Here is a 144,179-nt window from a genome sequence, read left to right as displayed (position 1 = left end):
TCAGGTTTCTCTATATATTTAACCTTCACCCCTGCCATGGCCTTGTTAATTTTGATTTCTAAGTGACTTGGGTATGACTACAAAAAACTAAACATATATTTAAATAAGTACATATAGGCATTTCTTTTTTGCCCTTTCTAACTGCAGATTATGACGTGAGCTATGATTATCCATCAAAGTAATTTCCTCTACCCACTCCCTCTCTCATCCTCCCACCCTCCACATTTGAACACGCTTCTCTTTTCCTTGGGGCTCCTGTTCAGCTTTCTGCAGCACAGATCCCTGCTGCCTCGGCCGCCTGGAAAACAGCCTACAGTGCAGCTCAGTATGGCAGCACATCCCCACGGCCTGGGTGTTTTTCCAGACAGTTTTAGAATGATTCGGTATTGCATGAGTTAAAAAAAATTCCCCCTGGAAAAGCTAATTATTGCATGCAGATACTTCTTTGTGTGATCAAGGAGGGGACAATTTAATAGGCTCTGTAATACAACCAAGAACAAAATTGCTTTAAAGGAAGTCTCTTGTTGAGTGACAACTCTGTTGCCTGAGCCAATTAGGTCCCAATAAAGAGTGTTGAATTGGCTCCTGCTTTCTCATTAATTATGTTCTGTCACAGACATGGGGCTTGATTTAGCAATTTTGTATTACATTAAGATACTGAAAGGCCGGGAACAAATGGCTCACTCTGATAATAGGCATTCTCTACACGGTGTGACATTTACTATCCAGCTGTCCGTAAGGCAGCCTAGCACTTCAGTTCAGGGGTTTATTTGTCATTGCTTCAAAGGGACACTCAGCTTTTCACAAAAAAAGAAACAGAGAGGCTAATAGATAGGACAAAATGTACTGCTGATATGCTTTATTAGAGATAGGATGCTAGGGTTTTGCTAACAAGCTCATCCGTTGGGACTCAGCCGACTTTGCTGCCAATCATCCTCTACACAAAGGCGCACTAGTTAACAAGGAGAAATGAATTACAGACACTTATTCTGCCGGTGGGATCACAAATACACCAATCTGTGAAAGAGGCACAAACTCCAGAGACAAACTACATATTTGTCAATAACCTCCTAGAAAGAACCCTAGTAATTCTTTGAAGACCTTTGATTTAGCTTCCCTCTAAAATACATGTATAGGAAATGTTTTAGTTACCATGACATTCTTTCTTTGTTATTTGTACAAATTTTCATCACATTAAAAACAGAAAACTGAGGAGGTCTGCAAATGTTTTAGTAGGTATCTATACACTACTTTTCATATCCCACCACGGGGAGCTGCTGCTTTGGTTATTTCATTAAGAACAACAGAAAATTAAATCTTTAAACTTTAGGTTTGAGCTGTAGTCCACCAATGCCATAGGAAATAATCTATAACTCTGAATTTATCGTGTATACTAATTAAGAGGACAGGGTTAGGGACCGAATGAAAACCAAGTCTCTCTGCTTAAATAATTAGATGACTTTTTAAATCATAAATATGTGTGTGTGTGTATATGTGTGCATATATACACACACATAACATTTTTATGTATATGTATATGAATTTACAATACATAAACATGAACCTAAATCAATGTCTCTATATATTAAATATGGTAAAACATTGTATATGTTGTATTTATGAAACTAAGCCAAATCTCTGACGGTGGCATTGATCAACATGTTTGCCATATATATTATTTAAACATTCTCCTGCAAATATATCACAGAGAAGGACCTATTGTTGATAACCAAAAATATAATAATAATAATAATCTTCAACTGAAGCTTACCTACTGACCACATGAGATTAATCAAATCTGAATATATCATTTTGGGTTAATTACAAAACAGCTCTCCAGAATAGTTCCTAGAGACAATACACTGCATTCATCTGATTGCAGGCTGCATCAATTCACTTAATTTAGTCTTCCACCACCTTGGATGATAGCAACTTTAGGCTCAAGTATGGAAGAGATGAAAGGATAAAGAGGATAAAAGGATTTACAAGACTTCCTTTCCTCAGACAGAAACTCAAAGTATGTGAAGGCCTGTTGAGCTCAGTTTCAACCTCAGGAAGAATAGTCCATCTCTCCTGCTTTTACTCTTTCATGAGGCTCAAAGCATTCTCTTCCAACTGGTAAAGGCACCTCAAGGAGCAACATGGTGCCCCCGTAAGGAAGCTACTTTTCCTGAACAAGTCTCCCATCTGGATTCTCTGCCTCTTCTATTTGCTTATACTCTCCTTAATTCTTGCGTATCTGAAATTCTGAAGAATCTTGTCTCTGTTGACCTACTAATGTAATAACTGCAGGAAAAGGAGGCCGTGAAGCAGAGATGCAGGAGTTCTATTTGCTCCAGCTGTGTGTAGGATACATCCCTTTCTTGTTCTGGTTCCCATCAGCAGAAAAGGATGAGTAAAACTAATTCATTTAAAGAAGGAGGTCTTACTTAATATAACTACTTAAACATTTTTTCCAACCTCTAAATCTTTAAAAAGTAATTTTTGATGAGGCACACTTCAAATCATCTCTTTTATTTTAAAATAAAGCCTTAATAATGTAAGAGAAAGAAAAAGCAAAAATCACGTAAAAATACGGTGATTTTTTTCCCATCTCTTCACCCCTGCCCCCAAGAAAACATCATATACGAGAAAGTCCTTGCAAGGTAACTTCACCCAGGAATCACAGTTTTTAAAAGCAAGGATTGAATACAGACCTGGCCTAAAGAGCTTACAATCTAAGGGAACCATGAAATCCTTTTTTTGTTGTTTTTTTTTGGGGTTTTTTTTTTTCTCTCTCTCTCTCTCTTTCTAACATTTTCCATGTTTCTATTTTAGAAAAGACTTTGCGGTAAATAATACACATAATAGAGGCAAGAATCATCTTATCCTTACTTAGCAGGGTCTTTATCTTCACTATTCAGGTACTCTATAAGGTTGAAATCCTTCAGAAAGCGATAGACCCCCTCAGGCTGAAGCAAAGGTATTTATATAGACAATAAGTGTTTATGCAGCAATTTATATTTTCAAAGCCTTTTGTAACCATTCATTAGTTCATCTAAATAACTGCCGTCTGAACTATGTGAGTGCTTTGTTTCTCAGGCACAGAGAATCAGGTTCAGGGAGGTGACTGACATGCCCCACTTAGATCAGACACAAGGTATGATTGTATCTCAGAATAGGTTTCCTAAGCGTTTTGTGGAAACTTTTTTTCTTCAAGTCTTTAAAAATAGGTCAGACCTCTACTGAAATACTTTAGTTATGATTTTGTTGTGGTTTGTCTGCGGGCAAAGGAACTGAGTAGGTGATTCCAGCTCTTGTAACCCTGGCTTTATGTACTCTTGGGATGTTTATGACAACAGGAAGGCTCAGGAGCAGGCTGAAAATTGAGGGACAAAACTAATATCTCTACCTGGGGGACTGATTCTTGCTACCAAGAAATACTATGAAGGGCCATTTGGGGAAACAGTTTAAAAAATGCTTTCTTGGAAATAAATTTCCATGGCCGTGCCAAAGTAGATGTGGAGTGCTAACCCCACGTGCATGATCTTGTTCATCTCAAAAAGCCCTATTCTGTCACTCCCAGTAGTTTCCTACTAATATGCTAATTCTACCTCTACTTCTTCTCTTAAGCTACTGTGGTAGCTGGACTCCAAAGATGGCCTCCATTAATTCCTTTCCTCTTCCTCTGCTCACGTGTGGTCTCTAGCATTTGGGCTTCCTAGGACTGCTCTGACCACTACATATAGTGGAAGTGATGCTGTCAACCCTCATTAAATAGTTTGGATATTGGTTCCTTCCGAATCTCATGTTGAAATGTGATCCCCAGTGTTGGAGGTGGGACTTGGTGGAAGGTATTTGGGTTATGGGGGCATATCCTTCATAAATGGCTTGGTGCCCTCCCCATGGTAATGAGTGAGCTCTGGTTCTGTTGGTTCATGCAAGAGCTAGTTGTAAAATAGCATGGCACCTCCTTCCTCTTCCTCTTGTTCTCACTCCTACCATGTGACTTTCCTGTTCCCCCTTCACCTTCTGCCATGATTATAAGCTTCCTGAGGTCTCACCAGAAGCTGAGCAGATGTTGGTGCCATGCTTGTACATCCTGCAGAACAGTGAGCCAAATAAACCTCTTTTCTTTATAAATTACTCAGCCTCAGGTATTCCTTTATAGCAATGCAAAATAGGCTAATACATCTCAGAACTATGAAGATAATAATTGTTATTTTAAGCCACTGTTTTAGAGTAACTTTAAATAGGTCACCAGAATAACCACTGTCAATGTTGTCTTCTCCATTGCCCTATGTCTTCACACAGCTCTGAGAGAAAGCTACAGGCTGGGATAAGCTAGGTTAAGATAGAAGGATAGGGCTTCTGAGAATTGGCAGCATAGCACAAAGGACTAAATAAAGTCAGTCTTGTGAAACCTTGCGAAAGTGATTTAACCTGAGTATCCAGTCTCCTCATCTGTGAAATAAGACTAATGATGTTACCTCAAAGAATTATGAGGATTTAATGTCCTAAAGGATGTTAAGCACCTAACATAGTGCTAAGACAGGCAGGTCCTTAAGAGTTATTAATATTTGTATTATCATCACTGTTATTAGTAATATTACCTAAGCATGCCAGACTCCCTTTTGAATATCTGTCCAATTCACAAGCCATTGTCCTTTCTCATAACTGCTTTCAGATTCATTAACCTGGGCATCCAGAAGACACCTGTGTATAATCACACCCCTATATCATAGCTAATTGGACTAGAAGAAGACAACTGACCTGAGCTAGGCCAATCAGATTCTTGATCCTCTCCAGTGGGAAATGAGACTGAGAAAAGCCCATTCATTTCTGTGTGTAGCTGTAATAAGAATGGGTAAGAGGGGAGCTAAAAGATGCTCAAACTCTACTTTGTGAACAGAGAAAGTCATGTTGGGGGAAGTGGAGAGAGCAGAGAATGAGAGAGGAGAAGAATTAGAAATAGAAATAGATTTAGAAGGAGGAGAATGAGGAAAAGGAGGAGGAGGAAAGGAGAGTGTTTTCTAGAACTCTGATGGTTTTCTAGGTTCTGTTTCTTGACTCTTTATGAGACCCAATTGTAATCCTTCTCTAGGATGTTGTAAGATAGCCCTACATCCTTATATCATCATCCCCCTTTCTCTTAAGATAACTAAGTTGTTTTCTGTTATGCATCCAAAGAGTCCAAAAGAAAAGGAGAGGGATGGAAGGAGGAAGCTACCTATGAGATGCTTTCAGCAGCCTCCCTATGAGAAAATGCAGTCAGGACCCAATCTAAATCCACTGAAAGCTTAAGCCTTACCCATCTCTGTTTCTCTGCCACTAAGGCTCTGTTTATTATTGCTATGTCTTTTTTTCTGATAACAGCTTTATTGAGGTATAATTTACAAACCATACACTTCACCCATTTAAGGTGTACAATTCAATAGTTTTTGGTATATTTGCGAGGTTGTACATTTGTCCTCACAATTTTAGAATATTTAATCACCCCATACACTGTAATGTACCCATTAACAGTCACTTTCCATTTTCTTTCTTCCCAACCACCAATCCCCCTCCCCCACCCCCCAACCTCTAAGCAACCACTACTTCCTACTTTCTGTATGTATACATATGCCTATTTTGGGCATTTCATACAAATGGAATTATATAACAGGTGACCTTTGGTGACCAGTTTCTTTCATTTAGTTCCTTAAACATTCATTTCATGTTTTCAAGTTTCATCCATTGTAACATGAATCAGTACTTCTTTCATTTTTATTGATGAATAATATTTCATTCTATGGGAGAAAATTTTTGCAAACTATGCATCTGATAAAGGTCTAATATCCAGCATCTATAAGGACCTCAAACAAGTTTACAAGAAAAAAAAAAAAAAAACCATCAAAAAGTAGGCAGAGTGAAAAGACACTTTTCAAAAGAAGACATATATGATGCCAACAATCATATGAAAAAAAGCTCAACATCACTATTTATTAGAGAAATGCAAATCAAAACCACAATGAGATACCATCTCACACCAGTCAGAATGGCTATTATTCAAAAGTCAAAAAATAACAGATGCTGGCAAGGTTGCAGAGAAAAAAAAATGCTTATATACTTTTGGTAGGAGTGTAAATTAGTTCGACTACTGACAGTGTGGTGATTCCCAAAGACCTAAAGACAGAAATACCATTAGACCCAGCAATCCCATTACTGGGTATATATATAAATCATTGTATTCTAAAGACACATGCACACAAATTTTCATTGCAACACTATTCACAACAGCAAAGACATGGAATCAACTTAAATGCCAATCAGTGATAGACTGGATAAAGAAAATCTGGTATATATACACCATGGAATACTATGCAGCCATAAAAAAGAACAAGATCACATCCTTTACAGGAACATGGATGGAGCTGGAGGCTATTAACCTTAGCAAAGTAACACAGGAACAAAGAAACCAAATACCGCATGTTCTCACTTACAAGTGGGAGCTAAATGATTAGAGCAAATGGACACATAGAGGGGGACAACACACACTGGGGCCTATTGCAGTGTGGAAGTTGGGAGGAGGGAGAGGATCAGGATAAATAATTAATGTGTACTAGGCTTAATACCTTCACGATAAAAAATCTGTATAATAATCCCCCATGACACAAGTTTACCTATATAACAAACTGCAAATGTACCCCTCAACTTAAAGTTAAAAGACATTTTATTCTATAGATACATCACCTTTTATTTATTTATTCACCAGTTGATGGATATTTGTATTGTTCCCACATTTTGACTATTATAAATAATGCTGCTATGAACATTCATGTACAAATTTTTGTATGGAAATAGGCTTTCATTTCTCTTGCCTCTATATCTAGAAATAGAATTGCTGGATCATTGGTAACTCTATGTTTAATAGTCAGTTTTCCAAAGTGAAGACACCATTTTATATTCTGACCAGTAATGTATGAGAGTTGTAATTTCTCCACATTCTTGTCAGCACTTGTTATTTTCTTTTTTGCTTTAGCCTTGCAGTGTGTGTAAAGTGGTTATCTCATTGTGGCTTTTACTTGCATTTCCTTAGTGACATTTATGTTGAGAATCATTTCATGTGCTTATTAACCATTTGCATATTTTCTCTGTAGAAATGTCTGTTCAAATCCATTGCTCATTTTTTAATTGGGTTGTTTGTCTTTTTGTTGAGTTGTAAGAAGTCTTTATATATTCTAGATACAAATATCTTAGATATATAATTTACACATACTATCTCCCAATTGATGGGTTGTCTTTTCACTTTCTTGATGGTGCCCTTTGAATAAAAAAAGCTTTAAATTTTGACAAGGTCTATTTTGTCTATTTTTTCTTTAGTTGCTGGTGCTTTCAGAGGCATATCTAAGAAATAATTACCAAAATAAAGGTTATGAAGATGGCCCCCTGTCTTTTCTTCTAAGAATTTTATAGTTTTTATTCTTACATTTAGGTCTTTAATTCATTTTAAGTTAATTTCTTAAAATGGTGTGAGGTACGGTCCAACTTCATTTTTTTACGTGTGGATATTCAATTATCCTAACACTACTTGACAAGACTATTTTTCCCCTGTTGAATTGTATTGGTACCCTTGCGAAAAATCAATTGACTATAAATATGAATGTTTATTTCTGAACTTGTAATTCTATTCCATTGATTTATTTATATTTTTCTATGCCACGACTATGCTATCTTGATTACTGTAGCTTTGTAGTAAATTTTGAAAGTAAGAAATATAAATCTCTTGCTTTGGCCTTCCTTTTCAAGAGTATTTGAGTATTCTGGCTCTCTTGAATTTCTATACGAATTTTAGGATCTGCTCACCAATTTCTGCCAGGAAGTCAACTAGGATTTTGATGTAGAGTGTGTTGACTCTATAGATCAATTTGGAGAGTATCACTATCTGAACAATATTAAGTTTCTGATCTATGAACATGCAATGTCTTTTCATTTTAAATTTCTGTCCACAATGTGTTATGGTTTTCAGAGTATAGTTTTGCACTTCTTTTTTAAAATTTATTCCTAAGCATTTATTCTTTTTTGATGCCATTGTAAATGAAATTTACAATTTTCTTAGTTTCATTTTGCATTTAGTTTTCATTTGCATTATTCATTATAAGTGTAGAAATACAATTGATTTTTGTATATTGATCTTATATCCTACAACCATGTTGAGTTTATTAGTGTATTACTCAAGATTTTTCATACATAAGATCATATCACCTGCAATGAAGAGAGTTCTATTTATTCTTTCCTAATCTAGGTGTCTTTTATTTCATTTTCCTGCCTTATTGCTCTGGCAAGAACCTCTAATGCAATGTTAAACAGTGATAAGAGTAGACATCCTTTTCTTATTCCTGATCTTGGGGGAAAGTATTCAGTCTTTCACCATTAAGTATGATGGTAGCTGCTGGTTTCCAATGTCTTTTTGGTTACTAAATATCCAGGTTACAACACACATATGAACATCAAATCTTCATATTTACAAATGTCTTAGTCTATTTGGGCCACTATAACAAAATGCCTTACACTGGATATTTATAAATAATCAAAATTTATTGCTCGCATTTCTGGAGGCTGGGAAGTTGAAGATCAAGGTGCCAGCAGATTCGGTATCTGGTGAGGGCCCATTCCTCATAGATGGTATCTTCTATGTGTCCTCACATGGCATAAAAGAAAACATATTGCAGCCTCTTTTACAAAGGCATTAATCCCATTCATGAGGGTAGAGTCATCACGACCTAATCACTTCCCAAAGGCCCTGCCTTCTAATACCAATCACCTTTGTGATTAGCTTCAAACATATGAATTCTGAGGGGTCACATGTATACTATAGCAACAAATATTAGTAAACTTTGTTTACGTTTTATAGAAACTTGAAAAACTCTGTTAGCATCCATATTCCAGCATATTTATAGAGATATAACAGCAACACTTTATATTGGATCATAGAGAGAAGTATACTGGAATGAGTTTCATAACATTGTCCTGGTTGTCCCCTTAACTCTTAAACCTATTCTGAATGTCACTCTTCTGCAAATTGAAGATACTAGCACTAGTTTCTTCTACCTCTATGTGAGAACCATGTGAATAAATATAAAAAGTACTTTGGAAAATGCAACAACTTAGGCAAATATAAAAATTATTATTATTTTATTTTATTTATTTTTTTTTTTGAGACGGAGTCTCGCTCTGTCATCCAGGCTGGAGTGCAGTAGCCAGATCTCAGCTCACTGCAAGCTCCGCCTCCCGGGTTTACGCCATTCTCCTGCCTCAGCCTCCCGAGTAGCTGGGACTACAGGCACCCGCCATCTCACCCGGCTAGTTTTTTGTATTTTTTTTTTTTTTTTAGTAGAGACGGGGTTTCACCGTGTTCGCCAGGATGGTCTCGATCTCCTGACCTTATGATCCGCCCGTCTCGGCCTCCCAAAGTGCTGGGATTACAGGCTTGAGCCACCGCGCCTGGCCAAAAATTATTATTATCCCTACTAAACTATTTAAAGCTTTTATCATGTGTTCATAATATTGTTGAAGAAATCAACTCCTTCCCACCCTTTATATGTATAATTGATGATTCTGTATTATTAATATAGAAATATTTTTAAAATTTACAATCTAGACAAAAGAAGCTTTCCACTAAAACTAAGGCTGCTTACTTTTTATTAAAAACTGGAATTCAGACTCAACGTTTAAAGATTTTCTGCATTTTTTTTTATTTGAGACAGAGTCTCACACTGTTGCCCGGCTGGAGTGTAATGGCGCATTCTCGGCTCACTGCAACCTCTGCCTCCCAGGTTCAAGCAATTCTCCTGCCTCAGCCTTCCGAGTTGCTGGAATTACAGGCGTGCACCACCATGCCCAGCTAATTTTTGTATTTTTAGTAGAGACAGGGTTTCACCATGTTGGCCAGGATGGTCTCGATCTCTTGACCTCATGATCCACCCGCCTTGGCCTCCCAAAGTGCTAGGATTATGGGTGTGAGCCACTGGCACCCGGCCTTCTACATATTTTTAAGTGAAGATTTTAACCTAAGTCAGAAAAAATATTTTGAAATTATTCACAAGTTAATTTTTCCTTACATATTGTTAGACTTGTATGGTTGCTACAAATATGTGAGTTTAAATCTTTACCATTCAGTTTTCATCATTTGTTAATTGAGGCAGTTAAAAAGCATGACTATAAATCCTTTACAATGACACAATTCATAATTTTCAGAGTCTATGAAAGTAAGATATTTAAGCTGATGTAAAATTTTTCTGAAGACTAATTCAAGTAGCTGTCTGATTTATTATAATGCCTATTTCAAATATTATTTTTGAATTCTCTGTTAAATGATATTTTTTAACTTTTTCAAAAATCAGTATAATTTTTTCCTTTCAAATTAAATAGATTACTTGGTTTCCAACATTTAATTATGTCTATCATCAGAAAAACTTTTTGCTTAATGGAATTATTTAAACAACATTATATGAATGGAAAACATTATTCTCAGGACTAATTACTAGGTGCCTTTGATGTGAACTTCTTTGCATTCACTATATGTATGACATACTACTGTCTTATAGTACAAATGAATTGCAGAGCAATGATGATTCAATAAATGTAGATCTATTTTGCATATTTGCATAACTTAAGAAATACCAACGTCATTTTCTCTGAGAAGCCTTCCCTGATTTTCAGCCTAGATCCAGTTTCTCAGACATATGTTCACAAAACTGCACACTTTTCCTTCACAGTATTAAGTATCTAACATCACATTTCTTTGTTAATAATTATTAATGTCGGTCTACCCACTAGAGTGCCATTACTTTTCTAGTGTTACAATACATGAATAAATGAATCAGTGAGGTCATGCATCATTACTGGAGTAAATTTCTACTCCATTCCATTCCATTCCATTCCATTTATTTATTTATTTATTTTGAGACAGAGTCTAGCTCTGTTGCCCACACTGGAATGCAGTGGCGTGATCTGGGCTCATTGCAAGCTCCACCTCCCAGGTTCATGCCATTCTCCTGCCTCAGCCTCCCGAATAGCTAGGACTACAGGCACACACCACCACGCCTGGCTAATTTTTGTATTTTTAGTAGAGACGGGGTTTCACCGCGTTAGCCAGGATGGTCTCGACCTCCTGACCTCGTGATCCGCCCACCTCGGCTTCCCAAAGTGCTGGGATTACAGGCTTGAGCCACCGCGCCTGGCCAAAAATTATTATTATCCCTACTAAACTATTTAAAGCTTTTATCATGTGTTCATAATATTGTTGAAGAAATCAACTCCTTCCCACCCTTTATATGTATAATTGATGATTCTGTATTATTAATATAGAAATATTTTTAAAATTTACAATCTAGACAAAAGAAGCTTTCCACTAAAACTAAGGCTGCTTACTTTTTATTAAAAACTGGAATTCAGACTCAACGTTTAAAGATTTTCTGCATTTTTTTTTATTTGAGACAGAGTCTCACACTGTTGCCCGGCTGGAGTGTAATGGCGCATTCTCGGCTCACTGCAACCTCTGCCTCCCAGGTTCAAGCAATTCTCCTGCCTCAGCCTTCCGAGTTGCTGGAATTACAGGCGTGCACCACCATGCCCAGCTAATTTTTGTATTTTTAGTAGAGACAGGGTTTCACCATGTTGGCCAGGATGGTCTCGATCTCTTGACCTCATGATCCACCCGCCTTGGCCTCCCAAAGTGCTAGGATTATGGGTGTGAGCCACTGGCACCCGGCCTTCTACATATTTTTAAGTGAAGATTTTAACCTAAGTCAGAAAAAATATTTTGAAATTATTCACAAGTTAATTTTTCCTTACATATTGTTAGACTTGTATGGTTGCTACAAATATGTGAGTTTAAATCTTTACCATTCAGTTTTCATCATTTGTTAATTGAGGCAGTTAAAAAGCATGACTATAAATCCTTTACAATGACACAATTCATAATTTTCAGAGTCTATGAAAGTAAGATATTTAAGCTGATGTAAAATTTTTCTGAAGACTAATTCAAGTAGCTGTCTGATTTATTATAATGCCTATTTCAAATATTATTTTTGAATTCTCTGTTAAATGATATTTTTTAACTTTTTCAAAAATCAGTATAATTTTTTCCTTTCAAATTAAATAGATTACTTGGTTTCCAACATTTAATTATGTCTATCATCAGAAAAACTTTTTGCTTAATGGAATTATTTAAACAACATTATATGAATGGAAAACATTATTCTCAGGACTAATTACTAGGTGCCTTTGATGTGAACTTCTTTGCATTCACTATATGTATGACATACTACTGTCTTATAGTACAAATGAATTGCAGAGCAATGATGATTCAATAAATGTAGATCTATTTTGCATATTTGCATAACTTAAGAAATACCAACGTCATTTTCTCTGAGAAGCCTTCCCTGATTTTCAGCCTAGATCCAGTTTCTCAGACATATGTTCACAAAACTGCACACTTTTCCTTCACAGTATTAAGTATCTAACATCACATTTCTTTGTTAATAATTATTAATGTCGGTCTACCCACTAGAGTGCCATTACTTTTCTAGTGTTACAATACATGAATAAATGAATCAGTGAGGTCATGCATCATTACTGGAGTAAATTTCTACTCCATTCCATTCCATTCCATTCCATTTATTTATTTATTTATTTTGAGACAGAGTCTAGCTCTGTTGCCCACACTGGAATGCAGTGGCGTGATCTGGGCTCATTGCAAGCTCCACCTCCCAGGTTCATGCCATTCTCCTGCCTCAGCCTCCCGAATAGCTAGGACTACAGGCACACACCACCACGCCTGGCTAATTTTTTGTATTTTTAGTAGAGACGGGGTTTCACCGCGTTAGCCAGGATGGTCTCGACCTCCTGACCTCGTGATCCGCCCACCTCGGCTTCCCAAAGTGCTGGGATTACAGGCATGAGCCACCGCGTCCGGCCTATTTTCTTTCTGTATTCAACAATAATGAAAACCTATAAGCCCCTCCACAATGGAAGCTAAATCTTATTTCTCTTTGGGCCCAACACAGTGACGGGCGCTTAAAACTCAGGAACATGGCTTTAGCTGAAAAGTCTGTATCAGAGCCCGAAGCTACTGGAATAAAGCCATTTAAGGTTGAGCAGAGTCAACCAGGAAGTCCTTAGCCACTGCCACAAAAGGGCTCATCTGGCCTCCAGATTTAGCAAGAGTTTTCACTTCTACTTATGTCCAACTTCCTTCCTTTGTCTTGATTTCTAGGATCCAGCCCAGCTTGGTTTGGGATTTTTTGGTAACACCTATCCCCAGACTCTGGTCCCTCTCTCTTTGGGCCCTACCTCTTTACTAGTTAGGCACCTTTCCTCGGAAGAAGTATTTCTCAAGCTCCCTGGGCTTTAGCTCTCTGCTGCCCCCATTAGGCAGTAATCATTGCCAGAGTAACTCCTAGAGAAATCTGCCTGCTCCAACTTAATTAGCTATTCTGATTTGACTCAAGATAAGGTCCCAAAGTTTTCAACTTGTTTATGTATAAAAATTATATTTAACCCAAATTCTACATTTTATTTTTAAAAATCATTTAAAGCTGAGTAATAAGTGTTAGAAGGAGGCCCACTGTGACTTTGTGCCCACTGAATAAGCTAGATTTACAAGGCAAGCACTGAAGATATTTATTTCTGGCTGAGACTACTTTTGGAATCCAAGTAACGACATGAAGGCAATAGTCAGTTGAGATGATGTATGTCCATTGACACATTTGCTTGTCATTCTAAGAAGAGTCATAAAAATTAAAATGCACTTTAATTTTGAACACATTTTGTCTGAAAAAAGTATTAACATAAGAGAACTCATATTATTGATACACAAATTACATACTTTGTGCATTACCACTTAAACTAAATCAAAGAATAACAAAAAATTAACTACTGGACAAATGAGTTGGTTAGAGAGAGTGAGGAGTTACTTTTTATTTTTTGCCTTTCTGTTGACTTTGAAATGTCTAAACGTGTACATATACACTTCTTATTCTTAAATATCAGCAGAGGTTATCAAGGTAGAGGGATTGTAGAGTATATTTTCTTTTTTTTTTTTTTTTTTTTTTGAGACGGAGTCTCGCTCTGTCGCCCGGACTGGAGTGCAGTGGCCAGATCTCAGCTCACTGCAAGCTCTGCCTCCTGGGTTTACGCCATTCTCCTGCCTCAGCCTCCCGAGTAGCTGGGACTACAGGCGCCAGCCACCTCGCCCGGCTAGTTTTTGTATTTTTAGTAGAGACGGGGTTTCAGCGTATTAGCCAGGATGGTCTCGATCTCCTGACCTCGTGATCCGCCCGTCTCGGCCTCCCAAAGTGCTGGGATTACAGGCTTGAGCCACCGCGCCGGCCGAGTATATTTTCAATGTCTTCTTTATATTTTTCTTTTAAGAAGCTGAAATTCTTTTTTTTTTTTTTTTTTTGAGACGGAGTCTCGCTCTGTCGCCCAGGCTGGAGTGCAGTGGCCGGATCTCAGCTCACTGCAAGCTCCGCCTCCCAGGTTTATGCCATTCTCCTGCCTCAGCCTCCCAAGTAGCTGGGACTACAGGCGCCCGCCAACTCGCCCGGCTAGATTTTTGTATTTTTTAGTAGAGACGGGGTTTCGCCGTGTTAGCTAGGTTGGTCTCGATCTCCTGACCTCATGATCCACCCGTCTCGGCCTCCCAAAGTGCTGGGATTACAGGCTTGAGCCACCGCGCCCGGCCTAAAATTCTTTTTAATAAAGAAACAGGGCAGAAATTTTTTAATTAAGAAAATGACATTTAAAGGAACATTGAAGTAATAAAACTACCTAGCATAGATCAAGTACTTCCTGACCAATTTAAAATATATTTATTTATTGCCTAATGATCAAACATTGAAGAAAGACTTTGCTTACAAAATCTCCCATAAAAATCCTGAAAAGTAGTCCTAGGTCACAGTCAGCACAAAGGTCAGAGGTCACACTGAGAGGGACCTGCCTCCTCTAGCTTCAGAGAACCTGTTACTTACCCAGCAGTAAGCACTGGACTGGGTACCTGTTACATGCTATTTATACAGTTATGACTTGGTGGTACTTCTTGCCCCCAAGGTGCCTACAGTCTCATGGAGGAAACAGATGCATGTAAAACAAATAATTAAAATATTCCATCACATTTTATATAAAGTATTCTATGTACAACACCCCAAGAGTGCACAGAGGATGAAAGAGCTATCTTTAGAGGGAGAGAATAGAAGATATTTCATTGAAAATATAATGTTGCCAAATACCTTATGAAGCTAAAAATCAAACTACTTAACCAAGAAACAATTCATAATGTGCTAACATAAGAGAATGACACTCAAAATTTTTACCTCACCAGCCTCAAGCTCTAACTTCATCTTACTACATGTGCCCATAAATATTATGTTTCCACCGCATGAAAATCCAAGCAATGCCAAACACTCTATTCATTGTCATGGGATTCTTTTGCTGATGCTCTTCCCTATGGGTTGAATGTCCTTCTTCTTTTTTTGATCTGTCAAAATCCTAATTATCCTTTAATTAATTTCATGTAAATGCTACCCTACCTAACATTGCCAGTTGCAGTTTTTCCATTCTTCCTCTAACATGTTGTGCATTTACTTTATACCAGGCATTGTTCTACATTTTTTACATGTATTGACTCATTGAATCTGCAAAACAGCCCTTGGGATAAGCACCAGCGTTGCTCTTATTTCGTAAATAAAGTAACTGACACATGGCAAGGATCAGTAACTTGCTCAAAGTTATACAATAATAATGGCTTCAATGTATTGAGAATGAATTGCTTTATACAATTGGTTTATACTTATAACAACTTTGTGAAGGGGTGATTGTTTTATCCATTTTAAGTTAATAAAAGCTCCCACTGCATAAGTGGGTGGAGTCAGGATTCAGACCCAGTTAGCACAACAACCTCAATCCCTATCACCACCTCATTCTCACCACTGCCATGATGTACCCTCTCTTTTTCCCTACTTCTAATCAGGTTCCAAGATCTCTTGGAACCATGACCCCCTCATTGTATGTATATGGAAACTGGAGCCCAGAGAGCTGCTCAGGTCCCATTTCCAGACTATGGTTCTTGCCACATATTGCCAGGTCTCCCTCAAAACTCAAGATAGTGGATATAACCAGTCACTGTAATTGCTGACCACCCATATTAACCTCCACGTTCTGGGTGACTGCTCTCTGGGTGTTTGTTACAGTAAGATAGCATCTCCTAGAAAAGAAGGCGGCAGATTATATGGCAGATGGTCAGGAATCTGAGATCTGCTATTCGGATAATTTCATGTGAGCACACATACGTGCACCAAATTAATCTGTGGGCCACTAGGATAATTAATTTTAATGCATGAATAAAATAACATACATGTTTATAATAAAAATATGTAACTAAGGCTACTGCTGAACCAATATAAAATCTCTAGATTATGCACAACACAATGAAGAAGACAGGAAATGGTCATCTCTGCATATGCCTCAGTTTCATGTGAGCTGAGTTGAAAATCTTACTGATTCTGTCACTGTCTTAGTCTTCTGTGTTGCTAGAAAAGGAATGCCTAAGGCTGGGTTATTTAAAAGAAAAGAAGTGTATTTAGCTTATGGTTCTGTAGGCTGTACAAGAAGCATGGTGCCTCCAGCATCTGTTCAGCTTCTGGTGATGGCTTTTGTGCTGAGTCAAAACTTGACGGAAAAGGTCAAAAGGGAGTCAGGTATGTGTGAAGAGAGACCCAACCTGATGGGCTTCCTGGCTTTATAACAACCCCCTCTCCAGAGAATAATATACTTTCCAAGAACCAATCCAGTTTCACAAGGATGACAACTCACTCTTTACCTCGAGAAGCACCAAACCGTTGATGAGAGACCCATCCTGTGACCCAAACACCTCTCACTAGGCCCCACCTCCCAACATTGACACACTGGGGATGAAATTCCAACGTGAGATTTGGTGGGGACACGCAAAACATATACAAACCATAACAGTCACCCTGTATACACTGTTGTAATTTTTTACCTCTCCTTTCTCTAACAAACTACCTTATGTTTTTAAATGAACACTCTTTTATGATTTCCACAAAAAGGCAGGCTTTATTTAAGATCATTTTATACACATAAACAGCTGAATAGAATAGCAGCATTAAGCTAACAGTTCTTTAAATATTTTCCCATCAGATTTTGCATGGATTTATTGTACTTTTTGGTGCATAGGAGTGGTATTTCACTGTTTGTCGAGGGTGCTGCTTGACACCTTATTATGTATTCTGTTTGTTTTAAAATAAGCACATGATAAAGTGAGAAAGATTGAATCTTAGCTTTTCAAATACTATCTAACATGACATTCAGTTACAGAAATAATTTGAGCATCTGGTTAGGAGAATAAATGTAAAATTTTACAGCATCTCAATTTTGCAAAGGACTTCACAGTTTATGAAATACGCTCATAAACATTATTTTAATTTGATTATCACAACAACCCTATAAGAGTAGGATTCACTTTCCAATATTACGTGTGCGAGTGTGTGTGTGTGTGTGTGTGTGTAGTGGTGCCCAGATTTACACAATTAATAAAGTGGCAAAGTCAATTGAAATGCTTTAAGCCAAGTTTGTTTCCACATACTATTTTTTTAATGGCCATGAGGGATTTTTAGAAATTCTTTAATCCAAGTCCCATATGTCATAGATGAAGAAACTGAGCCCCATAGAGGTACAGTAACCAATTGAAGGTTATTGACAGGTCAGCAGTAAAGTTCTGGAAACTAAAGCCTCCTGCCTGTAGAGCATGTTTTCACTATACCATATTAACTGAGGGTGAGGGCAACCTATTATGAAAGAAGGTGAAGACTGCTAATTTAGTGATTCATTGCCTTAAGTTTCCACACCAGAGACAAGTGTTTTGGCATAAGCGCTTTTCACACCAGTCCTACGGTGTCTTATTGGGCTTCTACTAATGATGCTAAACATGCAAGCGTGTTAGGAAAGAAATAGTCATCACTGCAACTAGCATCACTCCACACCCCACCCCCATGAAATTCTAGGCCCTAGCAGCACCTCCACAGCCCTACAGAAATGCAGAGAGAACCACAGTTTGAAGTATGGCCAGAAGAAGAGGTAGGGCAAGGCTGGGAGGAGGTTCAAAAGAAAAAAGCAATTGTCTTGGTTGTGCTTACAGAGATCTCCTGTCTCCACATAAAACTGAACACCCACGTGAGCCCTGCTCCTCAGCAAATGTGCCTGGGCGCACCACCCCCACCACAACTCCTCTGCTCTCTGGTTAAATTTACATTCCTGTCCAGCACTGTAGGAATGAGACCATAGCCTATCCTGTCTAACCAGATGGGTTGAGAGTCTCTGTCAACACCAATACTATTTTATACCACTGACTAAAATACTTTCAACATTATTCTTAGGAATTTTTTTATTATAGAAGTAAAATTCTAAAAATTTAATAAAGTGTTTCTTCAAAGTTATTGGTCTTTTTTTTTTTAAGTCTTAGTTATGATTCTGTGTAGCAGTTGAGAAAATGGGCTTTAAATTTAGACAATCGTGGATTTAAGCTGTAAATCTTCCATTTATTAAATATGGGACCTCAGTTAAATTACTGGACGTTGCTGCACCTCATCATCTGTAAAATAACACATACCTTTCAAGGTCATTATGAAGATTAAATAAGACTACATATGTAAAGCTAAGAACATGGTGTCTGGCATTGGATGAACACTGAATAAATAATAACTAGTGAGGTTTTTTTCTATAAAAAGTGCCAGGGTTCAAAAGCATGTGATGATCTTTAGTTTTCTAAATATAATGACTGAGCCTAAATATGCACATTGAATAGTTAAGTGACATTTATTTATTTTATTTGCCAGACACTGATTGAAAACCTGCCATGTATTGAAACTTACATTTACTACAGTTATTATTAAAATCCTTCCCACTGTCAAAGATGGAAGATGAAGAGTTCAGAGACTAATGAAATGTAATTCAATTATACACATTACTAACAAACTCCCTGTGCATTACCTCTACGCCTTATAAACATCTGCCTCCTCCCCTGCTGCAAAATTGTGGACGGCAGAGACTATGCCTTACTTTCTCAATGTCACAGTACCTACCTAACACGCTATCTGGCACTTAGTCAGAACTCAATAAGTAGGTGTTAAATTTGACTTAGATGAAATGGAATTATTGTTCCCAGGAAGCATTGGTATTTATGATTTAAAAGTTTAGGTGGTATTTGGATTCACATAACTTTTTTAAGACTCACAATCTTCATATAGTTTCTCATTGATTCAAAGAACACCACTTTGGGAAAGATGAGAGTTAATATAATTACTCATATAGATATGTAAACATATTCCTACATAAAGTTGACTAATAATGTTAAATCAATAACAAAATTAATACATTTGAATTTATAAAATAGAACAAGATAAAACTCCATTGTAGGGTAGTGGAGTATTCAAACATCCCAATGTCATACTGACAAGCAACCAAGTAACATTTTGAACTGGGTATGACATCTGTCACCTGTTGATGGCCTAATTTGATTCTACTGACCTAGCCAGCCAAAAAGAGTGCTTTACCTCAGATTACCTGGATATAGTATTGCAACCTACAGATGCCACTGTAAAAGATGACTTCCCCAGATAGGTTATTCAACAAATCAGTATTCCTGGTCATTAAAAACCGTTCAATTCTATAGGTGTCACTATCTTTTGAAGTCTCTTCCTCTCCTCTCCCTGCCCCAATATGAGAGATTGATGCAATTTTTGCCAAAAATTCTGTAGCTGAGAGACTATGAGATGACATTCCATTTTAAAGTTCTAGGTCCATAACATGACTGCTAGAAAGAGGACTCACCCTCTATAATGAATGTTGCCTGGTTTACTATAGCCAGAGTTTATTACATGTATATTTTACTTTGCAAAAGGAATTTTTAAAAGAATAAATTAAAATCCATTGATAAAAGGGTACAATTCCCCTAGGTACCCAGAGATTGTAGCAATTGATTTCAAGTAGATGCTGCCTGATTGCTTCTCACCTTATTTATATGCAGAAATCTTAAATTTGACTGTGTTAGTGGCAATCTTATTAGCATGACTGTATCCTCCATTAAAGACTGTCATGGATCTAAGGCACTTTGTGGAGAGTGGGGCTGAGGAAATGATCTCGCTGATTCTGGCAATATCCCAAATATTTGCCACTTCTGTTGTAGACGGTGTGACAAATAGACATACACACATTCTGGTTACCTGAGAAAGCAGTTCCAGGAAGAAAATCCACAGCGGAATATTAATTTTTATAGTAAGAGAAATGCAAGTAAGACATGGAGAAATAGTATAAAAATCTGATTGGGTCAAATCCTATAAAATGGAAGCTTACTTTTTGGGAGATTAGGCCTCCTATTCTGGAAAATTCTGATTTTTCTCTGCTGTTTTCTACCTTTGCCTCAGACTGAGAACTTAAAGACATGGGGCCTAGTATCAAACTTGTAATGAATTTGTAAGAGTTCATTACATTAAGATGATATCTGAAGTGGAAAAATGAATTTATAAACTTTTATATTTATTATATGTTATATTCAAACAAATGCAAACAAGTGTTGCACTGGGTCCCTCTAAATAAAGTGTGTTTCAAGGGAATAGAACATAGGAACAAGAGTGTGGATAAGCATTAGAAAGCAAACACTGGAATACCTTGAGGTGAAAAACAGGTCAAATGTTTAATCTATCTGAGAGCTAGAAGGGTTTCCAGGATGCTTTATTTGAATTGCATGTGAAGGTGTGCAGTTTAGAAGGGCTAACAAAAACCATAGTAAATTTCCATTGTTACTATACTCATAATTTTGAACTGCTAAAGAACTCTGGTAAAGAAAATCAAAAAGTGCTGAAGTTCCAAATAAGTACTATTAAGGGGCCACAACTCTTAAACAGACTATACCCTACCACAAATAATTCTGATTTGTTTTTAAACTGCAGTAGACACTTTAGTTTATCTGACTTGATTTGGGGGTTTAAGAATTAGTCCTTTACTGATTCCAATAACATTAATTCATTTCAATAAACAATTAAGTATTGGACATCTCTTTGCTAAGTGCTTAACACACAGGACTGTGACCTCCTTGAGAGCAAGAACAGAGCCTTATTTACTTAGTTAAGGAATAAAAATAGAGAGAAACTAAATTACCATGCATGGTATATATAGTGGGAGAAATGTAGAAAAACAAATTGCTATGCTGTTCAAAGCAGGGGAAAATCACCACTATTTGTGAAGACCAAAATAGGCATCATTGAAGAGGCAGCACTTATATGGGCCCTGATGGAGGGTGAGGATTTTGATGGGCACTGAGGCATGGTTAGGAATTTGACAAGAGGAGAAGTAAAAGAACATAGTGACTAAGAGCATGGACTGCCTAGATTCCAATGCTGGCTCTACTTTCCATCAGCTGCGTGATTCAGGGAAAGTCATTTAAACTCTCTCAACTTGACTTTCTTATTGTAAAATAGAGCTTATAATAGTATATATCTCTTATTACAACAATCTTGGGAATGTTGCAACAATTAAATAAATTAGACATGAAATGCTTAGATTATAGATGGGAACATAGAAAGTCCTATAAAAGAATTAGTTGTTATTATTCTGGATAGAGCAAAGCCATGGTTAAAAGAAAATGTGCATAGAATAGTGAATAATAGGCTGGAGTAGGGGACATATATGGTTGAGTAATAAAAGATCAAACTAGAATGATAAACCGATCATCTGTTATAGAAAGCACTGAATACCAGAGTTGATTTTAAAGTACGTAAGAAAAAGGGAGCCAATAAAATTTTGGTTTTGGTTTTGTTTTTAACCTGGAGGCAAGGTCACATTAGAGATGCACCTTAGGAAGATGAATCTGGCCTGGAGGCACAGGGTAGATTGCTGGTGGGACAGACAAGATGTGAATAAAAGCTATTGCAGAAAGCAGACTAGAAGTAATCAGAGACTTAAGTTAGCAGCAGCAGGAATGGAAAAGAGAAGACATTCTCTCCTCTGTCCATCATGAAAATTAAGTAACTTAAATAACAGGGAGAATTGTTAAAAGTTTGCTGATGACTTTGTTTCAAGTCTAGGTGATTATAACCTAATAAATAAAATAGAAAAGTCAGGATAAGAAACTTCCATGGAGTGACAACAAACAGCTTGCCTTTGAATACAATGAGTTTAAGGTATCTAGAGGACATCCTACTGGCATTTAAAGCTGTGACTGGAGATTACTATCTGTAACTATCTGTATAGAGATAACAGTTGAAGAAAAAAGAATAGATAAGGCCTCTGGGAAAGAGGAAGAGAGAAGGAGAAATGACTCCCAGAATGAAACCCTAGGAAATCTCACTGTGTAAGAAGCACAAACAAATGGCATGAGAAGTAGACAGGATCACCTGTGCGGTCATTGAAGCTTAATAGACATCAGTTTTTTATCACCATCTTATTTCCTATGGAAACAGTCCCACCTAACTGAAGTTATATAGCTTTAAGAGAAAGAGAAACATTTTTCCTTAGGTTGTTATGCTTTTCATGACTTTTTATCACTGAGGAGGAGTCATAAATGTCTCCCCAAATGCAAGACTTAGCTTGGTCTCAAGTTCAAACTCTGAGCTTATGAAACTAATTTATAGAAGCATGTCCTCTGTCTATGCATAAAGACATAGATATCATTCTCTCTGATCTGCCTTAGGTTTATTACCAAATAGCAGTGATGATGATGATGATGATGATGATGATAACAATTAACTAGACAGACAACAATCTATGCCTCACACTTACCTCTTTTTGCAATCACTGCACGTACTATCCCCTCAGGAAGAAAATATTTCCCATACTGACAGACAGGACTAGCTGGATGTCCTAGGTAGACTAAGAATTCCTAAGTGTAGCTGGGGAAGGTGACCGCACCCACGTTTAAACACCGGGCTTGTAACTCAGCTCACACCCAACCAATCAGGTAGTAAAGAGGGCTCACTAAAATACCAATTAGGCTAAAAGCAGGAGTTAAAGAAATAACCGAAACATCTATCATCTGAGGGAACTGAGGGAGGGACAATGATTGGGATATAAGCCCCAGGCATTGGAGCTGGGAGTGGGAAACCCCCTTTGGGTCCCCTCCCATTGTATGGGAGCTCTGTTTTCACTCTATTAAATCTTGCAAGCGCACCCTCTTCTGGTCCCTGTTTGTTTCCGCTGGAGCTGAGCTTTCGCTCACCCTTCACCACTGCTGTTTGCTGCTGTCACAGACCCGCCCTTGACTTCCATCCCTCGGGATCCAGCAGGGTGTCCACTGTGTTTTGGAGCCAGTGAGGGGCCCATTGCCACTCCTGTTCAGGCTAGAGGCTCACCATTGATCCTGCGTGGCTAAGTGCCTGGGTCCATCCTAACCAAGCTGAACACTGGTTGCTGGGTTCCACGGTTCTCTTCCGTGACCCACAGCTTCCAATAGAGCTATAGCACTCACTGCATGGCCCAAGGTTCCATTCCTTGGAATCCATGAGGGAAAGAACATGGATTCCAGGTCAGAGAACAAAAGGCTTGCTGCCATCTTGGGAGCGGCACGCCACCATCTTGGGAGCTCTAAGAACAAGGACCCACCCGTAAAGTTAACCTTCTGCCTTTTGATGTGAGGAATATTTTCATATCCTCAAAGTAGAAGCTATAGAATTAAAGGGCATGAAATTCATAAAATTCTTCTCTTCAAGGAAATAAAATTGTATGTGTCATCCTCAAACTGGCATTGGTAGCCCCTATATTCTACCTCCCTCTCTCCACATATTTAACTTTCTTCCTGACGTTAAAATTGATCCCATTGCCCGGGCTTCCTACTAATCTCACTCAGGATCCTACCAATGTCATCCCAGGCCATTTGTTTTCATTGTCCCATTAGCTCTAGCTCTCTGAAGCACTCAGCCCTCAGCCCCAGATTTTATGCTGAAATAACCATAACTTTTGCCTTTTTCCTTTCCTATTCTCCTGTTAACCATCAGAAAGAGACCTCTCATTTTAATGAGTCTCTTAGATCATCTTATAAATAAGTCTTGCCCAAACCTCATTATCTTGGATCAATTCCTATTTGTGTGATTTTTAAATTTTATTTTTCTACGTTAACTCTTATTTATTCAACTAGAATCTTATCGAGCATCTCCTTTTGTAGAAATCTATTGTTTTTACATCTACTTCTCCTTTTGACTCCTCCAGCTTTGCTCTAAAAGAATCACTGCATTTCCACTCTTAGTACACGCAGTTTGAATAGGGCCCCGAGAATAGAATATGTGACTTGGGCTTAAGGCAATCATAGCATTTCATCATCTAGAAGCACAGTCGTTGATGCACAGATAAGCAAATGAACCAATTCAGACTTATGAGAGTTGATCCAAGAACTTGTACGGGAGATGCAAAGATAGCCTCTCTTTCTTAGGGGCTAGAAGCTTTGATGGTAGGAGTCTGAAGTTGTTTGGGGTCACCCCTGGGATTTTCAGGTAAATCAACCAAATATATTCCTTTGAAAAATGAATCCAGTTTGAGTTGGTTTTCAGTCCCTTAAAACCATGCATCCTACTGATGTATATGTTATGGGTCAAGCACCATCTGGGGTGCTAGACAAATAGAAATAAAATAGACATATTCTTGCCCACAAAGAACTCAAAGTGTGGCAGATAAAGAAATCATAAATCATCAAAAAACAAGAAACAGAAGGTGCCTTGGAGACCACGGTTTAAAGAACTATTTGAATTATTGTTTTTTCCAGATGAAGAGGATGGGGTGTTCTCACATGCAAAGGAGTTTTTCCAATTGGTACCATCCATCAAAACTGTAAAAATAAATAAATCCCAAACTAGACAGGAGAATGGGTAAACTGTAATATAATTAGAAAATAGACTAGAATTCAGCAGAGTATTTACAACCATGTGGATAACACTGAATGAAAAAATAGATTAAGGAATACATATAATATGATATCATTTAAGTAAAGTTTAAAAACAAGCAAACTCTAAAATAAATAAATTATAGTTAAATATATATGTATCAAATTTACGGTTAAGCGCCATTCAGGACAGTGGTTACCTCAGTGAAGGGCAGGTAGCAGCCAGGGGTTTGCAATGAACAAGTGACCTAGAAGAAGTCTCAACGGTATTTATAATGTCCCATTACCTAAGGATAATGGTGGCCCATTGGGTGTTCAGTTTATAGTTATGTTTTATAACGTATACATACATTATATATTTTTTATGTGAGAAATACTTATTTTTTTTTTTTTTTTTTGACACAGTCTTGCTCTGTTGCCCAAGCTGGAGTGCATGATCTCAGCTCACTGCAACCTTCACTTCCCGGGTTCAAGCAATTCTCTTGCCCCAGCCTCCCAAGTAGCTAGTATTACAGACATGTGCCATGATGCCCAGCTAATTTTTGTATTTTTAGTAGAGATGGGGTTTTACCATGTTGGCCAGGCTGGTCTCAAACTCCTGACCTCAGGTGATCCACCCGCCTCAGCCTCCAAAAGTGCTGGGATTACAGGCGTGCGCCACTGTACTCGGCCAGAAATACTTCTTTAAATATGCTTTTCAAAACTATCTCCCAAATACGCTGATTCCTTCATATTTACTTTCTATATTTGCAATTTAAAAACCTATCACTAGTCATGTTGATCCAGATGCTGCTAGGGTTTTAACAAATCTTAGTATGATTCATTATATGAATCCCTTTTCTAGATTTATGCAAATACAGTAGAAGATGGCTTTAAGTTCAAATGAATATATTTTCTTCACGGTCCCATATTTCCAGTGTGATTTTCAAGGTGACTCAATTTTCAATACTGAAATTTTGAATACTCAGAAAACGACATTTACACCATTAAATCAAACATACATACAAACATCCCCCAAACTCTTGTCTATTAGTTCCAAAATCCCCCCAATAAAAAAAATAGAGGAATGATTTGATGACAGCCACAGCTGCAGTTGTTTTGAACTCCTGGGTTTGTTTCATTTGAGTTTAATTATTTCTAATGAAACCTCTCCCTCTGTTTGGCCCTAACTAAGGTGTAGGATCACTTGAGCTGGCAGGTCTCAACTTGTAAGCACAAGTGGCCTCTTTAGCCCACAGGCATGCTGCCTTACACCTGGTACAGGCAGACAGAGAGAGATTAGGACCTGTGGGTGTAACTTAGTTGTGTCTGTCAACATCAGTCAATGCCAAGCCGTGGGAACAATTGTCAATAATGTAGGATCAGCTCCTGCTCATGAATTAGTTTTTCATCCCATTCAATCACTTTACTAAGTACCTACCCCATACAAGGCACTCAGCCAGGTGTTTGGAATGATTACATAGATGAGACCCCGTTCCCGCTTAGAGGAATTATTCCCAAGGTATATGTTAGAGCAGTGGTTCTCAAACTCTAGTTCACATGAGAATCACCTGGAGAATTTGTTCGCAACACAGTTTCCTGGGTTCCACCATCAGGATTTCTGATTCAATAGGTCTGGAGTGTGAATCAAGAATTTCCCTAACATGCTCCCAAGTGAGGCTGATGCCGTAAGTTCATGGAACATGTTGTTAGAATCATTGCATTCTAGTGTTTCAGAGGCCCAGGAATCTCTCGGGTTGTTGGTGTACCTAACAAATAGTCATTGAAAATTTGATTTAAAGAATTTTTCTTCCACATGTATAGCAATTTTAAAAATATTATTGGCACTATTAATTATAAAAACAATCGTAATTGATGATACTTACTGAGTATTACTTGGCAGCACTAACTGCTTTATACACATTGCTTCAATGAATCCTCACAGAAACTCAGTTCATTAGTTCCTTCTCACACTGCTATAAGGAACTGAGACTGGGTAATTCCTAAAGAAAAGAGGTTTAATTGACTCACAGTTCCACAAGCTGTACAGGAAGCATGGCTGGGAAACTTAGATCAAGGTGGAAATCGAAGGGGAAGCAAGCACATCTTCCCATGGTGGAGCAGGCGAGAGAGAGAAAGGGGAGGTGCTACATAACTTTCAAACAACCAGAACTCGTGAGAACTCACGCACTCTCACGAGAACAGCAGAGGGGAAATCCACCACTGTGATTCAATCACCTCCAACCACGCCCCTCCTCCAACACATGGGGATTACAAGTGGACATGAGATTTGGGTAGGGACACAGAGTCAAACCATATCACTAAGTTAGGCTGGTGTTACAGATGAGGAAACCAAGGATTAGAGATGTTAAGAAACTTCCCCTCCACCAAGATTTCTCATTCTAAGCACTTGACTTTGTGGGCTGGATAATTCTTTGTTATGGGGCAGGGGGTTGTCTTGTACACTGCCCTAGGCACATAGTTTAGGAAGTGCCTAGCCATTTAACATCCTCAGCTACCATGAGGTTGTATGTATTTTTACTTCAGAAGCACAGAATTTTAAAGCTGGAAAGAATATTAGAAATTAGCTGAATGAATCCACCCACTTTCAGATAGGAATGCATGGTCCATAGAGGTATTACAGTGCTCTGCCAGGAGCCAGCAGGAATTCACACCAATACACTGACTTCTTCTGCAGTGCACAAACTTTTCCTTATTTTGCTGCCCCATTTATTCTCAAGAAATATTCCCAGCCCATGTGCACTCATGACAAGTGTGCTTTACTCTCTGCCAGCAAACACTCAAAAAGCAAATGGCCTGGCTCCTTCTCATTGCATGCCACAGAATGGATGAGAAAACGTATTGGGACCCCTGGGGAAGTTTTGTAAAAAGGCAGGTCCAAACAAAACAAACTGATGGGAGACGAAGGCACTCATATAAACCTGCCGGGGTCTGCATTTCAAAAAGACAGCTCTGTCAGCAAAAATATAGAGTTTGCTCAATATGAAGAAATCTTGTAATAATATACAATTACCAAACATATAAATGTTAGCAAGTTGAATCACTCAACCAAGTAGTTTTCCTTGTCCAGAGTACAAATTGCAATAATTGGATGAAGACATCTGCACTATTTTAACCTGTCATGTTAAATATCTGTATTTTGTAACTCATCTTGATAGCTAATTTTCATGGAAGTATGTGTTAATAGAGCAAAAAAGACATCTTTAAGATGGTTATCATAAGATAATCACACCCTAGGGCATTGTGAGGCAAGAGGTACTGCTCTGGATCTGTGATTCTCCGAGGATATGATTATCACATGATAGCTGCCTCACCTCCTGAAGTGCTACCTTTCTGGGCTGCCTCCTTCTGACTCAGGTGGCCGGTATCGAGTCCCTCTGCTTCTCACAACATTGCACTATTCCAGGGAGGTTGTTTGGTTTCTCCAAAATAATACCTTAGGGCAAGACACAGTCAGAAAATCATTGTCCTTCAGAACAAGAAGATCACAGGGAAAGGTAAACTCGTTTATTTGGAAAATACACACACACACAAACACACACAGACAAACAGTCATTCTCATCCTATTTCTGTGACCATCCTTTCCAAACTTCAAATGAACACTCTTATGCTGTATGCCTTCATTCCTCCTTAATGCCCAACAAGTCTTTGCCACCCACACCCTCTACATATAAAGTTTATTGTCTTTTTTTAACAAAAACTACTTGTTTGATTATTATCTAGCTATTAATCCTTCATACTCCTAGCTGAGTATCATGGGCTTTATTTTCCCCCAAAGACTCTTCCTTAATGCAGTACATCTTTCCTGTTCTAAGAACACGATGCAAGACAATTTAATGCATTAAATCACATTTATCAATTTGCAATGTTGAAAATGACCCCTATTCGGTTGTGACAATTAACTCCCACAACCAGCCAATTTGTACATAAAAGACTACAATATTATTCAGTTGTATATCCATTCGGAGGAATAGCAACAGATCTCTTCCACTGACAGCAACTCTAGCCTTAGGAGTTCCAAAATTCACATATAAGCCATAGCAATATTTCTTAAAGGTAGTGCTGCAGAAGTCAATATGGAATGAAAACTACATTTTCTTAATTTGTTATTTAAGCCTTTCATTTTACAGAATGAAGAGTTGCTATTATTGTAATGTTTACTTTTGAATACATAAACTGTGAAATAATGGCAAAAACATTTGAAAAATAGCCAGAAGATAAGACGAAAAACTCCCTATTGACTGTATCTCAGATTCACACACACACACACAAAGAATGTGAAGTGCTTTAAGGCTGTTCTTGAAACTCCAGTTAGAACAAGGAAGGAGACTGTCAATCCTCAGTAATGTATAAAGATTTGAAGTTCTGGATGCATTTTCCTGCTTTGAGTGCATGAAGTCGTCTTTGTTTCAGGTTTCCTTGGCAACCGTTCTCGAAGTGTATACGGGAAGAACAGGTCCTAAATGGAGTCTGGTCTGAAGAGGGCCTTAAAAAAAAAAAGTCTAAGTTCCCTATTTTTATTCCCACAGAAGTGCGTGTGCGTAATGAAGAATGCACAAGAAAGGAGAACACATCATTTTCCACAATCACGGCTACCAATGTGACAGTGAGATAACAATGATTTTTGAAAGCCTGTGTTGTGTTTCTGCATATGAGACATCTAAGGCGGCATGGACTTCCTAGAAAGTTCTTTTTACAGACCATTTTCATCTCAGAGCTGCCTCAATCGCCAAAGATAAATGGGAGCTATTTGCGTTTGGTGATGCTCTAACTCCAAGTGATTTCTCTTCATAGGAAATTTTCATGATGTCACCCTCAAAGATAAAAGCTTATTGGAATTGTTAACAATTGACTTTCTCATTTACAAAGGCAATACCTTGCTTAGTCATTTTCTGTGTCTGTGGCCTCCACTTCCTAACCTCTCATTCAGACCTTGCTTTACACGTCTCCCAGATTAATGTCCCTGTTATTATAGCTTGACCTAGCACCAGACCCAATACCTCTACTCAGAGCTTATCCTATGCCACTTCAGTTGATGTCTTTATTAAAACGTTCTTCTGACCTGGTTTTGTGACTGCTGTTTTCTCTTCTTCCATTTCCTTATTTTACTCACAGAGTCAGGTCTAGAGAAAGGCAATTGGAGCACTTTTCTTGGCACAAAATTTGAGGTGCAAAAAAACTCGGTAATCAAAATAAGTAATATCTTAATGCAATATTAAGAAAGTGAAATTAAATGCAAAAAATAAATAATGAACAAAATGTTAAAATTATAAATAAAAAGGGATTCATGCTGATTTGATCAAGTCAATATTCATTAAAATGCTTTTACTACCCCCTTTCAGGACTCCACCATGCCATACCCAAATTTTAAAAATTTTAAATTTTGTGTTGTCATGGTACTTCTATTTCAAGAACCTTTATTTAGCACTTTTATTACATGTCACCAATCATTATTCACACACACACACACACACACACACACACATATATATTCATCTTTTCTCTTTCAATTATTGTTAGTGGTTTTCTTGAATCCTCTCCCAGATGTGGTACGTAGATAATACATTTTCTTACTTCTTATATATTCTCAAATATTTTTATTTGCCCAAACAAGTGAGGGGTACATTGATTGGATGTAGGATTCTTGGGTTGCCTTCTTTTACTGTCAGGATTCTTCAGATATTATTCTGCTGTCTTCTATCCTCCAGTGTTGTAGACGAGAGGTCTGATTGTCAGTTTGATTCTCATTCTTTTCGAAAATAGTTTGTTCCTTCTCTCTGTGAACTTATACAATTTTCCTTCTATCCTTTGGGCTCAGGAAGATTATCGGGCTAGGCCTAGGTTGTTTTTTCTTCACAATCACTCCTGGAACTCAGTGAGCCCTTTCAATCTCTACCTTAAATTTTCTTTCAACACAGAGAAACGGTTTTCTATTGTTTGTTTAGTTATTGCCTCTTCTCCATTGATTCCTATTTCTCCTTATGAAATTTCCATTGTTTGTATCGGGTACCCTATATCTGTCCTCCAAAATCATTTATCTTTTACTTCTTATTTTCTTTATCTTCTATTTCTATTCTGATGTGGTGTCCCCACCACCCCCACCCCACTTAATTTTCCAGGCCACTGAATCAGAATTCAATGGTGACTATCTTCAATTTGTGTATTGATTTTTTTCATTCAAAAATTGTGAGATTTTTAGGTTCAAGAATTTGAGAGATTTTGTAGTATGTTTGAACCTTGAATGTCTTGTTAATTTTTGCCCAAGTTGTTCTCTGTCTCCACCAGCAGTTCTATTTTTATTTAGGAGCTACATATTCTGGATATTGTTCTTCTATCATTGCTAGATCCCCTAGTTTTCTTCGCCAACTTCTGACTCACTCTCAGACCTGAGATTCACCCTTTGGCGTGCCCTCAATAGAAGTATTCTGCTTCCACAGATCATCTCTAGCAGGAGGTTTGTCAGTTTGCTATCTGGGCATAAGAAAAAAGACCCTCATCCCTGCTGTGACTCTCCCCTGCAATCAAGATGTGATAGTTAATTTTATGTGTCAGTTTGACTCATTAAGGAATGCCCAGATAGCTGGTAAAACATTATTTCTGGGTGTATCTGTGAGGCTGTTTCTAGAAAAGATTTGCCTTTAGGTGGGGCACAGTGGCTCACACCTGTAATCCTAGCCCTTTAGGAGGCCAAGGCAGGTGGATCACTTTAGGTCAGGAGTTTGAGACCAGGCTGGCCAACATGGTGAAACCCTGTCTCTACTAAAAATACAAAAATTAGCCAAGCATGGTGGCAGATGCCTGTAATCCCAGCTACTAGGGAGGCTGAAGCAGAAGAATTGATTGAATCCAGAAGGTGGAATTGCAGTGAGTCAAGATCGTGCCACAGCACTCCAGTCTGGGGGACAAGAGTGAAACTCCATCTCAAAAAAAAAAAAAAAAAAGCAAAGAAAAAAAAGATTCACCTTGGAAACAGTGGACTAAGTAGGATGATCTGCCCTCACCAATGCCAGTGGGCATCATCCATCCCATTGAGGACCTGACCTGGGTAGAAGACAATTGCTCAGCATTCCCCCATCCCAACCCCCGGTTCTAGGCCTTTGGCCTTAGACCGAATTACACCAGTAGTTTTCATGGTTTTCCAGCTGCAGATGGCCTAACTCAGGACTTTTCAGCCTCCAAAAATCGTGTGAGCCAATTTGCATAAGAAATCTTTTTGTATATCTACCTATCCTATTGATTCTGCTTTTCTGGAGAACCCTGAATAATACCCTAACAAAGCGAGGGTTCTGCCAGCCTCCAGGGTAGAATGCTGGCACTCACCTGCTCAGCCTCCACTCGACTCCTGAAGCCAGAAAGGCCACTTCCTTGGAGAGATGCTCTTCCTTGGAAAAAAGGTTAGGGTGCTCCTGAGATGTCCATGGGCTAAGGCCTCTCCCGAATGTGTGCTGTGCTGGTTGCTCACAGCTGAGTGTTCTGCTGCAGTCCACAGGCCCTCCTTCCACCCAGAGAGCAAGAGGCTTTGTGCTTGCTCTTCCCATCCAACCCTGGAAGAGTTCAGGGCCTTGCTCACACCTTCTATATCCTGCCCATAGCCAAAAAACTCCTCAGCATCCCAGAGGTGGCTGGTACCTAGAGTTGGACAAGGAGCATAGTACCTGCTGATTTAAGCTCTGTCTCTCCAGAATTGGACATGTTGATTTTTTTCAACCCTTGAAACTTTCCTTTCCTGTTTTCTTTATTTCAGTTAATGTCATTGGAATCTCCTATTGCTCTGGTGGAAAACGTTAGTTATTTCTAACTGCTCTCTCTCTTTCTTATCATCCTCTTTTAATTGGCTTACAAGTATTTGTTTTTAAATTGTATCTCTACATTGTCTCTTAAATTCATTTCCTCATATAGATTTCCATCTGCCACATCATTTTTCAAGCCTTCATTAACCTCCAGACTAAATTTTTGCATTAGCTGCATAACTGATTTCTCTCCCTCTAATTTAGTCTATATTCTGCTAATAGATACTAAAGCAAAATTGTGACTGAGTCATCCCATTATCTACTGAAATCAAATCATCCAAGGCTTTCTCCTGTAAATCTTCACAAATTAATCGCACACACACGTGCACGTGCATACATGAGCATGAACACACACACAGAGACACACACAGACACACACACACACCTTTCCTCCTAGGACACTTTAAAAATTATGGCCTAGCACTTTCCTGAATTCTGGTTAGGTTTATCTTCTTTCTTTGTAGTCTCTCCCACTCCATCTCCTCTCCAACTCCTATTTTATCCCCTAAGGCCTAACTTGGAAAGATACATCTTTTTCTACAAAGAATTTCCCCTGTCCTTTCTCTGATTTAATACATACCAGTCTCATTCTCCTGCAGCATTTTCTTCAAACCTGTACTATAATTTGCATTTCACTCACTATAACTTGTAAACTCCCTTAAGACAACGATTATGTGTGGCTTACCTTTGCCTCCTTCCCTACCTGGGGCATAGCAGGCACTTCTTTAGCAGTGAATGGAGTAAAACTGTTCAGATCAACATTTATTTGTCCTCTCCAATGTGCCAAGCAGTGACCTAGTACTTGAGATAAAAGATTAAATTAACACAGATGCCATCCTCAGGTGTTCAATATGCCAAGTGCTATATTTCATCTAAATAACCTGATATGCATCAGTGTATGTATACATGTGCATCTAAATGCAGACATCCTCTGGAAATGCTGCCTGGTGGTTTTGCCTGCTTCCTCATCTACTTTTGAGAGTAGATGTTATACCGGGTCTAGAGATCACTACAGGACAGAGGTAGCTGATGCAGGGAAAATTAAGATTCAAGACAATGTTGAGACTGTATATCAGGTAAACAACACAATTCAAGTCAGAGAGATTTTGGAAGGATAGTTAGCATTGGAAACTTCACATTTCTGCATTGACCAGCAGTTGGTGGTTGTCTTGTCTGTCTTAGGCCTCGCAAATCCCAACAGAGTATGGTCCAATACAAGCCTTCCTGTGCCTGGTTGCCCTGCCCACATTTCCAGGCAATGGTCAATGTTTCTTTTATAGAGATATTGAGAAATTGAGGATGTCTTGGGTTCAATGCCAGTCTCCCCATCAGTTCCCATCTGTTACCCTGATTCACAATCTTTCGCTCTATATCTATGGCTGGTATCCAGGTGCATAGGATGCACCTCTCTGTGGATTATCCTTGTATTTCCTCTGAGTCGGCAGGCTGCTGAGGGTCTATAACAGTTACTGATTCTGGCCTGACAAAACCATGCATATAATGAGACAGGCCACGACCATTTAGTTTCTGAGAGCTCAGATGAAATTTAAGACTTTGAAGAAGTTGGAGTCAAGATAAAATACCCTCTTACTGATACTGTTGACAAACTATAAGCCTGAATAGTACTTACTTCTGACTCAATATAGGAGTGTTACATTAGGGCTTGTCCAAAAAGAAAGAATGTGGAGGTAATAAATTGCTGCCCCAGAAGAGTTAATGATGTGCTGAGTTCTACATTACATGGTATGAGTTAAAGTCATTTCCTGCTGAACCATTTGATTTAGGGCAAAATATTTAACTTCTCTGGTCTCATTTTCCCATTTGATAAGGCAAAGGACTAGAACTACTGACTTTTTATTTATATAGAGCAAGAGGCTATGATTCAATAATATTTTCCAGAATTAGAAGTAGTTAAATATAAGTCTTCTGAGGACAATAGAAGGGGAAGACAAAGTCAAAACTTGAGAGATTTGGGAGGCACTAATCTACAAAGTGGCTTGTTAATCATTGAGTTGCAGGAGACGGAATTCTGGATTCCTTTCTTTACTATCTGCTGCCTGGTGCACCAGGCTGTTTTTTTGATCATACATTGATTATTCCCCTAAATTTACTCAAGCAGTTATGATAGAAAATGATTCCAAAAGTACCATGACTGCATTTGTCAAGGAAGAAATGGGTTAATGTCAGGAAGCCACTGACTCTTTTGAATTCCAGTATCTAAATGGCTATTGTTCCTCTCAGCACAGAATTTTCTAGAAGACAAAACACATACTAAAGCTCTAACAAGAAAATATCCATTAAAGATACAAAGAGACTGGGGCTCCACTAATGTAATATAAAAATTCAATGTGCAAGTAAGATGCCAGAGTTGGATTGATTGCTGTGTACAACAGTGACATGAGTATAAAGACTCCCTAAGGTTAAATTGGGCTCCTGCATTGAAATTCTAATTAGAAATATGAGTGCCCTGACTCTGTGAAAGTACATGTGTGTTTAATTATTCTCCTTTTCACCTTATCTCTTCCATTACTTTATACACTTTTCCCTCCTCCTTTCTCACTGTTTTCAAGAAACCCATGCTCCTTGCTTAATCTAAGTGCGGGCCTTCCTTTAAGCTGGCATTAATTGACAAGCAGTGTTTAATTACTATTTTTCATGTCTGAAGAGGGCTAATATTAACTCTCCATGAGCCCAAAGGTGGCCTCAGCCCCCTTGTTTCTGGTGGCACCACTCTGCCTTCATCACTGGCATTTCTTTAGTCAGACAGACATGCCACATGTTCTTCTTCATTTTAATGATTTATAGCTATATTTGTGCTAATCAAGGCTGCTGGGTGCCTCACTTATCTTCTAGCATTGTGTTTGTAAATTTGGTACCTTGGACAACTGAAGATTAAGTCATGTCTACAGGATCCAAAAGGTATATATATATATATGTGTGTGTGTGTGTGTGTGTGTGTGTGTGTATATATATATAATTTTTTTTTTTTTTAAGTAGCTTTGAGGACTATTGACCTGGAGTCTTCTTAAGGCCAGGAATGTACCTTGTCAGATTGGCCTCTTCAGCTGACACCCAGCACCTGATATTGCTCCATGTTTGATTGACTAGTAGGTATATCTAAAGGACCCGAAAACCACGTGTTTATACCTTGGTGCTCTGGATTAAGACTGGGAACTTATATATTGCCATAATCGTGATGATCTGGTTTTTCCCTAAATTCATCAGCCACACCAGAAATCTAGCTAGTCCACCAGCATAATCAAGTTTCCAAATCAAAGCTGGAGAAGTTCTGTCGACATTAAGTCTGAGATAATCTGCTTTTCAAAAAGGGTTTTTATTCAGTCTTCTTTATCACTCTATGTGGACCTTGAACCTCGAGTGTACATTTATTCAGGGGATTTTCTAACTCAGAAACTAAAAGGCAAAGAAGCTCATGGCCTGAAATCTGAGCCTTCTTCTAAACACTTCTTGAGTTACAATGGGACCTGAAATGCCAAAGAGAAATGAAAGTTACCCCAGTAAGTCAGAGGTCAAATCCACTAAGGACAGCTAAGTGTCAAGGATTAAGACATAAGGGACCAGTAGGTCCTCTAGGTCCAAGATCAACAGGTCCAAGATCCTGCTAAGCCCAGGAAATTCAGGTCAAAACCATGTTAGCTTCAAAAGTTGGTGTTGTCAGGCACAGCCATATGTCCCCAGAGTCTCAAGGTTCTAGGTGGCCCTTAGAAGTAACATGGCAAGTGGAAAGAGCAAAACCCTGCCGTGCAGTCCTGATTCCATTACACAACTTTAAGCAGAACATATCTTTAAAGTTATTATATTAAAGAGCTTTTTTATGGGATTATTGTGGGGGATTAAATGAGATGATACATATGAAAGCACCTTGAAGATTTTAAGTTGCTTTATAAATTTTAATTATTATTCACTTGGGACATGCATTTCCTTACAAGTAGTGGAAAATAAGAGTTCAACTGGTACTGTGGTTCAGCCAAATATAGATTTAACAGGAGTTTTTCCCCCACTAGCTAGTTCTGCCATCTATGAAACATACGACAAGAAACAACAAACTTTGGAAAACAAGCCATTCATAAATCAGGAACTGCCTGCATATGCATTGTAATTGAAAGCCTTCAAACTATTAATGCCCATAAGGGGCAAGAACTTGGAACGGATCCTATGTTGAACATTCTTCTTTCAATCTAGATCTATTAACTTGCACTATTAGTCATCAAGTAAATAAATCACAGACTCAAATTTATCTCTGCCAGGCTCCACAAATAACCGCTTGTATGCTAATAGTATCAAAGAAAATAGTAATTGTAGTTCAAAAAAAAATCCATTCGTGGTTCTCAAAATGTGGCCCTGGACCAGCAGCATCAACATCACCTGGAAACTTGTTAGTTTCCACGTTCTTGAGCCCCATTCAGATCTGCTGAATGAGAAACTCCAGAAACGGGGCCCAGCAACCTATATTTTAATAAGCCCCTCTGGTGATTCTGATGCTCTGTAGAAGTCTGAGAACCACTACACTAGATTGAGAACAAAAATAGCAACATAGCATGATGCTCTTATTTGCAAATTATTAGGGATCTAAAATCATTTTAACATGGCTTAGTATGGCTGAAATTTCAATACAATATCTGCAATTAAAAATCACAACTAGTGAATGCATGACCAAGACAGCATAGCTCTTTAACTTGTATCTGTAGGCTTGTTGTTTAATAAAGTTCATTTTTTCATCCTTAGTCTGAATAGATAAATGCCTTGGTCAATAATTTCCTACAACACTCAAGCAAATCAAACACTCTCATAAAATTTGAGCATATTTTTATTTACTAAAGACTCTAATCAAGATGGAAGCTCTTTCAAGTAGTCTTGGTAGTAGAAATGTAAATTAAACTCAGTTCATTAGTTTGTAACAAAATTCTTTCTCCTTTGACTTTTATTTATTTATTTATTTTTTGAAGCACTGTCTCACTCTATCATCCAGGCTAGAGTGCAGTGGCACTGTCTCAGCTCACAGCAACCTCCACCTCCTGGATTCAAATGATTCTTCTGCCTCAGCCTCCCGAGTAGCTGGGATTACAGGCACATGCCACCACACCTGGCTAATTTTTGTATTTTTAGTAGAGATGGAGTTTCACCACATTGGTCAGGCTGGTCTCGAACTCCTGACCTAGGTGATCTGCCTGCCTCGGCCTCCTAAAGTGTTAGGATTACAGGCATGAGCCACCGTGCCCGGCTCTTGTTTGACTTTTAATGGTATTTAAGCCTGGCTATTACATTAATACCATTCCTTATAAAACTTATAATGTACTTTAATAATATAGATTATAAAAATCACGATTTAATAGGGTAGGGTGAGAACAACATAGACTTTCAGGAAAAATAGAGGTCGGCATTTTTTTATATACAATTATAGAAACGAAATTTTATTTGACAGATGATTAGCAGTAAAACATCGATTTTTCTCCTTTTACCCATTTACCATCAGCTACACATGTATCAATAAGAACGTAAACATCTCCTAAGAACCAGTCAACCATTTTTTTCTTTCATAAATACCATGGCTTTTAGATATTATGTAAAAATGAAATTTTATTGCATGCATTACCCCAGTGTTTACTTCGCATCATGTTTAGGTGTGAGGGTTAGTGCCCCTGGGTGGGAGGACTCAGAACACTTGGCTCTAGAATGCTGCCAGTCTCCACTACACTTCTGGGTCGCTGGAAATGATGGCCAGATAGTTTGGAGGAAGCACTGTATAAATCTTTTCAGAGTAAGTTGGATTTTCCCAAAAGTTCCTCATCCACAATTACCAATATTAAATGCAGTCTTCCTACCACAAACCATAGTTTGTGAAGTTAAAAATAAAGGCAGACCAGAGCACTCTCTCCTTTATTCTCACTCACCCTCCTTGTTCTTGCAACATCTAGAACCAATATCAGGGCTTCCTTCCATTTTCCAATCCCCTCAGCACCCAGTAGCATCCACCTGAGGAGAGAAAGCCCAGCCGCACCCTCCAGCCTGACTATAATTTTGTCTCCAGGCAACTGCAGTAGGATGTCTACTCTTCTCTATTCCCCCCTATTTTAAGTGTTGCTCCACACAGCTTGACATGACACTTCTTGCCTAAGAGAAAGTTCTGTTTTTCCCCAAATGAAAACTGAAATCGACAGAATAACATTTGTAGCCTTAGGGAGCCTACTGATGAGAAAACTGGTGATCTAGGATTTAACATGTAAATCTTGGAGGTGTGGGATTGAGAAAAAGGGAGTGAGCTGCTAAATTTATGAGAATACCACAGATCATGAATCACGTAGGTATAAAAGTTAACATATCTAAATATTTTTAAATAATCCTTTATAATAGTATTTTATAATTACAGCGGGACCCTCTGGTGTGTGAATTATTATGGTGTATTCGTGTTTAGTTGCATTGACTGCACTCGGCTTTTAGCCATGTGCCTAGCAACACACTGGGCATGAATTAATGTGCAATAATTCATGGCCTGTTGTGCCTTATTAAATATAGCATTGATTCAATTTTAGAACTGCAACATAATGACTCAAATATTTTTCAGAATGCTAAGTGCCCCATACGATTTTCATTTGAGAGCCTGTTTTCACATTTGCAACCCTCAGTTGCATAGTAATATTTTTCTACTGCAGAGCAAAGAAAAATGCAATTGCCCACCAAAAATTAAAATCAAATGCCAAGAGGAATTACCTCCTGAATCACTCTATTTTTTCCCAATAAATCTGAGTCTCCAAAAAAAAAAGTCTACTTTAAATGGAGGGAGAGAAGGTTTGGGGGTTTCTATTTAGGCCATTTGAAAAATTATTTTTTAAAAACTTTCAATGTCTTTGTTCTCCATTATGCTGGGAATCAGAGCAAAATAATTACAGATCATGTTTAGAGGGGAAAATGCCTGGTGGCAAGTCAGGAGAGTGGTGGTTTAATTCTGATTCTGCTAATCTATTCTACAATTGCCAGTGGTCACATAATCACTCCGTGCCTTGGTTTCTCCATCTATAAAATAGGTTTAATAGTATCTCATTTTCTTTTTAAGGAGTTGTGAGAATCAAACTACATAAATCTGTGAAGATCCTATATAAGTATAAGTTCGTATAGGCAGTGTGCCTAGCCCCATGGTAAGTACACTTTCAGCTAAAGTGCTTTCATATCCACTATCTCATTGAAAATTAGCAACAATATTGTGGGTAGACAGGGACTATTTTCCCATTTCACAGCTGGCTTTGGCCACAGGATGCTCTTCCTCTCAGTGGAAGACACACATGAAGCAGTGAATGATCTACACAGAATAAACCATGATTTGCAGTGTCACAGTTAGAGTGCCCTCATAACCACTGGAGGAAGAAGCAGAGGCAAAATGACACAACTTAGTAGCAAAGTAAAAATCCAAATTCCAGTTGACTGACTTTCAGCCAGACCGAAGACTATCTTTTTTTGAAAAGGTTGAGCAATTGCCTTGTAACTTCCGCTTGAGCCAGTGAGAAGCCTGGCTTATAAACCAAATCACTGTTTTATAAATGATAGTATTCAGTCAGTCCAAATCTCAGACTGCAATACTTTTCCAATGGATATCCCTCCAAGTCTTCATGTTCACAATGTACTTTTTAAATGACTTTTGATTTACTTTAGACCTATTAGAAGATCTAGATTTTATTAATTGAAAGGGGTTATGAGACTTTTCTTTCGTTATTAGTTAGCTACCATGCCCTACCTCTTCCAGAATTCTAATGTTCTGCAAGAATAAGCTGTAAAAAACCTGCGAAAAAACCAGTGTCTCTCATCTAGCTCATGCTTTTGACCCTGCCATTTCGAGCATAAAATCACCTCTGGCACCAATACTGCAATTAAAAATCTTGGCCTGGGACAATTTAATTATATCTTTTGTAATATCAGAAAAAATCGTTTGGGATCACAACTCTGACCAGCCTTCCTGGGATAGAATATGTTATAAACTAGGGATCAGTGTATCTCGGTGTATTCACTCCAAATATACAGAGGTGGGAACATACTAACAGAGTTCCTCTAGAGTAAGTCAGACCCAGGATGTAACTGCACCTTCATCATTACTATTAAATGGCCTTGGAAAAGGGACCTCATCTCTCTAAGTATGTTCTTCAATTGTGAACAGGACTGATAACAGTTTCTACCTCATATAGCATGAGGAATCAATGAAACACTCCATTATAAGCCACTGAGGACAGAGCCTAACATATAGTAAGCATTCAAACATGCTAACTAATATTAAGTTAGAGAAACAACTGGGGTCCAGATTTTACATGAGATACTAATCCAGTGCTATTTATTATGGGCCAAAAATATCACCTTTGCTCTCATGTTATAGGTCCATCATTACAGGATATTATCAAATATATGAATACTCTTAGCATACTCCTATTACTACACATAATCCTCAATGCACTCAGTATGTTCCTATGTTACTGTTCACATTCCACCTTATACCATACAGGGACTGCATATGCTGCACAACGACTAGGACAGTGCTATGCATCTATCAAGCTGGAGTCCAGTAAGGGTCAGTTGAATCATATGGAAGATGGCTGGTCTGGGTGAGGTATTTGCTGTTAAGAGTTTTGTTTGGGATTCCCATAGAGTAAGGCATCCATCAGCCAGTGCTTGCTCAGCATATTGAAGTAGATGCTTTTAGATGATGCAGTTATTGCTTTCTGAATATCCCCAGAGGCTTAAGTAAAGCCATGTATGAACATAAACATGGGGAATATTAGATGGACTAGCCCATTTCAACCCTAAGTAAACAGTGACTGTCATTTGAGGTCAGGCTTTTTAGAATTCCAAAAGATTCTTCTGCACACTGGAAGACAAAGGGTTAGATGCTCCACGATTCTGAAACACCAATGACTTTTTCACTCTTCAACACAAAATGAAAGCCCATTTAGACTTTCTTTTGCAATTATCACCTATTTGAATTCTGGTAACACTTATTTAGTTAGCAATATAGCTCATTTTCCTGTTTTAAAAAAGTAAATAGCGGAGTGTTTTTTTTCCTTTTATGCATTCATGAGGAAGCCACAATTTTGATATTTAATATGACAATAGAGCCTTGTTTAGCTGCAGCTAGTCTTCTGAGGCCTCATATTCTCATCTCCACAATCTGACTGAGAAGAGGATAAGAGAAGGTAGGCAGACCTCTTGGCATCAGAAATGAAGAAGCAGGCCTTGCTTCGAAGATCTCAAGGAGGTGGACCATATCCACCCCGGTCAGTCATAGTGAGAGAATGACTCAATAAATGGCAATAGAATAATGGGGTAGACAATTGTAGGAGGGATGATGACAATTCCTCTTGTTTCTCCTTTATATGGAACTTCCTGCTATTCTTTCTACCTTCTTTTTTATCAACCTTATCAAGCTACTGGTTTGATAACTACATCAAAATATAACTGCACAGATATTTTTTGTGGCCCATGCTTAATAGGTTTTCAGGAAAAAGCGCAAGATGGACCAAGCTGTCAGTACTATACCTGTCTCAGAGAAACCTTTACACATGTAACACAGAAGTTCAGCTGTCACCACTCTGCCTCCTTGGAGAAGTCTGTAGGTGTTCAAAGCCCTGGAGCATATATTAGGCAGAGCAGCTGGTCGAATTGCTAAAACATCTTGACAGGTGTGGATAGACTTTGCTGCTTCCCCCATAACATGTTTATACACAAACACAAACACATACACACAAATGTATACACACACACATATATACATGTACACGCAAGCATGTACATATTTTCACATATACACACAAACATACACACACATACACAAAACATGTACACATATATACACATATACACACAAACATGCATGCACACACACACTGCACTCACCCAGTCACAGATATTTATTCATTGAAAAAATTTTCTGGTCTTCTCTGCTGTCAAATCTCACAGGTTTTTGTTCCACCTCCACCGCAGCTGTCACCATTCTCTGGACCTTCAACTGGACCTCCTAGTCAATACCGTTTCATGCTGCTTCTTTTGGAGGTTGTCCCGTGGAGTTACCAGAGGCAACGGGACATGATTATGCAAGTGGGCTCTGGAGCCAGGCAGCTAGATCTGACTCCTGCTTCAATCACTTACAACCTATTTATTTTAGAATGAGTTTTTAATCTTTCAATTTGACACTTTCCTCACTTAGGATAACAGTAATAGTACCTATGTTATATGTTATTATAAATATTAAATAAATACACACCGTGTATCTAAAAAGTGCTTGGCACATAGTAGGTCCTCAATAAATGTTAGCTCCTAACAATGTTCTATCCTCCACCATCCCCATATTCTACAAGATATGACTCTGTTCTTGATTTTTTACTAATCTTGCTTTAAAACTCTAAATATCAGATATCTTTCCCTTGTATGATTTGTTTCTAAGAAGACCCTCCCTTTTTTCCAATGTTCAAGGTCCTTAAGTTGCTTAGGCTTCTTATAATGGAACAGGAGACAGAGAGGGAAACATACAAAACTGCCCTGAATGCTAGATTTTCTGAGATAAATCAGAATTACAATTTTGAGAATTCAGTAGTGTCTGGTACATAATACACTCTCCATATCTAACATGTCTAAAATGTGAAACAAACACATTTTCTTGCTTTTCTCATTCAACATGAGGTGACCAATCCCAGAAGGGGAAAAATATTCTCTTCCTTCTATCTCTAGCCTGTTTCTCCACTCTGACTCTCAAAGAATATTCTAAGCAGTCAAATATGAGTGCCTTCTGTCTCCAATTAGGCACAGGAAGGTAATATCATGCCTTAAAACCCTTACATGCTTCACAGACCATAGAGATTCATTCATTCATTCAGTTGCATACAGAGACGGTCTCCCCCTACTTCTTAGGATACTTTCTTCCCCAAGCTCCTAACCACCAAACTCTCCAACTATTTTTCCTACCTCCAGACACTCTTTTTCAACCTCTTTTTTTGGATCTTTGTCTGCTATTCAACCCTAAAGGATTGTGTGCCCAAGAGCTCAGTCCTTGGCACTCTTCTCTTCATATCCCTGTATCCTTCCAATATGATCACCTCTTATAGCAGGGCTCCCAAGTCGGTCTACACCTCCAGGATAGGCCTCTCCTTTGAGTTCTGGACATGTATATTCAATCACCCTCTCACTCTCTTCATTTAGATATCTAACACACATTTCAAGTCAACACATCCAAAACAGAAATCTTGATTTCCTACTCCAACCTGCTCCTCCCCCAAGGTTTTCACCTCTGTAATTGGCAACACTGTTCTCTGAGTTGCTTGGACCCAAAACTTCGGTCTCATTGTCTATTTCTGTCTCACACATACTCCATATCCACATCAATCAGAAAGTTCTGTTAGCTCCATCTTTAATATATGTCCCAAATCCTAACTCTCCTCCCTGCCTCTTCTACCAACCAAGTCCAAGCCATCATCATAATGATAGGGACAAGAGGGAGAGAAATTCTAGGCAGGAAAGGGTGCATGCCTGGTGAAGCCCCACCCTCAAGCCAAAAAACCTGAGACCACAGTCTAAATTGAGCACTTACATCCCTGTTTTCCTGCTCGAATGTTGCCTTTTCCAAAACCATCCATGGCCCACTCTGCCCCCTATCCTGTGCCTATAAAGACCCTAGGCTCAGCTGGCAGAGAGGAGAAGCAGCTGGATGTTGGACACTATGGCTGGACATTGGAGAGAAGTGGCTTGACTTCAGAGGGACAGCTTGATGGTGTAACTTCAGAAAAGAATTTGGCCAGAGATAGCCAGACTTCAGGGGAAGATTACCTTCCTGCCCTGTCCCCTTTTCAGCTCTCCTTCCCACTGAGAGCCATTTCCATCAGCCCACCTTTACTATCCTTCAATTCATTCATGTGATCTCATTTTTCCTGGATTCAGGACAAGAGCTCAGGAGCTAGAAGTGTAGATGCAAAAGGCGATCACACTGACCCTCTGCCCTTGCTGGTGAATGGCAGCCACTTCACATGAAAAGGCAGGGGATCCACTGAGCTGTTAACACTTAAGCCATCCGTGGATGGCAGAGCTAACAGAGCACTGTAACGTTCCCTCTAGGGTTTCAGGGGTCCTGAGCACCACGCCCCCAGATGCTGCTGTGGGACCCACACAAATTTGCCCTGCCAGTGCCCAAAAGTGCTCACCCTGGCTCCTGCACCTGCTTACCTGTGTACTCCCTCCCATGAGGGGTGGAATGCAGTGGGTCTGAGTGAGTGGAGTTCTCCCCTGCCAGCACCAAAGCAACCAGCTGGTTCCAGCATTCATGCACTCCAATTCCCACCTTGTTCACTCTCACACTCTCTTCCGCAAGGAGTTGAAAGCTGTGGACTGGGTAAACGAGGCACCCCTGTTGTGAGTCCCACAAAGGGTTCAGGGAAATATCCTGCTTTAATATCACACTAAACTGTAGCAATGCCTTCCTAACTGGCCTCTGCTTCCACTTATCCCTCCTCTTCCACCCTGATAGTCAATGTAATGCAGCCAGCAAAGAGATACTTTTAAAACAAAATTAGATCAGGTCACATCCCTATTAAAACACCTCACCTTTATCTCATACTCCTGCCCACTCTCCAACCACACTGGTCCTCTTGCCAAGCTCACGCCCACCTGAGGTCATTGTTGTCTGCATTCAAACCTTTTCAGGTATATATCCTTTCTCCTCAGTGAGTTTCTTAATGGTGTCTGGGAACTTGTCTGCTGCCTCTTGTTGGCAAAAGCTGAATCTCCTGTTATTTGGCCTTTTCAAAAGCCACATCCTTTCTAAAATTATCAAACCATCCTTTGCTGGAATTAAATTCTCCAGCTTTAGATGTGGTAAATTCTTCACCTTCCTTTCCTTTAAGTTGTCATATAATGACTTAGCTCTTTCTCAAATCACATTAGAATCTATAGGTATGCCTTTCTTATGGTAAATCTGCACCCACATACAAGCTGCATTTCCAATATGAGATAAAAAGGTATTTTGCAAAAAGTGCGAGGGTTTTGTACCTACTGACGTAGCTACAGTGGCAGTTTCATTAATTTCTTTCTTTTTTTTTTTTTTTTTTTTGCAGTGGTCCTTACATTTGATTCATTTATCTTAAATGGTGGGCCACCACAGCTACAGACCTCAGTCCATGGTACATATCAAGCAATTCAACTTCCTCTTGTAATGTCATGACTTTTCTCTGCTTCTTGGGAGCACTTCCAGTATCACCAGTGGCACTTTATATGAAACCCATGGTGTTATTCAAGGTTTATGATATTGCACTATACAAGATTTGAAGAATGTGTAAAACCTTGAGAGATCACTTTTTACTGTGATAAGCAATTAACTACAGAGATGAACTGCTCATGCATGATTAATGTCACATGGTGTTTTAAGCAGATACTGGCAACACTTGAGCTTACCACAATAGGAACTAAAGGTGGCTACAAAATTATTACAGCACAGGAGTATCTGCTACAGTTAATAAATGCAGATATGATTTAATACTACATCTTTACCTTTGATTACATTTCCTTCAACTGGGAATGGCACTAAGTATAGTCTGTGTTTATGTAAGTTTTGCTAAATTTAAACTTTTTATAATGGATTTGTGTATATTTGATGACAGTAAATGATAAAATAGATGAGTAGCCACATATATTTTGTGCATTCATGATATACCTTTTCTTTAATTTTTCAATATTTTCAGGCTATGCAAGTTCTTCTGTAAGTTTTTTCAAATCATTGCAAATCTCCAATTTTCCAATATATTTACTGAAAAGAAAAATCCATGAAAAAATAAGTGGGCCTGTGCAGCTCAAACCTGTGTTGTTAAAGGCTCAATTGTACACACACAGACACACAGAGAGAGAGAGAGACAGAGAGAGAGAGAGAGTTTGGGAAGTCAATGAAGGCCCCCACCAAGGAAACAACATTTGATCTGTTAAAAGAAAACTTCAGACAAATTAAATTTAACAGAGTTTAATTGAGCAAGGAAAAAAATGATTTTTGAATTGGGCAGCCCACAGAATCATAGCAGATTCAGAGGGACTCCAGGGATGCCTCGTGGTCAGAGCAAATTTACAGACAAAAAAAGGAAAGTGACATACAGAAGTCAGAGGTGAGGTACAGAAACAGCTAGATTGGTTATAGCCCAGTGTTTACCTTATTTGAACACAGTCTGAACACTCAGCAGTATATGAGTGGTTCAAGCATGGCTGCTGGGATTGGCCAAGACTTAGCTATTGTTACAGGCACATACTCCTAAATTAGGTTTTCAATCTTGTCTACCTGTTAAGTTAGGTTACAGTTCATCTAGAAGGACTCAAATACAGAAGTATGGAGTCCTTTCCAGGCTGTATTTAGTTCACTTTAACAAGTACGGGGGTAGACAGCAGACAGGACCAGTTCAAAGAGGGTATGGAGACCATTCTAGGCAAAGGAAACAGCCTTTTTAGTGCCATACAGTAAAAAAAGGTGGCATTGAAAGCAGATCAGCATTGGCAGGTTGATTGTCCTTGCATGAGAGGTGCAACCTAGATGTTTTATCCGGCAGGCCTCTTCCTGTGAAAGTCAAGCACGCTGCCACAAAACCCCTCTCAGCAGAGGTCGCAGTCAGTCTGATCCAAAGAAAAACATTATACATATTCATTCTTCCTGTTGGCAAAGTTCATGCCCTCCCTCTTTACACAGAGATAGAATCAGTGAAGTCTGACATAACTCCAGGCTGCAGACTCCCAGGAAAAGAGCAAAGTCTTTATGAGGAGAGTCCTCATCCAGCCTCGGAGTGGTCCAGTCAGCAGTCACTCTGCTCTGAACCTGTCAGACTGCACTGCTGCTCAAGGCTGTTGTTTTGACATTAGCTTGACACATTCACATGTCGCCCTCCTTGTGTGAACTCCTACTCAGTGTTTTGTAATAACAGCAAAGACATCAATATTTAAAAACAATCAAATGTATGTTTGGTTTAAATAGGCAGTTAAGCCACCATCCCTTCTGAAATGTCGTCTATGTGTATCTACCCATTATATATATATATATATATTACGTGAACCACTCATATTGGAAGTCTCTCATATGCTTCAGTACAGTACAAAGGATGAGTATCTAATGAAGCCAGGGTTCTACTTTCCTCTTTAAAATACCATGATCCAAGTTACTTTTCCACTTCCTATCCTGCTTCCATCCTCACTTTAAAGATGACATAAGATTCTATAGGTATATAAGAGTAGATGAATGTCCTCGAAGTGGCTCATAAGGTACAAATATCTTAACAGACAACTCCTCCATGGAGGCAAACTGCTGAACTCATTCATTTTCTTTTCACTCTCCTATTTGGCGAGTGTAGAAGAGGACTGACACTAGGTGCTTATGAAAGTGGCTGACATGCCGCCTCTGTCCTACCCCATATTTCCTTGGGCCCTTACATTTCATTACAATTTTCTTTTTGCTAAGAGATTAATGAATGAGGGCTTGTCTGGAAGTTGTTACACAGATGACTCAGGTCCTCGAGCTCGCTCATGTTGGGTAGAATTAGGTAATATTAGGTAATATTAACCTAATATTCTCTCTGGGGCGTCGAGACTCAAAACTTAAGTGAACAGGATAGTTTAAAAGGGAGTTAGCTGAACAACCAGTCTGGCTAGTTGCTTAAAAACAGTCTTTGGATCTTTAGATAGAATCCTAAAATATCAGCGAAAGTCCAGAAGCCCCTCTAGAAGAGTCTCCAAAGGTATGAGGTAGCTCTCCATACGTCCTCAAACCTGGTAGACACCAGAAAGGTTTTTTTCATCCTGCACTCCTAAATTTTGGTGTTCCTTAAAAATTGAGTAAAGACAGTAACAGGTATCTGTGAGTTATTTTACTATTTTGAAAGTCAAATTGAAACTATACATCTAACTAAAATAAATATAAATACACACACCAGGTTTTCTTTCTTTTTGCTTTCACTAGGTATTATATCAAATCAATAACACTGGTTATCATACATCAATCAAAAACTCTGCTTGGCAGTTATCTCCAGCTTATCTTAATAAACAAGCAAAACAAAGCAATTATTACTTTATAAATGCTATTTGGTAAACAAAGTTGTTGAAGTGTGAGGTCCCCAAGGGAAAGAAACTAGTGTTTAAGAAGGCCTTGTGACAACAAAGTAAAGAGACCCCTCACCCTGACTGTACTTATGTCTCTGACTGTCAGCACAACCTCCTGGATTCACTTCATTGGAAATGACAGAGTTAGGCCAAGCAACTCTAAGCAAGGCACATGCCAGGTTAAACAAGTCCTTTCTGGTACTCACTTCCCAACCTCCTTCTTCGCCCACTCCCCATCGAAACAAGACTAAAGCAGAAGTGACCTGGATATCAGATGATTTCAGAGAAAGGCCATGGTATTCTCTTCAGAGTCAAACTACGGGAATCTTTTGCAATCTCTCTCTGAAATATACCTTCAGACAAGACAAAATATATTAAGTCACAGGCATGAAGAGTAGAAAGGCCTATTCTTCTTTGAGAGAACACTGCTTATAATCGGCAAATGATTGGTTATCACTCTCCAACTAGGAACTTTTATCCAATTTTTCAAAGGAGGTCTTAATTCAGACTCACTGTTAGAAAGGCCAAACGCCAAAGCAGAATGTAGGTAGTGACTGACTTGCATAAAAATACTTGGACTTCTGATTTTTCCTTTCAGTATTTGGTCTCTTTTAGCTACTGTTACCCTAACATTTAAGACTTGGCTTGTCTTAAATGTTGCCAATAGTGAGAGCGAGCAGGGCTATCTTAGTGTACATCTGTGAAGTCATCAAACTTTGTTGTGATTGTCTCAACATTTGGCCACTCCATCCCAATCTTTTCCATCTCAGGTGACCCATATTCTCCAGGTCCTTTCCTATCCAACCATGTCCCTAGAAAAAAAGTCTTTAAAACTCATTAACATGAAGGTATAAATGATTGGCTTTTCATCCTAAGGTTACTCTTTTCTGGACTGGAGCTAGGATCCAGGATGCATCTGGTGAGTAGAACTGGATAATCCTCTCCACTTCACCAATGTTTATTTGCATGAGAAATATTCACGGAAGTTTTGTAGAGGGCCTCTGGGGAGGAGTCAGGTGAGCTCAATACAGGGAGTACGTGGTTCTATCCTCAGCTGCCTTTCTGCCACACACACACAAAACCCAGCCTGGTGGACTGATTTTGAGTCCCTATTAGAGAGAGGTTAACTTAAAAAACAAAGGGGTCTATATTTATGAAAGACTGTGGTAGAGAACGATTACCCCAACTCTGCCATAGACTGCAGCCTGCAGAGTCAGGACAGCCTCCAGGGAAGGAGAGTTGTGCCAGCAGGGCAACACGCTTATAGGGGCCACCAGGACAGAGACAGTGTCAAGGTCCATTGATGAGGAGACCAAAACATCACAGGTGACTCTTTCCAAGACACACATGAGACACTACCTGGCCTGAGGGTACCCGAAGAAAGTAGAGAAGAGTCTGGGAATGTGGGGGTTGTGGGGATTGAGGTCTATGGAACCCACTAGTGAGATTTCCCTCACAATTGTATAAGTCAGGAGAAGTATTTAGAAGCCAGTTTGGTCCACCTTGCAGTTTAAATTCACCCGTGTGGCCGACATCATTTTAGGAAACCTCCTTTACTAATTGTGCCTTCCAATAAAATGTATTATTAGTAGCATCATTATTGTCATTACTGGTTAATGTGTAGAGTTTCTTCCTATTTTTAAATATTTTCTTTATCTTTTTTATGTATGAGATGGTATGATAATAAGTACCTTTGAAATTGGCATATCACTTTCCTTCTGCAGCAGTTTAGTTGCCTGGTACCAAAGCTTGAATTTAAATAAAACAACTATGACTATACATTGGCCCTGCCCATTAATGCCAGATGAATGCACTGCTGTACCAGTAAATAGCAAATTTATTATGGAGTGTTACTCGGGCTCTTACAAATGAGCCACTCGAGTCAGATCACTCCTCAATCTCTGTGGCTGCCTTTGCGTGTCTTCTACCTAGGAAGGTGATGCTTTGAAATCGTGTTAAGAATTTTAATCACAGATATTCAGTACACATTGTATAGGTGGGAAAAAAAAGCGGGGGCGGGCTCCTGCTTCCCCGACTCACATTCAACCCCTGCAGTTTTCCTCACCTTGGATGATGTATTCAAGACTTTGATTCATTTTTCCATATTATAACCATCTCTTTCACAGCTGGGGTGAAGGAAAGGAGTGACGGTGCTACACAGCTACAGGGAAAGTCCTACTTTAAGGGTCAGAAGACTTTTAAAAGTCATGTGCTTGAGGCTTGGGGTTCCTTTTCTCCACTGTGTCTGAGAAGGGCTATATTGATGCTCCTGACCCCTTCAGACCATCATGCCAAGGAAAATCTGGCCATGTGCTAGCTTGGCTCCACTAAAATTGAGCTGTTCACCCTGGTCTTATAGCTATCATTATTTTTAAATTGTTGCACACTAACAGGGATTAGATCATTTAATCCGTTCTGCAGCACTAAGAAATACAGGCACTATTACTAGCTCCTACTTTCCACAGGAGAAAATGGGAGCTTGGGGAGTTTAAATAACCACATCTACGGTCCCATCGACAATAAGAACACTTTCAAATGCGCGTCTGTGTGCCTGCAAGCCTGAATGTTAACACTGCACAACTCAACTGCCCCAGAGCTCCAGCGGGGGGAGTTAAATCCAGAACTCTCCCAATCACCAGAGAAACATGCTGATAGGTTGTGCTGCAGATATGACTCTCCCAAACTCAGGGCCTGTTTCGGATGCTTTCAGCTCCCATTTTAAATGTAGCAGTCCAAGGATTGCTCTTGGCCTGTGCATTGGCTGCAGAATTTGAACCTTTGCTGGTATTCCTGAGACCCACCATTTCTCATTCTCTTAAGAGAGTTTGGTATTAACTATATATCCCTTCTTTTCCCTATGTATTTATATTAAAAAAACCTTTATTAAAAAAACTACATGTTTTTATGGCCTGGTAAAGGTAGCGATTTACTTGTTTAACCCAAAGGAAATTTTTAAATTATGACAATGATTGTCAAATGTATGCACAATTCCACTATCCTATTGAGCCTCATCATACCCCTATAAGGTGAATGCCATTAAATGTCAGTGCCAATGACAACTTAAAGTCTAGTCCACATACTGGTACCAATCCACAAACTGTTACTGGTCTGCAATCAAATACTGTAGTAATTGAGAGTAAATGTCTGGAAACAAAAGCAATTTGACAGAGTAATTTTATGTCTGTCAAATTTAAGAATAAAACATTTAAACATTTCTAGGAATTTATTTTTATTGTGTTTTACAAAAGTATCACTCTATGACAGACTGGAAAATTTTTCGAAAATCTGGTTCTTTAACATAAGACAGTTTGAGAAACACTGGAATTGACTTTACAGCTAAGAGAACCAAGCTTTAACGAGGGAGATTAAGTAATACGCCCAAAGACACACAGCCTAAGGAAAATGGGATTGCCTTCCCCTTAACCATGGTTGTTGGAACTGTGGAACCCTGCTGCGAGTTTTTTTCTTCTTTTGCCTCCCTTGGGGTCTATGTTATAAATTTCTAGGTTTTAATCTGGCTGATTCCGATAACACAGGGCCAGGAGTTAAAGAGGTAACAGCCCTTCTCATTATTTACATTCAACAGCTTCTCCACTGTTCCCTTCTCGCCGTTCCTGCCTGCCTCTCCTTCCTCTGTCAATCAGGTCCCATGCAAGCAGGCCTGTATGGAACATCAATCCCAAGCAATTTCCATCTACCTTGGGGTTTGGGGTCATCATGCTTTGCAGCAATTCCAGTTTTACTCCTTGAATGAGATGATTTCTGGCAGTTTTATTCTAAAACCCAGATGTCAATTAAAGGATGCCAGAGGAAACATCTGCAGGGATCAACATTTTACAGGGCATGAGGCAGAGGCCGTACAGTGAGGACATCTCTCTGTCCAATGCTTTATGGGGGTCACTTTACCAAGGGCAAAACATCCCTTCCTAACTAGAAGTGATACACTGCAGAGAGTCGGTGTCCTTTCTTAGGGTAATCATGTTCCCACCCATCCCCGCTTTTGACATTGTACTTTGGCAAAAGAAAGTACCAACATGGCCAGTGTTACCAAATATAAGAACAGCTACTTTTTAAGACTTACAGTGCCTGTCCTCTTGAATAGAAAGTCATTAGAAAAAAATCTACCAAGTCAACCAGGAGAAACTTTACCACCAACAGGAATCAAACTTGAAGACAGACTTGTCTATATTCAGAAATCCTGCTCCCAAACACTGGGCAAAGCAGAGAGAACTGAGCTGTCAGATACAAACATGTCTGTCTCCTACCTACTCAAGTTGACAGGATTAATACTCTATGCCCAAAGGACACTTTTTCTTTTCTTTCTTCAGAAAGAAAAGATGAAACCAAAGGAATAGCTGGACCAATGAATCCAAAACTATATTCTGAGAGCCCTGGGGTTTCTGGGATAGTGTCATAGGATCATGGGAGATGGAGGAGGAAAGAAGGAGGAGAAGAAGAGGAGAGAATGGGCCTCTCCCTTCCTTCTTTAACTAGAGTAGTCTTGCTTTTATCCATTTCTCATTTAGCCTTCTCTGTAATATTCAATTTGAGGAAAACATTCTACTCTTTATTTAGAAAAAAAACTACTTATAGGCAGACCCCATTTTATTGCATTTTACTTTCACTTTGCAGATTTTGGATTTTTTACAAATCAGAGATTTGTGGCAACCCTACATCAAGCAAGACTCTTGGTGCCATTTTTCCAACAGCATCTGCTCATTTTATGTCTTTGCATCACATTTTGGTAATTCTCACAGTATTTCAAACTTTTTCACTATTATTATACCTGTTACAGTATATTATATCTATTACAGTGATTTGTGATCAGTGATCTTTGATGTTTGTAATTGTTTGTAATTGTTTCAGGGCATGACAAACCACATCCAAATAAGACGGCGAACTTAATAAATGTTGTTTGTGTTCTAACTGTTCCACTGACCATGCATTTATCCATCTCCCTCCCTCTCCTCAAGACTCCCTGTTCCCTGTGACACAATGATATTGAAATCAGGCCAGTTAATAATCCTACACTGGTCTCTAAGTGTTCAAGTGAAAGGAAGCGCCACACATCTCTCACTTTAAATCCAAAGACAGAAATGATTAAGCTTACTTAGTGAGGAAGGTATGTCAAAGGTATGTCAAAAGTCAAGATAGGCCAAGAGCTAGCCTTCTTGTGCCAAACAGCCAAGTTGTTGAATGAAAAGGACAAGTTCTTGAAGGAAATTAAAAATATTCTCCTGTGAACATACAAATGATAAGAAAACCAGGCAGCCTTATTGCTGATATGGAGAAAGTTTCAGAGACATACATGGAAGATCAAACCAGCTACAACATTCCCTTAAGCCAAAGTCTAATCCAGAGTGAGGCCCAATTCTCTTCAATTCTATAAAAACAGAGAGGTGAGGAAGCTGCAGAAGAAAAGTTTGAAGCTAGCAGAGTTTGGTTCATGAAGGTTAAGGGAAGAAGCCATTTCATAACACAAAAGTGCAAAGTGAAGCAGCAAGTACTGATGTAGAAACTGCAGCAAGTTATCCAGAAGATCTAGCTAAGATCATTGATGAAGGTGGCTATGATAAATGATAAACAACAGATTTTCAGTGAAGACAAAACAGTCTTCTGTTGGAAGAAGATGTCAACTAGGACTTTCACAGCTAAAGAGGAGAAGTCAATGCCTGACTTCAAAACTTCAAAGGACAGACTGACTCTCTTGTTAGGGGCTAATGCAGCTGGTTGAAGCCAATCCTCATTTCCCATTCTGAAGATCCTATGGCTTTTAAGAATTATGTTAAATCTACTCTTCCTGTACTTTATAAATGGAGCAATAAAGTTTGGATGTCATAACTTCTGCTTAGAGCATAGTTGCCGAATATTTTAAGCCCACTATTGAGACCTACTGTTTAAAACAAGATCTCTTGCAAAATATTACTGCTCACTGACAATGCACCTAGTCACCCAAGAGCTCTGATGAAGATGTACAAGGAAATTAATGTTGTTTTCATGCCTGCTAACACAACATCCATTCTGTAGTTCATGAATCCAAAAGTAATTTCAATTTTCAAGTCTTACTATTTAAGAAATTTATTTTTGCCAGATGCAGTGGCTCACACCTGTAATCACAGCAATTTGGGAGGCTGAGGTGGGAGAATTGCTTGAGGCCAGGAGTTCGAGACCAGCGTAGGCACCATAGTGAGATCCTGTCTCTGCAAAACTTAGCCAGGCATGGTGGCATGCACCTGTGGTCCTAGTTACTCAGGAGGCTGAGGTGGGAGGATCTTTTGAGCCCAGGAGATCAAGGCTGCAGTGAGCCATGATCGTGCACTTCAGTCTGGGTGACACAGCAAGACCCTGCCTCAAAAAAAAATTAAATAACTAAAAATTCAAAATAAAAATAAAAGAAATTTATTTTCTAAGGCTATATAGCTGTCACGGGTCTTGTGATTCTCTGATGAATATGGGAAAAATAAATCAAAAACTTTCTGGATAGCATTCACTATTCTAGATGCCATTAAGAACATTCATGATTCGTGGGAAGAGTCAAAAAACCAACATGAACAGGCATTTTGAAGAAGTTGATTCCAACCCTCATGGATGACTTTGAAGGGTTCAAGATTTTAGTAGAGGAAGTAAATGCAGATGTGGTGGAAACAGCAAGAGAATTAGAATTAGAAGTGGAGCCTGACAATGTGACAGAATTGCTACAATCTCATGATAAAATTTGAATGGATGAAGAGCTGCTTCCTATGGAAGAACAAAGAAAGTGCTTTCTTGAGATGGCATGTATTGATACTTCTCATGAAGATGCTATAAATACTGTTGAAATGACAAAAAAAAAAAGGATTTAGAATATTCCATAAACAGTTGATAAAGCAACATTATGGTGTCAGAGGACTGACTCCAATTTTGGAAGAAGTTCTACTGTGGGTAGAATGCTATCAAACAGCATCTCATGCTACAGAGAAATCTTTCATAAAAGGAAGAGTTGACTGATATAGCAAACTTCATTGTTGTCTTTTTTAAGAAATTGCTACAGCCACCTCAGCCTTCAGCAACCACCACCCTGATCAGTCAGCAGCCATGGATATCATCAAGACTTTCCATCAGCAAAAAGATTATGAGTTTTTAAAGCTTTTATTTTTATTTATTTATTTATTTTTCAGAGGGAGTCTTGCTCTTGTTGCCCAGGCTGGAGTGCAATGGCAAGGTCTCGGCTCACCACAACTTCCACCTCCCTGGATCCAAGCGATTCTCCTGCCTCAGCCTCCCGAGTAGCTAGGATTACAGGCACGTGCCACCATGCCCAGCTAATTTTGTATTTTTAGTAGAGATGGGGTTTCTCCATGTTGGTCAGGCTGGTCTCGAACTCCTGACTTCAGGTGATCCACCCACCTGGGCCTCCCAAAGTGCTGGGATTCCAGGCATGAGCCACTGCACCCAGCCGACATTTTATGGTTTTATAAGGCTCAGATGATCATTAGCATTTCTTAGAAATAAAGCATTTTTCACGAGGTCAGGAGATCGAGACCATCCTGGCTAACACGGTGAAACCCCGTCTCTACTAAAAAAATACAAAAAACTAGCCGGCGAGGTGGCGGGCGCCTGTAGTCCCAGCTACTCGGGAGGCTGAGGCAGGAGAATGGCGTAAACCCGGGAGGCGGAGCTTGCAGTGAGCTGAGATCCGGCCACTGCACTCCAGCCTGGGCAACGCAGCAAGACTCCGTCTCAAACAAACAAAGAAATAAAGCATTTTTCAATTAAGGTATGTACATTTTTTAGACATAAAGCTTTTGCACACTTAACAGACTATATCATAAACATAACTTTTACAGGCAATGGGCAACCAAAAAATGTTTGTGTCATTCACTTTATTGCAATATTTTGTTGTGGTGGTCTGGAACCTGAACCCACAATATCTGCTAGGTATGACTGTATTTAATCACAGTTTTGTTCATAAACATTTTGGTTTGAAATCAGAAAGTTATAAGCCTATTTTTGAATTGAACTGGGTTTTAATTTTTTTATTTTTGTAACTTGAAACTTTTATTTCAGAAATATTTGGCTCTAGAAATGAGTCAGACATCTCATTTTAACTGAGACATTTTTGCCAAACAAAATGAAAAGAAAATATGAATATTCCCTCCTCTTGAAAGAGAGATGTTGCTACAGGCTCTGACTTTTTTGTTGCTGTTACAAGAATTACTTAAACACTTGTTAAGGGAGATTTAATAATGGAAATGAGGAGCAGAGTAATGCCCTTTCTCCATTAAAATTTGTATTTGCATTTTACAAGATGCACTTAATTATTTTACAACTGAAGCTATTCTCTAAGGTCCTGGTCTGTACATAAGGAAAAACTTCTAACCATGGAAGTGATGGTTCTCTGGGCTCTATAGTTAACCAAATCCTTTTGTTGATAACAGTAGGAATCCCGTGAAATCCACTGGGAGATATGAGTGGGACAAGCTTCCCTATTGTATTCTAGGTTTGCAACCAAGAAACCAATAATTCAGCTGTGATGCAGCCATACCCAGAGATATTTTCCTTCTTGAAAAAATCCCAAGTTTCAATTTGGAATTTTGTCAGTGTTAAAATACCAGCATTAGTACCACGTTAAATTTGTTATCTTTATGGAACAATCTGGTCCCCATTAAAAGGTTGTTATTCTAAGATTCCTTTCCATAATAATCATAATTATGGCTCTAAATCCTTTATGTACATTATCTCTAATATGCATGGTAATCTGGTAAAAGAGGTATTATTATATCCACTTTATAAAGCAGGACATCAGAACTCTAAAAGTCAGATGACTTGCCTAGGACCATAGTACTGAAATAAATGGTATAACATGGTTCCAAGTTCTTCCTGACTGGAATCCATATAGCCACCTTGAGGGTAGGAAGAAGAGGATGAGTTAGCATCACTTTTATTGAGCATTTACTATATGCTAGGCACTGAGCAGGGCACTTTATATACACTATCATTTTTTAATCTTCACAACGCTACAAGATAGATGCTATAATTATCTCCATTTTACAGGTTAGGAAATGAACTGAGTCTTCACCTGGCTAAGTAACCCAAGTCATAGATCTGGAAATACATGAAGCCAGATCTAAGGCCCTGATCCATCTGACTCCAAAACACAAATAAGATCAAATTTATACTTCCAACAAAAAATTCTTCTTGAAAGATTACTTGCTTAGTCTCATGATGCTGCCATTGCTTAAAATTTTTCTAGAGCTCATCTTTGAAATTGCCTTCTTAGAATCAGTTTGTGAACCACACAGGAAAAATTGTTCCCTTAAACCAACTTTATAGTAATACTACATTCCAGATGACTTTTGGATTTTTCTAAAAATCAAATTTATCTCCAAAGGATAAAGATTTGATATTACTGAGACATTACTCACTTAGGGGCATAATTTCTATATGTTCTTTTAAAAGTGAGTATCTCACAGCTCATGATTACCTCTCAGTCCCATTGTCCGACCAACCTCAGCCACGTTCCCACACTGTCCCTATCCCCGGACATATTTTTTATGCAAGTTCTCATGTGATGATTCACAGAAGAAAGTCAGACATCTCTGTATGAAAGGAGCATGAACCAGAAGGAAGAAAAAGAGAATGATTATTTAGGAGAATTCTTAATCCCCCAAAATCCTCTTCATGACAACTCAGAGCCTTTTCCCATAAATGAACATTTTAACCTGGCAAAACAGTCCTATTACCCTGGAAATGACAGATCACTTTCAATATTAGCCTCAATTTTGCTGAAACCTTCTCAAAAGGGCAGATGAAGCTTGTGTACCTGTAGCCATTGAGCATTTTGATGAAAATTAGTATCATTTTGAAATTCCAAATCACTCATAGGGTGTCACTTTTGAGCTAAAATCCTACTAAGTTGGGGAGAGATTGGCATTTAAACAGATGTCAGCAGTGTTTGGGGAAATGTAAATTGAGGTACAGATGGTGACTGCTAGGGAGTTAAGAGCATCTGTGTTCTAGGAGGAAAAAAAAACTATATTTGTGAAGAAAAAATTTTAAATATTAACTGAAATTCCCAACTCGATTTTGAAAGAAGACAAGAATATATTCTCATTGGATGGCACTGTTTGATAAGTTTCTTATCATGTCAAAGATGACTTGAATTTCTGGATCCTGGATCTAAATTAGATTCAAGATGGGGAATTATATCCTATATCTTCAGTAAGCCAAAATTAGAACTTCTACTCCAAAAGCACAACTAACTGAGGGTTAACATGGTCAAGTAACCCAAGTCATACATTTGAAATATATGAAGCCTAGATTTTGGATTCTTCTATTTCAGTCAATTACATACCTCAGTGTAAGCTGTAAGGAAAACATCAGTTATCTGTGATACAGGTTAAGAGCAGGGCTCTGGAGACAAAGAGGCTGAGTTCAAATTCTAGCACTGCCCCTTTGTAGCTGTGTGACCTGGGGACACATTATTTAATTTCTCTAGGCCTCAGTTTCCTCATTTGTAAAATGAAGATAAAAATAATAATACCTAACCCCACAGGATTGTTTTGAGGATCAGAGCTACATGTGAAGCACATAAAGCCTATGGTAAGCCTCACTAAAAGTTAGCTAGTATTAAAATAGGCTTTCTTTCTAATCCTAGCAGATCTATATAGGACTGGATATCACTAACCTACTCTCTCCCCAGGTCTCACTATCATGACCTAGTGAGAACAACAAGCTGTAAATCTCAGAAACTGGGAAATCCATAGTTTGTGCAGATCACCAGGCTTTAACAAAGGTCCTTTGTTCTCCCTTCTAATGGTCCTCTAGAGATTTCCCATCAAAAGAATCAGTCACTCTGAATATGAACACCTAAAAGTTTTTGTTTTGTTTTATTTTGTTACTGTCGAGTTTATTTTTGTTGCGGTCAAAAACACCTAACATAAAATTTCTCATCTCAACCATTTTTAACACTACTATTTGTAGTTTTAGGTTAGTCCTTTTTGTGAGACGCAGAAACCTTTTCAGGTCACCAGGACAATTCAGAAAGTTACATTTCCATTAATGTCATTAGTGTTCTAGAAACCGAGTGTGCTAAAACACTTTTCCACTAAAAGATCTAATTTACAAGGTGGAGAAGACTGAACCAACATCCCTCTATTCTGTGTGTGTGTTTGTTTGTTTGTTTGCCCCTAAGGATTCTTATGCTCAGCTGCTCATATTAATCTAGTTTTTCAATGAGTTTTCCCCTTAAGGGAAAATCAAGAAACCAAAAGGTTAATCAATGCAGTCATATTAGGGAGCCATGTAGGAACCATATCAAAATCCAGACTCCCAGGTTAGAGTTTAATGTGCTGTACGTCTTCCTGATTGGAATGAGTTTATGCATTAGACACCATACACAAATGGATGCATTTAACTTCTTTCACGGCATACCCGCAAACTCATTTACTGGATCCATAAGCACTTGTAAACATTGCTAATGGAGTTTGCTAAATGAATATTATAAACGTAATCCAAATGAGCTCTCCATGGAAATTGCAAATCATATGAAAAATATAGTGCATTTGGTTATAGCACATTTCAGGAATGGTATGTTTTAGTTAATTGAGTTAGTATATTATACATGGTTAAATGTCAGTACTAACACCTAGAAAAAAATATAACTCTGCTTGCTTAATATCATTCAACTGAGGATATTAAATATTATATAATCCATAAATCAAAGGTACTTTATTACTAAAGTAGATCTTTCTGGCTCACACTGTATCCCTGAGAGGAAGCTAGGGCTCTTAAAAAGATATGTAAACTCCTTTGGCCTGTTAGAGTTATCATTAGGATCCCTGAAACAGTTTTCAAAATGGTGTGCCCTGGTGGCTTGAAATAATTACTACATCTTTCTGAAGACATTCACATTGGGATTTGAATCAAAAGTTATGCTCTTTAATTAATGAAACTACAGAGGCAGTTTTAAACATATGGTAGTCTTTTTCTTTCCTTCTTTTTCAAATACTGTTATATTTTCTACTGTTTTCTATAATTTACAGTTACTTTATTTGAATGAAAATTCCGTTTTAAAGTCATCTCTTGCCCAAAGTGGAAGCAAGCCATAATCTGAGACTTCCAAAGGTTTTCTTATCTTGATGATGATGTATTTCAGGTATTTGCAAATTCAAAACACTAGTCACAAATGAAAGTCTGATGCTCATAGGAGTTCAATCCTCTCACAATGTGAACTTTCATTCTTTTGTTTCATAGAGTAAGAGACTGAATATACAAATGGACAGTGGTCAGACCATATGTAAAAATACAGCTTTGACTCCTGAAATGGAGTCATCTTCCCAGGAAACCAACCCATCATCGATAATAGCTGGCCTCCTATAAGTCAGACTTGTAGGAAATCAGACTGTTATCTCTGGTAACAATCCAGAAAGCCAAACAATTACCTCTGGAACAGTCAGCCCCAAATGACCAGGACTTAATTAATAACCCACATCTTGTTTAATCTTTGTCCGTGCTCCCAACTTAGGATCAACCACAGAAAGCTAAATATGCACCCTTAATAAATCACATCAGATGCCCTGCTTCTATTAGTAGTTAGTTCATCTACAGCTTCCCAGTGCCAATAGCCTCCAGTCAGGGCATCCCTGAAGCTTTCCCTTTGTCTAATGTGAAGTTTCTCCACTTCTCTACCTGCCTTTGAGTCTCTGCCAAAACAAAAGTGACAGTGATTGCTGTAGCTGACTCCCTTTCTAAAGCAATCTCTGAATAAATGAGCATTGCTTGTTCTCATTTGGTTGGTCTTTGCTTATTTCTACACGAACAACCCAGATAATGTTTTAGAGACCAAAGTAAATGCTGAAATACAATTTATCTGGCATACAGAAAGAACTGTTCTGGTTTATATTCTTGTAGAGATTATCATTTGAAGCATTACAGAGTCTATATCATTCTGGAAGAAACTCTTATTGAGAGATACTTGTCATGTATATAAACAGACTTCCCAGGACAAGAAGGTATGAGCCAAGCTATTATATGATATCATGAAACTTTCCTTTTTTTTTTTTTTTTTTTTTTTTTTTGAGACAGAGTGGAAGTGCAGTGGCACTGTCTTGGCTCACTGTAACCTCCACCTCCTGAATTCAAGTGATTCTCCTGCCTCAGCCTCCTGAGTAGCTAGGGATTACAGGCACCCGCCACCATGCCTGGCTGGTTTTTGTATTTTTAGTAGAGACAGGGTTTCACCATGTTGGCCAGGCTGGTCTCAAACTCCTGACCTCAGGCAATTTGCCCAACTCAGCCTCCCAAAGTGCTGGGATTACAGGCATGAGCCACTACGCCTGGCCGAAGCTACTTCTTCATAGCTATTTTTTCTTAATACCCAGAGTGATATAGCCCAACTGGATTATTCCTCTAGCTACCAAGTACTAGATTCACCTCTTTTTGAGCTCATCTTGGATGTTATTTCTTGATTCCTTATTCAAAGCAAATACTAGACATCGAAGGCTATGTTTGTAAATGCAAAGATAATAATGAAAATGGACCCCCCAGCCCTCACCCCAGTCCCCAGTGCCCAGGAAAGAAAAGCATTAGTGTATGACCTTTCCCTTTTTTCAGTTTCATAATGTTGTTTTATTTTTACCTCATTTTTATTCTTTTCTAACTTGGGTGGAGTTCTTAGGCTAAATAGAGACTGGAAAACAACCTAAAATAATAACTTACCTTTGGTAGCTGAGGATGAAATTGTGCTGAGTAAACAAATACTATGACTAGTAAATCAGTATACCTACCAAACATTAATGCCTAAGTTTTAGAACAATAGGTCAAATGTTATTTTTTCACTTATATTAAATAAAATGTGTGTTTTTGTTTGTTTAGGATTTTTTTCTAAATCTAAAAGTGTTTTAAGAATCATGCCGAAGTTATCATTATGAACACCAATTATCATTATATACATAAAGCATAAACATGCATTGATTTGGCCCAGATAAAAGGAGTTTTCCAAGGAGATATGCATTTTTTTTTCCCAAAAGATGCCACCAACTTCTATGACTTTCAACAGGACTCAAGATACTATTAGGGGATAAAAATGCATTTATTACCCAGGTAGGTCTGAGACTGCAGCACAAAATGTAAGGGCTTATTTTCTCTTTAATGGGCATACCTCAGATGCTACTGAGAATCATAAATCTCTTTTACATCACTATAGGATTTTCGTAACAGGAGATCTTTAGACATGACATAAAAATATTCCCTTCATAATGAAGCTTATCCTATATTTCCAATTAGTTTAGCAGACCTTCAGTGCATTTTTCTGTTTCTTCCATTCCATTTTTATGATGAGGTGGCTAAAACTCAACATCACATTCTAGACAAGGATATGCTGTCAATTTATATAATGGCACCTTAATATTGTCCACATTATTCTCACTCCTCTTCCAGTGGCTTATTTTTAGCACTGTTGCACATTGAGCAAGGCTTATGATCTTTCTCTTGGAAGGTTATGGCTAATTCAATGCCCATCACTGTGTATGATTAGCTTAAATTGTTCTTTCAGATGTGGATCACCTCACACTTGCCTGTTTCAGATTTCATCTTCATCATATTGTCCAATTACCTGGTTTTGTTAAGTCTTGCTGGAATCTCTTATGGTCCTTATTGGACTGAAAATTTAGGGTCATTGAATAATATCACTCCTTTATTCACCTCATCTTATAAATGGTTAATAAATATATTCAACAACAAAGATCTTTTCTGGCACAGATCTCCAGGGCATTCAGCTATTAACCTCATTCTGTATCCACAACCGGACCCACTGCCATTCTCTCAGGGCTCTTTCCCCATCTTTTTAATCCCTGGTCTGGCTTTTACCTCTGAGGCTACAATGACAAGGTTTTCTTATCAGCTACTTGAAAGGTAATTTCGAAATGCCTGTATGGGTCAAAAAAGCTCATATGCATGCCTGGCAGTGTTCATGTGATCAAAACTTAAATGGCAACCAGCATACACAATACCGTAGCCCGAGTTACACTGATGAGCCATTTTGTATGCTGCTCCCCTTTCTCTTTCTCTCTCTTTCCCTCTTTCTTTTTGTTAGAGGAATAAGATGCTTACTTTCAGTTACTTATAAGCCCTCTGGGCTCCTCTTATTAGAGGAGTCTTTGGACCTACCATCTGCCCACTCTACCTCCTTATCTGTTTAAAATAGTAACTGGATTTGACTTGAAACTGACATGATTGTGAGGTGGTTTATGATTCACACAAAGTGCATTATTTATCTTTTCCTATGGAAACCACACAGCCTAAAGAAAAGAATAAAGTTTCAATATCATCTCGAGAAAAGGAAAGGTTTTACATTGCCAAATGAGTCAATATGAGGAGTCAATTCAAAATTGATTCTTCTGAACATTGGCCAAACAAGGAAATAAAGTATGTCTTAAAGGGTTGGTTATTCACTCCCATGGCATAGTTTGACTTATATACAACTTTCTGGCAAGACACCCTCAACTACAGGGATGTGTGTGTGTGTGTGTGTGTGTGTGTGTGTGTTTGGCTCTGTATAAATGTGAATCCTTAATTCAAGTTCAATGTGCATTGCCACCTTATCATCCTAACTACACAGAATTTTATACTCTAGCTAAAACTAACATAACCCCCTCTTGGATCACCCCCAGATAAGTTTCAAAATGCCTCCTCAGAGCTCTTAGGTAAGTGGTGTCTCATTTAAGGTAAGTGGTATCTAATTTCAACTTAACAGTTTGAAATCACATAAATAGTGATAGATTCCATTTCCCTTTCAGATTCTAGCAGCAGTTAAAAGAACCAAGAGGAAGAAGTGGTTATCTGGACAGGGCACTCATTTCAAAACATGTATTACATTTTCAAAGATCCTAAAATTGCTAATGATAAACCACTTAATGGCACAAACTCTCTCTTCACCAAGAGCATTTTTTGCTGCCCTAGTTGTCACCCTTAAAACAAAATGTGTGGGAACAATCGTAAGGCTGCCCTTTTAAATTAGAAAAATCATACAGAGCAAGAGCAGATAAAGTAATGTCTCAGTGGCAAAAGGTACATTCCACAGTTCTCAAATCCCCTTCCAAACCCAAAATTGAGAGTTGTTTCATACCTAGATAATTTGTAGATTCACACTAATGTGTGTCTGCTATTTCAAAGCTGGTATGTTGTGAAGTCTTCCTTAATATCTAGTACATTTATGATGGTTTTGGAAAAATTATCATCTAGCATTACCATTGCCACTACTAGCATAAATCAAGTAGTTCTGGGTTGTGCAAAGTGGGGATAAAATCATATCAAGCTGAACAACAGATGCCAAAAGAAGGTGATCATCTCAGAGGTGAATAATACCTTGAGGGGAGATACCATATCTTCACTTAGTTCTTTCACGGATTTTTAGTTCCAGGCATTTGGTTCAACCATCAGTTGTTTCATTGAGTTAGACAAGCCTGTGCTGTGTTCTGGTTTGGCTATGAATTTATTCAGTTAACAAAGATTGTTTACTGCCACTGTATGGCATTACTCATGATACCTATGAGTATAAAAGTGAAAACAAGTATCAGAACTTAAATGTCTCCTCTCAGGACTCCACCTTGTCTAGGTTTCCTCATCCTAATTTTCTTTTGACATTTTATGATTTTAAGATATCATAAAGATGACAGCAACAGAGGACCATTTTATCCCCACTTTGCACAACCCATAACTACTTGATTTATCCTAGTAGTGGCAATGCTAGTGCTAGATGATAATTTCTCCAAAACCATCATACATGTACTAGATATTAAGGAAGACTTCACAACAGCTTTGAAACAGCAGGCACACATTAGTCTGCATCTATAGATTACCTAGGTATGAAACTGAACTCTCAATTTTAGGTTTGGAAGGGGATTTTAAGATGTCATTAAGATATCACCTGAAGATTGTTACCATACAGAGAACAGTGGGAAAATCTCTTATTTTATATATTTGCATTTTTCCTTGCCTTCTCCACTTCTTTTATAGAGCATGTTGTCATGCTAACTGAAGCACCAGAGTGTAGCATGCAACAACATGGACAACATGTCTGAATTTAGTTAAGCCTGCAAAGCTTGAACAGTCATTCAAGATATTCACATAAAGACCTGGCTAATGTCACCCATTCTTAGCATCAGGATCTGTGAAATGATCACCTCTAGTAAATTTCTATTTTTAAATCTATTGAGTGAAGTGAAAAGTGTTTCACTATCAGTGCCTTATTCTTTAATTATAAAGCTCTATTAAGTTTCAGTTGTCATCTCAAAAAGATGGAGGAAAAGGGAAATAAGTTCTAAGTTAATACCTTTCATGTTGCTGGTGGGCCAGGAAGCAGGAGGTGAATTCATTTTCCATATGAGATAATATATTTTAGCAGAAATCCTTTATTTCATTTTCGTTTTTAATTTGAATTGACAGCATAAACAATAGCCTGGATTCCTGCTTCCTGCTAAGCTATTTATTTTTGCAAGACTTATGTTGTCATATTAAGACTCTTTTTTCTGATTACTCAATAAATCTCTGGTACTTACAGAATTCATGCCATTTATTCCTATACATCATAAATGATTTGATTATATTTTATAATATTAATATATAAAATGATAGTATTTTAATTTTTTTTTTTTTTTTGAGACAGAATCTTGTTCTGTTGCCCAGACTGGAGTGCAATGGCACGATCTTGGCTCACTGCAACCTCCACCTCCCAGGTTCAAGCGATTCTCCTGCCTCAGCCTCCTGGGTAGCTGGGATTACAGGCGCTGCCACCACACCCAGCTAACTTTTGTATTTTTAGTAAAGACGGGGTTTTACCATGTTGGTCAGGCTGATCTGGAACTCTTGACCTCGTGATCCACCCACCTCAGCCTCCCAGAGTGCTAGGAATACAGGCATGAGCCACTGCGCCTGGCCAATATTTTAATTTTTATGAAAAATGTTTCCAATGTTTTCCAAACATTAAGATATATCGGCCTAGCATGGTGGCTCACCGCCTGTAATCCCAGCACTTTGGGAGGCTGAGGGGGTGGATCACCTCAGGTTAGGAGTTCAAGCCCAGCCTGGCCAACATGGTGAAGCCCCATCTCTACGGAAAATACAAAAATTCTCTGGGCGTGGTGGCAGGCACCTGTAATCTCAGCTACTCGGGAGGCTGAGGTGGGAGAATTGCTGGAACCCGGGAGGCGGAGGTTGCAGTGAGCCAAGATCGTGCCATTGCACTCCAGCCCAGGCCAACAACAGCAAGACTCCATCTCAAAAAAATAATAATAATAATAACAACAACAACAACAAAAAAGATATATCACTACTCCCAAAGTCTTAACTAAGATTGTTCTCTACATTGAAGCCACTATTTTCTCCCTGATAATCATGCTCTCAAAGCCCAAGAGGGTTGCACAAATTGTTACTCCCCATTATCTCTTTCCTAATATCTGGCCATTTTTATCATCATCTCTCTCTTAAAAATTCAGCTGGCGGAGTTTTCTTTTTAACCCTTTCCAATCAACAGTACCTCCCAAAAATGAGGAATAAGGAGAAAGAGGAAAAGAAGCAAAAATGGAAGAAAAGTTTTGAAAGGTTTTCTGGTGGTTTTGATAAGCAGTTAAAAATAACCAACTTTGTGCTTTTGGGTTTGCTGGAGTTGCTTGACAAGAATGGCTGGGGGCCCAGGAAGCAGTCGTTGGACCTCTGGCTCTCTGCTCACCTGTTATTGTATTTACCCAGAGAGTGCTGAAGCAACATTGCGGAATGCTTGGTCACAATCTCCTTCTATTCATCTTGTTCTACTGCCTCAATTTGGCCTCAGAAAAGGAGAGGGAAAGGAGGAATTAGGAAGTACAAAATGGGGAACAGAGAGTACATTGAATGGATCTTTGCCCTTTAAATAACCCATAAAGAGTTTTGGTTATCATACTTTGTGTGACTACCATCAATCCTGCATTGAGATCTTAGCTTTTTCAGTAAGTGACCTGACTTTAAAATAGGACAATTTACCTATTCTGGACAGCATCAACAATAAAGGAAAACATTGCACATAGTCTTATTTATTCTTTATTTGCAACTTTAGAGAGTAGGATTATTTAGAGTGGGATCATTGAACAAACACACTTTTGTTTTGCAGTTACTCTTGTTATTGTACATTTCACACTGATTTTTGCTGCTTGTGTTCAGCTCTTTCAATGTGCCCTGATTTTTACATATATATATAAATATATGTATAATATATACATATATTTAAAAAACCTTTATTCCTCTCTGCACATAGACTTATTTATTTATTATTCAGTCCTTCAAAAATTTACTTTCAAATAAAGATGTAAGCCCATAGAAAAGCATTCCGCCTGATTCCCAGAACTTAGCACAAATCCTGGCGTAATCCAGTCTTAGAAAAAATACTATAAAGAAGTATATAAGAGCTCAAATATAATGTAAAATTGTAATAATTCAAACGATATCAACAGGTTCTCCATGCTAAGTGCTTCAGAAATGCATCATTCTTTTTCTAAAGCTCTGTGGAGCTGAGACAAAATTCTTCCCCAAAACAACAGAAAAAGTGAATGATGACTAACTAAAGTAATTTGCTCCCAATTTTCTGACCAGCCTGTACTGTGTAGGAGCCCGGCCTCACTCTCACCTTTGGTGTTTGGATCAAGACTCTGCAGGCAGGACCTGTTATCTAGAAACCATATCTTAAGGTGTCAAGTGTCATAAAGCTGACCAACTTATAATCCTGTATTTGTCTCTCAAATACCCTTGGTTTTATCATCCATGGAAGCAATCTCACAAACAGCAAAGCAGAGAGGAATAAAGATTTTTTAAATATATGTATATATTATACATATATTTATATATACATATATAAATCAGGACACATTGAAAGAGCTGAACACTTAAGCAGCAAAAATCATTGTGATATGTACAATAACAAGAGTAACTGCAAAACTAAAGTGTGTTTGTTCAATGACCCCATGATAAATAATCCTACTCTCTAAAGTTGCAAATAAAGAATAAATAAGACTATGTGCAATGTTTTCCTTTATTGTTGATGCTGTCCAGAATAGGTAAATTGTCCTATTTTAAAGTCAGGTCACTTACTGAAAAAGCCAAGATCTCAATGCAGGATTGATGATAGTCACACAAAGTTAAGGGGTTGGTTGATACCTGGTAAAGACTATGTGAGCTGAGCCATCAAGTCAGTTTATCTCAAAGACCCCCAAATATGTGGTCTGTCCTCAAAAAAATAAACATTTTTAAAACCAAAATTGTATAAAATATACACCGAATACAAGTTAAACTAAGGAAGAACAATAGTGACATTAACTATGCCATCAGCCCAGACACTCACCCACAGAACTAGAATCTTCTGAGCTCATTTTAATGACTGTAAGTATTTCATTAAAGCTTCAATATACCAAATATATTCATTATCTTCCAGGTTTTCAGGACCTGATTACTAACATGATCTTCTGAAATATTGTGCTTTTAAGTTAAAACAGACAAACAAATTCAGTACAACATAAGCTGGTTCTGTGGAGGTTATCTCAGTGCTCTGAAATTCTTACTCATCTGCTTTGGCTATGCAAGTAGTGACCCAGTGCCCTGATTTGGGTCATCATTTCACAAAAAGCCAACTTAGTTACTTGATTTAAAAAAAAAAAAAATCAAGTACAGAGTCTGAATAGTAAATATTTCTATTTGAAGTGTGAACACAAACATGTTTCCTTAGCAGTTTATCCACTGGGAAATACTTTTAGAGATGGGTGATGCTGTTCTTTCTCTAAGTACTCCTAAAGCAAAAATGTGTGTGATTTATTTCTAAACTCAAGAAATGGCATTAATTCAAAAACCAGGTGCCACAAACCTGACAAAGTTAAACGGTGCTTCCAGTGCACCTTGTTTGCTGTGTTTTCTCTTTCACGAGCTGTTCTGGTCTAAATGGAGTCCCTCGGATTTCCTCTGTTTTCTGCTGCTTTCATCATATGTTACACCATAGATAAGCCCAGATCATTGTCCATCTAAACCCAGAGCAATTTTAATTGGAAAAAAAAAAAGAGTATTCAAAAGTTGAACATTAAGACTTTAAAAGTCACAAAGTAATAATAGTGAAATAGTATCTCATTTCCTTCTGTTGCTTGATTCCAGGTGAAACCAATTGTGGTTTGTTGGAGCTTTCTGATTTGGAAGATGAAAATGTCAGAAATCTAAGCATCTAAGAAGTATCCACTTAAAATGGCTAGTTGGGAGAAAACCAGCCAGAGGAGTTAAAAAAAAAAAAAAAGTATAAAAGCAAGGGTCTATTGTTTCGTTAAGAAAACAACAAAGGTATCTAAAATCTGAATGAGAAAATACTTAAAGAACAGAGAAATGTATTTAATTAGCTATAAAACTAAAATAAATCTCTCAGGTTTTAAATTTCATAATTTCCCTATGACAACAGGATTAGGGTTCTGGGGAATACACCAAACTGGGCCTCACATACACCATCTCAGCAAAAAAAAAAAAAAAATAGCAGAGGAGACACACCACAGCAAAGTGAATCATGATGTCTATCTTCATGATAGCTATATCGTGCCACATGTTTAATACACTGAGCTCCCCCAAGGAAATAAAAACACTTTCTCCTTCAATTAACTGATTTTTTTTTTCCGAGACAGAGTCTCGCTCTGTCACCCAGGCTGGAGTACAGTGGCGTGATCATGGCTCACAGTAGTCTTGACCTCCCATACACCCACCTCTTAGTCTCCCAAGTAGCTGGGACTACAATAAGTAGCTGAGGGCCACCATGACTATTTTTTTTTTTCGTAGAGATAGGGTTTCACCATGTTGTCCAGGCTGGTCTCAAACTCCTGGGCTGAAGCAATCCACCTGCCTCAGACTCTGGATGCCTTTTAATTCCTTCTTTTGCCTGATTACTCTGGTTGGGACTTCCAGTACTATATTGAATAGGAGTGGTGAGAATGGGCAGCCTTGTCTTATTCTAGTTCTCAGGGGAAATGTTTCCAGCTTTTTCACATTCAATATGATGTTGGCTGTGAGTTTGTCATAGACAGCTCTTATTTTGAGGTATGTTCCTTCAATGCTTACTTCCTTGAGGGTTTTATCATGAAGGGATACTGGATTTTGTCTAAAGCTTTTCTGAATCAATTGAGATGATCATATGGTTTTTGTTTTCAATTCTGTTTATATGGTGAATCACATTCATCAATTTGCATATGTTGAAATAACATTGCATTTGAGGAATGAAGCCTATTGGGTCACGGTGAATTAACTTTTTGATGTGCTGTTGGATTCAGTTTGCCAGTATTTTGTTAATGATTTTTGCATCTATGTTCATCAGAGATAGTAGCCTCTGGTTTTCTTTTTCCCTGTTTCATTTCCAGGTTTTGGCATTAGGGTGATGCTGGCTTTGTAGAATGAGTTACAGAGGAGCCACTCCTCCTCAATTTTTTGCACTAGTTTCAGTAGAATTGCTACCAGCTCTTCTTTGTATGTCTGGTACAATATGGCTGTGAATCCATCTGATCCAGAGCTTTTTTTTTTTTTGATTAGTAGGCTTTTTACTACCAATTCAGTTTTGGAATTTGATATTGATCTGTTCATGGTTTCAATTTCTTCCTGATTCAATCTTGGGAGAGTGTGTGTTTCCATAAATGTATCCATTTCCTCTAGATTTTCTAATTTGTGTGTGTAGAGGTGTTCATAAAGTCTCTGAGGATGTTTTGTATTACTGTGGTATCAGTTGTAATGTCACCTTTGTCATTTCTGATCGTGCTTATTTGAGACTTCTCTTTTTTCTTTGTTAATCTAGTAAGTGATCTATCAGTCTTATTTATCCTTTCAAAGAACTAACTTTCGATTTTATTGATTCTTTGTATAAATCTTTGCATCTCAATTTCATTCAGTTCTTCTCTTATTTTAATTATTTCTTTTCTTCTGCTAGCTTTGGGGTTAGTTTGTTCTGGTTTTTCTAGTTCCTTTAGGTGTAATGTTAGATTGTGAATTTGAGATCTTTCTAACTTTTTAAGGTAGCCATTTAATGCTATAAGCTTTTCTCCTAACACAGCTTTTGCTGCATCCCAGAGATTTTAGCATGTTGTGTCTCTGTTTTCATTAATTTCTGCCTTAATTTTGTTGTTTACCCAAAACTCATTCGGGATCAAATTGTTTAATTTCCATGCAATTGTGTGGTTTTGAGAGTAATGCCCTTATTTGTCCTTTTTTACTTTTTGTTGTTGGTTTAAAGTCAGTTTTATCTGATATAAGAAGAACAACCCTTGCCCTTTTTTTGCTTTCCGTTTGCATGATACATCTTTCTCTAATCCTTTACTTTGAGCCTATGGATTGTTATATGTGAGATTGGTCTCTTGAAGACAGCAGACAGATGGGTCTTATTTTTTTATCCAACTGACACTCTGTGCCTTTTAAGTGGGATGGTTAGACCATTTACATTCAAAGTAAATATTGACACATGAGGCTTTGATTGTATCATGAACTTGTTAGCTGGTTGCTTTATAGTTTCTATTGTGTGGTTGCTTAAAGTGTTGGTTGGCTATGTACTTTAGTATATTTTTGTGGTAGCAGGTATCGTTCTTGTTTCCATGTTTAGAACACCCTTAAGGATCTCTTATAGGCCTGGTCTACTGGTAGTAAATTCGCTTAGCACTTGCTGGCTTGGAAAAAAATTTATTTCTCTTTTGCTTATGAAGCTTAGTTTGGTGGGATAAGAAATTCCTGGCTGGAATTTCTTTTATTTAAGAATGCTTAAAATAGGCCCCCAGTATCTCCTGGCTTGTAAGATTTCTGCTGAGTCAATTTTCTTTTTGAAGACATTAGGTAATATATTTTTCAAATTAATCCTTTTCCCTAAAAAGTCAAAGCTGGTGTTTATACAGTTCACACCAGTATAGTCATGCCAGTTATACACAATTGACAACCACTCTGATTAGTCAGAATTAGTGCCTGTGTTGATTGGTTGGTGGATATTTTGAATAACATCCCTCCCTACCTGAAGTTAGTATGTATGCTTACTTTTTTGTTATTTATATTCATTGTTGGGCCAGATGGATCTGATAGGAAAGCCCAAATTTACTTTTAACTACTTAGATTTTAATCCAAGTTCTACAGTTTAACTAGTTTTGTGACTAATTTCTGGAGATTAATTTTCTCATCTGTAATAGAAAGATAGCAACATATGTCATTACATATATATTATACGTTTACTGAGAAGATAAATTTAATTCATGAAGAGTGTTTTGATCAGTACTGATTCTTGGTAAAGTGTTCCACTACTGGTAGCTATTATTAGGCATTTAAAGGCCAAACCTCTAACTGCCTATTATTAGGCATTTAAAGTCCTAACCTCTAACTGCACTCTTCTCACATACTTTCAACATTCCTCTCCTGATAAAATAAAGGGAGGGATTAAGATTAATTTCATAAGCATTGTAGATTATCTGACATAGAAAAGGACAGAAAAAGGAGACAGAAAAATATAATTTTAAGACAACCTCTTCAAGCTCAAGACAGACTTCCTAAACAGACATCACCTGCCTGGAAAGAAGTTACAAATATCAAGTGAGTCCAAACACAGTATATAATATATTTTCAAATATTTCATGCCTTGAGGATTGATTTGTATTTTGTGAGAAAATCCTTTAATCTTGTATTTATGTAATGTTTATATAACACAATTCCTTATAGAAATTTGTAAGCTAGTTTCTTCCTTTCTGTAATATACATTCATCTGGGTTAAATAATGGTTAACATTTATTGAATGCTTATGAAGTATCAGGCACTATTCTAGGTGCTTTATGCATATTAACTATCTTAATTCTTCCAACAAACCTATGCAGTATAAGTACTATTATTATTTCCATCTTCCAGAAGACTAAGCTAATCCATAGAAATGTCTTTAAATTTACTATAGATTATACACCCAGCAATGATGAACCTGAGATTTGACCTACCATGTGGCTGTAGAGCTCTTTCTATCAGCCATTCTACTATACAGTTTCTTTTCTGGATACAACATATGTACAATTTCCTAGTCTCTTTTATAGATGTGACTATTTCAGATGATAAAAAACAATTGAATTAACAATTGGACCCAAATGCACAGCTACCATTTGCCACTTCCTGCATAGGTCATTCCAAACACGTGTTTTGAATTAATTGAGTATAAAAGTCTTTGAAATAAATTTTGGAAATAAGAGTTGACCAAGTAAATTCAAGAAAGGATACACTCAAATAGAAATGGACGCTGATCAAGCAAAGTATGTTTTGTTAGTTTACTAGTGATGTCCAAAAAAGCATTACAAATTATATTTGGATCCACCTATTTCAGATAGATCTCTATGCCAATACCTCTCAGTTTTATTTTTTTAAATAATATTGGTTTAGGTTAGAAAAATAATCTATGATATTCATGGACATATAGGAAACATGAAAAAGCACAAAGGAGAAACTAAAAATCCACCATTATCCTACCTTCCCAAAACAGTCATTCTTAATAATTGAGTTCTGTTACCTTATAGTTTTCTAGGGAACAAAAATATTACTTCATTAAGAATCATTAATAATTATATAAAAACATAATTTTCAATTATTGATAATTGAGGAGACTTGAACCCACAGTAATCATGGAAAGCAGTTTGGAGATTTCTGAAAGAACTTCAAGCAGAGCTACCATTTGACCCAACCATTCCATTAATGGGTATATATCCAAAAGAAAACAAATTGTTCTATCAACATGAAATATTATCCATAAAAAGAACGAAATCATATTCTTTGCACCAACATGGATGCAGCTGGAGGCCATTATCCTAAATGAATTAACACTTAGCTCTAATAAATAATTAATGTATTCACAAATATACATATGCAACAAAGTATTAATAATACATAGGCATAACTAGGAATATGGGCTTTAGAATCATGCGTTCAAAGAGTTGTCTATATCCTTGCCAAAGTACACAACTTTGGTCAAAATAAGAAAGTTGTCTATGCCTCAGTTTCCTTGTCCATAAAGTAGAAATAATCAACTGTATGTTGTGGGCCTTTTGGGAAACGTTAGAAGAAAAGATGTGTAAAAAACAAAGCCATTCCTGGCACATGAGGGCACTTCATACATTTCATTCTCCCCTTTTCTTCCTCTCTATACTTTTGGGTCAGGAGCACATTTATCTTTTCAACGGTAAATGACATTTATTTACTTATTTATTTATCTAGCTAGTAATAGTGGGTTCAGTGAATATTGAACTCAACTCAAGCATGGGTGGCCTCTACCAAAGATTTATTTATGCTAATTGTGCTTCATTTCACAATCATTCATAATATGTCATAATATGACAGATGCATTTAAACTTGAACAGCTCTCAAGTATGTAACTGATGACTTTGACTTTAATTAGAATTATCGATCTAAAACTTCTATGTCAAGCCCAGCAACAGTCAGCTCTTTGCTGAACATGTCAGCTGGTTAGGATGAAGAAATTAGGAAATTAGGGAAAACAATTTTTTTCTTCAAAATCTCAGGTGGGCTGCAAGCCAATTTAAGATGGGATTAATTTGGTCACAGATCATATGTTGGACAGCCATGGTTTTAAAAAATTGTTTGTCTGGAATGACTAGTTAGTATCTATCATGACTCTGCATTAAACATATTCTTCTTTGACCTCTTAGATCTGTTAGGATCTGAGATTTTCCTCTCTGTTTCACACTGATTGGTATCTGGGCAGGTTTTGTGTCAGAATTGGCTCCCTGATTACAGAGTTCTCAAGCTCTCTGCCTGAAATTACTCAAATTTGGAATTAAAAGGGTTTTCCACAACTACACAGATTTGGTCAGCCATATTCCTATTATTCTGACAATTTCTGATCCTATTTACTATTACACAAATTCTTGTAACATGGGAAATTCTAGAAGCATGACACTCTGAGTATAAACTTACATGTTGATTTTATATATAAAATGTCTCCTTTTGCCAGTGAATGGATCTGTCTGTGAGAAAAGATTATATTATTTTCCCTGTCTTTAAATGGGGAAAAAAATGAGTACTAAGCTGTTTCCTGGAAGATTCTTCTCTGTTACTCAACTTTCCTCTAGAATTATTTCTTTTTGTGTCTATCAAATATCTCCCCCAACCCTCAGTTGCAGCAGTTAGTTAAAGCTTGTTCTTTATGTGAGTTTGTGCCTCATGTGAGTTTGTTATTTAATATATGTATATGTATATGTGCATACATGCACATACTATAATATACATATTTTAAATATATATGTATATTTATTATTTGTGAGGTACATGTGCACTAATCTTACCTTAAGAAACAGTATCATTCAACTTACATGATGGCAAAATTGGTTTTCTAATTAAATCACTGCATGTGGTTTTCTCAGCAGCTCTGCTCTCATCTGAATCCCTTGCTCTCCTCAGTCCCACGCACCATCCATAGCTTGTTCTCTTCCTTCCCACTGTGCTGTCTTCTATCAACCAGAGCAGTCAAATCAACCCTTAGAGTGTTCTTAAAAGCACCATATGCCCAACAGAAGAGCACTTGAATTACTCTGTATACCAGAACCTGCTGTACATCACAACAGTTTATTAACAGAGACCAAAAACTAGGACACTGTGTGATCTTATAACCCATCTGAAAGTACCACCTGAGAGCACTTCTTGGTCCATTTATTGTATTTCCCAGAATCTCATTTCTACCAACTAAATTAGTCAGACACTTACAGGCAACTTGGATGCAAATGACTTCTGACCTAAAGCTTAGCCATCCTGCTCCTTTCTTTATAGGCATCATATACATATTTTAAAAGAGAGTACTCCTTAGCAAGCTGCCTTCTCCAGAATGAAGAAAAGCAATAAAAGCAATAAAAACAAAGAATTTTTTTCTGAGTAACTAACTTGAGTGTCTTTCTCTGTGGAGTTTCCCATAATAAAAGAAGGAGAATGACAGGGTCGAGATAATTTGTTTAAGAACACAGGCAAATAGCATGTATTTTTTTTTTTTTTGCTTTTTTAATACATAAATGCTCCTGATAGCTTTATTTGGTTTTCTGATTTGCATTCTCTATTCAAGGCCTCGTCCTGCCTTGTGAAAATTTTTCAGATTGCCTCCATTGTGCTATTTAACTTCCTCAGACTTAAAAACGGTATCTTTTTCATGGAGGCCTGATAGCCTAAAGAAGGCTGTGTTTCATTACCACATCAAATGATTTGGGGTCAGAAAAACAAGGTAGCCTCCCTCCAGCCTTACCTTCCTCCAGAAGAAAGACACTTTGAAAGAATACAGGAATGACAACCTATTCTTAATGACATTACCCTACAAGGCAAAGTATGTGATAAAGTGATCTTAGATGGTATAACTTACATAAATGCAGTTGAGTCTTGTGAGATGTGGCAGCTGAGAGGAATACAAAAAGTTTTACACGATGACACCAAAGGGAGAAGGCAGGATAGGAGATAATTACTTGAAGCAGCCTTGGGAGGAATGGTTGTGTGTGGACACAAACATGGAGATGGGCTTATTTCAAAGAGAGAGACTGTGGAATATTACAACTTCATGGCCATACTCTTTATATATACACATTTTTCCTAAAATATACATAAATATCAATAGAGCTGAATGGTTAATCTAAAACGATTATTAAACTGTAGCATCTAAAATAGACATTGCAATGTAAAATAGGTTAAAACTCACATATCAAAGTTGCAAAAGTCACGCAACTATCCCTCTGCCAGTTATATAAAATTATCATAATGAAAAATTAAATTCATAACATTAGTATATCAAATTGTATTGTTGTGAATATTTGTTTGCAGGCAATTTATATTGTCTAGGTGTATTAAAGGCATGGTTACAAATTATTAATACTAATAGTCCTCTAAGAAGAAGAATATTGATCTTCTTTAGTGTAGTAGAAAACAATTTTATTGAGAATTCAAAGACCTGGGTTCATATTCCATTCCATTCTGCTCCATGACTGAACCATGTCATTTTGTTGTTCTGATCCTGTCACATGTGTTTACAGGGATGCCTTCAGAATCAAGTACACTGTGAGGTACCCTATAAATGAAAGACATCAGTACATAAAGGTTTGGGTACTTAAGAAAAGTTAAGTATCTTACACATACAGCCATAATGGATTGATTATAGAGTCAAAATACTTTCAATGCTGTTCTTGTACACTTTTGCTTACCACTGAATCAATTTCTTTCTCAGGAGGATGTGGATATGGCTGCCAACTTCAGATTAAGAGCACATTTTATGCCGAGATCTATAATATTTAGATAATATATTCACATATATTTGCCTGTTTTGCATTTTATTTTAACGCTGTATAAAGTGGCATTAGTTGAATGCTAGCATAGTATGCTGCCATATGAAACATACAGGGCTAATCTCTATTAATTCAGGTAAGAAACTGATTAAAGATAGAAAGTGCCCTCCTTTCTTCTGAGAGGGAAAGGCAGGTCAGCAGGTGCAAAGATCTAAGTAATACAGCAGCATCCAGTTGCTCAAGAACTAAAATTAAGTTCCTGGGAAAAATGAATTGCTGAGGAGAAAGAAGAAATTAGCAATCAGAAGCAAAGATTATCATTCCCTGTGGCCTCTAAGTAGAAGATAGGTATCAAATCTCCTTAAGTCTTGAGATATCTTCTAAGAAAAGCCAGTTCTTCAATCTTCCTCTTATTCTGAAAACAAGTTCTGCATGTCTCTACAGTGAAGCTTCAATAGGGTTACAGAAAGCAAAGTTTTGCCATGGATATACCTTCAGGATCCATTCTGACTTCATTGTGCTTTCCTGGGCTGCCGACTATATCCCTCAGGCTTTCCTGAAACCAGAATTCAGGAGCAAATGAGGTTTCCCCAATCAAACGTCAGCAAAAGCATGGCATGAGGTTTTGTTGGTTTGGTGTTCAGTGTCCAGTGTCTAGTTTTCTAGGTGTCACGAGGCAGTTGCACAGGGAAATGATAAACATTTTAGATGATGGATATGCTAATCACCCTGATCTGAACACGGTACACTATATGTATCAAAGCATCACTATGTACCCCATGAAATATACAACCATGATTTGCCCATTAAAAAAACTTAAAGATGTCATTTGTTATCTTTTCACCCTTTCATTTTTTTTTTTTAGACAGAGCCTCACTGTATACCCAGGCTGGAGTACAGTGCTGCAATCTCAGCTCACTGCAACCTCCATCTCCGGGGTTTTAGCAATTCTTGTGCCTCAGCCTCCCAAGTAGCTGGGATTCCAGGCATGTGCCACCACACCCGGCTAATTTTTGTTATTTTTAGTAGAGATGGGGCTTCACCATGTTGACCAGGCTGGTTTAAACTCCTGACCTCAAGTGATCCACCTGCCTCAGCCTCCCAAAGTGCTGAGATTACAGGCATGAGCCATGGTGCCTGGCCTCTTTTCACCTTTCTATCTGTAACACCTAGCATGATGCTGAAACATATTGAAAATACTCATTAAGTAAATTGGATAACATAATCGTAAAAAGAAAAGAAAGTAAGAGGCAATGGCGTCTGTGGGAACAGCAGCCGTATTCTGTATCCCACTGTCCAGTGAAGAGCTTCCTGGGTGCTGAGAGTCAGGGACGGTAATGCCGGCTTTCTGATTGCAGCTTTCTCATCCCTGGCTTGCAGCTACAGCAATGTGTTCTGGAGCTTTAGAATTTTCTGTTGTAGCCTCCTGATTCCTTCTGTTCCTGACTGCAGCATCCAACAGTTTCCTGGGGCCTCAGTTCTGCACTCCTCCAAGAGTCATTCCTGAAGGTCAGGCCTGAGGCCTGCTCTTCCAGACCTTCTAGCAATTTTGTAAGCGCTTGATATCCTGTATTACATTCCTTCCTGCAGAAAATATCTAAAGCGGGTTCTATTTTGTAAACTATGCCCTGATGCCAAAGGTTTTGACACAAATGCCTACTTAACTAATTGTCAAGGACTGCCTAGAGCAATGTATTAAGAACATTGAAACTGAGTCCAAATTCAGTGAAAAAGATTTTCTATGCCTGGCATGGGAGAGAGGGTCATTATACATTTGCCACCTTATAATATATCAGCCTTACCCAACAAATCTCCGTGTGTATGTACTAATAAATATAAAATTTAAGATAGATAAAATTTCAAAATTTTATTCCTATGCAAACGGGTATAGTGAAAATAAACTAGACCAAAATTAAGCAAAGATCGCATAGAAGGAAATGTTAAATTTATTCACAGGAATGCTAATTGAACCATATGCGAGTTACAATTTATCAAACTCGAAATAGCAAAAGTTACTTCAATACAATCCCACTAATCTAAACCTACTCTTTAAATATAAAATTGTCTGGCCATTTTGTTCTTTGAAGTTGCTGAATTGCGCACTGCTGGAAAGGATTTTAAAGGATTAATTTTAAAGAAACTTCAAATCAAAAATCAAACTATCAGAAAAGAATATAACAACAACCCCCCAAAAACCCTCTGTTCCTGTTCCTTTATAACAATTTACCTTGGTAGGTAGGTTAGTGAGGTTTAGCCCCCATTCTGAAGGGTAATCATTCTTTTCCTGAGAGTGTTAATACTTCAGTCATTTAAGCTTCCTAATTTGATGCTTTTTGGTTAAGAAGGAAACCTTAAATGAGGAAAGGAAATGCTGAGAGGAAATTACTTGAACAGAATTTAATAGTTGTGTGATGTGAAGCTGTGATCACATTTTTTTCACAGTATGAGTCAGTCATATAAATGTTTGGTTTACTTAGTTTCCTAATTTGATTTGAAACTAAACTAAGCAAAACTTGTCAGCAAAATGTAATTTTTCGTGAGTTAAACTACACTGATTTCATTATAATGTAACATTCATATTTGTAAATGAAACTGGTTTAAATGGCTTTTGGTCAGCATAAAACTCATTTTTAAAAGTATGTTTTTAAATGAATTTGTGGTCCATGCTATAATTTCAATAAATCTGCCTCCTACATGGGGATTTGAAGATCAAGGTTATAGTTACTATTAGTGTCAACACAATGTAAGTAGAGTTCATTATGAAACTCATTGGGGATTTCTAAAGTGATTACATGCTCTTTGTAATCCACTAAAAGGAACTCTTCAAAAGATAACAATTCAACGAGATGAGATGGGAATCATCTGATTCACTTGTAAATCATATCCTCATTTTTTTGTGGTATGTCATTGCTGTGCTATCCTATTAGCACCAGAGAATGAAATTCAAGAAGGTTGGTTTTTATTTTGCATCCTTATAAAAATGGAGAGCGGACTGAGCATCAGCTATTAGGGTAGCTTCCTACCTAGTCTCTGGCAGAGGCCTCCATCAAACCCACAGAATCTCCAAACCACCTTTTTTTAATGCAATCAAGTATGTTCCCCAGTGGTTTCACGTTATAAGCAAATAGTCAGTACTAATTTTTCCTTTTAAATTTTACACCAATCTTTTTTTCATTTTTCTATTCCCCACATATTATTCTCCTCAAGCAGTCAGAATGAGCAATAACCAACTTGATACCTCAATGCTCCCATGACCAAACATTGTTTTAAGCTACTACATTTGTGGTAACTTGTTAGAGATGCAATAAAAAACCAATACAGGACTATTATTGTAAGACAGCATAATTACAGGGCCTACTATAGTGCTTGATACATATTAAGCCCTAAATAAGTCTTAGTTTCCTCCCATAACTTATCTAGGAAACTCCAATTCATTTATTCACCAAAAGCTTAGTAATAATAATAATAATAGCACATTCTATGTGCTGAACACAATTCTAGAAACTCATGGAGTTTGCCTCTTAATCAAAGAAGCAAAATCACTTTATATACTTGGGGTAATTGTTCACACACTATACAGATCAGGCTCAAGGAGGCGTTTGTTTTTCTCATCTATCACGCCACAGGCTCCCACACACACTCACACATGTCAACAAGACCTACCGACAGCTGCTCATTTCCTAATCTTTGACCTGCTTGCTTTGGGTGAGTTGGTTTCTGTGGAATTTTAAATGGAGAGACTTAGTTATGTTTTGTTTTGCATTCAAGAAGCAGATGAAAACTAAATGCCACTAATAGATTTGGTCTTCATGTGCCTATCTCTGTTCACACAACCACAAAAATTCCAAAGGTCCAGCCAAAAATATCTCTATGACCTCTAATGGCCACAAAGCACAGAAGTTCAAATCACTCTCCTTAAATGGTAAGACAGGAGACAGGGAAGCCCGGAAGTGAGGATGGGAGTGGAGTAAAAGTGAAATTGCTGCTATTCCCCTTAAAGGTTTCATAGTTGGAAACACTGAATCAAACATCTATTTTGGTAAGTTCAAACTTACAACCTTGAGTGCAGGTGAGCCAGGGCATAAACTCAAGCTGTTTTTCCAAAAGAACTGTAGAACTTGCTAGGGAAGAGTTTATTTAAACAGCCAAGCATCCTGCCTTTGCCTTCTCCTGCTCCACCTTTCCTAGAACGCTTGCTAATTTATCCAACGAACTCAAACCCACCACAGAAATGAAACAGTTCTCTGACTAGTCCCTGGGACAAAAATGCTTCCGGATGCAAGGGACTTAGAAAATCCTTCATTATCCTGCCAATGCTGGATGCTGCAGGGTCTTCCACCCCAGACCAATTCCTCCTGGTAGGACTAAGGTAGTTCTGCTTCTATAGTCACCATTAAAGTCCCCTTTCCAGAGTTCAGAATCCTACCCAGACATGAACAGTGGGGAGTTAGTAACCCCTGAGGAGCACTCAGCAGAACACATTCTCACCCTGTGACCTTTGTAGTTTGGCTCTGCTTCCAACTGCTTCCTGCTATATTTGGGTCCCTGTGACTAAAGGGAGGACCTACTGGAGAGAAGCAGACTTTTATTAGAGCAGGGATCCTGGTCAGATAGGTTAGGGTCTCCGCAGGGGGTCTGCCAGCCTCGTAAACTGATGCTCACTCTGTGATTGCAGCATCTCACTGTTCAGGGAAATCAAGCCTCACTGTCAGAGAAGGAATCTAGCTGCTTCCCTCCGGAGTGATTCTGAAGGTCTTTTGGTTTGCCGGAGCTCTCCTTTTTGCTTCCCTTTCCTCTCTGTATGCAAATGTCTGTGTGATTTTTTTTCATGTTTTTATTGATGTTGAGAAGTTGGTACAAAAACAATACTGACAGCGTACGATTTGGTCTCCTGGTTTTCCACATCTCCCCATCTCCTCTAGCAGCTGGTATAGCTGGAGGACTGTTTATTCCATGGCTTATTTCCCCTTTATCTTTGATGTCCCAGGATGTCAAAGGTTGTAAATTTAATATTGATTTTATAAAGTAGTTTTACTCTAACATGTCAGTTATGATTAACTTCAACCTGGAAGAAGCTCAGCCACCGATCTGGATTCGCACGCAATGTGGCTCCCCAGCTCTCAGACTCTCTGAGTGAATGCTTTATTTATTAGAGTATGCAGCGGGTTTGTAAAGCCCAGAACAGCCCTAAGCCCCAAGAACCTGGGCCCTTACATTAAGCTTGAAAATCTAAGTAGATCAGAGAGACATATCATTTGCTGGCATGTCAACAGACAGAAGAGTTTATAGATCACATTATACCCCAGTGCATATCACCAAGGAGAGAGGAATGAGAAGTCTTACTTGAATTTCAACCCCTCCCTCCCTTTCTCCAGGCCTCCAGTGCTCTTATGTTCCACCACCAGGATGGGGGTTATTGCTGTAATAACAGTGATAAAAGCTGACACTTATTGAACCTTTTCAGTGTGTTGGCCACTTAATAAGCGTCAAGCCCAGTGTTAAGAATTTTCTATGTGCCATCTCATTTAATACTTACATCAGTCCTATGAAGACAGTATTTATGATTACTATTATCATTATTTATTGTTATTATTACCCACATTCTACAGATGAAGGAACTAAGAAATCACACTGCTGCAACTTTGGAAGTTAGAATTCAATTCCAGGCAGTCTGATCCCCAACAGCCCACATTCTAGCCCCTAATGCCATAATGCGTTACATATCAGAAAACTGGAAAGTGACATTTTTGCACCAATCATGCTGAGATGACATCTTTGGCTAAATTAGTATTTTCTGCTCTTTTGATGCAAACTGATCTTCAAGCAAAATAGTATAATTCATCCCCAAATTCCAATTCATCCCCAATTTCTTTGTTAAGCGAAGGCAAGTGGCGTTTTTATCTGGTGATACTAAACCTCTCTCCCTCCTCACACTCTGGAACAATTTCTCCCTGGATGATGAAGCTCAGGATGTTCACCATTTTGTAGCGGGAAGCTCTTCCTGAAGCCATGTGGCCGTGTTCCTGCTCACCAGCTGCTCACTGCAGGTGCTAAAAAGGGGCCACTCAGGTTAAAGATATGGATCACAGCCTTCTTATCTTGGGGATCTCAGCTTACAATATTTGAGCATTGCAGAGGCCAATACAACAGGGAGCTGACAGAGGTATACTTGGGGGCTTTATCACCCAAGTTCAATGTACTGCTTGAGCTTATGCATGGCCTAAGTCCTCCACTTCACCCTCCAGGCTGAGACAGACCAGGCCAGGAGTCTGTCTGGGACTGCTTTACCTGATATTTTCCTTCTTCCTTTTCCTGTATTTTAACAGCGGGAGAAAGGATAGATTGAGGCAGATTGAAGATGGTGCCAAATTCATTGACACACCTCTCATCAAGAGGTGGAATCTCTGTTTAATCCCCTTGAATTCGGGTGGGCTCTGTAACTCCTCTGACCTATAGAATACCGTGGAAGGAATGCCGAGTCCGTTTCTAGGCCCAGACCTTAAGAGATCAGCAACCTCCACTTCCACTTACATGCCACAAGTAAAACCTATCCTGACAAAGAAACCATAGGCAAGGCCCTGAGATTACATGGCAAGGGACAAGGGCCCAGCTGAGCCTGCCAAGGCATCAGACATGTGAGTAAAGCTGTCCTGAACCCTCCAGACCAGACCAGACACCAGCCAAATGCTGCCAAGTTATGCCAGTTAAAGCACAGGGAGCAGAATTGCCTGAATTCCTGCCCTGCAGAATTGTGAGATATAGTAAAACGGTAGCTGTTTTGTGGTAGTGGATTACATCGCAGTAGATGAAAGCTATAGGTACATAGGTGCCTGGAATAGATCACTTCAGCTTTGAAGGCCTCCGGACTTGCAGTGCGGCATTCACAGGTGGAATGGTGCTCTGTCCAGCCCAACTTGATGCATTCAAGCATAGAGAAGAGCATGCTGCCTTCTCCAGATAACTCTTAATGTGTGACTGGAGACCATTTCTGCAAGACAATCACTTGTGTGCTGTCCTGGGGAGCAAGTCTTCCCAAGTGATTACACATTGTTAATGAAAGATTAATCCTTTAGCATATTAGCGTCTCATAATTCATGGGCCAGTTGGAACCCAAACCTAAGCCAAACACACTGAGCCCATGCTTTATTTTTCCCATTAATTTCCTCAGCTACCACATTACTTTCAACAGACAGAAGGTAACACTCTTCACTTCAGAAGAAACACATAGAAAGCCCTGCTCCCAAGTGGATAAGGAAACACAATATTTGTTGTAAGGCCTAACAGTTACGGTGAAAGACATAAAGGTAGGCTCTTTTAGTCAATAGTTTTCAAAAATAATTTCATTCTTCTCTTTAATGACATGTGCTTTCATGTACACTGTCATTTAAATGACTGAGAAAAAGCAGTATATTTTGGAAACATAATGCAAAGTCTTTGAATATTCACAGTTTGTCAACCCATAATATACTTTCGTGGAAATGAAATGATTAAAAAACAACCCAAGAAAAAGAAATAACGGAGACTTGAGCCCATTTATTTGACAGAAGATGCAGAGGCTCTGGAGGTTTGGGGTTTGATTGCCAGACTTGCCATGTATCAAAGGTGTGATTTGGCACAAGTGACTTCAGCACATCTCTGAGTCTTACTTTCCTCCTATGTAAAATACCTACCATATGTGCTTGCACACATGCAAGTCCTTGTCTCCAGCTCTGCTGTAGGAGGAAACCAAGCTAAAACACTACCTACAGGGAAATATTAAGTTGGCAGGATTTTATTATTGGAGGAATATATAAAATTGACCATACACTGAAATATGCAACTGTATTAGTCCATTTTCACACTGTTGATAAAGACATACCTGAGACTGGGTAATTTACAAAGAAAAACAGCTTTAATGGACTCACTGTTCCATGTGGGTGGAGAGGCCTCACAATCATGGTGGCAGCTGAAAGGCACATCTTACATGGTGGCAGGCAAGAGATAACGAGAGCTAAGTGAAAGGGGAGGCCCCTTATAAAACCACGAGATCTCCTGAGTCTTATTCACTACCGCAAGAACAGTATGGGGGAACCACCCCCATGATTCAATTGTCTCCCACTGGGTCCCTCCCACAGCACATGGGAATTATGGGAGCTACAATTCAAGATGAGATTTGGCTGGGGACAAAGCCAAACTATATCAGCAACCATTAAGAAGAGTGAGAGGGCCAGTCCCGGTGGCTCACGCCTGTAATCCCAGCACTTTGGGAGGCGAGGCAGCCAAATCACGAGCTCAGGAGTTTGTGACCAGCCTGGCCAACATGGTGAAACTCCATCTCTACTAAAAAAATACCAAAAATTAGCTGGGCGTAGTGGCGGCCACTTGTAATCCAAGCTACTCGGGAGGCTGAGGCAGGAGAACAGCTTGAAGCTGGGAGGCAGAGGTTTCAGTGAGCTGAGATCGTGCCACTGCACTCTAGCCCAGGTGACAGAGTAAGACTCCATCTAAAAAAAAAAATGAAGAGTAACAGAAATCAATCCAGTTGATTTGAGAAATTTCCATGACATATTGTTGAGAAAGAAAAGCAAGATGCAGGAAAAAAAAAAAAAAAGAAAAACCTCAACCTTCTATCTGTATATAAGCATACTTATTTTTAATTTTATATGTGTGAACTATAAAAGGGTACATTACTCATTTGCTAAATGTGCTAGGGGGTGTGGAAATGAAGGGGAGGAGGCTAGGAAAGCAAAACAAAAGAGGGCCTTAAAAACGCCACATGTATGGCATGATGACATGACTCCATTCATGTAAAAATCACACAGTCATGAATCCAGGCCTAGGACGAATGAACAACAGTTGTCAACATGCTAATGGTAATTATATTTGGAATATGGTACTTCAGGTAGGCATTTACTTTCTTTGCTCTTTTCTTGTTTTAAATGTATAATAAGCATAGGTTAATTATAAAATCCAAAAAATATTAAAGCAATAAATATATAGACAAAAATCAAAGAAACAGTTTAGCATAGTGGTTAAGACCACGGATGCTGGGGCCAGATGACCACATTTAAATTCTGGCTCCATCACTTATGATTGTGTGGCCTTGGGTGAGTTATTTCATTTCTTTGGGCTTCTGTTTCCCCATGTGTATGGAGATAATAATAATGTAGTAATGGGCTATTAAGAAAATTAAGTGGCCGGGTGTGGTGGCTCATGCCTGTAATCCCAGCACTTTGGGAGGCCGAGGCAGGCAAATCACAAGGTCAGGTGTTCGAGACCAACCTGACCAACATGGTGAAACCTCATCTCTACTAAAAATGCAGAATTTAGCCAGGTGTGGTGGCGCATGCCTGTAATCCCAGCTACTTGGGAGGCTGAGACAGGAGAATGACTTGAACCTGGGAGGCGGAGGTTGCAGTGAGCAGAGATCACACCACTGCACTCCAGCCTGGAAAAAAACAGAAAGAAAATTAAGTGAAAACTATAGATAAAGTTGTTAGAATGGTGCCTGGTCCATAGTAAATGCTACATAAAGGCTAGCTGTTATAGTTTCTTTTTAATTGATTATTAAAACGGGAAAATTGAAGGGCTTAAATGCTACAACCTTTAGTTTGTCAGGGAGGGAAGATATGCCTCACAGTAGTCATGGCTTGTATGACCATCCGTACATAGCCATTCTACTCTGGCAGGTAAGGCAGCTTCTATTTCCAGAAAGAAAGAAGAAGAAGAAAAAAAGAAGAGAGAAGGAAGAAAGAGGGTAGACAGAGTTGGAGGAAGAGAGGGAAGAAGGAAAACAGAAAGGGTTCGGGGAGAGAGAAGAGAGGAGGAGGAAGAGTAGGAGGGAAGTAGAAAAAGAAAAGAATAAAACGTTTCAAAGAGTCCACTTGGATACTGGTGGGATAGCGTAGGTCTGACAAACTATCCCTTTCCCCAAGGTGTCCTACCTAGCCTGAAGAATTCACTTCCCAGCTTTCTGGTCACCCCAGTTCTTCATGAGGCATGCGAGTTCATGTTAGTGATTTTATTTTTCTTAATTGAAATGTAACTGTTAGTATAGTACATTTTGCTGACATTCATGTCACATTTCCTGGATACCAGATAAAAAAACTTTTAATTAGTTATAAATGAGAATGTATACACAACAATTCTGAAAGTGTTTCTTCATCAAAGTTTGCTTCCAAGTATGATACATGTGACTTTAGTGCCAATTCTTATTAACTGTGCACTGCAGTGTGAGGACACCCATGACACATTTCCCCAAATCCAGTCACAAAAATATTTCTAATTAGCCGTAAATGAGAATGTACACACAACATTTCCAATAGCCACTCTGTTCCTATCAAAGTTCACATCAGAGAAAACTTAAACTGTTGCCGCTGAGCAGCCTTGCTCCAATTCCAACAACTCCTGTTTCAGAGATGCCTAGAAAATTGACTCTTTAGATCTTGCTAGGTAACAGATCTGAGGCAGATTCATTTCAACCCAAGTCCTTTATTTGATATACGTGTGCTCCTGAACCCACCTAAAATGCATACCATAGCCCTTCAAAGGCAGTGATAAAATTACTTGGTTAAATATTTTGGCTGGATTTCCTGTTTTCAGAGGCCTGGGCTTTGCAATCTGCAGCTTCTGCATCTGCACGTGGCCACTGGGGCAGTATTAAATGGCACTACAACTGCCAACCTCCAAAAGAACCAGGTCTCACAGGGAAGGTTCCAGGCCCCCACCCACCACTGTGAGCCATACTGACTGATGACTCCAGACCTCAGTAACCGCCTTCAAATCTTTGGACCACCTTTAGCTTTCTATAGAAATGCTTGGCTTTAAGCCTCTTAAGATGATCACAAATCATAAAGTACCCTCCTCGGTTCAAAGTGTCAAGTTTGTAAAATCACGTTGGTTATAATTCAGATATTCTCCATCCTCAAGGTTGTGAAGCATTCTGATCTGCTCTTAGATTTCTGTATAATCTTTCCTTCGTTTTATAACAGGCTTTGTCTTCTGTTGCTCTGTGCAAATAGCACCCCTTGACAAGTCATAAGGCCATGATATGCGCATGGTACATTGCAGTGAAAGAGGGGCTTTATGTGAGGGGAGGAGAAACGGTTCTGTGCGACTTTGCTTATTTTCACTACCTTTAAAAACTCATTAAGTAGGATTCTGCCTTTTACTTGCTGAAGTGTTTAAAATCCATTTTAATGAAAAATTCTAATCCTATATAATCACAACGTAAGTACCTTCTTTCTGTTCAAAGAGGAAACAGTGTTAAATTTTAATGCATACCTCTGGCAGGCTATAATAAAAGTGTTCAGTCAGTTTTAAATCCGATTAGTGTAACTGTTACAGATTAGAAAAAAAAAAATCCCAAGTGATTGGAGCAAGTCCCCAACTCAAGGAAACTAACTTAGGGGGCCTTCATTTCAGACTCAAAGAGAGCATCAAGACCCGAGAATTTGTTCCGAAGCGAATAAAAGCAAGGACTTGTGCCAGGGATTGCAGGGATGTAAAGACAAGCTTGTAAATAGGAAACCGGTAGGACAGAATGCAACCTGGAGTGAAGTGGCCTTAGAGCCAGCGAGAGAAACGTGGGAAATCCTACGGGAATTCTGAAAGGACAAAAGGACATTCCAGGGAGAGAAGCATTGAGAAGTTTTAGAGAATGAAAGTTCTAAAAGAGGCCTTAAAGGACAGATAAAACTCCGTAGATGAGGTAACAGTGGCATTGTTGCTAAGGTGGGAAAGGTCGTTTTCATAGAATTAGGGAAAGTTCCTTTTTTTTTTTTTTTAGAACTTAAACTTAGAGAAGGGGAGGGGAATTCCTCTTTGTTGAGCGCTGCAATTGTACAGGCACTAGACACATCCATGTGTTTTCTCATGTATTCCCCCACAGCATCCCGGTGCGGTGGGCATTTTATCCCCATTTTATAGATGGGAAAACTGAAGCTCAGAGAGATTGTAAGACTTGCCTAAGGTCAAACAGCTAGCCACTGGTGGCACTCAGAAGAAAACCACAGTTGAGCCCTTCTCAGTATTTAGTCTTAGCAACTCCTTGAATCACACCTTCCTCTTAGCCATCATTAAGGCCTAACCTGTTCTAAAAGAGTTTCCTGACCTCCTGAGTCAGAAACGACATTTCTGATCCTGAATTCACAGCATTCTGATTTTCTATTACCCACATGGCAGCAATTGTACCCTGCCTTGGGTTGTTATTTCTCATGGAAACATCCACTTCAGTGCTTCCAAATTGGTAGGGTCAGCTGCGTAGGGCAGGAATGTTTTTAAAACCTGAGAAAATGCACATATATGCACTTAAATATTTATATTTATAAGACTGCCCTCTCACTTCACCTCACTTTCTCCCATAGTCTAATACGTACAGAGGGGGTGACAGCTGTCTAAACCCTGAAGGCACCAGCAATGAACACTTAAACACAGTCTAAAACCAATCCCACTCAGGTGAGGACCAGTAAGCTAACTAGACTCAAAATCAGGTGACTTGATGTCAGGTCCTAATTATGACATTTACTAGCTGTGCCATCCTAAACAACTTACTCCCTCTGAGATCCAATTTTATCATCTATAAATTAAAAAACATTGTATCTGCTTTACCTGCACGTTAGGATTATTGTGCAGATACGATGGACAAACCTGTAAAGTCGTACACAACGTTATGATATTAACGTGTGTGGATTAGAAACACATTGAAAATAGAATCCTGCATCTTACTTTTTTATACATATCCTCAGTGATTGCTCATAGTAGATATTTAATAATAGGTGTTGAACCTCCGATGGAACTCTTACAACCTTGGGGAAGTAACAGCGCATCCAACCACGATGTCAGGAAAGGTACTGAGATGTCCTCCACCGGAGATAACATTTGCCATCCTTGCCTCCCCAGCCTAGATACGTTTTGAAGGCAATGCCTGTTTGAAAGGCATGGCTGTGTGGGGCTTTGTGCCTTGAAATGAAAAGTTTTGGGCTCTAGATGATAATCATTCACCAACTTTATTCCATCGTGCTCTCCATTTTTTACCTCCAAACCAAATACCTCCATTATTTACCTCCAATACCTTCTATACCTCTTCAAAGCCAAGATGCAACTTCTGCCTTAGATCAGTTAGTGGCTGTTCAAGAGCAGAGGACACTTTTTACCTTTCAAAAAAAAGTGCTAATGGGTGACTTAAAAACTTCATTTCCTCATTAAAAAAGGACCAGGAAGGGGAAGTGAAAGCCAAATACAAACCCCCACAGTAAGAGAAAAAACTGTAAAAAATAAAAATAAAAACAGGGATTCATGAATGCAGGAAGAAATTAAAACCAACCTGTAGGTCCTCATAAATACAGCAATCAGGCAGCTCCACACATGCATCCCACATTTGAATTTTTATTTTACATGGAGTATTTTTGTATCTGCTTTGCCTAAATTTGGCCTGTTACCAAAGCCTAATGACGCTACTTTATGTTAAGCTTTTCGAATGAACTAAACTTAAAACTAGGAAAAAAAAAAAAAAACTGTGAATTTATCTTGCAGGAAAAGGTGTTATAATTTGAATGAAAAACAGCAAGCAGACAGATAAAAAGGAGCTGGCACAACACTTGGGCAATCAGTGATGGTGTTTTGTACCTGCAGGCTGAGAAATTGTCTCCCTTGTTGTATGATGTTATTACCATCGTTTATTTTCACTTGTACATTAGGTTCAAGCATAATTGTGCGAAGATTTGAATGTTCTCCACAGATTTACTATTTTAATAAGCTCATAATGTAAAACGCTATGTGTGTTGACAGTGGTACTTACCCTGTATTAAGAAAACAAATCAAATCATTTTCTTTAAAATGATAAGTAGCCTAATTTGACCTTTCTACAGGCACTGGTCAGTAGAAATGGACCCCTACAATAGTCTTGTCTCCCATCTTCCAGTCTTTTATCCCGTCTATCAATAAGGATACTATTCTCACAGACCATGTGGCCTTAACATTTTGGAAACTGCCCTTGTCCTACTGAAGGCCATGGGTCAGAGTGAGATAACAATAAGCTATATTCATGAATATTCATGGAACCAAAAATATTTTCAGATATAAGAAAGCAGATGTGGTATCTAGTTCATAAATTTGGATTATGAAGTAAAATCTATGGCTAAGTGGGTGATATTCAAACAGTAGTAGACATAGAATCAATGCATGAGCAAGGGGGAGAATCATTGGCATAGGTAAATTCAAGTTGCAGAGGAAACTAGAGGCTGACATTGAATTCAACACGGAAACAGAGAGAGAGTAGTATATCCAGTCTCAGTAGGTCCTTTTGGGTCTCTATTTTGAGAAATAATTTAATAGTATTTTTAAAGATATGGGTTCACTGTAAAAAATTGGAAAATATAAACAAGCATGAAGAAATCTATGGTTCTATTTCTCGGAAATCATCCTTGCTACTGATTTCAGATCTTATTATTCTAGACTTCTTCCATGCATATTTTAATAGGTTCATCTGACACATACTGATTTTTAAATTACCTTTTACACTTAATGTCTTGTTAACGTCTTTTCATGTGATTAACTATTCTCCAACTACAGTAATACTTTAATAGCTATATAATATTCCATTAAGGAACACTATGCTGCCTGTGGTTGGATATTTAGGTGCCTCCACAACCTAAGATAGTAATAAACTTACAGCAAGTTCTTTTTGAATACCAAAGTCTGACCATCCCCCACTCCTCACAAGACATTTTGCAGCTTTCTTAAAGCCCCTGACTCTTGTGAATTTAGTGACTCAGACTTTCCCGTCGACTTCTATTTAATTTTAAGGATGTATTACACACACATCACTCAAAATAAAGCTCCTCAAAATAATTGCATCTACATCAATTAGCGTTTTTATTCTGTAATTCCATAAGGGTATTTCATATATACCTCTATTTTCTTCTGCAACAACAACCTTAGAATAAATATGATATGAGAAAGTATACACGCTTAAGACGCACTGCACAATTACTTCCACCTAATCCAAAGACAATTTTCATTTATCTATTGATTCACTCAAGAAATATTTATTAAGCACCTATTATGTGAGTTGCAATGTGCCACATGCGGAGACAGAAATATTTCAGAATCTACATTGGGTATGTCTTGACTTCAAAGCCAAAGCCACAAGGAAATGTTTATGTTTTTCCTATATTTTCCTCAGATATTAAGTACAGAATCAGTACTTAATTTATGTTATATAAAGATGTCACTCTACTTTTGAATGGTATGTGAACCTTTTTCAGCTTGTTGACTGATTGATTGATAAGAAGAAAATCTAACGAGTCTCTCTGGACACAAATAATTGTACCAGTCAGGGCCAAATCCCAAGGTTTTCAGCAGTTCTGTCCTTATGTGACCCTTAGATATCAGTTATGCAAGACACTCATCTTGATAATTGAGATAAGCAAATGAACAGTTACGTTAATAACTTTCCCATCACTTCCCTCATGATATTTTAGGCCCTGTTCATCAACATTCATCCAATACTTCCCTTGTGTGTCCTCATGCCAGCCTATGACCTTTTATCCCATCATCTCACTTATACTACATCTGCCCTTATTTCTCAGTTCTTCACTGGTTTAGCTCTAAACCAAAGGTTCTACCCATTCCATCTCCCAGCCTTCAAACACCCTCCAAAACTCCGATCAGACTAAACAATGGCCTTCTCCTCCTAAGTACTTCAAAGAACACTCAAAGCTGGCCTCAAAAATCTTCCCTGACTGGTTGGAAGGAAAAGCAGCTTTCCAAAGAGTTCCATCTCAACAGCATGCCATTCCCCATGGAAAGTGTATTTGGATATAGATAGTGTTGTTACATATGTATGAGAATATGTCTTACTTATTCACCTGCCTTTTTTCAGCCTGATTCTGAGCCCCTGAAGACTGAGAACATGTTTTCTCTGTATTCTATAATGATCCCATCCCCACAGAGTCATACTGCTAAATGTTGGTGCCACCTTTCTTCAAGGCAGCTATCAGTAATTACCATATTTTAACTGGTCAAGTCTAACTGGGAATACAGATTTTTAGAGCTGGGAGGTGACACTGCAGGTTACATAGTCCATCGCCCTCTCTTTATTTTAAGGTACATTTCTTATCTACTCTGTGTCACACACCATGCTAAGCTCTTTAAGTGAATTATCTCATGTGATCCTCACAAAAGCTCCAAGGGTAGGAACTCTAATCACCCCCATTTTTGTGTGCATACCAAAACTCTCCTCATGCTGTTTCACAATGAAGTATACATAAATGAATGAATATTAACAGCTCAGCCAGGATCGGGACTTGAGTAAGACAGAAGAAGCACCTGGCGAACAAAACGTAAGGAGACACTCACTCTCAGGGTTGTGAAAGCGCCTCCTTCGGTTTTGCACTCTGGGTGCCTCCCTTGCTTCACCCCAGTCCCAGCCCCAGCCTAAACCTTATTGCATGTCAGGTACCGCTCTAAATATATTTATATTTTTAATACTTACAACAATCCCATGAGATAAGTAATATTAGTATCTTCTTTTACAAATGAGGAAACAGATTAAGTAATATGCTTAAAAATCTCAGAGTTAGCAGAGACAGGGATGGGATTCAAATCCAGTCATCCTGACTGGAGGTAGACATATAATTGAATGAATACCTGAATGAAGGAATAAATAAATAGAATGCTATAAAATGTTGGGAAATGCAGAAACCTTTACATTTTATATTTACGTTGTATACATTTACTTTTAATCCACTTCACTGTTTCAGTTAATAAATAAAGCCAGCATAGTGAAATGGAACAAGTATAGACTTTGGAGCTAGACAAGACTGGTTTTGAACAGTGCTTCTGTGTGAACTTAGGGGAGCACTTATCTATCTGCTTTAACTAACTGCATTATCTCGTTTTGTAAATTTTTATGAGTCTTCACCAAAAAGTACATAACCAGCATACAATGCCCAGAGCTGGGTGCAGTGTTCATGCTTGTAATCCCAGCACTTTGGGAGGCTGAGACAGAGAGATTGCTTTAGGCCAAGAGTTCTAGGCTAGCCTGAGCAACATAGTGAGACCCCATCTTTACAAAAAAAAAAAATAGCAGGGCATGGTGACATGTGTCTGCAGTCCTAGATACTGAGGCAAGAGAATCACTTGAGTGCAGGACTTCAAAGTTGTAGGGAGCTATGATTACACCACTGCACTTCAGTCTGCAAACACTTGTCAAGTACTCAATGTAAGGTAATTTTTATTATTTTATCATGTATACTTTTGGGACAAAAGAATCATACTGTAGAAACTATGGCAAATTGATACAATAGTCACAACTCTAGTGGAAAATATGACTGCCATGGACAAATCACATATTGAAGACTCATGTATCAGTCAGGATAGGCTAAATTATGCTGAAGTCACAAACTAAAAGCCCACTTCTCAGTGGCTTCACACAACAAAGGTTTGTTTCTTGTTAACTGTACATATCTGAAGCCAGCCATCAGGGGCTCAGCTTTAGTTACTCAGGGACTGAAGGTGACAGAGGCACTATCTTGTAATAGCCGCTCCTTCTGGAATGTGCAGTAGCCTCAGTCACCAGCAGAGGGGGTGCTAGAGGGCCTCACATTGTTAAGTACATATTAGTATTGGAAATGACGTATGTCACTTCCACCCACAACCAACTGCAAAAACTAGTCAACATGCCCCCATCCAACTCTGAAGTGGTAGAGAAATGCAGTCCTCCCATGCTTGGAAGGAAAAAGCAATCAGACATGGCGAGAGCTTGATGATTTTCCCACAGACAGGTCCCTTAGCCCACAATGCTGTCAGAAAGTCTTAGATTATGCAAACAACTGAAGGACTATTTCCCAAGTTGGTTTATTCTCATTGTTGAAGAAATGAAGCATAGAATTGGGTTCATAATCTAGTTTTTGTTTTTTGGTAAGAAATGCGTTTTATCCTCATGCTGACTTAGCACAGGCTGATCTGGTCAGTTTGGGTGTGGGGAACAGCCTTATATACAGCCATTGCTGGAGTTGTCCTGAGTATGCCAAAATAAAAAATGCTGTCAGCTAGAAAGAAACTTTGCACAACAAAGTGTTAAATGAAATAGTACCAGGCAAAATAAGGTAATGCTCTTTTGCTGTCTAGCACCACATAAGATGCTAACTGAAAGAGTAAATAAAAACACTCAACGTGCATTTAGCTTTCATAATTTACCTTCTGCAAGGTTGATTTCGAGTATGCAGAATGTGCCACATTATTTAGGCTGTAAAAAGGAGCTGCTTTACACTACCTGCCATGTACAATTATAATAATCTGTCAGACAAATATAATTAGGGAGTGTGATGTCTGTTTGAGTGTGAAGGCTTTGATTGTGTGGTATTGTCTGCTTTCCCCTGTGGCACAGCATAAACAATTGTACCCAGTGGTAACTCTCAGCCAGGACTAATGCTCAGAGTCAGCAACGCCCCATCAAATAGCACAGATGGTTGGGTTTAGGTTTGAGGTTGTTGGCTTGTTTGCGTCCACCTCCCCACACACAACCCTTTCAAGTTTTGGTCAGCAAACTTGACTAAAATGAAGCCTTCTGCAGTACAATCTGGTGGGTCTCCAAGATATTATATTAATAAATCATAGTTAATAAATCATAAAAGTGAATGGGAGACTCAGGCAGAGTATGGTCAATTAACAAGTCCCAACCACTTCAGTGATGAAAAACAGGCTGAGAAAAGAATGCGTGGGTCACTTTAATGATTAAAAAAAATTAGGTGACACTTTGTGGATTTAAAAGATAAAGTTGTTATTATGTGGAGTAAGTTGTGATTGTAATTTGTTATTAGATTCTCACACCAGCTGGCAAAATAGAAAAGGTAACCATCATTACAGCCTTTCATAATAGTATTTAGTAAACTAGATTGGAAGCATGTTTCATTTTAAATTAGTCAGTATTCTTGTCATTCCATCTCTACTAACATGAATCAGCCTATTTTACTTAATTTCATTTTATTATTATTTTCTGAGACAAAGTCTCGCTCTGTCACCCAGGCTGGAGTGCAATGATGCAACCTCAGCTCACAGCAACCTCCTCCTCCCAGGCTCAAGGAACCTTCCCACCTCAGCCTCCTGAGTAGCTGGGACCACAGGTGCATGCCATCACACCTGACTAATTTTTTGTATATTTGGTAGAGACAGGGTTTCCTCATGTTGCCCAGGATGGTCTCAATCTCCTGGACTCAAATGATCCTCCCACCTCAGTCACCCAAAGTGTTGGGTTTCAAGTGTGAGTCATTGCTCCCAGCTGATCAGGCTATTTTAAATGTTATTGCCTAATTGATTATCTTTTTATTACTGTAACCTTCATAACCAGAGATTTTGCTGTGGGACTTCCCTACAGGAGACCATTTTTGCTTTTTAAGAGGAGACTTACTTAGATGAGACTTAAGAGATATCAACTTACCAAATTCTGCTGTAATGTAATTCATATGGTAGAGAATTTTGGTATTATAATCCAAAACACAGCACCTAAACTAATGGTCAGCCCAAAGGAACAATGAGGATTTGACAATTTGTTTTCTTTTAAATTACAAATATATAATATTCTAATGGTTTCTGGACCAACTTAGAAAGATCAACAACTTTGCATTAACCACAGAGGTTTCTTGCATTTATGAGAGAGCATTAATATTCTCTCTCTCTCTCTCTGGCCAAATGAGAAAAGAACCCCAGAGATGAATTCTTATATTTCTGGTACCTTTATGCTAGCTATAGATGTGAAATAATTTTCTGGTCGAATCCACCACTGATAAAGAATATTATTTTTACAATATTTTGATGTTCGAATCTGCCAATGTAGACTCTAAGAAATATACCAAACCAATAATAAAATGACAGATCATAAAATCTTTGCATTGGAAAGACCTCTTCCCAAGTCAAAATGATTATTTCCTCCCTCGGATCCCACTGCACCTTGTGCAGTTTTCTTTTCTGGCTGTTAAAAGGATAAGTCTAACTCTATTGGTCTACAAATTTTCTGATGCCAGAGATTATGTTTTACTTTTCTTTGCCTCTCTAAGGCTTAAAATAGTGCGTAGGTTATCATGAATAGGTTACCATGAATAGTTGAATTGATAGATGGATAGATGAAGAAAACAAATTCTACACTGTAATAATGGGTATTTGTTGGCCCCTCCCCAGAATGCATTTCCTGCCTTCCTATCTCCACTTTTCAACAATTCCAACTTACATTCGAAGATGCAGGTGGTTCAAGGGAAGCACTTATCATCTCCAACTCCAAGAGTCAAATACGCAACCTATGTTAAACCAATCAGCACATTCCATCCAGCTAATCAGTGATTGGCTCTGCCTTGAGCACGTGACTTGAGTAAAGGCTTCCATTCAGAGTGAACCTCAGGATTATTTCTGGAAAGGAAGAGACAAAGATGCCCTTTGCTGTTGGCTGTAAATGTGGAAATGTGTAGTCCTGGAAGCTGATGGCAGTTATCTCAGGACCATGAGGAGAACTAGTCTTAGGATGGAGCTGACAATAAGAAAAGTATAGCAGAAGCAGAAAGAAATTGGAAACCTCACTTGAACCCAATCTCATCTTTGGACTCTTCAGTCACAAAAAAAAAAAAAAAAAAAAATGAAGAAGAAGAAGAAGAAATTTTCTTATTTTTTCATATCAGCATGGGTCAGATGTTCTGCTCTTTGCAAAATGATGTAACCTGATACAATTGTGAATATCATCATTGAGCAGATGTGATTTAAACAAACACAATGTACTTCAAAAATGCTGACAAATCTTAATCCAAAAATATATATACCATTTCTGCCAACTAGAAGTGTTGAATACCCCTAATTCCCATTTTCCACTAAAAGGGACCAGGACTCCTTGAAGAAATGATTGATTCTAGGTTTGGACAGGAAATGTGCAAGTTCAGCATGGAACATGTGGTTATGCCAAAAGTCAGGAAAGTTCTCAAAACCTGCTACGTCAAAGATCTTAGAAGCCAACTTGAAAAGGTTCCCCAAAATGGGACAACTTGAGGATCAACAACATAATAATAATTTCCATGGCTTAAAATTAATCAAATATAAACATCCACACATTCATAATGGTATGAGGGGAAACAAATCTCATTGATCTTGGAGAATATTATGAGACCGTCTACATAAAGAGAAACAATCAAGCACATAACCTGCTTTCTTGTATGAACTGTATCCCAGGAAGATCTAATCATTATTGGGGAAAAGTTTCTCCCTATAGATGTGTTCTAGCAAGGAAATGAAGAAAGCCCCATATCACAAACGCTTAATGCAATAATGGATTGAGGCAATGAGCATCAGTGGCTGCTAAAATCCCCCAAAATAGAAACAACCAGACATGTATGCCTCTTTATGTAAGTACACCGTATCACCAATGACATGTTCTTTTCAGGTAATCAAACCTGAATGAGATCAAGCCTCTAAATCTAACTACTATTTTACAGGAAATTTTAAAAGAACGCAATCAACAAAATCCAAAATGTGAAACTCTGTAGAGACAATGACTCAATTTTCGTCAATAAATAAATTGCAAGAAACAAACAGAAATGGAGGAAGAATTTATGGATTAAAAGATTTATAAGAGATGTAACAACCCAAGGTAATAGGAGGACCTTACTGAAATTTGGATTTGAACAAACCAACCATTTAAAAAATGAGATAATCAGAGATATTTGGAGGCTGACTAGCTATTTGATGACATATTAAGGAATTAATATTAATTTCAATTAATACTAATGATTATTTTTATTAGATGGTGACGATTTTTCAAGGATTCTTCATATTTTATAGACTCATACAAAAGTAGTTATGGATGCAAATGTATGGTGTCTTGGGTTTGCTTCAAAATAATACTTCAGGAATGGGGGAGAGGAGTAGTAAAGATTAAACAAGATTGGCCATGAGTTAATTGTTGAAGATGAATGATGGGTATATGAGAATTTATTAGACTATTATCTCTACTCTTGTGCAATAGTTGAAATTTGCTGTAATAAAAATCATTTAAGTATATCATTCTATTATCATTCAAAATCATACATATATGCCAACCTTCCTTGTTTTTACATAAACATGCTGCCATTCTTCAATCACATTCTAATTTAACCATGCTCTATTTCAACTGCATGCCTAGCCACCATCACTGCAATCTGCCTGCCTTCTTCCCAGACAATGAGCATTGTCCCACATGTGCACACTCATTCCCATGGAGGTGGTCATAGCATATTCACCATTCTCCCAGACCACACACAAAATTCATTTTCATACACATGGTTTTCTTCCATTCATTCTCTGACACCTCTGCTCTACACTCATGGCACTGCTCATTCCAATTCCCGTATCTCTTTTAAAAGGGACATGCTTCCTAACTCATGTAGACAGAGACATAGAGCGAGTGCTAGTTTGAAGAGTTCCAACGTCCACCTTCCTGTGGGCCTCTATACATAATCTGGCTCAGTCTAAACCTCTTAAGTGAAATGCTCTCCTGGAAATAAAATCTGCTGTCTACGTTCTATTTTATTTTAAACTCAATACAAAGCAATGGTCCCCAAAGAAAAGTTATGCTGGAGTTAGGTTCACACAATTTCCCTGAAATGTAATAAGAGATTTAAACACAGATGATATGACTGGTTAATAAATGTCACCATTGAGCGGCTTTGTTCACCTAATAATATCATTCAGATCATTATAAACAAATTGAAGGGGTTCTTATGTGAAACAAACACGGCAGGACTTATTCCTGCGTAACACAAGACCAAGGCAGGGCAGCCAATCCTAACGGCCTGCGAGAAGGGGCAAGGCCGGCGTGCAGCTTTGTGGTATCCCGGGAGGATTTTATTTCCAAATATAAAATCCATGCCATGCTCACAGGCAGAACCTTAGAATAGTCATAATGATCTAATGACAGCATTACCATGGAAGGCTGCTACTAATACCTTCAACTACTGCCGTTCTATACAGATCCAGGGATATGATTTCAAAGCTCATGTGGAATGAAGCCTGCCCCAACTGAAAGCAATCCACCCAAGTAAAAAGGAGAAGGAAGAAAAGAAAAGGGCAGAATGCAACTGAAGCCCACAATTTGGGATATCTAGGATGGGGAGGTCAGAGTTGGTTCTTTGTGGGGTTTCTTTTATTATTGTTGTAGTTTGGGGAGGGAGTGGTATTTTATGGCAAAGAAAGAGAAAATGTCTCTAAATTGGACAGCATTGCCTTCCTCTGACTTTTTGAATTACCTCTAACTTAAAGATTATAAAGTATTTATTTTTCTCTTCCAAGAAGGGAGGGCATAGTAATTTCCTCCATTACCCTCATGCTCTCCTCCTTCTGCTGTTGAGGGGACAGTTCATTGATGACAGCTCTCTTGTGCTCAGTCAACACTGATGGCAAAAAGAAAGAAAATAAATAGCATATTACCTGTGAAAGAATGGGGAGCCCCTGTAAGTCCAACCTAATAAACAACCAAGGACTATTGGGCCTGTCACTTGACATTTTGATGGAAATGGCTGTTGTTGTATTTCTAGAAATCAAAGGAAACATCAGAACCTTTGCAAACAGGAAAGCTGCATAACATTTCAAATACCGGTTAAGCACCTATATTTATAGATAGTGTTCACTGTTTCAAATATAACCCTGCAATTCTTTTGGAGAGAGGTTCTGACAGGGCTAACAGACCTGTTTAAAATATATATATGCATATATATATCATTTTAAAATGATGCTGAAATTTGCTTTTATTCCTTCAACAATTTGCAGTTGGAATTCATAATTTTAGCAGTATTTCTCACATATAATGCCAAATTCGGTAACACCTACTTAAAGTGCATTGTAGCATGTGTTTAAGATACATTGAGCTCTTTGCAGAAAAGGTGCTATAGAAATCTAATAAATAATAAGTAGATGATTGACAAAGGATAATATTAGGAGCTCATTTTTCAAACTTTATAAAAATACATGCATTTGGGTTAATTCTCAGCTAGACAATCTCCTTGGCAGGTAATGTGTAAGGGATCCTACATGCCCCAGAAACCTAATACATTAGTTCTGGAATATGGCAGGGAGGAAAAAAGGCCATGGCCTACAGAAGATAGTTCTGAAGTTACAATAGTTCTCAACAAGAATCCAGGCAGGAATCCTCCCAATTTTGGCCTTGAAAATGCATTCACTGATGTTATTTGAAATGTGAAAGAAATCCAAAATACGTAGAAGGTAGAGTTATAAAGGGCAGCTGGATTCAGCCACATGGCCAAATTTGAATCAGCAAACTGCCATTCTCTAAGATAACACACATTATGTCCTTTAAAATTAAAAAAGAAAAATAGGAGCCAAGTATCATTACTCATTTGTTATTTTGTGAGTTGGTTCAACTCAAGAATGCATAATTTTCTGGTTCTAATGCAAACTAAGGAAGGACGAGAGCCAGATATAAACAATTTCCTCCTTCTGGAGTAAAATATATAGCTATCCAGGGATTCGATGTGATTATGAAAAGAGACCAGATGCCTTGAATCTTGGCTGCTACAGGACCTGGCTTGGCAGCCTATAGGTTGATCTCAGAGAGGTAAAGATAAGTCTAAGAGGACTACTTATAAAATGGAAATAAAATGCTTTATAAGTAAGCAAAAGTAGGAACAAGCTTATCATAAGCAGAGTAAGCTGATGAAGGTGCAGGTAAAACTTCATCAGAAAACCTGTGTAGTATCATTTATGCCAAAGCATGACATTTGAATCTTCACATAGGAGTATGAGTTTCCAATGCATTCAGTTTTGGGATTACATCTTGGACAAGTTCTTTCTCTTTTTTTTTTTTTTAATTTTTCTTTGGTGATTTTGTTGACTACTATGTATTAGCAATATATACATGTAGCCTACATAGCAGTTAAGTAATATGTGCATTTTGTAGAGAAGTTTTATATATGCCAACTAAATAAAATCCTTCATACATGTCTCCGAATGCTGGACAAATGTAGATACATTGTTTATGCTAATGTCACTTGTTACATTGAAGTTGCCCTGATCATTTAATCTCCCTGTTTATTGTGGTTGGAAATACTTTACATACTACCATATCATCTACAATTTGATCTTATACTCTCTCATTTTCTTCTTCTAAAAGTGTAATATGATATATTGTATGTGCCTCCCTAATGAGAATACAGAAAGAGACAGGGAGCCATCTTGAGACCACGAGAAAACAGTTTGCAAACCAAACCAATATACCAAGGATGGAGGAGTGGACAGAAGGAAAAAGCCTGAATCATAATTGACATGGCTGTGCTATAAATCAACCCAAGAATTGTCCACTGTCCCCACCTCCTCTCATATAATATCATTAAATCTTTTTATTATGGAGGCTACATTTTAGTTAGACATTCTGTTTCTTGCAGAAGAAAGCATCAGAATTAATTAAGTAGGGTTTGAGGTTTCAAAATCCTAATCCCTGAAAGACTCAGAGCATAATATTTATGCCAACAGATTTGGAAGCTAAGGTCAAGCCAATCTGATCTAAAAGCTAATTCCTTGGGGCAAAGAGAGAGAGAGAAGAAACTAAGAAACCTAAGATATCAGTATTTCCTAAGAAGAAGTCCTGCTCCTTGCTAAATCCCTGTCCTAATCTCAGGGAGAAGAGGAAATAAGAGAAATTCCAGTTACATGTGTACAGAGAGGAAACTGAAGGAGTCAAGAGAGAACAGGCCAGCATAGCTTGTGATCTGGATCAGGAAGCTGTAGTCATTTGAATGATCAGTAAATGGAGACCATGCAGGAGTGAGGAGGCTCAGGGATGCCAGACTGGACAATTAGGAACCAAACATATCCCATCCCCCACCCTCATTTACATCAGTACTTCATAACCTGCCTGAAACCTACACAACCCTTAGGGAAGTGGAGGCTGGAGACAGCAGTATAGGAAATCTGAATTGATTAAATTTGAGAATTTAAAATAGAAATTTTTCAAAAATAAGAAGAGTGTTCAGACCAGAGCTTATGGTTTGACATTTATACTCACTAATCAATTAATTAACTGCTGGTAATAATGATAGAATGCCAGTTCCTACACTCAAAAAGCTCACAGTTTAATAGAAAAGACAGGCAAGAAAACAGTCAACCATGACACATAAAGTGTTTGACAGATAAATATGCAAGATGGCGGAGTACAAAGTGGGGGTTAGGGGTTGCAACTTGAGCTAAGTTTTGAAGGGCAAAAAGCAGTTAACCATAAATGGTGTGGGGAAATGCAGAGTTCTGTTTGGGTCCTGTTGCATCTGAGAAATGGTTTTTGTTGTTTACAATCAGGGAAACTTGGGAGTTTCTACCTGTTAAGGGAAATGAGGCAGTAGAGAAGTGGAAGATGAAGAAAGTGGCTGGAAGTTATGTCCCGAGAGCTCTGAGGAGGCAGAGAGCAAAGGGACACAGATCACAGGCTCAGAGGTTGACTTTGGCCCGAATAAGGAAGCTAAGAAAAGGCATAGATGGAACACTGTAAATACATCGTACACACCTTGAGATTTGACAGGAAGATAAGAGAGTTCATTCTAGATGGCCTCTATTTTATGTGAGAAGTGGAAGTATGCAGGATTTTAAGGTGGGGAGCTATGTGGACAGATTTGTGTTTTTTTGTGTTTTTTTTTTTTTTGAAATGAAAGGCCTCACATATTTATTACTGAACCCAGCCAACCAACGCATTCATAATAGATTCAGAGAGGAAAATACATCGAACTCTCCAGAGAGTGGTGACATTTTCAGTTTGATATGGTAATGTGATCGTGACCTTCAGACAGCACAAATATATGTACCATCTCATGTGCAATTCCTTATAGACCCAGCTTGGTTCTTCTCCAATGTTTCCTTTTGGAGTTGTACCTTTTTTTATTTCCAGTTTTCATCCGAATCCACTGGGGAATGGGACAATTTTGCTTTTGTTTCTTGGCCAGGAATCCCTTAATCCTGAACGTCTTGTGAGAAGACATGGCGAGAAGTGCAGGCAAGAACCCAGATTTGTATTTTAAACATCACACACCAGGTCCTATTGTGGGGGGAGGGGAAGGGATAGCATTAGGAGATATACCTAATGTAAATGACGAGTTAATGGGTGTAGCACACCAACATGGCACACGTATACATATATAACAAACCTGCACGTTGTGCACATGAACCCTAGAACTTAAAGTATAATTAAAAAATAAAATAGGCCGGGCGCGGTGGCTCAAGCCTGTAATCCCAGTACTTTGGGAGGCCGAGATGGGCTGATTACGGGGTCAGGAGATCGAGACCATCCTGGCTAACACGGTGAAACCCCGTCTCTACTAAAAATACAAAAACTAGCCGGGCGAGGTGGCGGGCGCCTGTAGTCCCAGCTCCTCGGGAGGCTGAGGCAGGAGAATGGCGTAAACCCGGGAGGCGGAGCTTGCAGTGAGCTGAGATCCGGCCACTGCACTCCAGTCCGGGCGACAGAGCGAGACTCCGCCTCAAAAAAAAAAAAAATAAAATAAAATAAAATAAAATAAAAATATAATATAATAAATAAAAAAATAAAACACTCTGGTAGAGAGTCAAGGAATGAATTTACGAGAGAAGCTGAGAAAAGACTGAAAGGTAACAGACTTATTAAGAGATTATTGGAGTCATTCAGTGAAAAAAAATCATGAAGACCTGAATTAAGACAGTGACAGTGGAAGGGAATAAGAGGGAATCCACAGGTATTTCTAAGCCAAAATCATTCTAAGAAGTGATTGTTTAGCTATCAGGAATGAAGGAGAGAGAGAAAAGGAGGAGGATACCTGGGACATACTTGGTTTATCAGAAATCTGAGCAGGAACAAGAAGAAGTTTTAGGGAGAAAATAATGAGCTTAACTTTGAACACATTGAGATTTTGATAAAGATATTGATGAATTATAGATTTAGACAGAAATTGATTTAGATGTAGATACAGGCAATTGGATTTGTGGCTCTAGAGTTCAAGAGAGAAGGTTTTAGCTGGAGAAAGTGTGGAGAAATCTGTTCCCACCAGAATGGTGGTTGAAACAATGGGGATGTAGGTGAGATCAGCCTGTAGCAGTTTGTGAAGAAAGGGGTTTTACAGCCTTTGTTTTTAATCCATTCCTGTAATTCACCTCTTCGTTCACCTTCTCTATATTCAATGATTCCTAAATATCTACTCCACTTTCACACTTGGAGTCAATATTATTTCCTTTCATTTGGTGCTCCTATTGGTCAAGGGAGCCTCCAAAAACCCACATAAGCCATGGGAAGTCAGATCCATGATAAACATGTCCTATTATAATGAATTTATTTGTTAATAGTTGTACCGTGAAGGCTTAAGATTACCAAATGACTATCTCCTTAGAAGTATAAAGCAAGCCTAGTAAGCTAAGAGTCAGAATCCCCTTTTGTCAACTCTGACACTAGTTATGGCATATTGGACAAATTTATGCAATATCTGGTTACTGAGGCTGATACTCTTATTATGCATACAGTACAGTGTATTGTTTTGCTCTTTAAGCAATCTTATATACACAGACATGAAATTACCAAAAATGCTTTTAATCCATTTCAGGGCATGTATTATAATACACAAAATAAATATATTTCTGTTTTTCACCACAGAAAGTCAAAAGGTCTGTTTTTCTTGTAGTATCCATAAATGACCTTAAAACTGACCCAAATATAACCTACTAATTACCCTCCATGTACCTTCCAACCCTGATTAGTTGTATTTAGCATTTATGTGAGACTGTGACTCTACTCTGGAAATCTTCCGTATAGCTTGTAACTCCCAGTGGAAAAAAAAATTGCTGTGACCTATACAGTTGGTGAAAAGAAAACACAGCTACACATTTCCAAAAGCAGAACAAAGCAATGAAATAACATACCTTTCACTAGGGACTTGGTGTTATCTGAAACCCTATAATCCACATCCCATTCTGCTTTTTCAATAGGTTGGATGATTTCAGTGGGCGAGTCAGAGAACTAATCAATTTTGAAACAGCATCTGCAAAAATAGATAACGTTCATGTAAAGGGCAACCTAGTCACAAAGCCTCATTGGTGTGAGTAAATAAACACACAGGCTTTGTATAGAGGGGTTCCCCTAAACAGGAGTGCAGGATTGGCAGTGTGATATTGCATCAGTCATCAAAAGAATTTACCAAGCACCAACGTGTAGAATGAACTATGTGATTAAAATGACATGGTCCCTGAGCTTCTACAATGTAATTTAACTTCTGCGCTCCTAATGGAACATTTAAGAATCTAAAACTCATTGAGTCCCAAACTAAACTTTTCTCCCAAATTGCTTTTTCTCCTGTGTTTTCTATGCTAGTGAAGGAATCCATGGCATCCAAGATTTCTTTCTCTCCATTACCCCAGTTACCAATACATCTTTAAAGTTTATTGGCTCGACCTCCTAATGATCCCCTGAACCGTTGCCTTTTGCTTCATTTCTATAGCCATCACCCTTTTCACTAAGAATATTGTAACATCAATTGCTCTGAACCCCCCTCTTCCAATGTATCCTTCACACTGTTGCTAGAGTGATTTAACCTTCAAGTCTCAGTATATCGCTCGTCTGCTCAACTGCCTCCCAGTCAAAACTCTCTACCTTTTGTGCCATTCCTACTCATCTTTTAAGGTTCTCAGATCATTCAACTATTCATTCACTCAATAAATATTTATTAAGCACAAGCTTCATGTTACACACAGTGCTAGGCACTGGAAAGACAGTGATGATATAGTCCTGGTCTCACAAAATTTGCAGTGGCAAGAAAGTAAATGAAATAAAATGTGGCCGCGCGGTGGCTCACGCTTGTAATCCGAGAACTTTGGCAGGCCGAGGCGGGCGGATTATGAGGTCAGGAGATCGAGAACATCCTGGCTAACGCGGTGAAACCCCGACTCTACTAAATACACACACACACACACACACACACACACAGCCAGGCGTGGTAGGGGGCGCCTGTAATCCCAGCTACTCGGGAGGCTGAGGCAGGAGAATGGCGTAAACCCGGGAGGTGGAGCTTGCAGTGAGCCGAAATCGTGCCACTGCCCTCCAGTCTGGGAGACACAGCGAGACTCCGTCTCAAAAAAAAAAAAAAAAAAGAAATAACGAACTGTGATAAATATTGTGAGGAACTAACTTTGGTAGAAACAATTTATAAAGAGCTCTGGAGACCCCAAATATTTAAGGTGTGGGTAGAGGAAGAAAGGTCTCCAGAGGAATGGAAAGTAAGGTGGGAGAGAACATGCTGCCCTGGAATGTCAAAGAAAGAGAGTATTTTTGAAAACAAAAGAATAATTAAGAGTATCAAATCCTGCCAAAAGGTCAAGAAAATAAGAACTGAAGATTATCTTGGAATTTTGCAAAGACACTTGAAAACAATTTTGGTGGAGTGGTGTCGGCCAAAGCCAGAATGAAGTGAGTTGAGGAATGAATGAGAGATAAAGAAAGGGGGATAGCAAATATAGAAATTCAGCTGTGATGGTGAGAGATTTGGTAGCTGGAAGGGAATTTAGGGTTGAGGGGGCCTCCCCAGAAGGACCCATGCAATTTTTAGTACCTTCTTAATCATATGATTATTGTCTTATATTATGTAATATTTGGCTTTCTGTTCCAGCACTAAAAGGCAGGAAACACATTATTTCATCTTTGTATCTGCAACTCTTAGCACAAGTTCAGGTACAAATAAATACTCCATAAAAATCGGTTTAAAGGCTGAATATATTAGCGATCTGCTGTAATCCAAATTTGAAACTCATTCTTCAATTGCCATCATCCTTGACTTGTCTCTATTTTTCCTCTTGTCTGCCCTTCCTGACTAGCAGTCCCAAAGGTTACACAAGTTGTGGGTTCTTGGACTTCTGTTCTGACCTGTGTACACTCCATCTGTACACCAACCCCTGGAACTTAACACATGTGCAATTGCTCCCATCACTGTTCTCCCCCATAAGTCAGCCAGTCTACTTTTCCAACTTCTCTAAGACTTTTTATACCCAGAGGTATTTAAGGACTGTTCTGAATGTTGTGTTCCAATCCTTGCTTGTTCAAATGTGGTCATAGATATGGCTAGACTTGAGCATAGATCTTTCCATGTTCCAAAAAGGCAGGCGTCTGCTTTTCCTAAATAATAAGCTATTGCTTTATTATATAGTCCATCAACACTGTATACCAGATGTTTGCTTGACAAATTACGACTCTGAATTCTTGATCCAGCGTTTTACCTGATGGACATATTTTAGATATGACTATCTACCACAAAATAATTTACCAAGAGCCATATTTGATTATTTGTATATTTACTCACTTTATATTCATTACTTGTATTTTTATTTACTTTCCCAGTCTTCGTTACTCCAGACTGGTTAAGGTCTTAAGGTCATAGGCTAAAGTTAAACACTCTTAACATAGAGACTCCCTGCATCATAATATTTCTGCAAAAAATTAAGACAGTAGGAATTTTCTCTGGACAAAGTGCTTTTAAAAATCCAGGGGGAATATTTCCTTCTTATTTTTGTGACACCACTTTTTAATGAGCAAGGCATATGCCTTATATATTTGATAACACAAAGACAGACAATATGTCATACATAAACAGTAAGATTTTATGAGAATAACCTAAGATGATCTAGATTTGGCCATTTTGTGTTAGCTAAACATGACCTGAAATAAGAATTTTAGCTGTAATAATGTAGTGATTCTAAAATGTAAGATATTCTTTTAAAAGTTTCCTCATTCAGTTGCCTCATATATTTAGAGGATGCCTCAGAAAATAATCATTGTTCAATAGGGGCTTCATTGACATTTAGCTTAATTTAGTTTCACATCTTAACATTTTTTAGCCTCCTCCAACTAATTCCATTTAGAAAGTAAACTCTCCTGCTGTGCTGGTTAGTTCCTCTGGGAAGCAGACACCATGATGCAGTCTATAATGCAAGAGATATGCCTAAGAAAGATAAAAGGGAGATGGGCTTAGGCTGTATTTGCATGTACTATACAAAAGGTGGAGAACATGCCAATTACCCATGTCAAAAGATTTGGAGGCAGTGAGCCAGTGAAGATTATGCAGGGGCTAAATTCTCTCCTTGGCCACCTTTGCCTTAGACACAGAGTGGCTGTTCAATCAATCCTAGCTCATTTGAAACTTCATTGAGCAACAGCGAAGTTAAACATTTACAAGGTTGCATGCAGTCTCTTCTGAATTATAAAGCACTTTTTGAACATCCTCAATGTAAAGAAGGCAAACTGAGGCACAGTTCATGGACAGAGCCAGGCAGAGCCTGGAGCTCTTGCCCTCCAACGGGTGATCCTAACCCAGCACTTTCATTCCCTTCCCCTCCCCCTGCTCCAAAGCTTGATGTGTGTTGAATACACTCAGTAGTTCTCAACATGTTTTTTCCTTACAGTTCTTTATTAGCAACATTCATTTAGGTTTTGGACTCTTGTCAAATGTAATGTGAATGGAGACCAGATGCCTTTTCTGAACTCAACAGAACAAGAGGAGAGTCACAGAGCCCATCTTGCCACAATCAAAACTAGAGCTTACAACAACACCCACTGTTGGTGACAGGCTGTGTGGAACAGGGCCAGTGCTGATCTAGCAGTATATGCCAGCTCAATGAGTCAGAAAAATGTTTCAGATGTGCCAGGTTGCTCAGAAATCCCCATCAGTTCCTGGGCAGAATAATTGTTGTGTTCTCCAAGAGCAAGGAACCAAGATGATCAGAAGCAACATCCCTGGGATGGTGTGTGTCATTCGTGTCCCTAGCTGGCAGCAGAGGGCCATTGCTTTGAAAAGGGTACTGTAGACCCACATGAAGGACTGCAAAGGTTAGGGGTAGGGTATCTGGCAGCCATTCAAAAACACAGGATGGGGGAGAAGCAATTGTGGGAAGGAATTCAAGGCAGACAAAAGGATTAACAGCAAAAAGATGCAGGGTGTAGGGGGATGGATGATTATCGTTTGCTGTGGGTTTAGCAACACTAACATGTTTTTATGAATATTTACAAGAACATTTGGAAGCTGTGTCTTCTGCCCACACAGCCTCCACCCCCAAACCTCTTGGTAGGAACTGCATCATATTTAATGAGGTTGGGGGTGGAAGGGGGAACCAGGTCTTCTTTCCCTCCAGGTTGCCATTACCGAGCCTAGTTGCCAAGACTCCCAGGGGCAAATATCAAGTGAAGGAACGTTCGAACAAGAGAAGCCAGGCCTAGGTTTCTCTGCTTGTAATATGAAGCCTGACATGTGATGAAGGGAAATGAGAAGTGGAAGCAACGGTATCAAAAAGATATGAAAGAGATGAAGTGAGAAAGTCTCAGGAGAAAGGTCCATCTTGATGCCGGTGTTCTTGACTTCTTCAGTAGAGTAAAGGAGTTTATCAGTGTCTCTAAGTTAAATGAACTGTTAACAAAATCCCATCAATTCTCATTTCCTGTGAGTGGACTAACAGGTCAGACTCCTGTCCCTTCTGACTCCTGCTGCCTGGCTTTAGTCCACTTCATTCTACCACTACTTCCACCACAAGAGGCTTCTATCCTCATTGATTTTCTAAGTTTTCAATCCCCTAAAGCATGTATCTAATTATGTATTGAGGCAGAAGAGTAGCAGTCAGGACCACAAGTTCTGGAACTGCACTGCCCCTAGTCTAATCCAAGCCCCATAACTCTGGGAAAGTTACCTAGCCTCTTTATATCTCAATGTTATCGCTGTAAAAAGGAGCTGATAACAGATAAGGGTCAGTGGATGTAAACCGAGGAAAGTATTTGGCATGCAGTCAGAGCTCAATAGGTGTTAGTATTATTACTATGGACCATCCTCAAATTTCATGCAACAAGCATCTTGCATATGACCCATGTTTTCATACATGACACACTGATACCCCTAAAATACTGAATTGAGACTTTCAAATGTCAGTTGACTCACAGTAGTGTCTAGTTAATCAAGGCACTTGACTACCAGCTACTGAGAGAGAACAGGAGGTTTCATGCGTGGGAATCTCTGGCAGTATTAACCTTGGGACTAATGCAAAGCAAACTTTCCGGCAGATTTGTGATATCTCTTCAGTCATGATCAGCTATATTGTAGAAAATCATAAGTACAGTTGTTTTTTGTTGTTGTTTGTTTGCTTTGTTTTTGTTTTTGTTTTGAGACAGAGTATCCCTCTGTCGCCCAGGCTGAAGTACAGTGGCACAATCTCAGCTCACTGCAATCTCCGTCTCCCGGGTTTAAGCAACTCTCCTGCCTCAGCCTCCCGAGTAGATGGGACTACAGGCATGCACCACCATGGTCGGCTAATTTTTGTATTTTTAGTAGAGATGAGGTTTCACCATGTTGGCCAGGCTGGTCTCAAACTTCTGACCATGTGATCCACCTGCCTTGGCCTCCCAAAGTGCTGGGATTACAGGTGTGAGCCACCTCACTTGGCCTAATTATGTTTCTTTTTTAATAAAGTTATAGTTTGTTTGTCCTGGAGTTAATATTCACATCTTTTTATTGTTGTTCATTTGTTTGTTTCTTTGTTTGATTGATTTTCTATGTTCCTTTCTCTAAACCTTTCCAAACACTTTAAAAGAAACATAAAATCCCTTTTATCAAAATTTTCCACATAATCAAGTTACCAAATTCTTTTCATTTAACTGAAGACAGACTTGCTGGAACTTTCCATCCTCCTGCTCTGATCTGTACTATTGGCTGTCAGCATTCATACTGAAATTTGTTCCTAACTATCACCTAAGGGACTTCTTATCTCTCTCCCACATTGGATTCTGTATTTGTTGTGTCACCTATATTTCTCTCTGGTTCATTCCTCTCCTTTACTTAAGCACAGTCACAAATAGCTTCTTAGGAAAGAGTGCATTGAATGTAAGCTTTTTGAAAATTTGTTTACCAAAAAAATTATTTATTCCCCTTTGGCACTACAATGATAGTATGGCTGCTGGGTGAATAATTTTAGGTTGAAATAATAATTCCTCAGAACTTTGAATTCATGTTTCCACAGTATTCCAGTCTACTGGAAGGTAGACTTCCAGTGTTGCTGTTCAAACCTCAGATGTCATTCTCACTCAACCCTTTAATATGATCTGGTTTTGTTCTTCTTGGAAGCATTTAGTGTTTATTCTTTATTCCCAGTGTTCTGAAATTTCAGGATGATGTTCTATCATGTGAGTCTTTTTTTCTTTTTTTCATTTTGCTGGATACTTAAAAAGGCGATTTCCAATCTTTAGACTCATGATGTTCAATTTGAAAAAAACTGTCTTTCTCTTTTGTAATTTCTGCCTTATTATTTTCTATGTTCTTTCTTTTCAAACTTAGATGTTGACCTCTTGGATTGAACCTCCAGGGGTTTTTTGTTTTTTTTTTTTTATCTCCTACTTTACCTTTTTTGTCTCATTCTATTTTCTTGGGGCTTTCTTAAATTTTGTCTTCTTAGCCTTTAATCAAAAAATATTTCTATCACATTTGTTTTGGTTTTTTTTTTTTTTTTTTGAGATGGAGTCTTGCTCTGTCACCCAGGCTGGAGTGCAACGGCACGATCTTGGCTCATTACAACCTCTGCCTCCTGGGTTCAAGTGATTCTCTTGCCTCAGCCTCCTGAGTAGATGGGATCACAGGCACCTGCAAAAATGCTCAACTAGTTTTCTGTATTTTTGGTAGAGACGGGGTTTTGCCATGTTGTCCCGGCTTATGTCAAAGTCCTGACCTAGTGATCCACCCACCTCACCCTCCCAAAGTGCTGGGATTACAGGCATGAGCCACCATACGAAGCCACACTCTTTTTTTTTTTTTTTAAGTATCCTGTTCTTGTTCCATCAAAAGATATTACAAAGTGTTTTATTTTGTTGTTTACATTGTCTTAATCCTTGATTCTTTTTTCCTCTGAATTCCTTAGTGAGTTAGCTAGTTAATTCTGTTATTTTGGTCTCTGTTGGAGGCTTTCCTTAAATGTCTGGCAATCTGTCTGTCTACAGACATTTAAGAGTGGGACAATAAAAAGCTGACTGGAAGCCCTTGTTGACCAGTATACTTTTCTCATCGGCAATTAAGCAGAAATCCAGACTTTTCTTTAGGAAGCACTCCAGATGTCAGTATCCATAGGTCTTTTCTAGGAGCTGGTCTCTAATCTTCTGTCACTTAGCATTAATGGAGCTTAGTAGCAGAAGGAGACTGAGAGGAGCTACTTATTTTCCACTGTAAGAACTTTCATTCAACCTCTCTGTTTCTAGTGAGGCCCCTACTCCTGTCTTCCACTGTGCCTGGTGCACCAAAAGCCAAAGGCTCTTTGATTCAACATATCTAATAAATAAATAATATAGTCATGTTACATATACATATACACACAGAAAAGGGATTATACCATCCACATTACTCTTTATCTTGCTTCTGTCTTTTAACAGCTTGTCAGAGATACTTTTCTGTGTCAGTACACACAGCTCTACTTTTCACTAAGAGTAACTGTTCCCAAGAGGCATCATCCTTAAAATGACAATTTGATCTGAAAATCATGTTACCTCTTTAAGGAAAAATGTCCAATCAGAAGAAAACTCGTTTGCACAAAACTTAATGCGTGATATTCAACAGACCTATCACATCAAACATGATCTAAAACAGCAATGAAAAAGTTGTCAAAGTTTGTCATCATTTATGTTCATTTATCGTATTTATATCATCATTGATATTATCTGGACTTACATACATATATCTCTACTACCTTCCCACCACTCCCCAAATCACTACACTGTAAGAACCCAAAATTCCAAAATCTTTTCACGGAAAATCCAGTGAGTATTCTACCCATAGGTCTCCATTTTAATTCCAATAAAGATTTTCATGTAAAGCAATAATGAAAGACTGGGGGCAAAAAGTGGGAAGATGCAGAATACATACATGCATTTTAGGCTGCTGATCAATTGTTTAGCTAAGTAAATTAAGAATCTTTCCACATCCCCTCCAAAAAAACTAAAAATAGAAAACGAAGTTGAAATTTTTCTTTAAAATATGTTAATTTTTGTATTCTTCCCCTTAGGGATTATATTGGTCAAGTCACTTGGTTGCAATCAACATGATCCACTCCCATTATGTTAAGCAAGAAATGGATATATTAAAGTATATTAAGTAACTTACAGAATTGTTGGGAAGGCTGAACAAATGGACCAGAGGCTAGTGATCTAAAGTGAAATCATGCCAGTAAAGTGGTCTGAGAAGAAAACTGCCACTACGCTATCAATATCCCTTGTGCTACTTCCTTGTTAAGAGTTCATCCTTGCAACTACTTATGTCCCCCAAAAGCTGAATACCTCTAACACAGGCTAACCGACTGGAAGCTATTTTGTTTTGTTGCTCATTTCTGAATTGACATCTTGCTCATATGGTCTGCGTCCTAGATTAAAAGTGGCTGAAGTTTTTTAATAATTAAAATAATAACTATGTTTATTGAATGCTTTCTAAGTTAGACTATTGTAAGTACTTCCCAGGTATGAAATTATAAATGCAAACATCACCCCAGCTCTCATGTTTGCCATAAAAGTTGAAATATTCTTTCAGTCCTTTTAAGATGCTTTTCCTTTTGGTCTTTGTAATTTTTCTTCAGCTTTATTAAAATTGATAATGCAATAAACTGCACATATTTGAGGTGTATTGTTTGACAAGTTTTATTGTATAACTTACTGTTGATAAGAGTAGTCTCCTGTTATCTGCCAAGAACATGTTCCAAATCTCTCAGTGGATGCTTGAAACTGTGGAATGGTATCAGACCCTAGAGGTATACTGTTTTTTCCTATATTGAATATATATGTATATACAATAAAGTTTAATTTACAAATTAGGTACAATAAGAGATCAATAATAATGAATAATAAAATAGATCAATTACAACACTACACTGTAATAAAAGTTATATAAATGTGGTTTCTCTCTCTCTCAAAATACTCTAACATTTTCAAACCACAACTGAAACCATGGAAAGCAAAAACAGATGAGGGGGGACTATTTTATACACCTGTGACATTACCATGAAAATCATGAATTTATCCATTACCTCCAAAAGTTTCTTCACAACCTTTGTAATCCATTCCACCTGCTTCATACTCCCCTATTTATAGTCAATCACAGATCTGTTTATTGCTCGTATAGATTAATATGCATTTACCAGAAATTTTGACAAATGGAGTCATTTAGCATGTATTTTTTGTCTGGCTTCTTTTATTCAGTATAATAATTTTGAGATTAATCCATGTTGCTGCATGTATGAATAGTTCATTCATTTTTATTTCTTGATAGCATTTCATTGTATAGATGTAGCATATTTCAGTTGTCTATTTATCTGTTGATGGATATTTGGATTGTTTCCAGTTTGGGGCTATTTCAAATAAAGTGCCTACAGACATCCATGGGCAAATCTATGGGCAGGCATATGTTTTCATTTTTTTTGGGTAAATACCCGGAAGTAGAATGGCTAGGTCAAATGGTAGGTATATATTTTACTTTCTAAGTAATTGCCAAATTGTGTTCCTAAACGGCCATACCATTTCCAAATGGGCATAACATGAGCAGTCTACGAGAGTTCCAGTAACTCCAAATTCTCGGCACTTAATATGGTCAGTCTTATTAATTTTAGCCATTTTATTGGGTGCTTACTATAGTTTTAATTTGCATTTCCCTAATGACTGTGATGTTAAACATCTTTTGTGTGTTTAATTACCATTCACATCTCTTCTTTGATGAAGCATCTGTTAGAATCATGTACCTACTTTCAATTGGATTGTTTGTCTACCTATAATTAAGTTGTGAGATTTCTTTATATATCCTACATAAAAGTCCTTTGTCAGATGAATGTTTTCAAATATTTTCTCCCATTGTCTCACTTGTCTTTTCAGTTTCCTAAACATTGCATTTCAAAAGCAAAAGTTCTTGATTTTGATGAGGTCCCACTTAACTGATTTTGGAGTTTGTGATTTTTGTGTAGTACTTATAAAATCTTTGCCAAACCCAAAGACACTAATACATTTTCCTATGTTTTAGTTTAGGATTTTAAAAATTTTAGCCATTATTTTTAAGACTATGATTCATTTTGAGTCAAATTTTTATGTGGTGTGAAATCAGGGTGGCAGTTCATTCTTTTGCATAGGGTTATCCAATTGTTCTAGCACCATATGTTACAAAGATTGTATTTTCTTCATTGAATTTCCTTAGCATATTTATCAAAAATCACTTGACCAAACCTATTCGGATCTATTCGTGGACTCCTGATTCACTGAGCTGTACTTCTAACTTTGTACCAATACCACACCACCTTGATTATTATAGCTTTATAATAACTCTCAAATCATACAGTTTGTACTTCTACTTTGTTCTTCTTTTTCAGTGTTATTCTGCTGTGTGTGTGTGTGTGTGTGTGTATTATTCTAAATGTTTTGCATTTTCAAATAAATTTTAGAGTTGTCTACTCTAAGCTGGACAATTTGTACAAAAGCCAACTGGAATTATGATTATATTACATCTATGCATTAATTTAGGGATAAATGACATCTTAATAATAAGATGTCTGATCCATGAAAACAATACATCTCTCCATTGACTTCGGCTTTTTTTAGCTGCTTTCAACGTTTTGTAGTTTTCAGTGTATACGTCTTGTGTAAATTTTGTCAAATTTATCCCTAAGTATTTCATATTTTTGACGTTATAAATGGCATTGTTTTTATGTTAATTTTAATTTCTGCATCGGAAAATGACAGTGATTTCATATATATATATAAAATTAATTATCTTCCTTCTTCATCTAGTTCATCCTTAGCTCAAATTATTGTTGTTTCATCAGCTGAATCCTCACTGTACACCTCTGTTTTCACTTACTTATTTAAAAAATTGATGTTGTTACTTTCTAAATATGCTGATAACTAGGCCATCAGATGAGTCATTTAATCTATTCTGATTTTGTTTGAATGTTCATTAATACATAAGTTATGATTAATTACATATTTTATGTATAAATGTATTTTGTCAATTGATTGAGTTAATTGATAAACATACCATGCCAGTCCATTTACTTAAGTTAATCATTAGAGTTAGATGAATAGCAATGTCAGAACTAATATATGTGATAACATGAAACAAATGAAAAGGGGAGAAATAAGTATTTATAAAATCTAATTTACTTCAAAATGATATTTTTAAAACTGTACCTGAGTAAATGGAACTACAACCTGAAACTGTGACTTCAAATAGAGCTCAGGGTCCAATCTCTTGACACTCAAACATTTAAAGCAATGGAGAAAATGAGAGCTTCTCCAAGGAGATAAGCCATGACAGGTTTATCGTGACTGAGCTTCTCAATGAACCAAATGCACATACAACAACTAAATGGATTTCAACATTTTGAATGGAAATCTGTGTTGTTAATGGTTTTACTGCAAATATCCACAGAGATGCCTTGATAGTGAGCAAATGATCAAAATCAATGTCAGTATGCAAAATAATTTAAGTCAAAATACACATGACCCAAGCCTTTTAGTAGGTAACAAGTTGTCTTAATCATTTCAAATTATACTTAAAGAAGTTATTCAAAATGCAGAGTGAATAAAACACCTTTTTTCTTTCAAAATCTTTTTTTTTGAAATTAGCTTGTCAAGGCCAAAATGATATATCATTACAGACCTTCAATATGACTGCTTTTCAAACTCAAAATGTCTATTACAAACTTCAGATTTGCCTGATTAAATTAATATGAGGCTTTTTGTAGAGAAAAAATTTTTAATAAAAGACATATTTTAAAATATAGTCTCTTGCTTCACTCCAGATACCTTCTATAAAATCAACACATTTCAAACAAAAGTATTCAATTATTATGTTTCTAAGCTCAACCAAAATGAATTTGGATTTTGATATTATAGCTGTGCTTCCAAATTATAGATATATGAACATTTGGCCAGTTTGAAGGCTGGTCCTAGACAAAACGTTCATCATAGTCACAGTGGTCCTAAAAATAGGAAAGCAGTGTTATCATCTACATTGAAACTTTCTCCAACTCAACAATCACCATGGGAATTCTGAGAACTGCATTTCCCCAGGTGTGGGGAAGATAGGAAGTAGCCTGCCCTTGTCCTAATCGGCTTTGACCAAATCAAAGCTGTTACTTCTATTGTTTCTACAACAGTGGAGTGCTTTAGGCAGTGACAACCATTCATAAAGCAGACATTCCTATGGGATTTTTGTTATCATTGTCAGAAGCTTCCTTACAAAATATACGATATTTTAAGAAAAAGACACACAATACAGAAGTCAAGAAAGAGGTGTTATAAGGGGAAAGTTAAATGGTGAAGAACATCATAACAAATAGGTTAGAAAAATATAAGCATGTCTTTCTTAATATAAATTTTACATTTAAAATTATTTGTAATGATAGCTTGAGAGAGAAAAAATAATATGTAACCTACATGCCTTTTGTTATACAACTTCTCATAGGCAAAAGGTGTTTGCACCAGGGCCAGGAGTTTTATAGGTTAGTAGATAAAAAGAAAATACTAAGCATTTACAATATTCCAGCCAGAGATAGTACTTGTGCTGGTTAATTTCTGTTTGGATTGCTAGCTCCATTCACCATTCTTCTCTGCCCTGCTCTGTACACCAGAAGGCTGATCCCTAAGGACTGCATTACCAGGCTTTTCATATCATGTGCCCATCCAGGAGCTCAGAACATCAGAGTGTAGGAAAAGAGCTGGTTTAGGATCTGTCACAGCTTCAACTCTTTCCAGTCTCTGGTAATCATCCCTGCTTTTAGCCCCTTCAAGACTAGGGGTGGTAGCCCTATCCTCTGCTCTTATGATTCCCATAACTCTGCCCACATCTCTATAAATCATCCCTTCTTTAAACTTTCTTCAGCTAAACCTTACTGAGTATGTCAACTGTTACCTGCTAGGACCCTTTTCTTTGGATCACCGCTAATATTCTGTTTTAATCCCATTTAGTCTTTTAAGAGTATACTTCCATTTTGAATAATGTATTATATAGTAAGCCCCTGTATTAGTCAGGGTTCTCTAGAGGGACAGGACAGGACTAATAAGATAGATGTATAAATGAAAGGGAGTTTATTAAGGAGTGTTGACTCTCACGATCACAAGGTTAAGTCCCTCAATAGGCCATCTGCAAGCTGAGGAGAAAGAAAGCCAGTCTGAGTCCCAAAAACTCAAAAGCAGGGAAGCCAACAGTGCAGCCTTCAGTCTGTGGCCAAAGACCCTAGAACCCCTGGCAAACCACTGGTGTAAGTCCAAGAGTCCAAAAGCTGAAGAACTTGGAGTCCGACGTTCAAGGGCAGGAAGTATCCAGCATGGGAGAAAGATGAAGGCCAGAAGACTCAGCAAGTCTGTTCTTTCTACCTTCTGCCTGCTTTATTCTAGTCAGGCTGGCAGCTGATTAGACGGTGCCTACCCAGATTGAGGGTGGCTCTGCCACTCCCAGTCCACTGACTCAAATTTTTTTTTTTTTTTTTTGAGACGGAGTCTCGCTCTGTCACCCAGGCTGGAGTACAGTGGCCGGATCTCAGCTCACTGCAAGCTCCGCCTCCCGGTTTACGCCATTCTCTGCTCAGCCTCCCGAGTAGCTGGACTACAGGCGCCCGCCACCTCGCCCGCTAGATTTTTGTAGATTTTTTAGTAGAGATGGGGTTTCACCGTGTTAGCCAGATGGTCTCGATCTCCTGACCTCGTGATCCGCCCGTCTCGGCCTCCCAAAGTGCTGGGATTACAGGCTTGAGCCACCGCGCCCGCCCACTGACTCAAATGTTAATCTCCTTTGGCAGCACCCTCACAGACACACCCAGGAACAATACTTTGCATCCTTCAATCCAATCAAGTTGACACTCAATATTAACCATCACAGCCCCCATATTATTGAAAACTTTTTACAAGTATCATGTGAACCTAATTTACTTAACTGTCTCCTGGATTATGAAAATTTGAAATAACATAAACAATGCTATAAAGAACATTTTTGTGTATAAATTGTTGCTTGGATTTTTTATTATTTCCATAAGATGAATTTCTAGAATTTAATACTGGATCAAGAGTAAAAACACATTTAAAATTCTTTATATTCTTTATATGCCAAATTGCTTTCCAAATTGTACAGATTCAGTTACTACTATAAGTGCTCACCATGCTACATCACTGACAGCATTGAGTATTATCATTTTCCATCTTTGCTAATTCCATGAGTGAAAAGGCATGTATCTTTTTCATTTGCATTTTTGTGTTGCTTGTAAGAACAAATTTTCTAACACTGGTTAGTATTTTTTCTTTGTTTTTTTGAATATCTTTCTTTGTTTACATACTACAATTTGTATGAGCTCTTCATATTTACAAATTTAATTATATTCTTCTTGTGTTATTTTTCTTGCAAATATTTTCCTAGCCTATTTTTTCTTTTAATTTTGTTAATGATTTTACTGCTTTTTAAAGTAATCAAATCTATCAATAATTTGTTTCTTCCTTTTACTAAGCTTGCAAAGTTCATCTTCACTTGAAGATCAAAAATATATCCACCTATTTACATTCTGTAGCATTTTGTTTCAAAACATCTTCTAACTCACAGAAAAGTTGCAAGAATAGCTTGAATCACTCATCTATTCTTTACCAAGATGCATTAATTTTTAACATTTTGCCACATTTGCTTTGTCATCTCTCACTCTGTCTCATGTATGTGCATGTAATATATTTTTCTAAACTATTTGAGAGTAAATTGCTACCCCATGACCCTTTGCTCCTTGATAAATGAATGCACATTTTCTAAGACCAAGAATATTTGGTTTACATACCACAGAACAGTTATCAAATTCAGAGAATTTAATGTTGAGATCATATTTTTGCCTTATCTGCAGTCTATATTCCAATCTTTTCAAATGTTCTCATAATGTCCCTTATGTCATTTTTACCCCTCAGGTACAGGATCCAGTTGAGATCATGTATTGTATTTAGTTGCCATGTCTCTTTGGTCTCCATTCATTTGGAGCAATTTCTCAGCTTTTCTATATCTTTCATGATATTTTAATTTTTGAATAATGCAGTGAGTTATTTCATAGAATATCCTCAATTTGAGTGTATCTGTTTCCTCAAGAGTAGATTCAGGTTACACATCCCCAGTAATGTTTTCATCCTTCTCATGGTATCACATCTAGAAGCATACAATATTCATCTACCCTCATTGGTGATTTTAATTTTGATTTTCCAGTCATGGTATTGTAAGGTCTTTCTTCTGTGTAATTAAGGATTTTCCTTTTGTAATTAGTAACAAGCCATGGGAAGATAAATTGAGACCAAGCAAATATCATCTTCATCATACTTTCCCCATAGATTTAGCATCCATGGGTGACTGGCTCTAACCAGTCTTTACCATATGGTTGCAAAATGCTGATTTTCCAATTCCACTTCTCCCTCTACACTTAGTGGACAGAAGAGTCCTCTGACCTTCCATTCATTCACTCTTTTATCTATTTTTATCACTATGTATTCATAGATTTCTTTTTTATTCAATGTTTATTCTATTTTTAAAATTGATTTTAAATCTTCGGTCTGCTTTGTTAATTTTTAGCACAGTTGATTTTATTATGATGAAAAAGCTTTCTTTGAGAATTTGTGCTACTGTAATTTCAAAATATTTTCATAATCATTATTCATTTTATCTTCATTTGAACTGTCTATTGCTGCATAACAAACTCTTCCAAAATCTAGTGGCTTAAAACAACAACAATTTATTATTTCTCACAATCTCACTCATGCAGCCTCAGTTAACTGTAGGAAGATCCTGGAGGGTCTCACTCACATGCCTGGCTGGTTAGCTGGGTCTCTGTCACCACAGGCTCTTGCCTAGGCCTCTCTGCATGGTGGTTTCAGGGTTCCACGAGGGCAAGAGTGGAAGCTGCCAGGCTACTTGAGGTCTTGCTTGGAAGTCAAATGTCACATCAGTTCATTAGAACAAGTCACCAGGCCAGCCCAGATTCAAGAGGCAAGGAGATGAGTTATTCCTCCTGCCGGGAGGAGCTGCAGAGTACTTATAACCATCTTTAATTCACCACAGTCCCAACAGTAATCCCAAAAATGAAGACAGCTGGTTATTATCATTTGTCTCTAACAGATGAGGAAACTGACGTACAGAGAGGTACATCAGTATAGTATAAAGCAGTGTCACTTTGAAAATGGACTGCACTCCAGCACCATTAATATGAAAATTCTCAGATCCCACCCCAGGCTTACTAAGTTAGTATACAGATACTATCTCCATACTATGTTATTACTATAATAATAGAGATGTTATAGAAATAGACACCATAGTATCATTCCATAGTAATATAGATGCCATGCCTAGGAATAGATACCAGGAATCCATGCATTAATAAACTCTTTAGGTGACTCTTATGTACCCTGGGGTTAGAGAAGCAGTGATACCAGAACGAATGAATTGGAAGTGAGTGAAGTCACACTTATGGTCCAGCCTTGCCACCTCCTAGCTGGGTGACCCTAAGTAGATCACGTATCCTTTCAGAAGTTCAGTTTTGCTTATTGGAAAAAAAAACTGCTAATAATATCTGCCTTGCCTTCTCCAGCAGCCTGATATGAATATCAAGAGATGTTGCATGGAAAAGCAGGCAGTGCAATAATGATGAATACAGTAATATTGTCCAAGGTTAAAGAATGTATTAGTAAGAGAATTAAGACTAAAACAGCTGATTTTTCTGGTCTTAAATCTCTTCAAGAGCAAACACTAATTGGGCCAGAAGCTTTTCAGCCTCTCCTAGATCTTCAGAGCTATAGCAAACTGCAATACTAATTACAAAGAGCAGGCAAGGAGTCATGTGTGACGTGCTTTCAATGAAATAAAGAATCCCTTTTCTCTCCTCTCTTCTTCCTCAGTGGCACAGACCACTTCATTCCCTAAACAAGCTCACAGACCATCACAGCAGGGCATGGCCATCTTCGTTTTCATGGGAAAGGATTATTGAGTGGGAAGTGCTCAGGATGAGTGAGTGTTACTGGGGAGTAGGAGGTGGAGTGACAATCCTGGCCTAGATTGTGTTTTTCAAGTTTGATGCATGTCAGTGAAATGGCATCCACAGCCTGCTGAAGCTTTTGGAGAGTCAGAATTTGAGAGCTTGTGGGTGAGAAATTGCAATCTCTCCCTGATTATTCACCTCCTCCAATCTATATGTTTAATTCACCCACTCTCAATCTAATCTTCCCTGCAAGCAATTTTCTAAATTTCAAAAAGCTGGTTGCTGTCTTCTCAACTGTCTCCATCTTCCTCAAACTCAGCTTAATGTAGAAAGAAGGTAGGAAAACTTAGATAATACCCTCATCCTACTTAACCATAAACCTAATTTTCCAACCAAGAAAAAAGGTAATGTATCCAGGCATTGAAAAGAAGTACCACCTATAAAAAAGAAGGCAGCATAGATTTCCTGGGTTCAAAGCCTAGCTCCATCCATCCTTTAATGACCTTTGGCACTTACTCTGTTCCTGATTTCCTATTCTTTAAAATGAGAATGATGATTATAACACAGAAGTATTATGAGAACAATGTAAGTTAATACATGTGAAGCCCTTAGAGCAATGTCGGCCATATGAAACGACAAGCAGCATCATAGATTTTTCTATACCATACTAGATTACCACAGCAACTGCCTATCTGGTCTCCCACCTTTAATCTTTGCATATCATCTATCCTCCTATGATGAACCTTTCTCGATCACTGTTAAGACCTCCTTCCCCTAACATAAAGAACGTATTACCCACTGCATGCACTACAAACTCCCTTGCTTACCATTTAAGCCATTTACTCTTCTCATCAGTCCCTTTAACTCTATTCGACCACATTACCCCAATATCTCTACAACACAGTTTCTTACCCTCCGTGCTATTGAAATTTGGGGCTAGATAATTCTTTGTTGTGGAGGGGCTGTTCTGTACATCTCCTCAGGCATGTTTAGCAGCATCCCTACCTCTACCCACTAGATGCCAGGAGCAACCTTCAACTGTGACAACCAAATAAGTTTCCAGATATTGCACAATGTCCTCTAGGAAATAAAATTCTCCCCCTAGCTGAGAATCACTGCTCTACAACGACCCTTCTCTATTGCTATGCTTTCCTTACCATTTCTGAAATGTGCCTGGACCGATTTCATTTAGCTTCCTTTTCTCAAAGAATATGTTACTTTTTTAAATTTGGCTTATTATACATAACATAAAATTTACCATTTTAAGTGTACAGCTCAGCGGCATTAAGTACATTCACATTGCTATGAAATCATCACCACCATCTATCTTCAGAACTTTTTCATCTTTCTAAACTAAACTCCTTACTCATTAAACAATAACTCCCATTCCCTCTTCTTCCAGCCCCTGGCAACCACCATGCTACTTTTTGTCTCTATGTATTTGACTACTTTAGGTACTCAGAAATAAGCATCATAAGATAGTTGTCTTTTCATGTCTGCTTTATTTCACCTAGAATAATATCTTCAAGGCTTATGTGTATTACAGAAGGTGTCAAAATTTCATTCTTTTTTTGTTTTTCTGTTATTTATTTATATTTTATTATATTTTAAGTTCTGGGATACATGGGCAGAACATGCAGGTTTGTTACATAGGTAAACACGTTCCATGGTGGTTTGCTGCAACCATCAACCTGTCATCTACATTAAGTATTTCTCCTAATGCTATCCTTCCACTATCCCCCACACCCTGACAGGCCCCAGTGTGTGATGTTCCTTCCCTGTGTCCATGTGTTCTCATTGTTCAACTCCCACTTATGAGTGAGAACACGCAGTGTTTGGTTTTCTGTTCCCTGTGTTAGTTTGCTGAGAATGATGGTTTCCAGCTTCATCCATGTCCCTGCAAAGGACATGAACTCATCCTTTTCTATAGTTGCATAATATCTCATGGTGTATATGTGCCATATTTTCTTAATCCAGCATATCATTGATGTGTATTTGGGTTGGTTCCAAGTCTTTGCTATTGTGAACAGTGCTGCAATAAACATAAGTGTGCATGTGTCTTTACAGTAGAATGATTTATAATCCTTTGGGTATATACCCAGTAATGGGATGGCTGGGTCAAATGGTATTTCTGGTTCTAGATCCTTGAGGAATCGCCACACTGTCTTCCACAATGGTTGAACTAATTTGTACGCCCACCAACAGTGTAAAAGCGTTTCTATTTCTCCACATCCTCTCCAGCATCTGTCGTTTCCTGACTTTTTAATGATCGCCATTCTAACTGGCATGAGATGGTATCTCATTGTGGTTTTGATTTGCATTTCTCTAATGACCAGTGATGATGAGCTTTTTTTAATATGTTTTTTGGCCGTGTAAATGTCTTCTTTTGAGAAGTGTCTGTTCATATCCTTCGCCCACTTTTTTCTTGTAAATTTCTTTAAGTTATTCGTAGATTCTGGATATTAGCCCTTTATCAGATGGATAGATGGAAAAATTTTCCCCATTCTGTAGGTTGCCTATTCATTCTGATGATAGTTTCTTTTGCTGTGCAGAAGCTCTTTAGTTTAATTAGATCCCATTTGTCAATTTTGGCTTTTGTTGCCATTGCTTTTGGTGTTTTAGTCATGAAGGCTTTGCCCATGCCTATGTCCTGAATGGTATTGCCTAGGTTTTCTTCTAGGGTTTTTATGGTTTTAGGACTTACGTTTAAGTATTTAATCAATCTTGAGTTAATTTTTGTGTAAGGTGTAAGGAAGGGGTCCAGTTTCAGTTTTCTGCATATGGCTAGCCAGTTTTCCCAACACCATTTATTAAATTATTAAATTATTAAAAAACGAGGGAATCCTTTCCTCGTTGCTTGTTTTTGTCAGGTTTGTCAAAGATCAGATGGCTGTAGATATCTGGCATTATTTTTGAGGCCTCTGTTCTGTTCCACTGGTTTATATGTCTGTTTTGGCACCAGTACCATGCTGTTTTGGTTACTGTAGCCTTGTAGTACAGTTTGAAGTCAGGTAGCGTGATGCCTCCAGCTTTGTTCTTTTGCTTAGGATTGTCTTGGCTATATGGGCTCTTTTTTGATTCCATATGAAATTTAAAGTAGTTTTTTCTAATTCTGTGAAAAAAGTCAATGGTAACTTGATGGGAATAGCATTGAATCTATAAACTACTTTGGGAAGTATGGCCATTTTCACAATATTGATTCATCCTATCCATGAGCATGCAATGTTTTTCCATCTGTTTGTGTCCTCTCTTATTTCCTTGAGCAGTGGTTTATAGTTCTCCTTGAAGAGGTCCTTCGCCTCCCGTGTAAGTTTTATTCCTAGGTATTTTATTCTCTTTATAGCAGTTGTGAATGGGAGCTCACTCATGATTTGGCTCTCTGTTTGTCTATTATTGATGTATAGGAATGCTTGTGATTTTTGCACATCGATTTTGTAACCCGAGATTTTACTGAAGTTGCTTATCAGCTTAAGGAGATTTTGGGCTGAGATGATGGGATGTTTGAAATATACAATTGGCCGGGCGCGGTGGCTCAAGCCTGTAATCCCAGCACTTTGGGAGGCCGAGGCGGGCGGATCACGAGGGTCAGGAGATCGAGACCATCCTGGCTAACACGGTGAAACCCCGTCTCTACTAAAAAAATACAAAAAACTAGCCGGGCGAGGTGGCGGCGCCTGTGGTCCCAGCTACTCGGGAGGCTGAGGCAGGAGAATGGCGGGAACCCGGGAGGCAGTGCTTGCAGTGAGCTGAGATCCGGCCACTGCACTCCAGCCTGGGCGACAGAGCGAGACTCCGTCTCAAAAAGAAAAATAAATAAATAAATAGAAATATACAATTATGTCATCTGCAAACAGAGACTACTTGACTTCCTCTCTTCCTGTTTGGATACCTTCCTTTCTTTCTCTTACCTGATTGCCCTGGCCAGAAGTTCTAATACTGTGTTGAATAGGAGTGGTGAGAGAGGGCATCCTTGTCTTGTGCTGGTTTTCAAAGGGAATGCTTCCAACTTTTGCCCATTCAGTGTGATATTGGCTGTGGGTTTGTCACAAATAGCTCTTATTATTTTGAGATATGTTCCAACAATACCTAGTTTATTGAGAGTTTTTAGCATGGAGAGGTGTTGAATTTTATCAAAGGCCTTTTCTGCATCTATTGAGATAATCATGTGGTTATTGTCTTTGGTTCTGTTTATATGATTGATTGTGTTTCTTGATTTGCGTATGTTGAACCAGCCTTGCATCCCAGGGATGAAGCTGACTTGATGGTGGTAGGTAAGCTTTTTTATGTGCTGCTGGATTCAGTTTGCCAGTATTTTTTTGAGGATTTCCACATAGATGTTCAGCAGAGATATTGGCCTGAAATTTTCTTTTGTTGTTGTTGTTGTGTCTGTGTCAGGTTTTGGTATCAGAATCATGCTGGCCTCATAAAATGAGTTAGGGAGAAGGCCCTCTTTTTGTATTGTTTGGAATAGCTTCAGAAGGAATGGTACCAGCTCTTCTTTGTACCTCTTGTAGAATTTGACTGTGAATCTGTCTGGTCCTGGGATTATTTTGGTTGGTAAGCCATTAATTACTGCCTCAATTTCAGAACTTGTTATTAGTCTATTCAGAGATTCGACTTCTTCCTGGTTTAGTCTTGGGAGGGTGTATGTGTCCAGGAATTTATCCATTTCTTCTAGATTTTCTAGTTTATTTGCATAGAGGTATTAGTATTCTCTGATGGTAGTTTGTATTTCTGTGGGATCAGTGGTGATACCCCCTTTATCATTTTTTATTGTGTCTATTTGATTCTTCTCTCTTTTCTTCTTTATTAGTCTGGCTAGTGGTCTATGTATTTTGTTAATCTTTTCAAAAAACCAGTTCCTGGATTCACGAATTTTTTGAAGGCATTTTGTGACTCTATCTCCTTCAGTTCTGCTCTGATCTTAGTTATTTCTTGTCTTCTGCTAGCTTTTGCATTTGTTTGCTCTTGCTTCTCTAGTTCTTCTAATTTTGATGTTAGGGTGTTGATTTTAGATCTTTCCTGCTTTCTCCTGTGGGCATTTATTGCTATAAATTTCCCTCTAAACACTGCTTTAGCTGTGTCCCAGAGATTCTAGTATGTTGTGTCTTTGCTCTTATTGGTTGCAAAGAACTTACTTATTTCTGTCTTAATTTCGTTATTTACCCAGTAGTCATTCAGGAGCAGGTTGTTCAGTTTCTATGTAGTTGTGCAGTTTTGAGTGAGTTTCTTAATCCTGAGTTCTAATTTGATTGCACTATGGTCTAAGAAATTGTTTGTTAAGATTTCCATTCTTTTGCATTTGCTGAGGAGTGTTTTACTTCCAATTATGTGGTCAATTTTAGAAAAGGTGCAATGTACTGCTGAGAAGAATGTATATTCTCTTGATTTGGGGTGGAGAGTTCTGTAGAAGTGTATTACGTCTGCTTGGTCCAGAGCTGAGTCCAAGTCCTGAATATCCTTGTTAATTTTCTGTCTCATTGACCTAATATTGACAGTAGGGTGTTAAAGTCTCGCACTATTATTGTGTGGGAGTCTAAGTCTCTACGTAGGTCTCTAAGAACTTGCTTTATGAATCTGGGTGCTCCTGTGTTGGGTGCATATATTATTTACAATAGTTAGCTCTTTTTGTTGCATTGTTCCCTTTACCATTATGTAATGCCCTTCTTTGTCTTTATTTTTGTTGGTTTAAAGTCTGTTTCATCAAAGACTAGGATTGCAACTCCTCCTTTTTCTTTTTTTTTTTTTTTTTTTCATTTGCTTGGTAAATATTCCTCCATCCCTTTATTTCTAACGTATGTGTGTCTTTGCACATGGATGGGTCTCCTGAATACAGCACACTGATGGGTCTTGACTCTTTATGCAATCTGCCAGTCTGTGTCTTTTAATTGGTGCATTTAGCCCATTTATATTTAAGGTTAATATTGTTACGTGTGAATTCGATCCTGTCATTATGATGCTAGCTGGTTATTTTGCCTGTTAGTTGGTGTAGTTTCTTCATAGTGTTGATGGTCTTTATTTGGTATGTTAAATAAAAGTGGCTGGTACCAGTTTTTCCTTTCCATATTTAGTGCTTCCTTTGGGAGCTCTTGTAAGGCAGCCCTGGTGGTGACAAAAATCTCTTAGCATTTGCTTGTCTGTAAAGGATTTTATTTCTCCTTCACTTACAAAGTTTAGTTTGGTTGGATGTGAAATTCTGGGTTGAAAATTCTTTTTTTTTTAAGAATGTTGAATATTGGCCCCTACTCTCTTCTGGCATGTAGGGTTTCTGCAGAGAGATCCACTGTTAGTCTGATGGGCTTCCCTTTGTGGGTAACCTGACCTTTTTCTCTGGGTGCCCTTAAAATGTTTTCCTTAGTTTTAACCTTGGTGAATCTGATGATTATGTGTCTTGGGGTTGCTTTCCTCGAGAGGTATCTTTGTGGTGTTCTCTGTATTTCCTGAATTTGAATGTTGGCCTGTCTTGCTAGGTTGGAGAAGTTCTCCTGGATAACATCCTGAAGAGTGTTTTCCAACTTGGTTCCAATCTCCCCGTCACTTTCAGGTACACCAATCAAACATAGGTTTGGTCTTTTCACATAGTCCCATATTTCTTGGAGGCTCTTTTTGTTCCTTTTCATTCTTTTTTCTCCAATATTGTCTTCACGCTTTATTTCATTAAGTTGATCTTCAATCTGTGACGTCCTTTCTTCCACTTGATCAATTTGGCTACTGATACTTGTGTATGCTTCACAAAGTTCTCATGCTGTGATCTTCAGTTCCATCAGGTCATGTATGGTCTTCTCTAAACTGGTTACTCTAGTTAGCAATTCCTCTAACCTTTTTTCAACGTTCTTAGCTTCCTTGAGTTGGGTTAGAACATGCTCCATTAGCTCAGAGGAATTTGTTATTACCCACCTTCTGAAGCCTACTTCTGTCAATTCGTCAAACTCATTTTCCATCCCTTGCTGGCGAGGAGTTGTGATCCTTTGAAGGAGAAGAGGCCTTCTGGTGTTTGGAGTTTTCAGCCTTTTTGCACTGGTTTTTCCTCATCTTTGTGGATTTATCTACTTTTGGTCTTTGATGTTGCTGACCTTCGGATGGGGTTTCTTTGTGGACATCCTGTTTGTTGATGTTGATGCTATTCCTTTCTGTTTGTTAGTTTTCCTTCTAACAGTCAGGCCTCTCTGCTGCAGGCCTGCTGGAGGTTCACTCCAGAACCTGTTTGCCTGGGTATCACCAGTGGAGGCTGCTGAATAGCAAAGGCTGCTGCCTGTTCCTTCCTCTGGAAGTTTTGTCTCAGAGGGGCATTTGCCAAATGCGAGCTGGAACTCTCCTGTATGAGGTGTCTGTTGACCCTGGCTGGGAGGTGTCTCCCAGTCAGGAGGCACAGGAGTCAGGGACCCACTTGAGGATGCAATCTGTCCCTTAGCAGAACTCGAGCGCTGTGCTGGGAGATCTGCTGCTGTCTTCAGAGTCACCAGGCAGGAACTTTTAAGTCTGCTGAAGCTGTGTCCACAGCCACCCCTTCCCCCAGGTGCTCTGTGCCAGGCAGATGAAAGTTTTATCTATAAGCCCCTGACTGGGGCTGCTGCCTTTCTTTCAGAGATGCCCTGCCCAGAGAGGAGGAATCTAGAGAGGCAATCAGGCTACAGTGGCTTTGCCAAGCTGCGGTGGGCTCCGCCCAGTTCAAACTTCCAGGTGGTTTGTCTACACAATGAGTGGAAAACCGCCTACTCAAACCTCCGTAATGGCAGACACCCCTCCCCCAACCAAGCTCGAGTGTCCCAGATTGACTTCAGACTACTGTGCTGGCAGTGAGAATTTCAAGCCAACGGATCTTAGCTTGCTGGCCTCCATGGGCTTCAGTCCCCTTTCCAGTGGAGTGAACAGATCTGTCTCGTTGGCATCACTGGGCTATGAAAACAAAAACAAAAACAAAAAACTCCTACAGCTAGCTCAGTGTCTGCCCAAATGGCCGCCCAGTTTTGTGCTTGAAATCCAGGGCCCTGGAGGCGTAGGCACTCGAGGGAATCTCCTGGTCTGTGGGTTGCAAAGACCATGGGAAAAGTGTGGTATCTGTGCAATAGCTACATCCCTCATGGCACAGTCCCTTATGGCTTCCCTTGGCTAGTGGAGGGAGTTCCCCAGTGCCTGGCACTTCCTACGTGAGATGATGCACCACCCTGCTTTGGCTAGCCCTCCGTGAGCTGTACCCACTGTCTAACCAGGGCCAATGAGATGAGCCAGGTACCTTAGTCAGAAATGCAGAAGTCACCCACCTTTTGTGTTGATCTTGCTGGGAGCTGCAGAATGGAGCTGTTTCCATTCGGCCATCTTCAATCCAGGATCCCAATTTCATTCCTTTTTTTTTTTTTTTTTTGAGACAGAGTCTCGCTCTGTCACCCAGGCTGGAGTGCAGTGGCACAATCTCAGCTCATTGCAACCTCCACCTCCTGGGTTCAAGCAATTCTCTGCCTCAGCCTCCTGAGCAGCGGGGATTACAGGTGTCTGCCACCACACCCAGCTAATTTTTGTATTTTTAGTAAAGACGAGCCTTCACCATCTTGGCCAGCCTGGTCTTGAACTCCTGACCTTGTGATCCATCTTACTTGGCCTCCCAAAGTGCTGGGATTACAGGCGTGAGCCACTGTGCCTGGCCAATTTCATTCCTTTTTAAGGCTGAATAATATTCCATTGTATGTATCGAGCACGTATTGTTTACCATTTATCTGTCAATGGATGTTTGGTTCATTTCCAACTTTGGCTATTGTGATAATGCTGCTATAAACATGAGTGTATGAATATCTGTTTGTGCCTCTGCTTTCAATTCTCTTAGATATATGCCCAGAAGTGAAACTGCTAGATCATAAAGTAATTCTGTTTAATTTTTTGCTGAATCATCATACTGTTTTCCACAGCAGCTGCACTATTTTACATTTCCACTAGCAATGCATTGGAATAACTTCAAGTAACTTCATAGCCATTCTTACTGACAGTTTTATTTTCTGTTTTTGAATAATAGCCATCCTAATGGGTATGAAGTTATTTTGATTTGCCTTTCCCTAATGATTAGTGACTTTGAGCATCTCTCTATGTGCATATTGGCCATTTGTATATCTTCTTTAGAGAAATCTCTATTCAACTCTTTGCCTATTTTTTAATCAAGTTGCTTGGTTTTTTGTTGTTGATTTGTAGGAGTTATTTATGTATTTGGGATATTAATCCCTTATAAGATATATAATCGGCAAATATTTTCTCCCATGCCATCAATTACCTCTTCACTCTGTTGATAGGGTCTTTTGATGCACAGATGTTCAAAGTATATTGGTTTAATTTAAAAAACTAAATTAAAATTAAAATTAGATTTTAAATTAAAAACAGAAAGTCCTTGAAAGAGCTTTCCAGCCAGGTGTGGTGGCTTATACCTGTAATCCTAGAACTTTGGTGGGGCCAACGCAGGAAGATTGCTTGAGCACAGGAGTTTGAGATCAGTTTGGGAAAAATAGTGAGACCCCATCTCCACAAAAAGAAAAGCCAAAAAAAATTAGCCAGGTGTGCTGGCGCATGCATCTAGTCCTAGCTACATGGGAGACATAGGTGGGAAGATGAAATAAGCCCAGGAATTTGAGGTTCCAGTAAGCTATCATCACACTGCTGCACTCCAGCCTGGTGACAGAGCAAGGTGCTATCTCTAAAAATACAGAAAGAGCCGTCCTCAAACAAACATAAACCTTCAATGTGTAATTTAGTTCTACCTACATAAAGCATGTATTGATTTTCTGTCACTGCTGTAACAAATTACCACAAATTTAGTGGCTTAAAACACTACAAACTTACAATCTTATAGTTCTGTAGGTCAGAGTTCTGAAATGCATCTTTCAGGGTTAAAATTAAGGTGCCACGGCCGGGCGCGGTGGCTCAAGCCTGTAATCCCAGCACTTTGGGAGGCCGAGGTGGGCGGATCACGAGGTCAGGAGATCGAGACCATCCTGGCTAACATGGTGAAACCCCGTCTCTACTAAAAAAACTAGCCGGGCGAGGTGGCGGGCACCTGTAGTCCCAGCTACTCGGGAGACTGAGGCAGGAGAATGGCGTGAACCCGGGAGGCAGAGCTTGCAGTGAGCTGAGATCCGGCCACTGCACTCCCGCCCGGGCCACAGAGCAAGACTCTGTCTCAAAAATAAAATAAAATAAAATAAAATAAAATAAAATAAAGGTGCCAGTGAGGCTGCATTTCTTCTGGAGGGTCTACAGGAGAATATGTTTTCTTGCCTATTCCAGCTCCTAGAAACCAGCCATATTTCTTGGCTCATGGCCCCTTCGTCCATTTTCAAAGCCAGCAACTTTGTGTTGGTCTCTGACCATTCTTCCACAGCCACATCTCCCTGTGACTCTCATCTCAGAGGAAAGGTTCTTTTAAGAACTCATTTGATGAAGTTGGGCTTACTCAAATAGTCCAGGATGATCTCCCCATCTCCAGGTCCTCAACCTTTCTCACATCTGCAAAGTTCCTTTTGCCATATAAAGCAATATATTCACAGGTTCCAGAGATTCAAATGTAGACATCTTGGAGACTCCCTTTTTCTTTCTGCCACAAAGAGTAAAAAAAAAAAAATATGAAGCATAAGTAAACCTGGAATTGGTGTTGTTATATGACTTTCTGAACACATTTTCTCTCTCTCATCTCAACTGAGCAGCATGGTAACTCTGCATCCTCTGGACTTGTGGATGCTAAGTGAATTTCTGTAGACTCTCATGACCATCTGCTTTACTGACCAAGATATTTTATGAATTCACACTCTCTTTTCTGGTTTAGAATAATCAATATCAGAAACAGATGGGGTGAAATCTTCTGAATTTTTTCATAACTAAAGTTTGTCATAAGTGAAACAAAAGAACTTAGAAAAATCTAGAAAACTTGAAATGCTACCTCCAGATTAAGTTTTAGTATATACACTATAAATATATCAAGTATTCATAGAAAGTATGCTAATTACCTATATAAGTATGTAATAGATGTTCAACCAAAAGTAGACAGTGGGATTCTCCTTTAAGTATTAATACCCCAGAGACACCTGGCACTAGACAATGTAGACAGAACCATCATATGTAATTATGTAGGTTGTTTTCAGCACCAAGTGCCTAAAATCCCTCTTCTGTTCCATCCCTAATCCATGCCCTCAGGACCATAGAGAAGACAGCGTATTAGTCCGTTTTCATGCTGCTGATAAAGACATACCTGAGACTGGGCAATTAAAGAAAAAGAGGTTTAATTGGACTTGCAGTTCCACATGGCTTGGGAATCCTCACAATCGTGGCAGAAAGCAAGGAGGAGCAAGTCATATCTTACATGGATGGCAGCAGGCAAAGAGAGAGCTTGTGCAGGGAAACTCCCCCTAATAATACCATCAGATCTTGAGAGACTTAATTGCTATCATGAGAACGGCATGGGAAAGACCTGCCCCCATGATTCAGTGACCTCCCACTGGGTCCCTCCCACAACACATGAGAATTCTGGGAGCTACAAGATGAGATTTGGGTGGGGCACAGAGCTGAACCATATCAGATAGAGAACCATTTTCCTGGTTTTCACAAAGCTTTCATATAAGCTATGGTGGCCTGACTTGGAGGACATTAGGTAAGAAGGAAGAAACACCCTTAGCAGCTCCTTACTGGGACACACAGTTAACCATCTTCAGGACCCTAAGAGAGGCTCAACATACACTTTCCAAAGTACTTTCTAGCTCATGGCCAGAAGAGTATGGAGTAGCCAACAGTGATATATGACTCCTATCCCTAGATATATAGCTGAAATACTCTGTGCAGAGTTAAGCTCACAGTCTCCATATGTAGACATCAGTCTTTCATGCCCTACACCTTAGCTTCTATCATCCCATTCTATATCCATTTTGGCCAGATCTACCATGAACTGTTCATTTACATTCAATGGTCCGTTTACAAACTAATACAGATAGAGCACCAAATATAGCTGCTTTCTGAGAGGAAACAGCAGCTTATCTAAAATCAGCCCCAAAAGCGACAAGGGGATCCACCAAAGTAAACCCTACTTACATAAAGCCAATCATTTTTAAGCTTCTTATTTTATCAAAATATATTTGACTAATCTCAATATCAGTCAGTTTAGAACTACAGGCTAGCCACTAAGTCTGGGGACATAGGTTAAGAAATGACTGGTTAATAGTAAAATATATATAAAATAATGTTATTATGTTTCCAGACTTTATTGTTACCCTGTACACAAACAGAGAGGTAGTGAGGTGGGGTGGGGGAGAAGACAGAGAGTTAGAGAGAGAGAAAGATGCATTAGAAACCACCCAGCATAACCTCATATACAAAGATAAAATTCATCATCATCAAAAGAATTCTGTGAGATGCTTTTTGTTAAGAGCCCACAATTTGCTTTTTTCCATGCAAAAATGCACTATTCAAACACTGACAAACAATATCTAAGAATCCCTAGTGGAGATAATGCTATACTATTGGCTTGTCATTCATTTTAAGGACTTTTTATTGCAGACTAGGAAAGAGCTGATAGAAATGATATGGTTCTGTAGAAATAAATATTTTAGTAAAATCACACACATTTCTACAGATCCATACACTGAATGTCTGTTTCTTTTAGAAAATCAAATACAAATCAATGTTGTTGGAAAGAAATGTATTGGAATTCCTTTTCAAAATCTTTCTTTTCCTTTTGTATACATCTTAGAAGAAATGAAATGCAATCCTTTACAGAGGCAGTGAAGTGAGAGTCTGTCTAATGAGTCTAGGATTTTGAGTAAGACTACACTGTAGCCCAATATTCATGACGAACAAATAAAGATGCAGTTTGCAGTCTGCCTGGTTGAGATTTCCAGGCTCGTGTGCAGCTTCTCCCCGATGTGTGTGGTCATATCTCTAAGCACAGCAGATTTCCTACCATGTCCTGAGTTTTCTGACCTTCAGTCCTTTGGAGAGACTCTTCCCACTGTCTGTAATCCCCTTTCCCCCTTATCAACCTGACAAACTCCCATTTATCAATTAAGGCCCAGCTGACATGCCACTTCTTATTGGTTTCCCTGACCTTTTTTCCACCTTTTCCCCTACTGTGACTGCAGAATTACTAACTTAGCATTTGTGTTTCCAAGCACTTATATTACATGTGCTTCTATTACAGCAACTATCACAACGCATTCTTACTTGTGAACATGTACATATGCCATCCACCTCTAGGCCTAGCTTCTTCAGGAAACTTTATTCCTCATTTTTCCAGTACCCAGAAGCCAGCACATTACATGACATAGTTTGGTGAATAGAATTGAATAGAGGAAATGTATAATAAATGAACTTTCTTTTCCCTGAGATGATATCTGTCCCAGAGAATATAGAGATATCTTTACAAGACCAATAATGAGCTTAATGGTACTTAATATCAATTATGTTCAATCTTCAATTTCAGAAATAGCTTCAGTTAGGAGTTTTTTTTAACCAATAGCAGTTAAACGAAGATATTAAAGGAAATCTTATTGCAGCAATTGCTCAAGTTGAAACAGGTTTGAGAACAAATCCAATTTAAATACACACCATTTACTTCTATTTACCTATAGGATGTTTAAAATGGAACACTTTGGGGCAGAATTATAAAAGTCTCCATCTTCAATTGTGAGTTGTGATGAAGTCTTTTTTACAGCTTTTCAAACATTATACTATGGTTGGTTATTCAAAAGTTCAAATTATCACAAATTGTTCCACAGTCATAGATTCCTAACTCTAACACGTATTTAAATGAACCTATCCTCTATGGAAAGCCCTAATTCCAAAGGAGTAGCTGTTGACTTCCACAAAATGGCACAAATTAGGACAATTTTCCTAGGCCCTCTCTGTACAACTTCATGCTCTCATAATGATGGCCAGCAATTCAGGGCACCAGTTAATGAAAAGAGGTGCATCTCCTCCAACTGGGGTTTTTTAAACACCTGTGGCTGCAAAGATTTTTAAAATTTTAATACTCAGCTAGTGACATTATGGAGAAATTAGCATTCTCATAACATTTTGATGAGTTTTGTAGATCAAAGGAATAAAACTAGTTTGGAGAGCCACACCAAGAATATATATCAAGGACTTTTTAAATGTTCAGATGCTTTCTACTGAATTGTATCCCTAAAACTCTCCCATAAAGATCTCAATGATGCCAGACGCGGTGGCTCATGCCTGCCATCCCAGCATTTTGGAAGGCTGAGGCAAGAGGATTGCTTGAGGCCGGGAGTTTGAGACCAGCCTGGTCAACATAATGAGACCTCGTCTCTACCAAAAACAAACAAAAAAAATTTTAATTACCCAAGCATGGTGGCACGCACCTGTAGTCCCAGCTACTCAGGAGGCTGATATGAGAGGATCACTTGAGCTCAGGAATTTGAGGCTACAGTAAGCATTGATCACACCACTGCACTCCAGCCTGGGTAACAGATTAAGAAGCTATCTATAATGAGAGACAAATAAAAATTAAAAGGATCTCAGTGGTGATGTTTCTAGGTGCTCTCTGAGTCCTTGCTGTGTGTAACACTTATTTCTTTGTGCCATTTGTTTTCTGAGAGCAAGTTCGTCTTCTATTTGCCCAAAAGATCTCAAAGCAGTGCCTATTATTTATGAGGTTGTCATGGCTGCTTTTCTACTGGAGTCAGTTTTTCTCTCACTTGAGTGGTTGTGCAAGAATATAAGTCATTATTTGAATATCTTGGTCATATTTTCTTGCATTTATAGAATAACATATTCTGCTTTGGATCATTTGTAGCAGCAAACACAAAACCGGGTTTGATTTCAGAACAAATCCAATTGAGTTGTTCAGCTGATGGCATTTGGGGGAAAAGAAAAAAACTAGACTTGAAAACTGTCCTTCTGTTTTTAAGTTGTATAATCCCTTATCAAAGGAAATCTTAGACGTACGTGAAAACAAATATTTGTCTTAAAAAGCAGAGCATCTGTGATGGGAGAAGAAGTCAAGAGGCACCAGATACCATGATGATCCCACCTCATTTACTCGCCTGCTGCTTGACCTCCTCTGAACACAGTATGAAAAACACTGTCCTATTGTCTATAAGTTCTTTTTTTGTTTTTGTTTTTGTTTTTGTGACAGAGTCTCACTCTGTTGCCCAGGCTGGAGTGCAGTGGCACGATCTTGGCTCACTGCAACCTCCACCTCCCAGGTTCAAGCAATTCTCCTGCCTCATGTCTGTAAGTTCTTGATTGAGAATTGAAACATTCTGGTTTTGGTTCTCTATATTGGAGTACAGAGAACTTTCATCTCAAACAGCACTTCTTGTATAGAGACCAAGAGGAATGCATAAATGGACACATTCAAATATGTATTGCTTTTATTTTCCATTATTTGAGTTCTTAAACAAAATGCTATTTTCCCTGATGAGTAGTTTCACTCTCTCCAGCAGTATGGGTCTTCTGAAATGCTTGCTCCTCTTTCCATGTTATGACAAGAAAAGAACAGAACAGGGTAAAGATTTCTGTGGTCAGAAGACCGGCATGGCAGTCCTGGTTTTGCTTTTATCACCAGGTGACCTTTACTGAACATTCACCTCCTGGTGTGCTAAATGAAACTAGCAATATTTACCTCACATAGTTGACATTTGTATTTGATTAAATGAAATAACATAGAAAGTGCTACATAGAAGTCCATTTCTGCTGTCCACAGTGATCTTAGAGTTGGCTTTTGCTGCAGATATAAAAGATGCAAGACAATCCCTAACAGCCATTGTTTTTACCACCATGGACTGATTCTCTTTCTTTCTCTTTTTTTTTTTTTTTTTTGAGATGGAGTCTCGCTGTGTCACACAGGCTGGAGTACAGTGGCATGATCTCAGCTCACTGCAGCCTCTGCCTCCCAGGTTCAAGCAATTCTTTGCCTCAGCCTCCTGAGTATCTGGGATTACAGGTGCCCACCACCACGCCCGGCTAATTCTCTTTCTTTTAAAAGACAAAATACCTAGCATCGTCCCTTCCTAATTTTCTGGATGAGGCAAGGGGTTGGCTTTCCTAAGAGCCCAGGGCTTGTTCAGGACCGCTAAAACTATTTACCAAATGCACCCCGCAGTGTGGCTGAAGTCAAATTGTGAAGTGACATTGGTCGCTCAAGTGTCCCATCATCCTTAGGACATTTATCCAACTTCAAATCGCCACCTCCTTTTCCCAACACATACACACAGGAAAGCTTACCTATGTTTCATCTCATCTCCTCAGGAGCCCTCTTAGCACAGCCGGCAGGGCGTGAGTCTCGTAATCTGAAGATCCTGATCTCATCTCCTCAGGGTACGCTTAAGTTGTCTAAATTAATGAAGAACCTGCGGGTTAAAAAGTGGTTCACGTATACATTTCACTATTGACCTCTTATCATTCCTATCTTCAGATCAACCTTCCTCATCATTATCCTTATCTACTCAAAAGCCTTCCATTTCCTCCTGTTTTAATTCTAATTCTAATGCCCTTGAGATCCTGGCACAATCCTAATCATTCAGTTATTTTCCACTGCTCCTGTTGGGTTCCTGCCTTTCAAGTCTTCAACTACCAATGTGACAAGGTCCTGGGATGATCTCTCTGCTTCTATCCACTCCCTAAAATCATTCCCTCCCTCAAGGCCTAATCCTCAGACTCTGAAACCTTCCTCCTACTTCAGGCCTGCGAGACCTCTCCTCCCCCAACTTTCTACAACTCTTGGAAATGAGAACATATAGTTTAGTTATTAATTAACTACTGCCTTATCTTTATTGTTTTGTTTTAGTGTCTCTTATCTGCCTTCTTTCTCCATTTACATTTTAAACTCTTTAAGACAGGAGTAATCCATGTTTGTGTCTCTCATCCTTCCTAGCACATAGTAGAAAATGTTGATGTTTTGTGTGGCTTACCTTGCCTCGTATTTCATTGTAAAGGTCATGGTAACCACACCATTGGAGGAAATTGCAAGCCAGGAGGAATGCTTGGGGGAAAGATGAGTTGGCCCTCGGCATTCTCCACGCATGCTATGTTCCCTTCTTTCCACATAGAGATCAGACCTGGACACAAGTTCACATTTTTTGGCTCTAAGAATCACTATGAATTAACTCACTGCTACGTCTCACTAGAAGTTCCCTGGAAGAGGTAAGATTAGCTTGATTGATATACAATAGAGACTCAGCTATCTAGAATACGTGGGTAACAAATGAGGCTGCATAGTTACATTTCCAGGTAAACAACAATTTACTCCCAAATTTAAAGCATCATCATCTTTTGTGTTTTAACCATTTGAGGAAATGTGTGCTACATTCTAAAATGTGTAATATATTTCCCTGTTTTCTTAAACAGGCTAACATCAGCTTGATTTAATAACAGAACAAAAGCTCTCAGATTTTTCTAGACAACCTCTCCTACCAGCAGAAAATGGTAAACATCTGTCTCCAAGAGAATAGTCACAAAATGCCCCATTTTTATCTTAAAATATCATCTACATTTTGTATTTAACACTAGATCTTTCTTTGTTGAAGAGTGAAGTCAATAATTTAAATCAATGGTTCCTTAATATTGGTTCAAAGTGAAACTTTGCCACATGACCTCTTTTAGGAGATTTACACCCCTCCTATTTAGTTAGTATTTTAAAAAGCCTTCCTTTATCAAATGATGTTAACAGATGCCCTTAATTGACCAAAAAAAAAAAAAAAAGAGTTCCTCCCCTTTTAATTTACTAGTACTTAAAAGAAAGAAAAAACCAGGACCTGCTATTCCAGTTTATAATAAAGCTGGGGAAAAAAAAAACATTTCAGAAAGTTGTTCACATGAGTCCCACATTTTCTTTTTTTTTTTTTTTGAGGCGGAGTCTCGCTCTGTCGCCCAGGCTGGAGTGCAGTGGCCGGATCTCAGCTCACTGCAAGCTCCGCCTCCTGGGTTTACGCCATTCTCCTGCCTCAGCCTCCCGAGTAGCTGGGACTACAGGCGCCCGCCACCTCGCCCAGCTAGTTTTTGTATTTTTAGTAGAGACGGGGTTTCACCGTGTTAGCCAGGATGGTCTCGATCTCCTGACCTCGTGATCCACCCGTCTCGGCCTCCCAAAGTGCTGGGATTACAGGCTTGAGCCACCGCGCCCGGCCGAGTCCCACATTTTCTATACCCCTAGTATGCTGCCTTATGCCCCAAGAGTATGCATCTTTATGAACCTGAGCTTTGGGGTTTGATCTGAGGACCTCCAGAAGTAGGTGGGTTCCCAGCTCTACACTGAAAATCCCAGACCGTTATACTTGGCAGGTTTTCCCACTTGCCATCAAGTCATAGGCTGTCTGTATTTCCTTTCATGGGCATGCTGGAAGAGACTTTATCTCACTTTTACATTTTTATGATGAGGAAATCAGCCTAGCTGATTATAATACGTAATCAGCCTAGCTGATTACGTTATATTGAACGTAAGGATTAGAATAAGTATAACTGAGTGTCTGAAGAATTCTCCTAGGAATAAATACAAGAGCGCTAGTGGGCGAACATCGTATCTATTTGGCCCACTCGTTATAGCTATAGTCCTCTCTTCTGTATTCTTGGCTACTTTACAGATTAGTAAGGTTCCTGGCAGCTAAATTTTGACTCAATGAATTATTACTGAACTTAAGCAATAGTATAAACAACAAATTTCCCACTTGAATTAAGAAATAGTACTTAATAGGAAAAGACTCTGAAAAAAAATCAGCCCCAAAACTCAGTGGCATGCAACAATAAACATCTAGTCCAATGCTCATAGATCTGCAAGTCAGCTAGGATTCAACTCATCTAAGCTAGGCTTAGTAGGCAACTTTGCTTCAGACTGAGGGTCTGACTGGGCATGACTCTGCTGCAGACTGGGCTCAGGTCTGTTCCATGTGTGTTCATTCTGAGATCCAGGCGGAAACGGTAACAGGTACCTGGAGAAGCTCTTCTCATGGTGATGTCCACTACTTAAGCACATTTCTTAATGTGCAAGCCTATCTACTTAAGCACATTTCAGTCCTCTGCAAAGGCATGTCTGCTAACATCCCATTGGCCAAAGCAAGTCATATGCCAAAACCCCAGAGTCAAAGGATAGGAAAGTATTCTTCACCCACCATGAGGCCATGGCAAAGGTATGGATGTATAATCTCCCTACAGGAGAGTGAAGAATAGTGAGAAATTCAATCTATCACAGGCTGGATAACTTCTGACTACAGCCACTAATCATAATGGACTTTCTAGAAAAAAGAAGAAACAAGTTTTAAGGCAATTTCTGAAAGTGGAAGGGAGATACCTATTGGATATAAAGTGAAAGCTCTCAATTATGATTTGCTGAATAAAAGACATTATGAAAGAAATGGAAAGTCATGCTTCCTAAAGTGGCAGTTGCATTAGGATGCATGTAAAACTGAGTTTGCTATAGGCTGGTTTTATAAGTGATAATTGATTGCAAATTATATTGACAGTTATTGAACATAATTATTCACCACAGGAACCATCCTTAATCAATTAATCAGGGCACAATTCAACTTCACTTCTTGCATGTGGGAACAACCAATTTTTTTTTTTTCGCTTTTTTTTCTTTACCTACTTTGTTTGCTGTTGTTGAAACATTTTAACAAATTAATTAGATGCTAATTCTTAGCAATAAATGAAACCCTTAAGGTGCTCAAATTGTAAACCCCACAATAAAACCTGTTTATTCTCAAAGATGTGCCTCAGATTCTGAATGAACACAGATCTCTTCCAGGGGTTGCATTCAAGGAATGGGTCCAAGGTTCTCACTGCCATCAGCCAGGAGAGATATCTCCAAGGACATACTACGGGTCTATCTGTTTTATTCCAATTTTAATCAAATACTTAAATAAACACACTGAAACTAGGCTTTCTAAGTTTTCAGCTGGCTCAAAGATAGAAAGGATGGGTAGCATATTAGACACAGACTTAAACTTCTGAACAGGCAGAATGATACACAGACGCTTACAAGATAAAACTCAATAGGGAGAAAAGTAATGCCATGTTTTCAGTAGTGTTGCAAAGTCAAAGCCTCCAAACAGGATGGAGGAGATAAAAAGAGAGCCACTCACATTAAAAAAAAAAAATCTAGCTGTTTCAGTTAACATCAAATAATAGAAATCAGCAGGGAAAGGTAACTTCAAA

General features: G+C 38.5%; 1 protein-coding gene and 1 long non-coding RNA gene across 3 annotated transcripts; both read right to left on the bottom strand.

The window, feature by feature from the left end:
- Positions 1-30,515: 30,515 nt before the first annotated feature.
- Positions 30,516-107,065, bottom strand: LOC117069865. Of its 2 annotated transcripts, none has more exons than XR_004431692.1 (4): positions 106,953-107,065; positions 33,395-33,492; positions 32,222-32,530; positions 30,516-30,685 (listed from the first exon to the last, which is right to left on the bottom strand). It is a non-coding gene; the product is annotated as an uncharacterized LOC117069865 (long non-coding RNA). The 2 variants fall into 2 exon arrangements; XR_004431693.1 differs by having other exon boundaries at positions 30,516-30,678.
- LOC117069864 (60S ribosomal protein L39-like) lies at positions 104,692-105,065 on the bottom strand. The gene has a single exon (XM_033188359.1). It carries the CDS (start codon positions 105,047-105,049, stop codon positions 104,894-104,896), a length of 156 nt encoding a protein of 51 aa, XP_033044250.1. The 5' UTR covers positions 105,050-105,065; the 3' UTR covers positions 104,692-104,893.
- Positions 107,066-144,179: the final 37,114 nt, after the last annotated feature.

Source organism: Trachypithecus francoisi, unplaced genomic scaffold (genome assembly GCF_009764315.1).
Source record: "Trachypithecus francoisi isolate TF-2019V2 unplaced genomic scaffold, Tfra_2.0 Lachesis_group3, whole genome shotgun sequence".
NCBI classification, from domain to species: domain Eukaryota; kingdom Metazoa; phylum Chordata; class Mammalia; order Primates; family Cercopithecidae; genus Trachypithecus; species Trachypithecus francoisi.
Note: the sequence above shows the minus strand (reverse complement) of the source record. Positions and strands in the feature narration are given on the sequence as shown.

Bases quoted from the DNA above. Each gene is read 5' to 3' on its own strand.
- LOC117069864 (XM_033188359.1), bottom strand. From the start codon at position 105,049: ATGTCTTCTCACAAGACGTTCAGGATTAAGGGATTCCTGGCCAAGAAA.